At 37.7% G+C, this 144,179-nt stretch overlaps 8 protein-coding genes across 22 annotated transcripts in view; 2 read left to right on the top strand and 6 right to left on the bottom strand.

Moving 5' to 3' along the window:
• Positions 1-2,618, bottom strand: part of tnfaip2b (tumor necrosis factor, alpha-induced protein 2b) — a 4,425-nt gene extending 1,807 nt beyond the window's left edge. Inside the window, exons 1-8 of the mRNA XM_026934343.3 lie at positions 2,478-2,618; positions 2,031-2,165; positions 1,160-1,814; positions 960-1,071; positions 641-748; positions 453-547; positions 240-332; positions 25-151 (exon numbers count right to left, since the gene is read on the bottom strand). Coding sequence (XP_026790144.3) covers positions 25-151; positions 240-332; positions 453-547; positions 641-748; positions 960-1,071; positions 1,160-1,814; positions 2,031-2,160 — 1,320 coding nt within the window. The 5' untranslated portion in view covers positions 2,161-2,165; positions 2,478-2,618. The remainder of the gene's footprint in view (positions 1-24; positions 152-239; positions 333-452; positions 548-640; positions 749-959; positions 1,072-1,159; positions 1,815-2,030; positions 2,166-2,477) is intronic.
• Positions 2,619-5,149: 2,531 nt separating this feature from the next.
• LOC113544778 (exocyst complex component 3-like protein 4) lies at positions 5,150-21,434 on the bottom strand. 3 transcript variants are annotated; one of them, XM_026943730.3, is made up of 13 exons: positions 21,083-21,434; positions 17,582-17,890; positions 16,877-17,080; positions 15,871-16,489; positions 14,971-15,088; positions 14,738-14,863; positions 14,434-14,534; positions 13,931-14,029; positions 10,473-10,596; positions 10,256-10,378; positions 8,802-8,954; positions 7,270-7,391; positions 5,150-6,495 (listed from the first exon to the last, which is right to left on the bottom strand). In XM_026943730.3, exons 2-13 carry the CDS (start codon positions 17,865-17,867, stop codon positions 6,288-6,290), a joined length of 2,283 nt encoding a protein of 760 aa, XP_026799531.3. In that variant the 5' UTR covers positions 17,868-17,890; positions 21,083-21,434; the 3' UTR covers positions 5,150-6,287. The 3 variants fall into 3 exon arrangements, with proteins under 3 accessions (XP_026799531.3, XP_026799522.3, XP_053088960.1); XM_026943721.3 differs by having other exon boundaries at positions 16,877-17,083; positions 21,083-21,432; XM_053232985.1 differs by lacking the exon at positions 21,083-21,434 and adding an exon at positions 17,983-18,002 and having other exon boundaries at positions 16,877-17,083.
• A 743-nt stretch (positions 21,435-22,177) lies between these two features.
• On the top strand, positions 22,178-31,395 carry si:dkey-45k15.1 (exocyst complex component 3-like protein 4). The gene is made up of 15 exons (XM_053232242.1): positions 22,178-22,219; positions 22,895-23,055; positions 23,435-23,617; positions 23,755-24,045; positions 24,095-24,422; positions 24,514-24,628; positions 24,729-24,860; positions 25,103-25,203; positions 25,361-25,474; positions 25,700-25,823; positions 25,964-26,086; positions 26,171-26,323; positions 26,424-26,545; positions 26,644-26,797; positions 27,027-31,395. The coding sequence occupies exons 2-15, from the start codon at positions 22,896-22,898 to the stop codon at positions 27,027-27,029; spliced, it is 2,103 nt and encodes a 700-aa protein (XP_053088217.1). The 5' UTR covers positions 22,178-22,219; position 22,895; the 3' UTR covers positions 27,030-31,395.
• Positions 31,396-38,482: 7,087 nt separating this feature from the next.
• On the bottom strand, positions 38,483-79,004 carry LOC113542745 (apoptosis inducing factor mitochondria associated 2). Of its 8 annotated transcripts, none has more exons than XM_053232657.1 (11): positions 78,615-78,788; positions 78,376-78,494; positions 73,010-73,193; positions 72,767-72,882; positions 72,565-72,684; positions 72,331-72,423; positions 71,962-72,070; positions 71,222-71,374; positions 70,674-70,874; positions 68,277-68,430; positions 53,884-53,904 (listed from the first exon to the last, which is right to left on the bottom strand). In XM_053232657.1, coding segments are annotated over exons 3-11 (1,122 nt in total). In that variant the 5' UTR covers positions 73,185-73,193; positions 78,376-78,494; positions 78,615-78,788; the 3' UTR covers positions 53,884-53,903. The 8 variants fall into 8 exon arrangements, with proteins under 8 accessions (XP_053088629.1, XP_053088630.1, XP_053088632.1 ...); XM_053232656.1 differs by lacking the exon at positions 53,884-53,904 and adding an exon at positions 60,101-61,891 and having other exon boundaries at positions 68,273-68,430; positions 78,615-78,787; XM_026940495.3 differs by lacking the exons at positions 53,884-53,904; positions 78,615-78,788 and adding exons at positions 60,108-61,891; positions 78,835-79,004.
• A 3,637-nt stretch (positions 79,005-82,641) lies between these two features.
• On the top strand, positions 82,642-103,831 carry ninl (ninein-like). Of its 3 annotated transcripts, XM_026940120.3 has the most exons (28): positions 82,642-82,855; positions 84,110-84,321; positions 84,638-84,734; positions 85,323-85,495; positions 88,910-89,003; positions 89,586-89,776; positions 90,636-90,791; positions 91,868-92,035; positions 92,524-92,660; positions 93,448-93,588; positions 93,673-93,847; positions 94,093-94,203; positions 94,323-94,412; positions 94,855-95,002; positions 95,134-95,193; positions 95,274-95,386; positions 95,546-95,904; positions 96,751-98,346; positions 98,833-98,937; positions 99,461-99,530; positions 99,627-99,911; positions 100,082-100,195; positions 100,283-100,429; positions 100,544-100,693; positions 100,942-101,067; positions 101,638-101,847; positions 102,649-102,762; positions 102,866-103,831. In XM_026940120.3, exons 2-28 carry the CDS (start codon positions 84,139-84,141, stop codon positions 103,055-103,057), a joined length of 5,505 nt encoding a protein of 1,834 aa, XP_026795921.3. In that variant the 5' UTR covers positions 82,642-82,855; positions 84,110-84,138; the 3' UTR covers positions 103,058-103,831. The 3 variants fall into 3 exon arrangements, with proteins under 3 accessions (XP_026795921.3, XP_053088879.1, XP_053088878.1); XM_053232904.1 differs by lacking the exon at positions 96,751-98,346 and having other exon boundaries at positions 82,646-82,855; XM_053232903.1 differs by lacking the exons at positions 82,642-82,855; positions 84,110-84,321; positions 84,638-84,734; ... (2 more) ...; positions 89,586-89,776; positions 90,636-90,791 and adding an exon at positions 90,991-91,401.
• On the bottom strand, positions 103,644-107,673 carry gins1 (GINS complex subunit 1 (Psf1 homolog)). 2 transcript variants are annotated; one of them, XM_026940146.3, is made up of 7 exons: positions 107,588-107,673; positions 106,187-106,251; positions 105,963-106,061; positions 105,797-105,887; positions 104,316-104,432; positions 104,113-104,187; positions 103,644-104,014 (listed from the first exon to the last, which is right to left on the bottom strand). In XM_026940146.3, the coding sequence occupies exons 2-7, from the start codon at positions 106,219-106,221 to the stop codon at positions 103,946-103,948; spliced, it is 486 nt and encodes a 161-aa protein (XP_026795947.1). In that variant the 5' UTR covers positions 106,222-106,251; positions 107,588-107,673; the 3' UTR covers positions 103,644-103,945. The 2 variants fall into 2 exon arrangements, with proteins under 2 accessions (XP_026795947.1, XP_026795940.1); XM_026940139.3 differs by lacking the exon at positions 107,588-107,673 and adding an exon at positions 107,287-107,555.
• A 6,085-nt stretch (positions 107,674-113,758) lies between these two features.
• LOC113537762 (pancreatic triacylglycerol lipase) lies at positions 113,759-119,721 on the bottom strand. The gene is made up of 13 exons (XM_026932403.3): positions 119,568-119,721; positions 119,430-119,484; positions 119,087-119,241; positions 118,486-118,608; positions 118,202-118,336; positions 117,293-117,401; positions 116,980-117,099; positions 116,454-116,573; positions 116,199-116,317; positions 115,235-115,367; positions 114,509-114,620; positions 114,184-114,351; positions 113,759-113,883 (listed from the first exon to the last, which is right to left on the bottom strand). Exons 2-13 carry the CDS (start codon positions 119,482-119,484, stop codon positions 113,820-113,822), a joined length of 1,413 nt encoding a protein of 470 aa, XP_026788204.2. The 5' UTR covers positions 119,568-119,721; the 3' UTR covers positions 113,759-113,819.
• An 8,068-nt stretch (positions 119,722-127,789) lies between these two features.
• pitx3 (paired-like homeodomain 3) lies at positions 127,790-141,326 on the bottom strand. Of its 3 annotated transcripts, none has more exons than XM_034302627.2 (4): positions 141,075-141,326; positions 134,723-134,854; positions 131,627-131,832; positions 127,790-129,066 (listed from the first exon to the last, which is right to left on the bottom strand). In XM_034302627.2, exons 1-4 carry the CDS (start codon positions 141,157-141,159, stop codon positions 128,500-128,502), a joined length of 990 nt encoding a protein of 329 aa, XP_034158518.2. In that variant the 5' UTR covers positions 141,160-141,326; the 3' UTR covers positions 127,790-128,499. The 3 variants fall into 3 exon arrangements, with proteins under 3 accessions (XP_034158518.2, XP_026789441.1, XP_053088977.1); XM_026933640.3 differs by having other exon boundaries at positions 141,066-141,319; XM_053233002.1 differs by lacking the exon at positions 141,075-141,326 and adding an exon at positions 140,793-141,059.
• Between the last annotated feature and the right edge of the window lie 2,853 nt (positions 141,327-144,179).

Below are 144,179 nucleotides of genomic sequence, written 5' to 3'. Positions count from 1 at the left end.
AATACACTTCTGCATCTGAGTTACCTTGAGAGCTTTATGGATCCGTTTGGTGAAATAACTGTGGCATGTGTCTCTTATCCTGGTGAGCAGATCTATATAGTCATTCTTGATGTGTTGAGGGAAGGGATCTGGATTCATCATTATGTAATTCCTAGAGAAACAACAACTGTTACATGTGGGTCCTTCCAGAGGTACAATGTCATATTGCAAAACTCCAGAGTAGATTTCCAGATGCTTACCTGAGATCTCTGATACAGGGCAGGTTGGCCTTCAATACAGCATCAGCATTCACCCGATTATCCTCAATCACTTTCTCAAGGAAATGCTGGTAACTGAAAACAGGCCATGCTAAAATTGTCATATTTATGTCTACTTCAAAATATGAAGTAACTAATGAACATTAAATAAAAAAAGAAATATTTTAAAACCAGTTTGTAACAAATGGAACTCACTTAATAAGGAATTGTTTTAACTGGTGTGTGATTCTCTGAGTTTTTGACCAAGAGCCCAGCACACACTTTGATGAGGTTAGAAGAGCATTGACACACTGCAGAAGAAAGAACCACATTTACATTTAGAATATCACACATTCACATATTTCCAGTACATTGTATTTTGACTGTATTTTCAGGAGTAGTACCTGAATCACATCAATAGCCAGGTGGCTTAAGTAGCAATCATCCATCAGTTCAGGATTAGCATTCTTCTCACTGCTCAAGGCCTTTTGACACCATGTCTGCAGCTCATTCTAGGGACATGACCAAAGAAAGGAGAGAATGAGGGACAAAAAAAAGATAAAAGTTTAAACCTCTTAGTGTATAAGCACCAAAGCAACAATACAAATTGAATGTGTCAGTCCGAAAGAGTCAAGTGTCAAAGCACTGTGAATTGCCTGGTTTCTCTGAGTCTGTCTGGGCACTTAGATGTAAGAGATTTAACAATAACACAACAACATATACCTCTTTATTGGTCAAAAACTGCTCTTCCAACAGTTCAAGGATATCACCAGGGAGCAGTGCCTCAAGATGTTCATATTCAATCACCCCAGAGAGCTCTTCATGCCTCAGAATCCTGAAAAACAAAATATAGTTCAGTTAATAAACAACTTTAAAAGCATTTATAGGTTACAGAATGCCTTGGTATGGCTTTCATCACTTACTCGGGGTAAAGAATGTTCACCCACTGAAGTATATGTAAGCAGTCATCATCAGCAAGTCCATAGTCAGCAACTTCTCTGAGCTTGTCCCTAAAAACCTGATGGTATATTTTGGCATACAGTTGGCACACATTCTCTTTTGGGTAGCAGCTCGTCACATTCTTTGCAATTTGTAGCAGGTCTTCCTTTAGTTGTTTACCCTTGGCAGTGATCTCCAATTGAACTGAAGACTTAATGTTAACATTTGAATCTAGCTTTGCCTGCTCCATCCGCTGTGTAACCATATTCTGAAGCAGGTGGTCATGGGCCAGTCTGCAACACCTCGGCCTCCATGGAGGACGTTCATTTTTCTCGACACCTTCCCATCTCCTGTCCTGTTCTTCCTCTTGGTATATGGCTAGGACTGCCTCTTTTAGAAATTCTTTCTCTTCGTTAGTTTGAATATCAAAAGATTTCTCAACTGTTGACATAACTTTCTTTATAAAGTCTTCAGAGTCTTTAATCAGTTTTTCCTTCTCATCTTCCTCCAATATGGTCTTGCTGTATCCCACCCCTGTTTGTTTCAGTGCAAATAAATGCTCCTCTCGATATATCAGCTGCTGCCCTGCCATTGCCAAGTGATGCTGCTGTAGGTTCTCCTGAAAAGTTAACAGAACCTCTAAAGGAGAGAGAAGCACAGAAATTCAATTAGGACCCCAGGACAACATAAAATCACACTCAGTTGCACAGAACACTTACTGTATACCACAGTGCACAATATACCAGTTAACTATATATAATGTGTACTGATCTATTTCATTAATGACAAGAGCCTGACTAAGCTATTTTCATCTTGACTTGTTGGAGAGATAAGTAAGTACTAAAATGCTCTTACCTTCAGACTTGATGTCATCCTGAACATGGGTATTCCTTTTGAAAAATGGTAGGTTTACTTTAAATTTGGAAAATTTAGACTTAGAAGGTGAGACCCTTCTGACTATGGGGGATGATGATCCAACAGTCATCGCTCCTTTGAGAAAGACAGGAATCATAGATTATAGTTACAATAACCAAAGCACATAAGCAGTGTTAAAAATAATACAGGCATTGTTAAATATATGTAGATCTAATAGCTTTGCTGGCTTAGTAAGTTTTAGGAACGAAATTAATTAGGGCAATTGTGTTATAATTGCTGATTTGGCACAAATATACAGCCTAATAACTGGCATGTGCAAGGTTTTGGTAAGTTAGGACGCAAAATACAGAGAGACTGAATCGTACGAGTTTTATAAAATACGAGTGCTATGAAGAAATCCCTTCACTGCTGAAGCAGTCAACTCACCAGCTGTCGCGCGCTCCGGTTGCTCTGTTCAACAGTTTGGGCTACTTATATAGACTGCATCCTCCTCCACTAAAACTCATGGGGGAAGAATTGGCGCGTGGAAAAACATCTTCCCGTGCACATGAACTTTCCGGGCAGAGGTGTGATTAGGAAACATCTGTGCTGCTAATTACACGCTGTAGCCTGAGCGCCGCGGTGCTGGCTGTGACACGCTATGCCCACTTTTGCCCCCACTAATGGTTTTTGAAGGTATAGTCTGGAAAACTATTTAGTATAGTAGCCTGCATAGGAGGAGGCAGGAGGCAGGACCCAACCCTTTGAGAATCTAAATGTTTGCGACATGAATACTTTATTTATATCATGACATTATTTACATTATTCTACAGTCACGATATTGTGCCATATGCAGTTTTATAAAGATCAAGGCTGTCCAAAGCATCCAGCATCCTGTTACAGCGTTTGAAAACCCTCTTGGTTAAAATGGAAGCATCTTTTCAGTGCGATGTGGGGGAAAAACTCTTTCAGCAAATAAATCAATCACACAAGGGTTTCATTTATGTTTGTTTTTTTGTGTAGTGTAAGCCTAACAACAACAACAACAACAACAACAATTATTATTATTATTATTATTATTATTATTATTATTATAACGGTTATTATTATTATAACGGTTATTATTATTATTATTATTATTATTATTATTATAACTGTTATTATTATTATTATTATTATTATTATTATTATTATTATTATTATTATTGTGTACTTACCGTTCTGCTCAGATCTATGTCCTGAGCCAAAACAGTTCAGTAGCCTCCAGCAAGATGAAATGGATGCCATGAGGGCAGAGAGCTTCAGTAATGTAATTTCTATCATGGTAACAGGTGCATTTGTACATACAGAAGGTCATGTGAGAAAACTTTAAAAGGAAGGATGTGGATTGTGGTTTCTACCTATTACTGTCTTCTTACCAGATGTCACAGACCTAAACTATTCATATGTCTGTGTTAGCTTCTGGCTCTCCCTTTTAGTTATGCTGTCATAGCTAGTCCTGCCGGAGTCCCTGCTTGCACTCTTCACGCAAAGTACATTGTCCTTAACCATTAGAGGACAAAAGCTTACCTAACAATCTCTCCCTCTCTCTCTCCCCCTCACTCTCTGTCGAGCTACACATGCTACTTCTGAGATGCCAGTGATCCTGACCCCCATGCACCTTCTGCTCCTCCTCGCTGCCTGACCCGTCCTGATGCCCTGGGGGGGGGGGGGGGGGCATACGGACGGTCTGAAGAACCATTTGGTTTGCTGGGGATAGTCCCACCTGTGGGCTGTGGAGATGGGTTGGGGATCACATATTGGGAGCTGTACTGTAATGGCCTGGGACTGTGATTGCTGTAGTGGCTTTGGTGCTGCGGTTGCCACGAACACCTTCGTACTCAGGACTCCATCAGGGGACAGTGGATAGATATTAACCAACCGGACTTCTTGCAAAAACTGTGATGAATTTATTGGTTGCACAATTGCATATAGTACACAATAATAGAATGGATTTATTTATAATTGCACTATCCGTTGCACCTAGATGAGGATGGGTTCCCTATTGAGGCTGGTTCCTCTCAAGGTTTCTTCTTCATATCATCTCAGGGAGTTTTTCCTTGCCACCGTCGCCTCTGGCTTGCTCTTTAGGGATAAATTCACAATTAACATACAATTTACAATATATTTTTGTGAATCTATTTATTTCTGTAAAGCTGCTTTGTGACAATGTCCATTGTTAAAAGCGCTATACAAATAAAATTGAATTGAATTGAATTTTGTTCATCATTTCTTGAAAACCTTTAAGATGTGTTATCTAAACCATTTAATGAATTTAATCTTAGATTCCAAACTGAAATTCAGATCATCAATACACGCAATATCTGTACTAGGAACTGTACTCACGATCCTTACATAGTGGCAGTAGTAACATGGTATAGACTGTGGTATGAAGTGAAGACTCTACTGAAGAAAAGAGAAGTATGAGTGAAAGATTTCACTACTTTACATTCATATGTTCAGAATCAGAATTCAGAATCATGTTTGTTGCCAAGTACTGTGGGTTTACATGTGCAAGGAGTTTGTCTTGGTGTACTGGTGCTTAGTAACAGTAAAATACAAGAACTAAAATAATATTAATAAGGTACACAAACATAGAAATATAAAAATTCAGGAAAATAAAAATAGAGACATTAACTGTACAATATTGCAGGATATGCAAAATTGGGCCAGTGCAAATATTCACAGTTTGAAGTAAGAAGGTGCAGTATAGCAATCTGAGTTGTATGTGTTAATGTAACGCATATAAAACAGCAAAGGGTTTTTTTTTTTTTTGTTAATGTCAGGGGAGGTGGATAAGAGACCATGGTGGGTTTTCTTATGTGAGATAGGGAAACTTTCCGTCTCTTAAAAAATCCTTAAAAAAATCAAATACATGTCACCACACATTAATACTAAAGCATTGTATTTCATTGGTAATGTTGTTGCTTTAATGTGAGCATCATGTGATTGTGATTGGCAGCAATTCAGAGGGTTAGGGTCAGTGTAGGGGAGGCAAAGCATGACACTCTCATTAACATGACACACTCTCAGTAACTGAAATATATATATGGTGGCATAAAATCACTCATCAGAAAGAGTTTTCATGACAGACACATTAGTTTATTAGATTTCATAGAGGCCCAATGCCTTAATTCTCTAGCTTTCTGCTCACTGAAGTCCATAGACAACATAAATGGAGCTAAAATTCATGAATATACAAGGATATTGCATTATTCGTTTTAGAAGATGCTTGTATACTGTGTGAATCCCAAAGATGTTCAGATTTATCAAACACACTGCTTCATTTTGAGTGAGGGGGTTGTTCCCACATAAAAAATTCTAAGTAATCAACTATATAAGTAGTCAACATACTCAAGCTATATTGTTTAACAAAGATTACAGCTGTCACTCCATGGATATACAGTATGGACCAAAAAGAGTGCCTGGCTATCAAAAAGTATGTAGTATTACACCACATTAACAAAAATGCAGGCTGTCTTTTCTATAATAATAATAATAATATTTACACAAAATGTTTTAGGCCTACATATCTTGAAATATTTGTGGTTATTTTCCCCCTTTTTCTGCAGTCAGGTCACACACGGGTGGGCACTGTCACCGGCTCTGTATTGGTATCACCCTGCTGCAGCTCCTGAATGCCTTATGATTCCTATCTGCAGCCTCTTTTAAATATTTCCAGTAAAGTCTGTGCAACTGCCTATTTCTGTTTTTGTCCAAGTTTTATCCCAGTTGATCTCTCTCTTTTAGTTGCTCATTTCCTTTCTGTGTGTGCCAAGATGGTCTGAAACTGCTGTTTTATCTTTCTCTGTTATTGAGATTGCTGGGGGATTTCAAAAGCAGACAAAAATAGAACACAGCATCATATCTTTTCCCCAAAAGACACCATATAATTAAAGGATCTATATTGTTATTGGAAAATAAATTAGAAATGCATCTTATTGTCTGGTTTCTTTTTGAATAATGTTATCATCCATTATTACCTAGCCATTTAAAAAGCACACAGACCACATGTTTATCACAGCCAAGAAGATGAGTGCAGTGCAGGCATAGAATTCAGTGAAGGATCTTATCATCCTAAAATTATTATTCACAGTGTGCTTGTTCTAAAACCATTGCACTTGGGTTTCAAAAGCCCTGATGTTACTTTTGTATTGGACTATAAAATATATGGCTAAAACAGGATTTTTCAACAGGTAACATCAAGCATTTTGAGGCCTAGTTGCCTGTGTTAGGAAAAAGACAAGCGCATGGCATGTTGACTAGGTCTGTGCTCGCTGTTGCCTCCATCCCATTGAATAGCACATGCTGCACGCTTCCAGCATTGGCATGTTGCTTCAGGTCAGAAAGCTTCTGCAGGATCATCTGTCTCTGTCTGCCCCGTGTTACTCCACGAAAATACAATACTGCCGAGAGATGCTTTTTGCTGGAAATGAGGAAACATTTCAGGGTGAGTCCACATTTGGTTCAGATAGTTTTTCCTTGCCACTATCACCTCTGGCTTGCTTATTAGGGATCTAAATATAAATCTACATATGGATTTTTTTACAAAGCTGTTTTGTGATGATGTCTAATGTTAATATAAATAAAACTGAATTGAATTGGTTCTGATAGAGGTACAGTAACTTATAGCATAACTCCTAAAGCTTCTGGGAACACAACTGGAAATTCCATCTCCCTCCCTTCTAAATCCTTTCCTCCACAATTTCCTGTATGTGTTTAAAAGAACAGATCCGATACCATTTACGCTAAATATGTGTGACTCACTAAGACCTGGCACACATTTCTTGAAAAAGGAGTAGAAGTCTAAAAGCAGTAGAAATCCCCCCCCCCCCCCCCCAAAAAAAAACAAAAAAAAAACAAACAAATAAGTAAACAAACAAACAAAAAACTGTAATCCAAGCAGCAACACCCAACTTTGGCCAAGAGCTATGATTGTGTAAAATGGGTTCACTATTGGCAAAGAAAGACAGATTAGCTGAGTTATATTTATAGCCTGAGTTATATATTGTTTTGTTGATGGAAAACAAGAGCTGTGAATCATTTGGTCATTACAGAGCAAAAATATATATATATATATATATTTTCTTGAATGGAATATTAAGTAAGGAATTTTTCTTTCAGTATGGAATTTGACTTCAATCATTTAAACCTTGTTGGTGAGAACAGCTGTGGGGCTAGATTAAAAAAGAGACCTCACCTGAAATCTGGATAGTCATCAACCAATGGCTGTAGGTAATTCTTTATTTCACTCTCTTTTCTCTCTCCAATGATCTTTTGCAGGTGGTCCCCTACTGGATAGAGCCAGTGTTGAACAGAATTCTATGGAGAAACAAAAGCAAGACAAGGTAGTAATCAAGTCCTGTAGACCATCATCTTGCTTTTTTTATTTTCTGAGTAATGATTGGCAATGACCCCAAACACAAAGCAGTGCCAGAGATATTCAGAGAGGAAGGAAGCGAGGTGTTAAACAAGCTCAACAAACCTCCGGGAAATTTCATCCACGGCATAGGGTCTTTGAGGATTGCCTGGAAAAGCTAGTTACATATAACAGTTAAATCTGCTAAGGGACTTTTTTTGATGATTGTATAGTTTTATTGTTTTTTTTTTTAGGTTACTATCACAAATAACATAAAAGTTCTAATATGTTAATTTATACCAAACCAACCAAGAAAATACTAATTTATTAATAAACAATTCAAACGCCCATTTTGCTTTTTGGTGTACAGTGTAAAGTAATTTGAAATTATGACTGAATCCAAAATTTACACTTGACACCAATCACAGGACCAGATGACCTATCTGCCTTGGTAGTATAAGACGGAATATGGGAAAAAATGTGTTTAAATGTGAAAGACACATTCTAACCTTCATTTCTAGAAAATATTTCTGTCGATTTTTTTTTTTTTTTTTTTTTTACAGTTGATGCAAGATCCAAATGATGCAAGTCAACACAATGGCCCAACACAAAACCATGTGAAATAGCTAAAGCTTATGAATCTGCTATGAGAAATCTGCTATCAGAAATACAGATGAGTAAACTAGCTCAGTTATATTTATTCTGCCATTAACCAGAACAAGCCACTAAAAGATATAAACAAGTTTATTAATTTGGTGTACAACGAACAATGAAGCATTTACTCAGGAAATGTAAAGTTTTTCTTCCTAAGACTTATAAGAACTATATTATAAGTTGTGGCTCATATAAAGCACATTTTCCCCACATATTGGGTACCTTTAGGATGCTTATTTGCAGCTTGACATTTTAATCACTGTGTTGTCACAATTCTCAAAAAGACACAAACCTTAGTTGTAAACCGACATAAAGCTACTCACATTACAAACACCAATAATAGTAAAAATGTTTAAGGTTCAGATTGACACTAATTGGTATTAAATTTTAAAAGAATCATCAGTTATCATGGTGCAATGTGCACATTATCCGGTAAACATTAACACTATGAAGAGCAATGTGAGTCTTATCACTGAAAGTGTTTTTTTGTAGTGAACTTGAAATATTTTGCTCTGGATTAGTCAGAAGATAGACTGTTGCTATGCTAGTCCAAATGAACAGAAAAGTCACTTAAACTAGAAAAAGAGATTATACTCCTGGTTAATGGTTATTATGTGGAATATTTTTATACCTCGTATAATTCTTCAGATGTTTTCACAAAAATTTTTTAAAGCAATAAACCCTGGGAAACATAAAGAAAGAAATTGTGGTTGGCGTACCATTTCCTGAAAGAGCTCACAGAGTTCACTCCATTGCACTCTTATTTTCGTGGCAGCTTTTTCATTCTTCCTGTTTTTGCATGAGTAGTTATTCTTCATCAACTGAGATATATACTCCCTCACCACAAAGTAATGCACATCACTCACAAATTCCTGTAGTAAAACATACAAAATATACACAGACAGAAAAAAGAAAGAAAACATTTGTGTTTTATTGTGATATATTTTCTCTTAAGATGCTAAATGTTCCTTTTTGCCATATCATTATAACTTAAGGGGAACCCATTTCAGCAACAAAATAGGGAACTGCAAACTTTTCATTGTGGATAGCTGAAATGTTTATGTTTGTGTGTCTTCTGTAACTATGTGGGTTTAACAGTTTCTCTATGACTACTTGGTCATATGCAGGATTTCCCAAGACTGTTGTGACACTTTTTTCTGCTATTTTTTTTTTGGATGCATTCAGGGGTTAAACCAGGAATTAAAAAGTGGAGGAGTCATACATAGGTGGTAACAATGTGGGAACAGTTCCTTTTAAATTGTGTGCTACTCTAATAAGTTCTTAACTCAGATATCATGAAAAAAATGTGGTTAACACAGTTTTTTGATATTTCTATTTCTGTGTGAATGGCTTATTTGAACATATAGTTGGGTGGCCATGCTGTATGTAGATCACTGCTATTCCCTGTTTGTCACTTGTCACCAAAATGATATCAAAATAAGTTCTGATTATCCTCGTTTATATCCTCCACAAACTCCAATGCCCAGAATCCTCAATCTCACACACACACACACACACACACACACACACACACACACACACAATCATTACGAAGTGCATACTAGTGATGTTACTAAGCCTTTGTATTGTCTGTTTGAGCTCATAGTTTTGCCCTTGCCCATGCTGTGTGCAGATCGCCTGACCTGTTTCTGTTTCTGAGTATGTCATTTAAAACCTCATTTGGATTTGTCTGCTTTTCTAATTAAACCTGCATTTGTATCCAACCTGAACTCCTTCCATGACACTTTAAAAATCAAATGACTGAAGAAAAACATTTTACAATTTTGAAATGAAAATACTTTTCTGTAGAGCACTATAGTACATCATTATTATTAATTTTCATGCCCATTATGACAAGCTATGATTTACACTTCGATGTATATCAAAGTATTTTACTAGAGTGCAGGACCTGTTTGGTATTCACATAAACTGCTCCCCTCCAAAACTGAGTAATTCCACGCTGGTGATATTCCTCACTCTTAGCTCTATAATGCTTTACAACCTTTTGTGTCCCATGCAATAACCTGTCAAATTAGTCTGTGTGTGTGTGTGTGTGTGTGTGTGTAGGTCTGAGTGAGAGAGAGAGAGAGAGAGAGAGAGAGAGAGAAAGAGGCAGACAAACAGACAGGCAGATAAAGAGAGAAAGACATGGCATATATGTAAGTGTTCATACCTGTGCATGTTGGGGACTCATGTGTTTGCATTGTTGGGACAGAGTTTCAATTCTCTTATGCAATTGTTGAAAGTCTTCTTCAGAGGACAGCCACTTCCTTGTCATCATCATCTTTAGAAGAGGCTATGAAGAGTATTAAAAGGTTACAACTTCATTTATCAAAATATATTATTATATGTCATATTAATCAGAGAAGCCCACTCATGATTTTCTTTACCTTAGTGTCAGTTTTGAAATGCTCTAGAAGAGCCTGGCTCAGTATGTTAACCAGTCCATTTATCTCTTTGGCCAGCTGCTCTACCTGACTTGGGCATTTCTGTCTGTAGCTCTCAATTTGCTCTCTAGACAATCATACACACACACACACACACACACACACACACAAACAAGCTAGTTAATAATGAATGATGTTAAGAGCATTCTCAAAAATAGTAAAGGCCTCGCTCTACACTTTAAATATCGCAGGACAAGTCATATGGAATCATACAGCTCTCTTCAACAATCTGACCTTCATTTCCCAGAGACGGTAGTATTCAATAACAATAACAATAATAGTACCAGCCTAGTAATTATGGCAGAATCTCAGATAGTTTCTGCTACTATCTGGGTTTACAGCCATTTTCAGCAAAATTCTTACAAGTATTGTGATTTACATTTACAGCTCAACAAGGCCTACACATCAAAATTACTTCAAATTTACCAAAAATGCTGAGAAGATTAAAATGTGGATTTTCTATCAGTGGCCAAACACAGGTATACCCTTTTAATTTTTTATATATTTTTTCTGAATGTATTCTCAGAGATCTAAAATGTAAGATGAATTTTACTTTAGTGAATCTGAATATTTTCCTACACAAGATAGTTTACCTTAAAATATCATATAAAACATTTGACAATATGGCTGATTAAGCACATTGTATGTCAAAGAAACCCCCTAATATTAGTAATATTTAATGATAATATAATCTAATGCTAGCTACAATGTACCACAACTTTTACAAGTCATAAGACCAGTGAATACGGTAGACCAATATAGTTTTATGCACTTACTTTTAGGGCTGGGTCTAATAATATATCTATATTGCTATAATTTATGTCACAGTATGCTTTTTTTGAGATATCATGGGTATTGTCAGTACTGCTGTTACACTGACTCCATGGTTACTCATGGTGACAAGTAGCTGATTGGATGGTAAACTCTATTTTTGCACCAGTTGTTTTAATCTCCCTTATTTTCTAAATAATAAATGTTAATGGACATTAAATATAACAATATCCTTCTAGTGTTCCAGAGGCTTTTTAAAACATGCCACTACTGTATGCTGGCTTTTTTTAATAGGTTTTGTTGGCAAACATAAATATTGCCATGTATATCATGTATTGAAAAAGAGTTCAAATATCGTTATATGATTTTCTATATCACCCATGCCACTTACTTTATATTAATCTCATTGAGTATATGTAAAATATTAATAGCTAAAAGATTCTTTCACCTCACCGTAATTCTAGTCTGCTCTTTTCTGCCAGGACGTAGATAGAACACTGATACAGACTGACCACAGCTGTCTATGTTGTGTATTCATCTAAGACGATGATTGGCTAGCAGATTGAACCTTAAGTTTAGCTGTGAGTTTGGAGGTAGAGCATTTTATTTTTTAAATATTAGTCCATTAACTTTGAAAAAAAAAACACAGTACAGGAGAATACGAAGTTAAGCTTGTGTGGTTAACTCATTTAGACCAAAATTTGTCCCAATAGAACCTTTTATTACTGAGGTCACAACTGGACATTTCATGCCCCCCAATGTAAAGAAGCCATTATTCCATACCATGTAGTGCGCTTAGTTAGAAAATAGATCAGTCATTTAACATATGGACCCCTTTGTGGATTGAGACACCTCCATAATGAAAAGGCTTGTGTACTTCAGGGCAATTTCACTGGGAGTTTAACATTCCCAGTAGGGACACCTATTACTGCCTAGATTAGGGTTACCAGAAGCCACTCCTGGAGCCAGGCCTCAGTGTGGTATCCACAAAGCCATGTAAACTGCCTGCACCTCCAAGTCCATGGCAATTCTCTTCCAGAAATGAGTGGTGAGGGGACAGACCTTGCCCCTAGTCAAGTGTGAGACTGATAAACAGATCAGATCAGTGGTGGCAGTGTTACAGTCACTGCACTGGTGGTGAAGCAGGAGCTCAGTTTTTGGATTTAACACTCTGTTTATCGATCATTCTACGGCCCTATCTTCACCTTTGGTGATGAGCTGTGGGTAGAGACCAAAAGAATATGGTTGCGAGTATCGACAGCACAAATGAGGTTCTCCACAGGATGGCTGGCTTGATTTCTGATAGTTTTGCAATCTGGGAGAGCACTGGAGTACTCTTGCAAAACGAGAAGTCCCAGTTAGTACCAGGTTGGCTCCCACTAGAGCTGTATGTCCCAGAGCAAAAAAGTCCCTAATTGGAGAAACTCAGGAATACCCAGGACATACTGTAGAGATTAGTCTGGGTTAGGGCTGGGGATTTTCTCAGCCTGTAGCCAGTGTGCCAGGAAAAAAAGGAAGAAATATGAATGAATGAATGAATGAATGAATGAATGAACGAACATATATAGGTTGAGCATTTTGTGAGATTTCTTTTTTATTATGACTATGTTAGTATGCTGTGCATTGTGAGAAATCATTACTGCTAATCCTTATATTTAACTATTGGCAAGGATTGGAGCAGCAATACAAACCGGTTTGCAGCCTGTAGTCTGTAGAGTCAATTTTGTTTCAGAGCTTTAGGGACTTTCCCACAAAACATTGAATGTGAGCTATATGAAAGCCTTGCGCCAGTAGTGCTGCTTCCATTAAATCATGTGACTTCTTGCAAGTTATAATCACATGATGTAACATTCTGTGAAACTGATGCTCTTAAATATAAGTCCACTGAACTGCAAGTGTACCTGAATCTGTTTACCTGAACCATTGTGGCATCTTTTTTTTCTTATAATTCATCATTCTTTATAATGACAAATCCTGTATATTTAGCACATATAATTCTATGCAACTCTGTACTAGTTAACATTTAAAAAGCACTAGTCACTGCACTGTCTGTCTCATATCTGGTGTAATTATCAGCTTTTATGTTGCATGGCACGTGTATTAAGTATGAACAGGCATTTAGTAGTGGCAACTGTTTATTTATGAATAAAATAATGATGTCTTTTTTATTTAGTTGGTATTAAGGTGGATTATCTGATTTATGTTTGGATCAGGGCCACATAATTCAGAATTGGGTTGTAAGATATGGGACAGGACAAATAAGGCTTGACTTGAAGTCAGAAAAACACTATCTCGAGATTTTGTCAAAGTTACTTCAAATTTACAAAAAGGGTGTTGCAGAGCGTAGTAACATAATAACATTGTTGGATCTGAGTGGGTGTGAAAACAGCACTGTGCTGGCGGATTTAAATGTCAAACCTCCACATTGCGCCATTCACCTACTTCAACCTAGGCTCTTTCATTTTATGATCATGAGAATAGCAACACAAAGTAACTCTCCAAACTCAATATGTGGGAGTTCAGGAAAAAAAAAATCTGTACTGGATTAGGGGATTACAGCATTTACATTCTTTGATAATTTGTTCCATATTTTGTGTTAGAGATTCACAGTTTGTGATAAATGAACTTACTTTAAATTTCTGAAGCTGTTGATGTAAGTAATGTGATACTCAGCCCATAGGGTGGGATCCAGAAGAGTTTTGTTCCATTGTACAAAGGCTTTCTCAAATCTTTGGAAAGGGAGATATAGAGTGCAAAGTGAAGCACGGTATGTTGAAATCCAAAATTTTTACTTCGGCTTAGCATTTCAACACAGACATTGATTTCATCGATAATATGTCAGTTTGAGGTCGGAAATATGCAAGAAAACTCAATCTTACCACAACACAGAAAGATGATAGAGAATGAAAGTGAAAGGAAATAAAGAACCAGTGTTTTCCAGACAATTTCTCAGAGTGACAGTAATTACCATAGATCTACAGTATATTTGGGTGGTAACTTTACTAATGATATGTCGAACAATTATATATATGATATGTTAAACAAAAATCTGAGCCGGTAGGATGTTAAATATATTGTACATGATAAATATATTGTAAGTATTTAGCCTAAAACAATATACCCAATTACAAACCGTTTAGGAAATTCCTTTAGCTCATGAAGGCAGCAGCACATAACTCTGTGCTCCAGTTCCACATCAAGCATACTGGATGCCTGGACTGGTCCTGTAATATACTGAGGGAAGTTGAGGACAAAGTGAGGCATTGATATAATACAGTATATATAAAAACTTGATTGCCCCCTAGAGTTAAAATGATGCCTTGCATGTACTAAGACTACATCTAAGATTATTACATCTGCCTGCTCAGTGAAATTGTACATCATATTAAATTTAAATTAAACCATATTAATGAAGTGGGCAAATCTGTGGTGCATACCGTCAGGATGTCCATGTGAATGTGAGAGAGGTAAAGTTCCTCATTAATCTGTGGTTTATTTTTGTCTTTCCACATCTCATCATGTTCCAGCTTAATTATATTGTCCAGAGATGATCTCACATCTGCCTGTTACATACAAAGAATCTTTCACTTACGAGTGCGTTATGTGATCACAGTAGCTTCGTATCAGCGGCACAAAACTTCAACACTACCTGTATGCATCTGTATCTTACCTGTAAGCGATTGCAGTATGCATTCTTGATCTGATCTAGAAAATCATTGTCTAGTTTAAGAGTCTTCAGCTCCTCCTTCAATTCTGGCTGCAAGGAACTGCTTCCCATAATCTTCTCACTGTGGTAAAGGTAACACTGTTAGATTAATCATCTCTATATCCATTAGAATGTTTCTTATAAATTAACTTGTAGACTGTTTATTAAGGTAGTAATATAAAAATATAACAGTATAATAATATGGTAATAATCTTTGGTCTTTATGAGATCATGTATTTTTAAGAAGCATTTGCTGTAAATGCCTCTGTCATTTGAGTTTAAGATTTGTTCATGTGTTTGGAAGTATTTAGGTATCTTAGGGAACTGTGTAGTCACAATGTATTTACAATGTCTAGCAATAATCAGTTCTTCAGAGACATTCACAATTAAATCCACAACCTGCAAAAGGGGTCATGTTTACCAGCATTAAATGTTTTATTACTATGACAGAAGCACATTAACAGTATCCAAAACTGATGAATACAGACATACTATAACACTACTTATCATAGCTTTTATACCATGTGAATCAAAAATTCAAAGGGGAGTCAATTTTACAGACAACAGAAAGCTAATTTAGCAACTACAAAATGCTAACGTCTTCTTCTCATATCTAAAAATAGGATCATTAGTGTCATTATGACACTAACACTTTCCAATCTGCTTATAAAATGCTAGATCTCACAGCTAATCGGTTTGTAACAAGCTTTGAATTCATTAATAATGAATAATAGGTGATGTACAAATTGTACTATTGTGATAATGGAAAATGATACTCCCTGTGCATCACACATGTGACTGCAATTATAATGTGAATGCAATTTCTCAAGAATGAACTCTATTAATCACAAACCAGCTCCTCACCTTTGGTAACAGTTCAAAATAAAATCCAGAAGGGCGTAGTAATCCTTCACTTCTGTCACTTTTTCCAGAAGCCCTTTCAGGTGTTCTCCCACAGCTTTATGAAAGGTTGAAACGTATGTTTCAAACACATTAAAGCTTGGTGGGTAAGAGCTCATAAGCTCTGCTTTTACTTTCCCCAACTGCACAACAATCACTTTTCCCACTTGTCCTAAATGTACTGCCAACCAGGAAGCATTTTGCTCATGGCTGTCCAGATGAATCTCCTTGAGTGTCTCTTTTACTCCTCTCTGTATTGCAGCCCTCCAAACATCTCTCCATTCCCCCATCTTCTCCTCATCTTTTTCTCTCTTTTCCTCCTCTTGGATGATGCCAGCCACCTGCACTAGTAGCTCTTTATTGCAAGAAGGCTGGGCACAGGATTGTTGGACAATTTCAGTAAGTTTATCTCTCAGGTTGTTGTAGAGCAGAGTTAAGTCTTTCTCTTTATTTAACAGTTCAACTGGAAAAGCTTTTTCACCCAATTCATCCCGCTCACATTGAACCTCGTTCCGCAAAGAGAGTATATTGACATAGGCATCTTCCAAGGCATTATTCTTAATGAGATTGTTAATCTGCATTACTACACAAACAGATAGGCAAGACAGAGAAAAGCAGTCACAAATATGAAGATACACAACAAATATTTGACATTTTATTAACTTCAGTTGTTTTTAAAGTGAATATTTAGGTAACACAGGAAATGTTACCCTCACAAATAGACACTTCTCACAAACCAGAAAACTAAATGATTCATCTGTGTCTACAGAAAACATCTGATTTAGAAACAGTTGTTTTTTCTTTTTTTTAAGAGAACAGGCACAACAGGATCAGACATGTAGGAAGATGCCTTACGTGGGGGGCTGCCAACTGAATGTAAAAGTGTGACGTCTTAGAGACATAGGGCCCACCCCTTCCTGTGTCTATAAACGCAGACGCTAAAAATTATTTAAAAAATAAACACAATTACCTGATAAAGGTACTGGTGGGATCTCAGGTAGGAAGTATAACTTCCAGACCTCTGTTGTTCCTCCTGTAACCTCTGACTTTTTCTCCTCTGATGACATAACAACCTCTGTGCACACCTCCAGCTGCTCCTGCTTGGATGTGTTTTCTTTCTTACTTCCAAAACGCAGTTTCCATCTGGCAGATTCCTGTTTTGTAAGCTGTTCTTCTACTGTGTCATAAGCAAAAGGACAAGTAAAAAAAATCACGTTATATTTACAAGACCACAGTTTACTTAAAGCCTTTAGGGTGGCCAACAATGATCCTATGCAAAACGAAATAAAAAGACGAAGTAGAAAAAGACAGATATATAGAGTGTACAAAGAACCACAAATTGGCGGCTGACATTCTACACATCTCTCAGTATGTAAGCATTTAAAGCATGCCTGCTATCTGTCAAGTTATTATGAATAATGTAATTTCTTTTAAAACTGAGTATTAGAAATTGATTACACTTATTTAGCTAATCTTATTAAAAAGAAACATGGTCAACTCCACTTTTTGTAAATTACACTTTGGATAGTAAATTATAGGCTTCACAAGAGAAGTGTTTTTGTCAGTGGTATCTTTATTTATTTAAACCTGGACAAGACCATTACTCATCTTGTCCTTGGAAAATACAAAGTCTAAAAATATATTTTTCCTAACACTTTTGAAATGTGGTACTTACTTGGTGAAGCTGGAGATTGTACTGGAGAGTCAGAGGAATTACCAAGGTCATTTCCAGTACTTGCCCTGTCTATTTTGTTATTTGGCGCTTTGTTTTTCGGGGACAAAGGACTCATCTCTCCAGCTCGTTGAAAGTTTCTTCTGAAGGACTTTATTATGCTATTCTTCTTCTTTTTGCCATTTATTTGAGTTCTGTTATTTTCTGTCATTTCAGTTGGGAATGAGTCCTCACCACATGCTGAAATGTCACTAGGTCCATCTGCTTCACCTTTTATATTATCTGCCATCCTTCCAGCCAAAGGCCTGTGATCTATAAGGGTGTGACAAAGAAAAAGTAATGATATACTGAAGAAAGCTAAATAATCATTAATAATAAAAATAATCATGTAATTAGTCTTGTACTGAAAGGTGTAGATCAGTTGACTTGGCTGTGTGAATGCAGTAAGTTGGGGTTTTTTTTCCAACACCATGATCTTTTTGTTTACTGAAAACATATAGTTTGTTCTGAGAGGGGGAAGGTGCATATGTGACCACAAATACACTACCTTACAGTATATACTGCATTCAAGTAATGACAGGAAAATGCTAAATAATATACCAAATTTGATTAATATAATGCTTTTATAATATTTATAATTTTTAATATATTTTTTTATATTTTCTTAGTGTTCTTAAGTGTTCTACAAGAGTGTCAGTACAATGGACTGTTTTTATAAGATCAGGTTTGTCCAAAATTGCATAGAATCAAAGCTTACACTTTGTGCCCACTCCACTCACATAATGTGAAGGGTAGAAAGAGTGAAAAAACACACTTTTGCCATGATCCCCAATCTCTTTTTCACATTTTTACTCCTTTTTCTTGACCCAGTTTAACAGCACTGAAATATCCTCAGGAAAACACAAAGATGTGCCAGTAATGCATTCCTCAGGTCCTCACTGTTTTCCAGCAGTGGAAAATACAAAGAAACTGTATTTAAGTAAAAGTATACTGTAGGCACTGTGGCAAAATCTTACTCAATTAAAGTAGACGTACGGGGCAAAAAATCTACTTGAGAAAAGGTCAAAAAGTTTTTACATTTAACAGTGCATTACACAACATTTGGCAAGATTAGGTAACTAACAGTTACATAAGTGGAGTTTAATCAGACTTGAATGCTTTTTTTTTTTAACTCCTTGAGCCCACCCAGGTACACAAAGCTCCACCCCAGAAACTGTTGTGGTTTAACTAGAGTTAGCATTAGCAAAAACTGTCATGCCAATACTTTCAAGCACACTCTGACATTCAGCTGCTTAAAAACAAAGCTGCATGTACAAACACAATGTACTTTATGTACACACATAGTGATTTATGAGAATAGTCACAATTGCATTTGCTGTCTTTTTTTTTTTTTTTTTTGTAATAAGCTCTTATGACCTCTAAACTATGGTATTAGCATGTAAGCTTCACTAGCTAAAAGGTGCTTTTTAAAAGCCAAGTTATAACTTTATAAACATGCAAAATATTAAGCTCATAATGATTTATGAGAATAGTCATGACTGCAGTCACTGTCCTTTTTTCTTTGTAATGAAAAAAGTATCTAATTGATTTGCTATGTAAAGCCAGCTATTCAAGCATTTCAAAACTTTATATATATTCCATCATGGAAAAATCCTGCCAGCATTTACTCTGGTTTTACTATGTTTCATGTCTTTAGGTTTCTTGCTAACAGGAGAATTATCTGGCTGCACTCAGCACTCACTAATTGAAGACTGAGATTGGGCAGAGTGAAAGAGTGTTGGGAAATGTCTATAAAATGATGGACAAGAGGCTCATCCAAACACAGACAAGCCTTCTTGACCAGTAGGCATTTCTCCAAACATGTTTCCTAAGTAACATAATACACTTGTGTTTTTTAAACAGCATTTTTTAAAATCATGTTCTACACATTTTTTGATGCTATCTGTACTACGAAGAAGAAAAAAAACTATTACACCTTTAAATAAACAAGAATACAATTTATTGGTTTAATACCCGAGAAGAAGAAATATCTAACTGAATTATGAAGGTACACTGAAGGTCAAAATAACAATATAAGGAGTAAAACTTTTTTTCTTTGTAAATGACTTGGAGTAAGAATACAAGTATTGAGCTCCTGAATGGTGCAACAGAAAAGCGTTTGCCGTATCATCCGGAGATCATGTGTTTGAATTCCAATGATTCCACAGCCATTCGTGGGAGGGAGAGGTGGGATTCTCTCTCCCCTATCAAGCACAGCATCACTAGCCAATCATGGACGTCTGTGAGCTCATGCATGCAAAAGGGGGCAGACAGAAGTTACTGTCTGTGTGGAATTGGCCATGACTAATATAGTGTGAAAATCTGGGAAAAATAATTTTAATAAAGTATATACAAGTATTTACTCAATAATGCTTATTGTAAAATACAAATAGTCCAAGAATTTTCCATCCCTGCTGCTTTCCTATTAACTGAAAGTAATTTATACATAGGGCAGCACGAAGGCAGGTAGCAATGCTGCCTCACAGCTTCAGGGTCCCCAGTCACACCTGAATGACTGCCTGTGCGGAGTTTTGCATGCTCTCTCCATGTCCATGTGGGCTTCCTCTGGGTTCTTTGGTTTCCTCCCACCCCCCAAAACATGCCAGTAGGGAGACTGGCTACTCTATATTGCCCCGTTAATGAACTGCTTGCCTCTCATGCCCAGATTCACCACGACCCTGACCGTTACTGAAGATGAATAAAAGAATAATCCATGCACATTGCCAAATATGAGAACAGAAGGTATAAGCCAAGAAGACATTGAAAAAAAAAATCAAAGGAAATCTTTACATAAAAAATGTCTTCATTTGAATGGCATATAGTTGCGACTGAAGTGAAATGATATAATAGCAGTACAATGAGATAATAAGTCAGTCACAGTCTATGCAGTTCCACGGTGCATTTCAAAGTGCACTGCTGATATAAACGTAAAGGAACACCTGGGTATACAGAATATAACACATCTCTTTGTGCACAAAATGTATATTTGTTCACACAATGTCATTAAATCAGCTTTTAAATTGTAAATCTTTGATATTAACACTTAGAGAGTTTGAACCATTTGAACCATAAACAGTTATTTACAAAACTCAAATGAAAAAAAAGTAAGTAATGCTCGCCATGTTCAAAGACCCGTTGTGTTCAAAGAAATATAACATTTTACACATTTAACCTAACTTAGCTTATACTTTTTAGTGACAAAGTGATTTTCAACAGTCCTCAAAGTCCTCAAAGTCTGAGGTACAGGTGATAAACTGCACCTGAAGAAAAGCTTCACACGTAGCTACTGAATCGACTCCCTTTAACCTTGAGGTAAGGCTCGGACATAGCACGAGTACACAGATAAGCAACAAGAGGAGCAGTGTAGTAGCCTTGTGTTACCACTCCACATGAGTTAGTCCAAGACTTTTATTTTAGCTCGATTAAATAGCATATGAAATAATGCGGTAATTGGCGGACACTTACCGTAAGTTACTGCAGGTTAGTTAAGCAGACACCTGAAAACCTTAAATCCACAATTCCTTTCGCTTTCCACTTCAGAAAATTCAAACGACCTGCACTAATGTTTACCTTCTCTTTTTACCTTCGGAAATCACCTGCCCCTTGATAGGACTACAACGTCATTAAAGCTACACACCACTTCGACCAGGTGTTCGACAAAAAAAAAAAAAAAAACGCTACCAAACAAAGAAACACCTAAAAAGCCTGTTTCGTTAAGTGTATGGCTGCAGCTTAGAAGCTGAGCACTGTCAATGACTAACAAAAAGTTAGCTATATTAATCCATAAATATAGCCTGTGGTTCACATCACTTCCTATTTTCGCACACGTTCATATCTAAACGTGCTACACACACACACACACACACCCACACACACACACACACACACACTATGCACAGATTAGACAAAAACATAACAAGCTGGAAAATGTGCCTGTATATGTCCTCGATTAAGAGAAAACATGTCTAAAATAGCGTTTACCCGTGTTACTGAATGACTACAGTTGCTGTTAATGATTGTTAAGGAGCACTGTTGTGCTTAGCACTTGCAGAAGTTTAGTAAAATTGTGGTCTTATTTAAATAAACCACATACTAACTTAGACTGGCTAAAATTAAACGCAAAAAAGAAAGAAAAGAAAGAAAACCACAGTAAATGGTTAAATAGCGCAGTACAAATTCAAGCATGTCTATAAACCTGGTCTCGGAAAGGAAATAAGATTCTGGAGTGTGTCAGGATTAATAACATGTAGGCTATGATATGTTACTTGTGTTTAATCTTTAATGATATTGCAGCTAGTTAATGAACAAGAATATTAATTCCAGTTCCTGTCATAATCTCGGTGTCTCAGTGTGCTGTCCATAAATATCCTCGTACTCTTTTTCCTTTTTTTTTTTTTTTTTAATATTTAAAATTTATTACTTAATAAATAAAAAAACACCTTTTTATTTGTTTTTTTTTTAATTTTCTTTATTTTTCTTTCTTTCTTTATTTTTATTTTTTTGCTTTTACAAGGGTCACATGTTGACTGTACTTTTCCACAGCCTATGACGTGCTTAGCAGGTAAGCTGTAGGTGAAAGTGAAAGTGGCTAAAACAGCTCAGGTAAGATTTCTCAGGTTTCTCAGGTATTATATATAACTTTTTTTCTATTATTGTTAGTAAATGTTCTGGTAAATAACAAAGTGGTTGTTTTAGCGTTTAGATTAGACTAGGAATGGCATGTGGTAAAGGATGCTTTGACGTACATTGTTGTGATTAAATGTACCGTGCTTCATTCGACTCGCCTCACACATAGGCATGTCTTTTTTTTTTTTTTTTTTTTTTTTTTTTTTTTTTAATAAATGCAACAGGTAGGTTTTCAAAACCTATTTCAATATGTGTTACTATGGTGTATGTGGTGTCACTGCACTGTAAGCGATGAAAGCTGTTGTTTCAATATGTTTCACCATATTGAAGAGTAAGCTGTTGACATGGTTGTATGCACTATAATCCAGTATACACTGTTAATTATACTTTTTCTTTTTATTTCTTTTTTCTTAATTAAAAAAAGATAGACAATCTTCTACTTCCCTGCTCATGATCTATGGCTTTATGTATTGTTTATGACTTTCTTAAAATAACAACAATTCTTGGAAAATTTAGTTAGGATTATTGACTAATTTCAAAGTAATGATAATTGGTTGGCCAATAAACACTGCACTAGGTAGATAGATAGATAGATAGATGATCTGGCATGGAAGTTCAGTTGGAAGTCTCATCTATGATATATGCTCACAGAATGGCAGAAAGCACAAGTGCTGGTGAGAAGAACTCAAGTGGATCAGGGACTTTGAAGACCTTGATTCGAAGCTTCTCACTGAGAAAAAGAAGAGAAAATGAAGTAGCAGCAGCAGATGGAACTGCCTCTAACACCAAGCCTGCCTCTTCTGACACACAAAGTAAAATTAATTCACTTCACTATCACTTTTCATTTACGAGGATGAATAATAGTACAGAATAAAATAAAAAAGAAATTAAAAAAAGAAATCATTAGGAAATAATGATTGTAGTATCAAAAAGAATGCTGTGATAGGACTGTTTTAAATTTAACATTATAAAGCTGAGTAGAAACAAAAAACAACAATACATTTATAGAGATAGTGTAATCTGCTTTGGTTGAGTACAATTCTAATAATAGACTTGTGTAATCTGTAATCAAGTTAAATAAAGCCACACTAAGGGAAAAAAGTTAATGTCTTTAAGGGCTCTTAAGGGTTCTTTCAACGGAACTTCTTAAAGAACTTGTAAGTTGTAAGTCTTTATTTATTTGTTGTTTAGAATCACCTACAGCAGAAGATGGTTTTAGGAGGACAAATTGGAGAAGAAGTTTCAAGCGACAATCTATCCAAGAAATATTTAAATCTGTCCCAGAACATGATGCCACAACCAGCACTGTAATGGAGAAAGAGACCACTAAGGACTGTGACTTCACCTATACTATTCTGCCAACACCTTTGTCGGGTAAGTACTTTACTAAGTACTAGAATTTACTAAGGTCTCATTAATGTAGGATGTGACATAAATCTGTCAATGTGTCAAACAATCCTGCTTGTTTTTGTCTTAATCTTAATCATTTTCTTTCATATCTCTTTGTGCAGTAATGGAGATTAGCAATCTCATTGAAACGGCAGCCTTGAAAGAGGCCTATCTGAATATACTCTCTCTGCAGAAGCAGGTTCAATGTGAGCAGGAAGCTCTGGGTGGAGAAGCTTCTCCAGTGAAACTAGCCAATAAAGAGAAAGACCTGAATCTGCTCTACAACAGCCTGAGGGACAAACTTTCTAAAATTGTCTGTCAATCCTGTACCCAGCCTTCTTGCAACAAGGAGCTACTGGTGCAGGTGGTTGGCATCATTCAGGATAAGGAAAAGAGAGAAAAAGATGAGGAGAAGATGGGGGAAAGGAAAGGAGAGGAAAAGAGAGAAGGAGATATGGGGGGGGGTGGGGGGATGGAGAGATGTCTGGAAGACTGCAATACAGCAAGGGGTGAAAGAGACACTCGGGAAGATTCACCTGAACAGCTATGAGCAAAATGTTTCCTGTATAGGAGTACACTTGGAGCTTTTGGGTAAAAAGATTGTGGAGTTGCTAGAGATGGTAAAGGAAGAGATTTTGAATTTTTATCCACAGAGTTTCCCAGTGTTCGAAACCTATGCTTCATCTTGTCATGAGTTTGTAGGTGAACACCTAAAAGAGCTTCTGGGAAAGACGACAGAACTGAAAGATTATAATGCCATGCTGGATTTTGCTATCAACCGCTATCATAGGTGAGAAGTTGCAATGAGTATTACTGACACTTCTGTTGAATAGGTTGACAATAAAATCAAATTTACCCCAACTTTACATTATTCCTTACAGTGAGATGATTCTTAGTAGTCCCTCTTTGCAGCCAGAGATGAAAGAGCAGAAGTTTCTCACACTATCTGGTGACTTGCTAGGCAAGATTAAGAAAGCATATTGTGACTGTCTACAGGTCAGAAACAGCCATGTTGACCTCAGCAATAAAATGCTCTATTTTGTTGCTAACTGTGTGTATAACCTTTTTTTTTTATTATTATTATTTTTTTATTCAGGATACTCTACATGGCTCATTGGACAATCTTATTAATGCTGAACAGGAGGAAGTATGGAAGAAGAAAGTAACACCCAAGAGAATAAAAGATGAAATATTCCTCATATCTGAAGTTTACACACATGTCTGTGAAGTATGTAAACCATATTTCCCTGAAGAAGTCTACCTTTACAACATTGCATATTATTATTTCTGTCAGTATCTAACCTACATTGTGTTGGCTTTGTCAACTGGCAGTATGTTTTATAAGTTGGGATAAACAGTTTTCTGAAAATGTTCAGTTCTTTAAAATCTTAGTACGTTTGTGACAAAGATAACAGGTGATTTAATAAAATGTGAGAGTACTCTCATCAAAACAGACACTTTCACATTTAGATTATCAGGAAATATTCTGAAAATTGTGCAAAGATTGATAAGAATCTGGAAAGGATGGCCGTATGCAAATGTATGGAGGCTCTGAAACACTTTCCCAAAAGGTAAACAAAGCTCTTACATGCTGACGTGATACATGCTGCTTTCATCTATTGCATCTATAGTAAACTCTAAATATAAAACCTGACTGAAGTGTCAAATTTATTTGACATCTATTGTACAACCAATGTACACATTTCCATTGCTTTATTTCTGGTCTAGATTTGAAGAGGAGTTTTCAAAGCAGAGCCGCTCCTTGTTGGGCTCAGACTTACTGGACTGCTGCCTGTGGGCTGAATATCACGTTGCCTATATCAACAGCTTTAGCTTTCTCAAGTAAGTCTTCAGTAAAAGTAATGCTTCAGAGGCAGTCTTTGTTCACTATGCTTGGGCAAGTGATTCACTACATGACTTTACATATGAGTCAAGTAGTTTCTGTCAGAAACATGTTATTGAAATCTTGCAGGCAGTTTACAGACATGTCAGTTATCATAGTTATGCAGTCTCTGCATTGATTTTGATTGTATGATAAATGTTCTATATTGTATGTTTCTGTTCCAGAGAGCACATGGAGGGCTACAGAGAGAAGTGCCCAGGGCAGGTGGAAGAACTTGTGACAGAGGTGGATGGACTCATTGACCGCCTGAGACAAGCTCTGCTGGAGCAATTTAGAGTTGAAATTGAGGTGGGCTGCTTTGAATGTAGGAGTTACATGAACCCATTTGTATGTGTATTACAATACAGTTGATAAAAATGCAGCCAACTGATTTGTAAGCATTGTCAATGCAGACTCCTTAGCCTTTCTTTTTCCTTTCTTTGTTTCAGCCCTACCTGGGTGGTCTAATGACCAAGAATTGGCTCAACACAGATACTGATTTCAATGAACTGGTTAACAGAATAGAGACTTACTCTGGATACAGCAAATCCATGAGACGTCCACCTGCACAGGTGAGTGTGATCATTTGGACTCTTGGTAAATTAATTCAGAAAAGAATATGTTACATGTTTTCTTAACACTGTCTTGCCCTGCAGTCTTTTGCCAATGATGTGCATTACCATGTAGTGAAAGGGTACATATCTGAACTACTGAGGAATAAATACTCTTGCAAAGGCAAGAAGAATGACATTGCTGCTGCTAAAATTAATGAGCAGTGGACTGAGCTTAAGCAGCTATTCTGTGAAATGGTAAGATAGACGTTATGTGTTCAGATGAAAAAAAATTCTTTCTGCATATGCTCATCATTATGTACTACAATGTAAAAATGTATACATGTTGCTAATTCAGGGATCAACCTTAGACTGGCTTCACTCGCTAGGATATCAAATTAGTAAAATCATTGAACAGGAGCATGAGAAAGCTATAAAGAACGTGTTAACACCGTTGGTTGAAAATTACCCAGACATAAGGTAAGCATGGTCTCTTATTCTTTATTATACTGCATATTTATCCTAGGTTTATGCACATTTGAGATAACATGTTCTTACTGAATGTTTTCAATTTCTAGTAAAAAGCAACTCTCAGCTATTCTATACTTCAGAGACAGCGGTTTCAAGTTTGAGAGGTCACCGGCCATTCAGTGCTTCACTGAGCTTAAGCGGAAGATAGATAACAGTAAAACAGAAAATACTGGAGCTCACACCTTCTTCAGTGACATCAAGGTACTTGTGTTAACTGATAAAATTGCATGCTATACTCACTAGAAAGCCTTAAATTGATTCCTTTTGAAAGAACTTTAATTCTAAGGGGGACTGGATTCTGTACTATAGTTACATACAGGCATAGGCTATATGGACAATTACCACTATACACCAGAGTTATATCTTTTTCTGAATCAATATATGTATTGAGTTTCCTGTAAGGGTTAAAAATCATTTCTTTAATTTTTAGTGAAACAGACATCAGCCTGGTGCCCTTCTAGAAGTCCCTAAGCCTTGATGACCTCTATCATTACATCACTTGTGTAAAGAAGATGGTTTGGGTTGGATGCAAATGCAGGTTTTATTAAAACAAACAAACAAACAAACAAATCCAAAAGAGCATTCAAAGAATGTAGTCAAGAAACAGACACTGATCAGGTGATCAGCTAACAACATCCAAAAGGGGCAAAGACAAGAATTAATGTAGCAAATATATTACAGTTAAAACAGTGAGAGCAAAATGAGAAAACAAGGCTTGGTAACATCACTAGTATTAACCAGGAGGGAGACTTCGCAATGACTGAGAGCTTGTGTGTCGTTTATATATGTACAGTATCTATAACACCTATACAACTGTATACTCATGCGGTTACCTAATCAGCCAATCTTGTGGCAACAGCGCAATACAAAACAATCCTGCAAGAGTTTCAGTTATCAGTTATCATTAGTATGAAGCAGATTTCTTTATTGCTATAATTCCTTTCATGCTGATGAAACATTGTGATGTGTAAATGGGCTTAATAAAGGTGCTTTTTCTGTTTTGAACTTAAATATATAAATTTGACTAGATAGTGTACTGACAATGCTGTACTGCTATTGAAATTGATAATTTGTCAAAGGTTAATTACAACATTTTAAAGGAAAAAAAGGTTGTGCCAGACAAATATCAATGACAGCGTAAGGCACAACACTACTTATGAACAGTGCTAGCTGGTATAAATTATTTGTTGGTGCCAGTTGAGATTGAGTATTTCAGAAACTGCTGATCTCCTGGGAATTTCACACACGACAGTCTTTTTTGTTTTTTGTTTTTTGCACAGAATGGTGCGAAAAACAAAAAACATTGAGTGAGCCACAGTTCTGTGGGTGGAATTAAGTGAGTGGGTTAACATTAACTGAAGCTCTTGACCTGTATCTGCATGGTTTTTTGCATTGTGCTGCTGATTAGATAACTGCATGAATATGCAGTTGTATGGGTGTTTCTGATAAAGTGGACAATGATACACACACACACACACATATATATATATACACACATATATACACACAAATACATACATATATACATATGTATATATATATATATATATATATATATATATATAGATGTTCAGAATTTATTGAACATTTACTTTCTTTGTTTTAAATATTTAAAAATTCTAAAACCTATTTCCTCAGACTTTTGGACACCACACAGTATATACAGTCATGGGAAAAAGAAAGTATACCCTCCTTCAGTTCTACGTTTTTAGTTTTTAGGCCTAAATAACAATTATGTGCTCCTCATGAACTTATATAAACAAACAAATAAACTCAGATGACAACAGAAAAATACAACAGATTTCAATATGTAGTCTTTTTTTCCCCCAAAAAGTAAACCAAGTTTCAGAAACCAGATGGGAAAAAATAAGTACACCCTAGAATTCAGTAACATGTAGACCCACGTTTAGGAACAATAACTTGAAGTAAACATTTTCTGTAGGAGTTTATCAGTCTTTCACATAGTTTTGAAGACATTTTGACCCACTCTTCTTTACAACATTGCTTCAGTTCATTGATGATTGAAGGTATTTGTTTATGCACAGCTCAGATCCTGCCACCGCATCTCAATGAGTTGACTTGGCCATTCCAGCACCTTCATTTTTGTCTTCTTTAGCCATTCAGATGTCAATTTGCTGGTGTGTTTGGATCATTGTCATGTTGAATGGCCTCACATTTGTCTCAAGAATATTCTGACAAGTTTCCCAGGTCCTGTGGCTGCAAAACAAGCCCAAATCATCACCCCTCCACCACCATACTTGACAGTTGGTATGGGGTGTTTGTGGTGATATGCTGTGTTAGTTTTCGCCAAACATGGTGCTGTGCATGATGACCAAACCTCTTCACCTTGGTCTCATCATTTCAAAGGATATTGCTACAGAACGTTTGTGGTTTACTCAGATACAATTTTGCAAACCTAAGTCATGCTGCTATATTCTTTTTGGGGAGAAGGGCTATTTTGTAGTCACCTTTCCATGAAAGCCATAATTGTTCAGTTTTTTTTCTGATTGTGTGCTCATAACCATATACATTTAATGTGCTTACAGAGGCCTGTAGGTCACATGATGTACAATTGGGTCCATAAATATTTGGACAGTGACACAATTTTCATAATTTTGGATCTGTACAACACCACAGTGGATTTGAAATGAAGCAATCAAGATGTGATTGAAGTGTGGACTTTCAGTGCAGTCCTTCTTTTTCAGTGTGTTTGCCAGTGCATTCCTTCTTTTTAAGACTGTACCAAATAGATGATTTGGCCACTCCTAAAATTTCTGCTATCTCTAAACAGACAGGTCTGTTATGTTTCTCTATTCTATGTTTTTTAGCCTAATGATGGCCTCCTTCACTTGCATCGACACCTCTTTGGACCGCATATTAAGAGTTTCCAGCTACCAAATGCAAATTCAACACTTGGAATCAACACCATACCATTTATCTTCTTAATTTGTTGTGAAATAATGAGGAAACTGGCCATGAAACTGCTTGTCAGTCAATTGTCTAATTACTTTCGGGCCTGTGAAAAAGGAGGGACTCTAAAAAATGGCTGTAATTCCTAAACGGTCAATGCAATGTTTTTGTGAAACCCCTTGTATTAAAGCTGAAAGTCTACACTTCAATCACATCTTGCTTCATTTCAAACCCATTGTGGTGGTGTACAGAGGCAAAATTACAAAAATTGTGTCACTATCCAAATACTTATGCACCCGACTGTAGCTGTTGGGTTTTTCTTTATATTCCTGAGCATTAAACAGTCTGACCTTGGACTGAATTTGCTGGGACCCCCACTCCTAGGAACTTGAAGAGTCTTGAAGGCCCTCCACTTCTAAAACAATACTTCTCACTGTAGAATGCTGAATTTCAAATTGTTTGGAGATGGCCTTATAACCCTTCCCAGATTGTTGAGAAGCAACAATTGCTTCTAAGAGGTCATGGCTGATGTCCTTTCTTTTTTGGCATGATGTAGACACACACCTGAGTGCTCCAGAACACCAAACTGCCAAAGGTTCTGCTTCTTGATGATTAATTAATCTTGTGCATTTCATTGGTAACACCTAGCTGCTAATTGTGCGCTTAGTGATTGTGGAAGTAGGAAGGCAGACTTTTTTTTCCTGGTTTGTGTGAATGTTGGATTACTTTTTGGGAAAAAATTACTATATATTGACATCTGTTGTGTTTTTTAGTTGTTTACAGCACATAGATGGGGTGTGCTTGAAAGGTGTTTTAACAAATGTAATTATCTATTTGGGCTAAAGGTATGTTATTTAAAAAGAATACACATTTCTATTTTCTTATTTCGCTTGTTTTGTATATTAAATCATTTAAAAAAAAAAACAACTTAATCTACCCTACAGCTACTGTGTTTTTGTTTTTGTTTTTTGTATACATTCATGAAAATTCCTATTTGATATTCCTATTTTTCTTTGTACATTACTGGTAGTTACCACTAGATGGAGACCCACAGCAGGTGTTGCATGATATCACCCTGTATGCTTTTCCATCTCAAATATAGAATAAGCCATTGAAATTCTGTGCATTATTAAAAGGATGTGAGATTTGTGGAACCTTCTAGCTTACACTTTGAAAGTAATATGGTGCTGTTTGGATATATACAGTACTGTGCAAAAGTCTTAGGCACATGCAAAGAAATGCTGTAGAGCAAAGATGCCTTCAAAAATAATGAAACTAAATATTTCTACATTAAAAAAATACTATAAAGAGCAGTAAACAGTAATAAATGAAACAAAGTCGATATTTGGTGTGACGATCCTTTGCTTTAAAAAAAAAAAAAAATAGTAGTCTCAGGTACAATTTGTGCAGTTTTGTAAGGAAATTAGCTGTAAGTTTTACTGACCATCTTACAGAAGCAACCACAGTTCTTCTGGAGACTTTGACTGTCACACTTGCTTCTTATTTTTGCAGCAAAACCCAGCAGCCTTCATTATGTTTTTTTGTCTGAAAAGTGTCTCTTATGTAATATGCTGCTTTCTTTACTGCCATACAAACATTTTTCTGTAACATTTAATTTTGTGCTGGAAAACTAATGTATGGAAATCTAAAAAGTTTTTGTACTGAATCAATAATGTAGAAGTCATGAAATAAAAATCTATAACAAAGTTTGTACTAAAAAAATAAAGGGTGTCTAAGACTTTTGAACAGTACTGTACATTTATGACAACTGACCTTGTATCATTAGTATGAAGCGGCTTTATTTATTGCTTCACTTCCTTTCATGCTTATGAAACATTGTGATCTATAAACAGGGTTAATAAAGGTGCTTTTTCTGTTCTGAACATAAATATATGAATTTTTGTAAATCTTTGTGTGAGCCAACCTGAACTAAAAATTTATATTGGATTTACAAAAGTTTTGGAAAGTTTCTGATTTTCTTTGTAATTATGTGGGATTGTTGATGAATGCAAATACCCATATATATTACTGGGCACATGCATGCCACAGCTGATTTGCATTTGATGACACCCACAAAAATAAATAACAAGCAAAGCTCACAGAGCTGAAATGATAAGTAAATGGCTAAAAAGATTTTCTCAGAGGTAGACATAAAAATTTTGGCTCCTGTCAATATCAAAATAATATATATCATTTAACAGAGTAACAGCAAAATTACTGTGCCAAATTCTGGAGCCAAATTACAGAAAAAAGTTAATCAGAGATGAATTAATTCAGGTGAATAGAACATAGTTTGACCTGAAAACAGAAAAAAAATGTACAACTCCATTTCCAAAAAAGTTGCTTTGTAAAATACGAATAAAAACAGAATGCAAAGATTTACAAATCACATAAACCCATATTTTATTTGCAACAGAGCATAGACAACATATGAAATGTTTAAAGTGAGACATTTTACTATTTTATGAAAAATATTAGCTCATTTGGAATTTAATGCCAGCAACATGTCTCAAAAAGTTGGGACAGGGCCATGTTTACCACTGTGTAGCATCTCCTCTTCTTTTAACAACAGCTTGTATATGTTTGGAAAGTGAGGAGATGAGTTGCTGGAGTTTTTCGAGTGGAATGTTGTCCCATTCTTGCCTGATATAAGATTCCAGCTGCTCAACTGTCCGGGGTCCCCTTTGCCGTATTTTTTGCTTCATGATGCGCCAAATATTTTCAATTGGTGAAAGGTCTGGACTGCAGGCAGGCCAGTTCAGCACCCGGATTCTTCTGCTATGAAGCCATGCTGTTGTAGGATGTACGGTATTTGGTTTGGCATTGTCTTGCTGAAATATGCAAGGCCTTCCCTGAAAAAGACGTCGTCTGGATGGAAGCATATGTTCCTCTAAAACCTGTATATACCTCTCAGCATTGATGGTGCCTTTCCAGATGTGCAAGCTGCCCATGCCAAACACACTAATGCATCCCCATACCATCAGAAAAGGTGGCTTTTGAACTGAGTGCTGATAACAAGTCAGATGGTCCTTCTTTTCTTTAGTCTGGAGAATTTCCAAAAAATTATTTCCAAAAAGAACTTCAAATTTGGACTCGTCTGACCACAGAACAGTTTTCCACTTTGCCTTGGCTTTGGCTCAGAGAAGACGGTGGCGTTTCTGGATCATGTTGATATGTGGCATCCTCTTTGCATGGTACAGCTTTAATCTGCATTTGTGGATGGCATGGCGAACTGTGTTTAATGACAATGAGTGTTCCTGAGCCCATGCAGCGATATCCATTACAGAAGCATGCCTGTGTTTGATGCAGTGCCCTCTGAGGGCCCGAAGATCATGAGCTCCAATATTACTTTTCAGCCTTGTCCCTTACGCACAGAGATTTCTCCAGATTCTCTGAATCTTTTTATGATATTATGTACTGTAGATGATGAGATGTTTAAATTCTTTGCAATTTTACACTGTGGAACATTATTCTGAAATTGTTTCACTACTTACCCGCACAGTTTATCACTGGTCGGTCAACCTCTGGCCATCTTTACTTCTTTACTCTGCCTCTATAAGAAGCTCTTTTTATACCCAATCATGTTACTGGCCTGTTGTCAATTAATCCAGTTAGTTTTAAAATATTCCTACAGCTGTTTCTTGTTAGAATTATTTACTTTTCCAGCCTTTTTTTGCCCCTGTCCCAACTTTTTTGAGGCATGTTGCTGGCATTAAATTCCAAATGAGCTAATATTTTTCATAAAATAGTAAAATGTCTCATGTTAAACATTTCATATGTTGTCTATGCTCTGCTGCAAATAAAATATGGGTTTATGTGATTTGTAAATCTTTGCATTCTGTTTTTATTCGCATTTTACAAAGCGTCCCAAATTTTTTAGAAATGACTATTTTTAGGCACACTATCTGAGCCATTGCAGCACATCCTCCTTTTATACAGCGACATTTATTCTTAATTGAATGACTGGTCTTGTTTGTCTTAATTTATGAATTTATGTTGGCGTGCTTTAATTAATGCCGTTAATATTAATAGAGTAGATTTCACAAAATGCTCATAAAATGTGTGTATAATTGAAATAAATAAGCGCTTTAAATTTGATAGTGTAATCCGTATATAGAAGTGCAGCAATTCATCATGATTTATATGATTTGATGCTAATCAATAGAGATTTACATTTACACACACTGAGGAGCAAGAGTAGTACATTTTTCTGAACTTGTAGGATTTTAATGAATACCAGATTTCTTGTGTAAATGCTCCTAAAAATATTTTATGAAAGTGGATTATGTGGAACCAAGAACATAAGCACCACCAACAGTCATAAGTAAAAATATACAGAATGCTAAGAATTAGAGGCTGGGGCTGATTTCTTTCTATCCCTGACTGTAGATTGACACAGCTTTTTGTTGACAGTTGTGTCAAATGATTACACTTGGTGAAAAGCCCACTTCGCTAACACATCCATCACTCATCAGTGATATTGCTTATGTGAGCTACTAAGCAAGAGTTTCAGTGATTCAGAAATTTAATCAAAGTCAGGAGAACATAAAGCGAGTTAGAACCATTTCCATCAGGGCAGACCTGCATCTCTCCGTGGACTTGAACTGGCTTACAAATGATTCTAAGTTAATCTAGCCTAATAATGTGGTTGGCGTCCTCCAACTCTTGACAAGCAGTCTCAATTAATTTAAAGCAATGGCAAAAGGTCAACAAGGGAAATAAAAAAAAAAAACTAAAATAAATGCACTTAAAATTTCATGACTGCATATTTGATGATACCACCATAAACAGAAAATATAACATAAATACTGTATAACCTGTCCATAGGTAACTCATCATTACAGTGGTGGTAGAATTACAAATACATGCATGAGATAAAAAATTTGAAGAAATTCAGTTTCAGATTAAAAAAGAGTAAACCAAATTTGCTGCAAAATGTAATTTCTCTGCCAATCAATCAACAGCCACAAGAAGCCTGAGAAATCTTTTCATGTCAATACAATTGAATTGCTTAAATTCAAGAGTCTTTAATTTTCTGTGTCTAAAGCATTAAATAAATTACAGAAATCAATGTTTATGAAGCTCAAATTCCTGAACAACCACTAGTGTCCTACACAGGGTCACTGGGAGCCTGGAGCCTATCCCAGGGAACTTGGGGCACATGGTGGGGGACACCCTGGATGGTGTGCCAACCCATCACAGGTCATGATCACACACAAATTCACACATCCACTGACACACGACAGGCAATTTAGAGATGCCAGTCAGCCTCCAATGCATGTCTTTGGACTGTGAGAGGAAATTGGAGAACCTGAAGGAAACCCCTGAAGCACGGGTCGAACATGCAAACTCCAAGCACACAGGTTGGAGGCTGGAACCGAGCCCCCAACCCTGGAGGTGCGAGGCAAACGTGCTAACCACTAAGCCACCATGCCCCCCTGAATATAACATTGGATATTTAAAAAGATAAATGGTACAATTATATTGTGTAAACTCAAAATAGGACATTCATTGCCAAAAAGTGAACATGACGACTACGGTCTACATGTTTTCTGTCCTCCAAACTGGGAATATCCTCCTCTCATCTTGTTTGCTTTGGTGAGTATATATATGTATGTATACAGTCTTATTAGCTATCACTTACTATACTATTCACTACTAACATCTTGCCCCCTAATACAATGACATTGACCATCTAAAGGATGCATTGTCTGACTCAGACATCCCCTCTGCTGAGAGTGCAGCAATGCCAGTGCAGACATGGTTTGTTTGGCTGGCAATTTCAGACCCTGAGTCAAGCCACGCAGACCATGGAGTTTGCTAGTCACAAATGCCCATGACTGGTGATGACTAATAAGAATAATAAGATGCCCAGAAAACAGTATAAGCTACTTGGTGACAGATTTGCCTCATGTCCTTTAACAGAGCCATCCTTATATCCTTCTGCCAACCTGCATAGTGCCAGGTGTGGTTAGCAGAATCTACTCTACCAGATGTGTATAATCTATGTGCAATGTGTGTAATCTGTGCTGTGTAACAGGGAGAAGCTTTGGGCTGGCCACAAAAACCCTGGACAGACAAGCATAGGTTTCAGATTCACAAAACCCACAAGGGCCCTGCCTGTCTAATACAAAACTTAGGTAGGGAGAGTCACACACTCAGGCCCCCAAGAGAGACGTAAATCTTATCTACTGAAAGGGGTCCACTTGGGTACATACCTAGGGTCACAGTATTTACTGAACAGAACAACCTAACAAACTATCACACTCAGCTGAGGCACGAGGCAAGAATGTCCTTGCTCTTCATTCCTGTTCAGTTGATTCATGGAACCACTAATTGTAGCATTAATACAGTATGGCAATATTACTGGCATCTCATTAACAATCTTCACTCACAAAATCAGTCTATATGAAGACAATGTAATATTGTTCTTTCAGAATCCAAAAACCTCACTTCTGAAGCAGCATCACATGTTGGTTTGCTCAAGCAACTTTGTAACACTCAACTACATCAACGGTAATGCTCTCTGCCTTACAAGGTATCTCCTCAGAACAGTACAACGGTGGCCCACCTGGCCAGTATGCACTGGCCCACAACAGGCCTCACCATCTACTATGTACTGTTCCTCCTCTACCACTGATACTTCTCACATTATACACAATTCAGTAACTAGTACCTATTCTGAGATGGCTGGCAGGACCTTGGTTTCCACTTTTGCTTTCACTGGTGGTCAGAATACACAGGTGGCTTTCCCTCAAAGGAGATCAGGTACACAACTGTACTGCATCATACATATATGCTGGTTATTGATATAACTGTGGTTCTATGAACATAGGACAACTACCTGGGTTGGTGTTTAACACATGGATATAGTCTTGTGTGCACCATGTTGAGACCTTCAACTAAGTCACAAAGTGCCTTAAGTGCCTGTTGGGTTGGTGGCATTGATAGGGAACCTTGGCGTAGTTACATTAGTTACATAGTGCCATAGTGATGGCCACTACAGTGGGCTAATCTCTGCTTAGACAGACGAGCACCCTGTGTCTTTGTACTGTGTCAGATGAATAACTGGTCTGATAAACAAATAGGTGCTATTCAGTTTAAATTGTACCATGAAGTGCTTACTGGACACAGAAGGGAACTTTCTGCAGGTTAACCTTTGTAGAATGCAACTGGGTCAACCTCCTGAGTCACAAACTTGGGTGACATCACCTAAGGCAGGAACCTAGAGGTCGACCACAATGTGTGTCATCCGGCCACTAACGCATACAGGGCAAGCTTATGGCTCGCCTTTGCAATTCTCCCACACTTCTTGCCAACACCCATAATGAACACCCTTTTTTGAAAATAGCCATTTCATATCAACATCCTGAATGCGTTCGTAGCCACAGGACTTGACGGACTCCAATTGGAGGGGGAGATCCCATGCCAGGCTCTTGGGGAAGTGTGGTTGATGGAGGTGCCTAGCTCATATCAGTAATGCTGGTATGGTCTTATGAGCTCTCAACAAGGTGCCATCCACTGTGTTGTGATGGGCCGAAATGGCCACCAAATACACCTTAAGTATAGATGCAGACTTTAACCAGCAAGTCCGCATTATCCAGCAGTTTCTGTAAAAAGAACTTTAGGCATTGGGCAGCACACTGGGCAGGGAGCACACCATTCTGGAACAATTCCTATCTAATAGCATACAAAGCCCATGCACTAGGGGCTGCAGTTTTCAGGATAATTTCTTGGACTGTTATGTTACTGTCATCAAGCGGAGGTGCCAAACCCACAGGCACAGATAGTCTGGCCAGGGATACCACACTTCTCTGTTCATCTGTGACAATAAGCCTGCCATCCTCAGAAGGAGCCAAAATCCAAAGTGGCCTGCTCACATTTTTATGGTGAGAGTTCTGATGTCTGTCATATGTTGGGGCATGAAAGTCACTGTCAGCCATACTGAATCTGTCTCTATGCTGATAAAATGGGTGATTTACCTCAAGTGCCTTTCTTTGAGTTTACACTGAGGCTGATGTGCCTCAGATGTGTGCGAGTAGAACGTGTCTTGAATGGCCTGCTCTCTGGTGGCAGCACAGAGAAGTGGGGGAGCAAGGTTTGGAGAGCTGGTTTGGAGCCTACTGGCTACATCTGTGAGCTAGCAGAGGTTGAGCCAGGGTGTGGATTGTGTAGTGTGACTTGATTTTGTGACTCGATTTTTGATGGCTCCAGAAAGTTTGGGCAATGGTTGCATAAACATAGGTGGTTTGGGCTGAGTGCAGAACAATGTTTGTATGGCAGTAAAGAAAGCAGAATATTACATAAGAGACACTTTTCAAACAAAAATACGTAATGAAGGCTGCTAGGTTGTCCTGCAAAAATAAGAAGCAAGTGCAACAGTCAAAGTCTCCAGAAGAACCGTGGCTGGTTCTGCAAGAGGCTCAATAAAACGTACAGCTCATTTCCTTATAAAACTGCACAAATTGTACCCTTTTTTTTTTTTAAAGCAATACGCTGTCACAACAAATATTGACCTTGTTTCATTTATCACTGTTTACTGACCTTTATAGTATTTTTTTAAATGTAGAAACATTTAATTTCATTATTTTTGAAGGCATCATTGCTCTACAGCATTTCTTAGCATGTGCCTAAGACGTTTGCTGTATGTCTGCCAGTGGAACTGGGTCACTGGTGTGTATTGATGATGTGACTGCTGATAGAAGTAGCAGGATGAATTCTGAAGTGTATAGAGCTATACTTTCTGCTCAGATTCAGTCAAATGCTACAAAGCTGATAGGACAGGACTTCACAGTACAGATGGATAATGACCTAAAACATACAGTGAAAGCAACCCAAGAGGTTCTTAAGGCAAAGAAATGGAATGTTCTTAAATAGCTGAGTCAGTCAGCTGACCTCAAACCAAGTGAGCATGCTTTTCACTTACTGAAGACGAAACTGAAGGCAGAAAGACCCACGAACAAGCAGCAGCTGAAGGTGCCTGGCAAAGCAGGGAGGAAACTCTCAAGGGAGGAAACTCAGTATTTGGTGATGTCCATGGGTTTCAGACTTCACGCAGTCGTTGACTGCAAATGATTTGCGTCCAAGTATTAAAAATAATCCTCATATTTATAATTATATTTGTTGTCCAATTACTTTTGAGTCTGTGAAAATGGAGGACTATGTTAAAAAAAAGCTGTAATTTGTGAACGGTTAATGCAATTTTTTGTTAAAACCCTTGAATTAAAGCTGAAAGTCTACACTTCAATCACATGCTTCACTTCAAATCCATTGTGGTGTTGTACAGAGGCAAAATTGTGAAAATTGTGTCACTGTCCAAATTCTTATGGGCCTGACTATATGGGTGTGATGGTCAGGTGTCCACATATGCTTGGCCATATAGTGTATTTGCTACAGAACTTATATAGACTACAAGGGTTTCAGATGAAGTAAGGTTTGATTAATTATAATAGTATAACTGTGACTTTATTAATGTTAAATATAGGAATTGTCAGACAGTAGATTTGAGTAGCAAATAAATAACAAATTATAATTTGGTGGCTTTGTATTACCACAGCTGTATTCAGCTGTATTCCTGAGAATGAGAGCATAAATTTCCCCCAAAGTCTCTGGGTTTTCCATAAAAATATATCAGGAATATTCAAGAATTAGATAACCATTTTTATTTTACAAGATTTATTGTGGCATATGTTTGTATGTAAATACAGTAATTCAATTAGATGTAAATATATTGTGTTTTACAATAGTGTAGGACATGAAAGGGAGCTTGGCTGAACATTTTTTAAAAATGTACTTTCCCTTCACAGAGCTGCAAAATCTTAGAAGCTTAAATTTAACTATGATTATAATTCATGGCAATACAATAATTACATGCCAATGAGATTTCTGCAAAAAAATATTATACTATTATTACTTTTCAGTAGTCACATATATTATATATTTTTCCATGAACATCGATAAATGTGAGACAGTTACATTTACTTGTATATGACCAAGAGGGTGCTGTAAACAATTTCGGGAGAGAATAATTTTACTGTAATGGGTGCTCAATGCCCATGTTTCTCTATACTGAGTATTCTAAGCATTATTAGCTAGCCATATTTAATGATGTTATTAAATAGGTTTTGGTGCTAGCCCTAACTTATATTATGTTCACACAACACATTTGGTTACACAAGTAATAAAAATGCATTCTGAAGCATAATACCAATTTATACAACCCAAGCTTACAGAAAATGTGTAGAATTTGTGAGACCACACTGATTTATCTGGTTTACACAGCCATCATTCTACTTCTAATAAAGTGTGAGCTGAAATCATTTTCCCTCATTCTCATCTGTAGAGGAATCTGCATGCCTTAGTAATGTGTCAGTGCTCATTATAATTGTTTTACTTGACTCTGCCCCCTCAAAAAATCTAATTTTTTCAGTGTGTACAGTGTTTCTTAACTTTTGAATTGAGGATGCTGTGTCATCAGACATAGGCTCAGTAGAGTCTCCTTCAAAAACCTGTATTCTCTGTGTCACAAATATTTTCTCTTTGTCATCACCAAAGATTTCCTTTACAACATGCTTCTCCACTATAGTATGTCCCTTTTGCATTATTGTTTCCTCAACTGACAACATTGAGTCAGCTACTTTTTCTGGAGGCAATGTTTGAGTATCTTGTGTATATAATTTAGTGTGGATTGCAGCATGTTCTGTTTTAGAAACACTTTGCACACTTGACACAACTATGTGTCCTGACATTTGTTTCAGAGTATCCACCGAAGAAGAGGATGTTTCAGAAGAGAATGGAATGTTCACTTTCTCTGGCTGATGAGGCTCCATGAATATTAGTCCAGTCCTGGCTGTTGAAGTAATAATATCACCATGTATGTCACTCACTTCAGCATTAGCAGTGGGTTCAGAATATTTTACTTTGACCTTTGTAGGGCTGGCCAGCGACAGGCCAATCTGTTCAGTTGTAAGTGCAGAACTTACATCAGCAAAAGCATCAGATGAACTCAGTGACAAAGTAGGACTGACATTGTCCTCATCATTGTCTCTTGAGAAACTTTTCTTGGACTCATTTTCATTTATGAAACTCTGTGGGGTGTGTTCAGCTTTTTTGGATAATTGGGAAGATACTTTCTTTGCCTCGTCAATTTCATCAAATTTAGGTACATTAAATTCAACTTCAAAGCCACTGAAAACTTCACCAAGTGTTGGCAATATGAATTTGGAGGATGTCTTGACTGCTTGTTTTTGCTGTGGTTCATCTAGAGCATTTACAGCTGTATTCTCATCTCCACATTTTCCCACTTGGGAGTCTAATTCTGGTAAGGCTACTTCACTGGTTATTTCCACATTCGTAACTTTAACATTAAGAGACTGTATTTTCTCTTCTGGGCCTTTAACTTTGGGGTGTGCAATTCCAAAATTTTCATCTTTGTTTACATCGTGTCCTTTTATATCCACTGAGAGTGGCTTAACCGACAAATCTGCATCTTTTAAACTTATTTCAGGTCCCTTAACATCTGTCCCCATAGAAGATATGTCAACAGTCTCCTTTCGAACTTTAACTCCAAATTTTGGGAATTTTACTGAGGGAAGTTTTAACTTTGCTTGTGAACTAGACATTGTTGGATCTTTTTGTCTAGCAACTTCCATTGACTCTATAATGTCTGTAGTTGGCTCTTCTATTTTGATACTTTCCTCTGGCAAAGAAACATCAGCAGTTTGGAGACTCCGATCACTTGCTGGAGCCTTACTGTCTGATTTACTAAATTTGGGAAAAGACAATTTAGGTCTCTTCATTTTCACTTCAATATCTTTAGAATCTACTTCTGGCAGGTCAGCTTTTATTTCAACTGTCACACCTTGCACTTCAACATTAGGTGGATGCACTTCTACTTTTGCTTCTGGTACAGAAATATCAATCTCTGCCTTGTCTGAACTTACATCAAATTTTGGTCCCTTTATTTCAGGAAGGCTGATTCCAAATTTTGGCAATTTGAATTTACTTCCTTGTTCTTTAATTTGGATATCCTGATCTTTCATTTCTGTACTGAGAGATTTCATTTCTTTGTCTGCATCAGGCCCTTTTATATCCACTTTGAGTGGCTCAGCTGACAATTTCATCTCTGCATCTGGTACACTTAGTTCAGGTCCTTTAACATCTACATCCACACCAGAGACCTCTACTGATGCTTTTGGACCTTTAGTTCCAAACTTTGGAAAGTTGATTGAAGGCAATTTAAACTTTGTTGGAGAACCAAACTTTGACCGACCTTTTTGTTCTGCATCTTCCACTGGTATTGTAACATCTGTGGTTGGTCTTTCCATTTCTAGACTTCCTTCAGGCAAAGACACATCAACATCTGGGAGACTCACATCACCTTCGGGAGCCTTAACTTCTGACTTACTAAATCCAATTCTAGGAAACGAAAAGCCCGGTGTCTTCATTTTCACTTCAATATCTTTAGAATCTACTTCTGGCAGGTCAGCTTTTATTTCAGCTGTTAATTCTTGGACTTCAACATCGGGTGGATGCACTTCTACTTTTGCCTCTGGTACAGAAATATCAATCTCTGCCTTGTCTGAACTTACATCTATTTTTGGCCCTTTTACTTCAGGAAGGCTGATTCCAAATTTTGGCATTTTGAATTTACTTCCTTGTTCCTTAATTTGGATATCCTGATCTTTCATTTCTGTACTGAGAAATTTCATTTCTTTGTCTGCATCAGGCCCTTTTATATCCACTTTGAGTGGCTCAGCTGACAATTTTATCTCTGCATCTGGTACACTTAGTTCAGGTCCTTTAACATCTACATCCACACCAGAGACCTCTACTGATGCTTTTGGACCTTTAGTTCCAAACTTTGGAAAGTTGAATGAAGGCAATTTAAACTTTGTTGGAGAACCAAACTTTGACCGACCTTTTTGTTCTGCATCTTCCACTGGTATTGTAACCTCCGTGGTTGGTCTTTCCATTTCTAGACTTCCTTCAGGCAAAGACACATCAACATCTGGGAGACTCACATCACCTTCGGGAGCCTTAACTTCTGACTTACTAAATCCAATTCTAGGAAACGAAAAGCCTGCTGTCTTCATTTTCACTTCAATACCTTTAGAATCTACTTCTGGCAGGTCAGCTTTAATTTCAGCTGTTAATTCTTGGACTTCAACATCAGGTGGATGCACTTCTACTTTTGCCTCTGGTACAGAAATATCAATCTCTTCCTTGTCTGAACTTACATCTATTTTTGGCCCTTTTACTTCAGGAAGGGTGATACCAAATTTTGGCAATTTGAATTTACTTCCTTGTTCTTTAATTTGGATATCCTGATCTTTCATTTCTGTACTGAGAGATTTCATTTCTTTGTCTGCATCAGGCCCTTTTATATCCACTTTGAGTGGCTCAGCTGACAATTTTATCTCTGCATCTGGTACACTTAGTTCAGGTCCTTTAACATCTACATCCACACCAGAGACCTCTACTGACGCTTTTGGACCTTTGGTTCCAAACTTTGGAAAGTTGATTGAAGGCAATTTAAACTTTGTTGGAGAACCAAACTTTGACCGATCTTTTTGTTCTGCATCTTCCACTGGTATTGTAACATCTGTAGTTGGTCTTTCCATTTCTAGACTTCCTTCAGGTAAACAGGCATCAACATCTGGGAGACTCACATCACCTTCGGGAGCCTTAACTTCTGACTTACTAAATCCAATTCTAGGAAACGAAAAGCCTGGTGTCTTCATTTTCACTTCAATATCTTTAGAATCTACTTCTGGCAGGTCAGCTTTAATTTCAGCTGTTAATTCTTGGACTTCAACATCAGGTGGATGCACTTCTACTTTTGCCTCTGGTACAGAAATATCAATCTCTGCCTTGTCTGAACTTACATCTATTTTTGGCCCTTTTACTTCAGGAAGGCTGATTCCAAATTTTGGCATTTTGAATTTACTTCCTTGTTCTTTAATTTGGATATCCTGATCTTTCATTTCTGTACTGAGAGATTTCATTTCTTTGTCTGCATCAGGCCCTTTTATATCCACTTTGAGTGGCTCAGCTGACAATTTCATCTCTGCATCTGGTACACTTAGTTCAGGTCCTTTAACATCTACATCCACACCAGAGACCTCTACTGACGCTTTTGGACCTTTAGTTCCAAACTTTGGAAAGTTGATTGAAGGCAATTTAAACTTTGTTGGAGAACCAAACTTTGACCGACCTTTTTGTTCTGCATCTTCCACTGGTATTGTAACATCTGTGGTTGGTCTTTCCATTTCTAGACTTCCTTCAGGCAAAGACACATCAACATCTGGGAGACTCACATCACCTTCGGGAGCCTTAACTTCTGACTTACTAAATCCAATTCTAGGAAACGAAAAGCCTGGTGTCTTCATTTTCACTTCAATATCTTTAGAATCTACTTCTGGCAGGTCAGCTTTTATTTCAGCTGTTAATTCTTGGACTTCAACATCGGGTGGATGCACTTCTACTTTTGCCTCTGGTACAGAAATATCAATCTCTGCCTTGTCTGAACTTACATCTATTTTTGGCCCTTTTACTTCAGGAAGGCTGATTCCAAATTTTGGCATTTTGAATTTACTTCCTTGTTCCTTAATTTGGATATCCTGATCTTTCATTTCTGTGCTGAGAGATTTCATTTCTTTGTCTGCATCAGGCCCTTTTATATCCACTTTGAGTGGCTCAGCTGACAATTTCATCTCTGCATCTGGTACACTTAGTTCAGGTCCTTTAACATCTACATCCACACCAGAGACCTCTACTGACGCTTTTGGACCTTTAGTTCCAAACTTTGGAAAGTTGATTGAAGGCAATTTAAACTTTGTTGGAGAACCAAACTTTGACCGACCTTTTTGCTCTGCATCTTCCACTGGTATTGTAACATCTGTGGTTGGTCTTTCCATTTCTAGACTTCCTTCAGGCAAAGACACATCAACATCTGGGAGACTCACATCACCTTCGGGAGCCTTAACTTCTGACTTACTAAATCCAATTCTAGGAAACGAAAAGCCTGCTGTCTTCATTTTCACTTCAATATCTTTAGAATCTACTTCTGGCAGGTCAGCTTTTATTTCAGCTGTTAATTCTTGGACTTCAACATCGGGTGGATGCACTTCTACTTTTGCCTCTGGTACAGAAATATCAATCTCTGCCTTGTCTGAACTTACATCTATTTTTGGCCCTTTTACTTCAGGAAGGCTGATTCCAAATTTTGGCATTTTGAATTTACTTCCTTGTTCCTTAATTTGGATATCCTGATCTTTCATTTCTGTGCTGAGAGATTTCATTTCTTTGTCTGCATCAGGCCCTTTTATATCCACTTTGAGTGGCTCAGCTGACAATTTCATCTCTGCATCTGGTACACTTAGTTCAGGTCCTTTAACATCTACATCCACACCAGAGACCTCTACTGACGCTTTTGGACCTTTAGTTCCAAACTTTGGAAAGTTGATTGAAGGCAATTTAAACTTTGTTGGAGAACCAAACTTTGACCGACCTTTTTGCTCTGCATCTTCCACTGGTATTGTAACATCTGTGGTTGGTCTTTCCATTTCTAGACTTCCTTCAGGCAAAGACACATCAACATCTGGGAGACTCACATCACCTTCGGGAGCCTTAACTTCTGACTTACTAAATCCAATTCTAGGAAACGAAAAGCCTGCTGTCTTCATTTTCACTTCAATATCTTTAGAATCTACTTCTGGCAGGTCAGCTTTTATTTCAGCTGTTAATTCTTGGACTTCAACATCGGGTGGATGCACTTCTACTTTTGCCTCTGGTACAGAAATATCAATCTCTGCCTTGTCTGAACTTACATCTATTTTTGGCCCTTTTACTTCAGGAAGGCTGATTCCAAATTTTGGCATTTTGAATTTACTTCCTTGTTCCTTAATTTGGATATCCTGATCTTTCATTTCTGTACTGAGAAATTTCATTTCTTTGTCTGCATCAGGCCCTTTTATATCCACTTTGAGTGGCTCAGCTGACAATTTTATCTCTGCATCTGGTACACTTAGTTCAGGTCCTTTAACATCTACATCCACACCAGAGACCTCTACTGACGCTTTTGGACCTTTAGTTCCAAACTTTGGAAAGTTGATTGAAGGCAATTTAAACTTTGTTGGAGAACCAAACTTTGACCGACCTTTTTGCTCTGCATCTTCCACTGGTATTGTAACATCTGTGGTTGGTCTTTCCATTTCTAGACTTCCTTCAGGCAAAGACACATCAACATCTGGGAGACTCACATCACCTTCGGGAGCCTTAACTTCTGACTTACTAAATCCAATTCTAGGAAACGAAAAGCCTGCTGTCTTCATTTTCACTTCAATATCTTTAGAATCTACTTCTGGCAGGTCAGCTTTTATTTCAGCTGTTAATTCTTGGACTTCAACATCGGGTGGATGCACTTCTACTTTTGCCTCTGGTACAGAAATATCAATCTCTGCCTTGTCTGAACTTACATCTATTTTTGGCCCTTTTACTTCAGGAAGGCTGATTCCAAATTTTGGCATTTTGAATTTACTTCCTTGTTCCTTAATTTGGATATCCTGATCTTTCATTTCTGTGCTGAGAGATTTCATTTCTTTGTCTGCATCAGGCCCTTTTATATCCACTTTGAGTGGCTCAGCTGACAATTTCATCTCTGCATCTGGTACACTTAGTTCAGGTCCTTTAACATCTACATCCACACCAGAGACCTCTACTGACGCTTTTGGACCTTTAGTTCCAAACTTTGGAAAGTTGATTGAAGGCAATTTAAACTTTGTTGGAGAACCAAACTTTGACCGACCTTTTTGCTCTGCATCTTCCACTGGTATTGTAACATCTGTGGTTGGTCTTTCCATTTCTAGACTTCCTTCAGGCAAAGACACATCAACATCTGGGAGACTCACATCACCTTCGGGAGCCTTAACTTCTGACTTACTAAATCCAATTCTAGGAAACGAAAAGCCTGCTGTCTTCATTTTCACTTCAATATCTTTAGAATCTACTTCTGGCAGGTCAGCTTTTATTTCAGCTGTTAATTCTTGGACTTCAACATCGGGTGGATGCACTTCTACTTTTGCCTCTGGTACAGAAATATCAATCTCTGCCTTGTCTGAACTTACATCTATTTTTGGCCCTTTTACTTCAGGAAGGCTGATTCCAAATTTTGGCATTTTGAATTTACTTCCTTGTTCCTTAATTTGGATATCCTGATCTTTCATTTCTGTGCTGAGAGATTTCATTTCTTTGTCTGCATCAGGCCCTTTTATATCCACTTTGAGTGGCTCAGCTGACAATTTCATCTCTGCATCTGGTACACTTAGTTCAGGTCCTTTAACATCTACATCCACACCAGAGACCTCTACTGACGCTTTTGGACCTTTAGTTCCAAACTTTGGAAAGTTGATTGAAGGCAATTTAAACTTTGTTGGAGAACCAAACTTTGACCGACCTTTTTGTTCTGCATCTTCCACTGGTATTGTAACATCTGTGGTTGGTCTTTCCATTTCTAGACTTCCTTCAGGCAAAGACACATCAACATCTGGGAGACTCACATCACCTTCGGGAGCCTTAACTTCTGACTTACTAAATCCAATTCTAGGAAACGAAAAGCCCGGTGTCTTCATTTTCACTTCAATATCTTTAGAATCTACTTCTGGCAGGTCAGCTTTTATTTCAGCTGTTAATTCTTGGACTTCAACATCGGGTGGATGCACTTCTACTTTTGCCTCTGGTACAGAAATATCAATCTCTGCCTTGTCTGAACTTACATCTATTTTTGGCCCTTTTACTTCAGGAAGGCTGATTCCAAATTTTGGCATTTTGAATTTACTTCCTTGTTCCTTAATTTGGATATCCTGATCTTTCATTTCTGTACTGAGAGATTTCATTTCTTTGTCTGCATCAGGCCCTTTTATATCCACTTTGAGTGGCTCAGCTGACAATTTCATCTCTGCATCTGGTAGACTTAGTTCAGGTCCTTTAACATCTACATCCACACCAGAGACCTCTACTGATGCTTTTGGACCTTTAGTTCCAAAGTTTGGTAAGTTGATTGAAGGCAATTTAAACTTTGTTGGAGAACCAAACTTTGACCGACCTTTTTGTTCTGCATCTTCCACTGGTATTGTAACCTCCGTGGTTGGTCTTTCCATTTCTAGACTTCCTTCAGGCAAAGACACATCAACATCTGGGAGACTCACATCACCTTCGGGAGCCTTAACTTCTGACTTACTAAATCCAATTCTAGGAAACGAAAAGCCCGGTGTCTTCATTTTCACTTCAATATCTTTAGAATCTACTTCTGGCAGGTCAGCTTTTATTTCAGCTGTTAATTCTTGGACTTCAACACCGGGTGGATGCACTTCTACTTTTGCCTCTGGTACAGAAATATCAATCTCTTCCTTGTCTGAACTTACATCTATTTTTGGCCCTTTTACTTCAGGAAGGCTGATTCCAAATTTTGGCATTCTGAATTTACTTACTTGTTCCTTAATTTGAATATCCTGATCTTTCATTTCTGTACTGAGAGATTTCATTTCTTTGTCTGCATCAGGCCCTTTTATATCCACTTTGAGTGGCTCAGCTGACAATTTCATCTCTGCATCTGGTACACTTAGTTCAGGTCCTTTAACATCTACATCCACACCAGAGACCTCTACTGACGCTTTTGGACCTTTAGTTCCAAACTTTGGAAAGTTGAATGAAGGCAATTTAAACTTTGTTGGAGAACCAAACTTTGACCGACCTTTTTGTTCTGCATCTTCCACTGGTATTGTAACCTCCGTGGTTGGTCTTTCCATTTCTAGACTTCCTTCAGGCAAAGACACATCAACATCTGGGAGACTCACATCACCTTCGGGAGCCTTAACTTCTGACTTACTAAATCCAATTCTAGGAAACGAAAAGCCTGCTGTCTTCATTTTCACTTCAATATCTTTAGAATCTACTTCTGGCAGTTCAGCTTTTATTTCAGCTGTTAATTCTTGGACTTCAACATCGGGTGGATGCACTTCTACCTTTGCCTCTGGTACAGAAATATCAATCTCTTCCTTGTCTGAACTTACATCTATTTTTGGCCCTTTTACTTCAGGAAGGCTGATTCCAAATTTTGGCAATTTGAATTTAGTTCCTTGCTCCTTAATTTGGATATCCTGATCTTTCATTTCTGTACTGAGAGATTTCATTTCTTTGTCTGCATCAGGCCCTTTTATATCCACTTTGAGTGGCTCAGCTGACAATTTTATCTCTGCATCTGGTACACTTAGTTCAGGTCCTTTAACATCTAGATCCACATCAGAGACCTCTCTTGTCTTTGGAATGTTAACTTTGTCCAAGTCCACTGGCAGGTCTAATTGCACTTCAGGTGTTCCAGCTTGCACTTCAATATCAGGTGGCTTCACCTGTACTTTCCCCTTTGGTACAGAAATGTCAATCTCTGCTTGGTCTGAACTTATATCTATTTTTGGTCCTTTTATTTCAGGAAGGCTGATTCCAAATTTTGGCAATTTCAATTTACTCCCTTGTGCCTCATTTTGGATGTCCAAATTAATAAATTCTATACTGGCAGATTTCTTTTGTTTGTCTACATCAGGCTCTTTTATATCAACTAAAATCGGCTCAGCAGATAATTTTAACTCTGTATCTGGCAGACTTATCTCAGCTCCTTTAACATCAACATCCACATCAGAGGTCTCCATTGCTGCCTTTGTAACTTTAGCTCCAAAATTTGGGAACTTGATTGATGGAATTTTGAACTTTGTTGGAGAAACAAACTTTGTTGTATCCTTTTGCTTACCATCTTTCACTGATATTACTATATTTGTTTTTGGATCCTCCATTTCTGTATGTCCCTCTGGTAAAGACACATCAACATTTTTGAGATTTGTATCAGCTGCTGGGGCTGTATGTTCTGATTTAGATATCCCAAACCTGGGAAATGAAAACCCTGGCCTTCTAATTTTCACGTCAGTTATTTCAGAATCTACTTCTGGTAGATCTGCGCTCACTTCGGGTTTTACATCTGGTAGTTCAGCTTTAGGTGAATGCACTACTGGCATTTCACCACTTTTCTCTGATACAGAACTGTCGTCATCTTTCTTTGATGTACAAATAATTCTTGGTGCTTTCACTTCTGGAAAACTGATCTCAAATTTTGGCAGTTTGAACTTCTTCCCTTGCCCTTCAGTTTCATTATCCTGAGCTCTGTCATACACATTGACAGACTGTCCATCTTTATTTACATCAGTGCCATCTAAGTCAGATAATAATGGCTCAGCTGATAATTTTAATTTATCCTCTGGTAAAATTATTTGAGCTTCTTTCACTTGTACATCCACAGCAGAGATATCTACTGCTTCCCTTGGAACTTTAGTTCCAAATTCTGGCAAGGTGATTGAGGGAATTTTAAATTTTGTTTTGCCAAACTTTGTTTCTGTTTTTTGTGGCAAGTCCATATTATCCATATTATCTTCTAAAATCTTAGTTTTCTGTACTGGAACATCTATATTCTCAACTTCCCCTATTTTGGGGGTTTTGAATTTGTGTTTTTCATGGATCTTTGTTTCTCCAGTATCCATTTTAGAGGAATCCTTCTTTGGTAATTCAGTACTAATATCGGGAGACTGAATATCAGGTTTAGTGATCTCAAATCCTTGGAGGGTTATTTTTGATTTCTTTGATTTCTTTTCATGACCTTTTTTGTCACCGTATTTTTTAGTTGGCTGTTCAGCTTGGTCAATGTCTGCATCACTGACTGCTTTGATTACTGTGTTCTGTAGTTTTGATTCCGTTATGGCTTCCATCCCTGGTATTTCAATATCTTCCCGCTTTGGCAGTTTGAAGTTTATATCTCCAAATCTCCCATAATCTGTTACCTGTGGCTGTGTGTAGTCTATTTTCATCACAGCCACTGATGTTTGGTCATCAATATAAGGTAGCTCAATTTTTGGCATCTTGATTGCTGTGTCCTTATCTACAGTATCAGAAGCTGGTGACTTTTCTTCACCTACTTTACTTTTAGGGATACTAGTGCTACTGTCTGTACTTGTGATGGATATTTTATGTGGAGATCCCCTAGGGGTCAACACAGACTTATCTGACTTCAGTTCCATAATTGTAATTTCTCTTTGCACAAGAACACCTGTTATGTCCCCCTCAGGCAGTTTAAAAGCAGGGAATTTGGAAACAGCCACTTTAACATCCTCAACATTGAACTCTTCATCTGTTTGTAGATCCTGGATTTCTCTCTCCTTTGCATTATTTGTAACTCTCACAATTTTTGGAACCTTAATTTCAGGTGTCTGAAGACTAGGTTTTGTTTCTTCATTTTCCATCCCTGGAATTTCAATATCTTCTCGTTTTGGTAGATGGGTCCTATTTTTTTCCACTTCTGTCATTTTGATTAGTTCATGGGTTACAAATCCAGAGTGATCTACCTTTGGCAATTTAAACTTTGATGCTGATCTTTCTGTAGTTTCTGTTGGTAACTTGGAAGTTTTGATTTCTAGAGGTGAATCTTCTTTGTCTACAGCAAAAGCAGTACTACCAGGTTTTGGTTGGAAAATAACAGTTGGTTTCTTTGCATCACTGATGCCATCAGACATTTTCCCCACTTGCGTTAACTCAGAAAAATCTGGTGAAATGAACTGAAGTCCATTTGCTGTGTTCACAAAGTGGGTCTTTGATGTGGCCATGTCTGCCAATGGACCTCTGGTTCGAAACCCATAACTCTCATTTTCAAACACGGATCTCTCCTTCCATTGCTTATCATCACCAATCCTTGGAGATTTTTTTGTTACTTCTACACAAATATCTAAATGTGGCATGCTAAGTTCTGCATTTCCAGATTTAATTTTCTCCTCTGAACTATCTTCTCCTTTTCCCTGTCTGTTGAGGTCAGTGTCAAGTTGAGATATTTCTACCTCTGCCTGTGATAACATAACATTGTCACAGGCTGATGGATCTGGAATTGTGTACAAAGCTTCGGTAGTTTCTGCTTGGTTTTCTGTTCCAATATCAGGTCTCTCCTTCTGATGAATTCTGACTTTCATTTCTGAACTCTCTATTTTTTCACCCTGTGCAAGAGCAAATGAAATATCTGTAGTCTTTAACGTGTTGCCCAAACTAATTAAATGAGCCTCATGCAGTTCCATTCCTGACAGACTCTGAAATGGATCATCATTCCCGGTCTTGGAATAAACCTCATTTTCTGCTCGATCTAGGACCTGTGGGATCTCTTGCATTTTTTCCTCATGTCCTTCAGGAACCTTTTCTTCTAATATATCCTCCACTTGTTGATTTTCCCAAACCAACACCTTCTCATTTCTCTGGGGTTCCTCAACAGACTTGCTCCTGTGGCCCTTCATCTTCATTTTTATTTGAACTTTGTGCTTTTTTTTCTTGTCTTTTCCATCTGAACATTTCAGTGGAGATTTCAGTGGAGATTCAGTGTCACTTGTTGGTGGGCTCATCTCTAATTTCCTGTGTTCCTCTGCTTCTGATGTGCTGTGAGATCTCTTGAATTGCACTCTGGACCCCTTGCCAAAGGATGGGAACTTTGGCCATGAGATGCGTTCTTGCTGTTTTTTCATCTTTCTCTGACTTCTCATCATTGGTGGGCCCTGGTCTTTTTCCTAGGGAAGGAAAAAAAGGAGTACTAAGTACTTTACACATCAAAACCTAAAGTAAGAAAAGTCTGATTACAATTACCTTTGGGTGTATAATTTCAGCATTTTCTGGTATGGTTGGTTCCACTTTGCGTCTTAGACAGAATTCCATTTTATATGGCTGAGCATGCTCAAGAATTTGAAGCGCATCTTCATATGAAACATTATCAAAGTATACTGTAGCACTTAGTATTTGATCACCTGATGGGATGAAAATAAAAATTAGAACTTTAAGACACAAATTAAATGGAATCAGTAGCTATGATTGCAATCTTTTATATACCCTCTTTCACACTTAGATGTTTGGAAGCAGGAGAATCTAGTTTCACTTCTTTGATGAAGATCCCCTCTTTCCCTCCACCAGTCACGACTAAGCCCTCAACACATGCTTCTTTCACTGTTTTCACAATCATTTCAGATTCACCACTTTGCATGTCCTGAAACCACAGATGGCAAAGTTAAAAAAATCTTTTATAAACTGCATAACAGTAATCTTTACTAAAGTAGTTTTCACAATAACTGTGGGTGAACAAATAAACTAGATTAGTATATTTCTGTCTTTAAAGGAAAATGCAGTGGCTCTGTTATGCTCTGAGGGCATACTGCTGGCATGGTTTGGGTCTACTTGTTCCCTTAGACGGAAGGGTCACTTTATCCGATGATGAAACATTTGTATCTTGATGGGAATGGTCTCTTCCATAATGCCCCCATTCACATGACATCAAGGCTCACTGAATGGTTTAATGCCTATGAAAATTATTTAAATCATATGCTATGGCCTTTAGAGACAACTCATTCCAACCTGATTTTACATCTGCAGGAGATTTTGGACCAGCATGTTGTTGACACCAGTTGGTTTTTCCTTTAATTTGTCACCTGTCTGTATATTTAAGAAGGCATGGGACTTGGTTTTCAAACTGCACATTTGAAATTACATAGATCTGTTTAAAACAATCAGTATTTCCAATATACTAAATATATGTAAAAAAAAATGTATGTGTAATGAAAAAGAAATTATTTCAGTAAGCTTGACCTCTGTTTCATTCATTTTGTCAGATGTGCGCTTGTCAAACAGAGATCCAAAGCCAGCTTTTCTGCTTTTTTTGTTGCTTCCACTCTTGTGTGCTGAGTCAAAGATATCCTCCTCAGCCTGACAAAAGAATAAATGTACAAAGAAAGACACATTTAATATTAGTCACAGATTTTAACTGAACTGAAGCTGTATTAGAGACTGTAGTTACCTGTTTTTCAACAGGAAATTCTTCTACTGGGGATGAGCCTTGAGGACGAGGTCTTTCCCTCTCTAAAATCTCAGGCTCCTCACATACCTAAGAATATCAGCAATAATATTTAAAACAAACAAACAAACAAAAAAATGAATGCAACAAAACACAAGATGCCACATGTCTGTAATATATCTGTAAGTGAATACATTTTTCTGGAAGTAAATATCCAGCCAAATCTCACACAAAACCCATAGGAGTTATAAAAATCAAGATTTTGTTAGAATTCATACATCTCTAGATGTAATCCGCTAAGCCCTCCCTTAGCCCAGAATTAACTTTTGTGATTTGGCTCATGTTCTTATGAGGTTGTTCATATGTTCAAATATCACAATATTTAGAGGTTTTCCAAATGTGTTCTAAAATTGACTGATAATTGTTTGAGTGACACTCACTGAATCATCCTCTGCTTCTTGTTCCGGTCCCCTCAGCCTTCGCCCAGCACCTGTTTCAGATTAAAAACAGCATTTATCACTGAAAATAGCACTCAGTGAGTTAAATGTGCTTAATTATTCATAAGAACCACTAATCCACAAAACCCAAACAGTGCTAACCAACATCAATCATCATTACTCATGATTAAGTGCAGTTTTTGCACTGTGTGCTGAGCTCATTCTCAGTGTAAGCAAACCTATCTGGATGGGTGCATACTAACCTTTTGGAACTTTGTTTTGGAGCCATCAGAAATATAATGGTTACTGTCATTTGCATTAGTTTAAATGACGGTTCCCACTGTAGCACAGTATTTTATTTATTGACTAAGTGCAGCATACAAAGACAACCATCTGGAGACGTCAATCGTCTTTGCCAAAAAAAAAAAAAAAAGTGTGTCTATACTGTTCTGAACTCCAGACAATACAGGGTCAAAGAAAGCAGATAAGGAAACACAGAAAAGACAGTACCACTTTTGGCTAACTCCAGATGTATTCTATTGCAGTAAAGAAACACACTGACACAAAGTCATCCCTGATCGCTGTAACATCAATAATAAAATATCAATAAATTGCAATGTCAACTGCATCACCACTCATTAAACAGTGAGCATTCTGTAATCAAATTCTCTTCAGACCAAAATGTTGCACTTACCTGGGTTATTGTCTACCAGGATCTCCCTCTGTATAAGTATTATATATCTCTCATGTATTACTGTGCCTTACCCAATCTACTATGCATTCTTGCTCTCGTCTAAGTTACAGAACAGGAGGAGTTGCAGTGCCCTGCCCTTCACCACACACAGGTTTGGCAATATAAGCAACATGCACACTTGTAATTAAAAAATACAATTCTTTTTTATACATTTTCAAGTATTTAGTTACTGTCCTCATAACTATAAATGATCATGCATGATGTGTGATGTGTCATCCATGATGTGTGCATATACAGGTACTCCTGGGGATTAAAGAAACATTTTGGGTGGTGTTCCTTCAATTTGTAAGAGAAGCAGGCATTGTTTGGTGTAAACTCCTCATCTATAATCTGATAAGACAGTAGTCTTCCTTAATTTATGCCAAATAAATCAGTTCAGTAATCATTAAAAAGTTCGTGTCTTTAAGATACCTGTATTGGCAACCAATATATAACTTTGCTTAGATTTGTAAACAAGTTGGTAATTTACCCTATTTATCACACATACATTATCACTTTACTGGTTTATTACAGTAGGAACCATAAACAAACCACACAAACACGCCAACTAGATAACAGAATGCATGTTACTGAACTTTATTTGTTGCTTGATGCTTTTCATTTACATATTCTATACATATTCTGTCCAGTCAATTCTGTGTCTTTGTGTGGTTTGAGAATCGCAACACTGCTAAATTCATAATGTAGTTCCGCCCTACTCAAATATTTGCTTTTAGGGTGCCACTTATACAATAAGACTATGACTGATTATGTTATTAAGAATGGTTGTGTAATGGACATGTCCAGGTTAAGAAATGCCACACAGTACAAAAAATGTTCATCATATAAAGACATGCATTCACGTGATTATGCATTGCACATGCTTCGGTATACACTAATTACCTCAAACCAGGTCTCTGTTAGAGGTTGGCATCAACATATTGGGAAACTGACACATATTTGCAGGAAAGAAGGATTTTGACCTAGAATCTTATTGGTTTTTAAGTTGCAAGTAGTATAGTAAAAGGTTCATTCCACTGCTAGGTTTTAGTTAGAAAGGAAAAGGTTAAAATCTGTAAATACCAAAAGGAAAACAATTCTATCAGGTTTTTTTCTTCAGTGGTATGGGTACAGCCAAGCAAGCTTATCCACTGTCTAGGACTTCAGAAGCTGTAAAGATTACAGCTTACATGTGCAATTAAGCCAGAATATCATTAAGACATTACAACAGAATCAACCAGTTAGGTTTTGATTTCCAGCGTGTGTTGAAAATGTCATTAAAGGTGATCTGGAAGGCTAAGACGCCTCATTCACTGTGAGGGTTAGCGCAGCCTAACCATTAGCTGACTATGATTTACTGAAACATACAGGCAATTGCTGCGACTGTGTTGACAGCATTAGAATCAGAGAGTAGGTCAACAAATGTAGCTAGCGACATTAGAGTGTGGTATTAAGCCTATTAAGCCTAATAAGCCTATTGCAAGGTGTTGCTAAGGTGGTGCAGTTACCACATCTAGTCTAAAATAGGCTTAATACCTTATATGTCTTTTTAGTGGTTGTTTGCTAGCTAAGGCCCACCACCTGACTAAAATTTTAATAGTCATGTAGAATTGTTTTCAGTTTCCCTCCTTCAGTGAATGCTTAGCATGGCTTTCAACCAAACCACATATTTCCTACCACAGATGCTCTATGCATTTGAAAAATATATATTGTACTAAATATTGTACAATCCTGTACAAATATATTTTTGTAAAGTCTATGAAAAAATTACCTGTTGGTGTAATATGGGTTTGTCACTTTTATAATCACTAAATTAGAATATAACATTCTATGGAAAAATTACTTTTTCTGAAATGTCTAAGTGTAACAAGCAGCCACATTGTCACATACATCCAGTATGCGAGTGGATCACCCATGACCAAAATTACAGGCATTAGAGCTTGTTTTTTCTGTTCTCATGGCCATCTGGGAGAATCCTCAGATGCATGCTAATTGCACTAACACAGTTAGAACTGAAGCTGAAACATAGATCTTGACCTGTATTGAGGACACACAAGCTGTTTCACAGTGAGAAGGTTGCATACAAAATATAATTAAATTTCAGTGGGAAAACAGAACTGGCTTTTTCCCCTCAGGTTATAAGAACATGAGACCCAATTCCCTCATGATTCCAATTAATCAAAAACATTAATTGATGCAAACCACAGTGTGCCAGAGAATGCCAGTGTGCCGGTATATCATATATTTGGGCTTACACTTGTATCAAGGGTAAGAGAGGTTTAAAGGAAAAGTGCTATAATAATGCTACTGTTAGTTACTGTTAGAAAACCAAGACCCAAAACCAAGACCCAGGAACCCTTAGCTGTATTTAAAAAAGTTCACCAGCAGATGCCTGATCATTTGCAGTCTCAGTGCTCTCAATGCATGTCCACACAAACATAGTTAGAAGCATTCATTATTCATAGTTAAAAGAGCCACATGAAACTGTGGGACAGTTTTAGTCTACCTTCTAAATGGGCACCAAGTAGTCATAAACAAAGGCTAATATATGAGCACTTTATTCTGATACACCAGTGTTTTGCAAGCTACCTCCTACCTATTCTTTTGAGCTTCTTGGTGGAAATACTTATAGATGTACGTGTTATTGGGACTGTCTTTGAGTTCTATTTGACTAATTTGGATCTGCTTCTTCTTGCTGAGCATTCTCTTTTGTTTCTGCTATAATTGAGGCTATTTCAGAATTACAAAATTATCATTCTATATCTATATATATATATAAAAATATATCATTTGATTAGTGCCTCTAATCTCTCTACACTATAAAAGATATGCCTGTTATGATGTATGCTGTGTCTTGATGTAGATAAATAGGTTCACAACCAGATTCTGTCTGCTCAGATAGGAAATAATGTTTATCTAAAAGCCAGTCAGTCATTCTGGTGCAACCAATAAAAAAAAAAAACTAAATCATAAGCTCTTTGATCTTACTCTAATATTTATGACTCTGAAGATAAATACATAACCTAACATATATTTATTTGTCAAAACAATCTCACAAAATGATTTTCTTATTTCAATATGTTTTCTGAAAGAGTGAGTAAAAACTGATATAATTCTCTAAAGACTGATTGGGTTTTTCTCTTGATTTGATTTGAGCGTCATCCATCAAGTTCCGCAGTGGTGTTGAGTATCAGTCCTGGGATAATGGAGCACAATTTGAATTTTGCGACATATCAGATCTATCTGTAATGCACGCACACACCCTCTTTACTCACAGACAAGCATGTAAGTCATTATTTGCCTTCCTATTATGAACAGCTTGGCCTATTCACATATTTATATTACATATAACTTCTGTTCATGTATTGGTAGCAATAGACTCTTAGCCTCCCAGAAATCAGGAATATGCTATATAAAACTCAAAATTTTGGGTTAAAATACCATATAAATCTAAACATCTAAACATACACAGCCCCTGCCACTGCTCAGTAATTATGGCAGTATGAGGTTTACAATAATCTTTTGCATGCCACAGAGGTCTAAAATCCCTCTACAATACTGCAGACACACCTATTCTAGACTGCATCTACCTCGCATCAAATTCCACATGATGGTGTACACGCCTACAACAAAGCCACACCCACTTTACTGCAGACACACCCAGATCTCTCACAAACACTGCAGTCAGTGCCTCAGCAGCTCTGTGCAAAGATGCTGTTTACAAGGTCAAACCAAAACTTTCTTGTAACACACACACACACACACACACACACACAAGCACACAAACAATGAGTCACTGCAGTGCAAGAAACAGGATATACTGCCAGGAAGGAGGGCTGAGTGCTGGATCAGGGATAAAAATAGCAGGTATAAAGCAAGTTAGAGGGTAAGGCTGAGCAATAGAGAGAGACAGGGAGAGGCAGAGTGATGATGCCCACCCGCAGCTGGTGCATGCCAGTTGGGGAACGCCAGATGAAAACAGTCACACATTGTGGCTGTCCTCTAGAGAGCTCAAGCCTGGTGTCCAGTGATGTTTGGCCCAAAAATATGCTGCGTCTGCTCAGGCTGCTTCCGTCCACTCCTTCTGGAGCTGCAGAATTCGCAGCCTCTTCTTCACTCTTGTTCACTGGTGATGTGCAGAGAGTCAGAGAGGGAAAGAATGAGCAGGAAACAGTCAGTCTGTGAAGCTAGTGAGTGAAGGAGAGAGTGAGCGATGGTGTGCTGAATCCACGCTAGGTAACAGTGCACTCTGCAATGATGCTCTAGTCTTCTCTGCTGCAAAGTAAATACAGGCTCCTATACAGCACATGAGTTGGGGGTGGGCTGTTTTGGCCGTCTACCTCCTCTTTAACTCCTCCCATCATCAACCTGAACTCCACCCACCTCATCTGTTAGACCAACAGGAAAAAAGACACCCAGGACAGTCTGGGACAATGGATTTTGTCAAGACATGAAAAAATTATTCACCCCCCCCAAAATTCCCTAAAGCCCAAAGCATGCACATCATCTGTATAACTGAATTTGACACTGCACAGTACATGATTTCATGTCTCTTATACAAGAAGAAAAGAATGTTGGATGCAGTACATCAGATGACTTGAATAAGTAATTTGGATAAGTGCAGGAATAGCTAACAAGTTCAACGGGTTTTATGACCTGTGAAATGGCATAAGAAGCTGAGAATGCTGGCCCGATGATTGTTACGTCTGTATGAAAGTTGTGTGTGAATCTGCTCTGTTTTTGGCTTATGCCAACTGAGGACAGCCTAAGATGGCCACAAAAACCTAAATGATTTAGGATTCTTGCCCAAAACTAAGAGTGATCTTAAAGAAGTGTATGACGTCAACCTCAGCTCAGACCACGGCAGAGGACACACACAACAGGAGACAACATGGCAACCATTTTGCTCTCCTTCAGAATAAAGAGCATACTGCATTCTGCATGTCATGCACTGAGCCATTAAATGTGCCTAACATAAAATATTTAACATTATTTGCATTTTTTATTTTTTTATTGAACTGAGTCATGCCATCTCTTTCTGACTCTGCATTACCGACAAGGAGTGGCAAGATGATACTGCATTAGCTCTTGGCCCGATCCCAAAAAACAACTCCACATTACAATCCATTAAGGTACTTCAGAAAAACAACCTTCTTCCTTCTCCATCTTTTCTCTAACTACCACATATGCTGAGTTTCACTGCTATAATTCTCTTAGATATTTTTTAACAACCAAATTCAATTTGTAGTAATGTTAATATTGACATATTTGGTTTGGCGTATGTTTAGGGTACTTTGAATACTTTGTTTAGATGGAGGGAAAACACACACAAGCACATACACAATGTATCACTGATGCACAGATGAATCAGCAGATATTTTGATTGATCAGCTAACAAAAAAATAGATCAGCAATCACAAATCTATGCTGTTATATGCTGTCATAACTGTGATGTATTATAAGGAATCTACAGTGACTATGAAATATTTTGAAACATAATGCTCTTTCTAAAACACCCCATAGACTGTAGGAAGTTGTGTGGCATTTGTACAAATATGATTAGAATATTATATAACTTTCAGTGTTGGTGTGCATCACACAGTAAACACTTTAATATATAAAAATTCATTTAAAACTACCTGTGTGAAAGAGTTTAAGTTAATTATATGAAGTCTAAATTTGAGTTTCTATGATGATGCCATCTCACAGTTAAATCAAATTCATTCTGTCCTTGTACACACAGGCAGAGACACTGCAAAAGTTTTACTGTACTTGCACATTGAATGAGATTTCGCCATCTGACATTTTGCACATTAATTTTCAATATAAATTATAACTAATATAAATAGTGGGATGGCAAGCAGCAAGAAACTGACTTGTGGTGCTGCAAAAAGGTTGATCTGGATTCAACTTTATGCAAATTAGAAGCAGCAGTCATGTAGCGTTGACCACTCAGGAGTCAGCGTCCTACTGTCCAACTGCAAATAATGGTTTGTGCTGATAGTTCACCACACATTCCTCCCAAAAAGTAAGGAAACCCAATGCTGGCCACTGTATGTGTTTAGCAGAGTCTGTCTAACTTCATAAGCTCAGTGGTGGAGAGCATGGTATGGTTAGGGAGAATCAGTCAACCACACTAGATGCACATATTCACAGGCCTGCAGGTTGCCAGACATAAATGCTACAGTTAAACCACAGATGTTGATACCTCTGCTTTAATGTCATATATTACCAAAATATGTAAGCCACACCTAAATGGTGTATATTGATATAACAAAAACAGTGAAAAAGTGATAAATATATACTTGGTGCTATGCTTGCAGTCTGTGTCTCTGACCAGATGTAGTTTGTATAACACTTCTGCAGAAAACCAGCAGATTTCCAAAACCGACCCACCTAAAATCTAATTTCTGCATATATGTCAAATGATAATTTTATGAATGTTCTGCCCCAGTGAGTGGTACATTGTAACCTCCAAGTCCTATGACTGAATCAAAGGAGTTGGAAAAAAACGGGTAAAATAGATGAATGAATCAATCCACTGTTCTATGTTTCTGATTAAATGACATTTCAGGACAAGGTTAGCATGCCTCGAATACTTGCTTTTTTTTTTTTTTTTTTTTTTATTGGGCAGTAAGACATGAGTTGTTTGTGAGAACGGGAAATCACAAACAACATAATTGTATCAAGTGAGGGGGTTTCTTAAGTTAATTTCATATGTACACAAGTATTTATTGAGTTATACTGTATGTTTACTAGACAGCTATGAGGCTACTGTCAGCTAAATCTATTCAACATGAGTTTGAATAAATATGCCACTCAAAATGTTGTTTTCCAAATATTTTAATATTTGATTTGTCTCTAACAACTGAGCTTTAATACCAGTAAATAATGATTGTGATGATGACACTGTAAATGAATATTAATATGCAGTAAGAACATCTAAATATAAGATGATTCTGTACATTTGTGTAAGTGCATATATTTGGCTTTTTTTCATGTAAATTAACTAGAAAGTCATATTCACTATAATGTTCATTCAGAATATCCATTTAAACAATAGCAATTATATGATTCCACATTAGAACTGATCACAAGATATTTTTCTAAATCAGTGTATAATACTTAAATTTACATGCCACAGATTTAAAAATGCATGAATGTAAAATGTAAAAATATATGAAGCGTAGTTTTATGGTGCTGGCCTGTGTGTGCTGTACACCTTGCTGTTCCTAGAGAAGTGGTCCTTCCACAACAGTCCACAACAAGAACAACAGCAACATGGAGACTGCTTAATAAATCTGGCCCTGAAATTAATTACACAGTAGATAATTAACTGTAAGTCAAATTAAACTGCAAAGTCTAAAGATGAGGAATAGTGTTCATTTTTACTTACACAATAACATATTTAGATTTATACACTTTTCCTCGGATCTTATCATTCATGAGTAATGAATTTGCCAAAATCATGTCTGAATTTGTTTATTTAGGGTAACTTGAGGACATTGAAATTATTAGGAATTTAAAAAAAAAATTTTTTTTTAAATACCTTTGTCTGAAATTTGCCTTTTGAAACCAGGTTGGAATCATTTAAATTTTATGTCTAATTATTGTGTCTAGATCTCCACAACCACTGTCATCTCATTCCCGAGCTCTCACCTTTTCAAGTCTCTTTCCCGAGAATAGCACACTGCCTCTCCATTTCTGTTTGTCACCGATGTATGGATTACCTGTTTTTTTTCAAATCATTCCTTCAATTTTACAGGACCTTTATAGTTTTTATAGGAATTTTTTCACACTTTTGCTGCTTTTTGTATTACTGCTTTTGCGCAAGACGTAATAGACAGACAAGTGTCCCTGACCTATAAAATGAGTCTGACTGATGTATAATTTTATCTTTGTAAATCGTTTCTACCCGTGTGATGCTGATTCTTCAGTGTGACTGATGGTTTTTCAGTAAGTGTATCTTGCAGTATATCTTGTTTGTGTTTTATTCTCGGGTCAGTGAGCCATTTTTGTGCCAACCTGGGGAAATATCATCCTGCTGCAAGATCAAATGACAACTCTGCTGTATTCTCCTACCAGAGGAAGTCAAATTTGGCTCCAAAGTTCCTGGAACATGAAATATGATGCCTAATGCTATTATCTTCAGTATGGTGCCTTTAGCCTTTGAAAGCAAAACAAAAAACTTGATGGTGATGGGAATTAGATTTTTTTTTTTAATATAACCAGACTTGTTTTTATGCCAAACTTATTTTGGTTTCAGTTTGCCTCTCACATTATTTGCAAGATCTTATGTTCAACCTGGATGAAAAGTTTAGCAAAAAGCCAATGAAATACCGGCCCTTCTAGTGTCAGGTTAACCCCATGCATGCATCATATTATTTAAAGGAGCAAATAATCTGATCATAAGTTTTAACATCATTACAATAATAACATGTTTTTAGAAAACATATAGAAGTGCTGTAAATGTAACATGATTTTTAATATGCTATGTTATAGGTGAAAATACATGTGCGTATTTATGTGTTTGTGTGTGTGTGTGTGTGTGTGTGTGTGTGTGTGTATGTGTACAGTATATACTGCACCAGCAAATGTGTAGCATTGAAGCATTTTTACCCCACATTTTCATTGTTCTCAAAAATAATCTCATAAGACATTATTTCATAATTAAGACCCAGTGGCTGCCGTTTCTACATGCACATCCTTTTCCTCCATTTCCGGAGTCTACAGCAGATATAAAAAGTCTATTCACCCCTGTTAAAATGGCAAGTTTTTTGAAAAAAAAAAAAAAAAAAAAGAAACTCAGAAAAAAGAACTCAGAACTTTTTCCATCAATTTTTTCCATCAATGTGAAATTACTTCATATAAAAATTAAGTGAAAAACAATCAGAAACACTTTTGGGAAAAATAGAAAAAATACAACAACCTGGTTGCTTAAGTGTGCACACCCTTTTATAATTGGGGATGTGGCTGTGTTCAGAATGAACCAATCACATTCAAGCTCATGTTCAAAAGTAATTATCATGCAGCTGTAGTCAATGAAATTAATCTGATTAACCCTAAATAAAGACCAGCTGTTTCTGCAGGATTTTCTTGACATTTTCTTGGTTTCATCTGACTGTTTTTTTTTGAAGCCATGGTCTGCAAAAAGCTTACAAAGCCTGTACTGGGTCCCACTGTCGGAAGGTATCGATATCGAGAGGCACAAAAAATTTCCAAAAAATTTAAATGTACCATGGATCACCGTGAAGGCCATCACCAACAAGTGGAGAAAATGGAGCACCACAGTGACATTACCAAGAACAGGACATCCCTCCAAAATTTATAAAAGGACAAGACAAACCCTAACAGGACCTCTGCCCAGAGACAGACAGCATTAAAGGAGCTGCAGGAATATCTGACAAGTACTGATTACTCTCTGCATGTGAAACAATCTCTCATATTCTTCACATGTCTGGGCTATGTGGTGGGGTGGCTAGATGGAAGCCATTTCTCACAAAAAACATACAAGCCCAACTAAATCACCCCAAAACATGTGGCAAAATGTGTTATGGTCTGATGAGATCAATTCCAAATAATTCCATAATTCCAAAAGGTATGTTTGGCGCAAAAAAAAAAGGACATCATCAAAAGAACGCCATATCCCTGGTGAAGAATGGTGGTGGCAGCATCATGCTTTAGGGCTGCTTTTCTTCAACCAGAACTGGAGCTTTTATCAAGGTGAAAGCAATCAAGAATAGCTACAAATACCAGGCGATTTTAGTGCAAACCTTCAGGTTTCTAGTAGTAAGCTGAAGATGAAATGGAATTTCACCTTTCAGCACAACAATGACATAAAGCACACAGCCAAATCAACAAAGGAATGGCTTAACCAAAAGAAGATCAATGTTTTTGAATGGCTTAGCCAGAGTCCAGACCTGAATCCAACTAAAAATCTGTGGGGTGACCTGAAGCGGGCTGTGTACAGGAGATACCCTCACAATTTGATGGCTCTAGAATGTTTTTGCAAGAAAGAGTGAGAAAATATTGCCAAAGATGTGCCACGCTGATAGACTCTTAGCCAAAACAACTGAGTAGTGTAATAAAAAAAATCAAAAGGTGCTTCAGCAATGTTTTAGTTTAGGAGTGTGCACACTTATGCAACAAGGTTATTATAAGTTTTTTATTTTTCCTATTTTTCCCTAAAATGTTTCTGATTGTTTTTCACTTAAGTTTTATATGCTATAATTTCACATTGAGGGTGAAAAAAGTTCTGACATGATCTATCTTGGTTTCATTTTTTTACATCACAAAAACCTGCCATTTTAACAGGGGTGTGTAGACTTTTATATCCACTGTATGAGTTTTACTTTAACAGTAATACATAATAACATTAATGCCATCTTTTCTTACTCTCAACAGCTGGGACTGTGGATACAATGATACCAAAAAACTCAAGGTAAAAAAAAAATAATAATAATCACTCAAAACCCCATGCATGATTGCACATGATCCTGGAGGAATTCCAGGATTATGTTAGCTAATTGTAATCTGATTTTGTGAAACAGACAATTAAACAGGGGTGCAATTTAAATTTATATTTAAATTAAAATTTTATATCCAGATTTCATTAAAGCTGCTTTGTGAAACTGTCCATTGTTAAAAGCACTATACAAATAAAACTGAATTGAACTGAACTGAATTTGGCACTGTATGAATGCAAGATTTTAACCCCCTTTTCTGAAACAGACCATATGATTCGTGGACTTTCTACATAAAGACACAGAAAAATACATACTTTTATTATGAAGACTCTTAAAAACAAAAGGTTAAATCTATAACCCTGAAGGTTTCTTCAGCTTGCCCCAATAGGGAGACCTTTAAAAGGTTCTATGTAGGTTCTACTCCTCATTACAAAGATTTTCCTCATCAAAGAGATTTCTCCAAGTGGAACCCCTTTAGGAAGCACACTCATCTGTCAAAAAGAGTCCTTAAGGAACCTTTTTCAAAGAGTGTAGAATAATTGTATTAGCATAATTAATTTTCACAGATTTTGTATCTATTCCCTAAATCTAACTCAGTAACACCATCTAGCGGGTAATTTTTTTCACTAAAGAGTTATTGAGAGCATAGGTAATGGATAGGAAAACAGCATTTTAGTCAATCATTTACACCAACCAGCCATAACATTAAAACCAAGTGAATAACATTGATTATCTCATTACAATGGCACCTGTCAAGGGGTGGGATATATTACAGTCAGTTCTTGAAGTTGATATGTTGGAAGTGAGAAAAATGGGCAAGCGTAAGGATCTGAGTGACTTTAACAAGGTCAAAGGGTCAAATTGTGATGGCTAGATGACTAGGTAAGAGCATCTCCAAAAAAAACGGCAGGGCTTGTGGGGTGTTCCTGCAGTGGTTAGTAGCTACCAAAAAATTTGTCCAAGGAAGCGCAACCGGTGAACCGGTGACAGGGTCATGGGCACCCAAGGCTCACTGATGCACGTGGGAAGCGAAGGCTAGGCTGTCTGGTCCGATCCCACAGAAGAGCTACTGTAGCACAATTGCTGAAAAAGTTAATGCTGGCTATGATAGAAAGGTGTCAGGTGCCCATGCTGACCCCTGTCCACCATCGAAAGTGCCTACAATGGGCAAGTGAGCATCAGAACTGGACCATGGAGCAATGGAAGAAGGTGGCCTGGTCTGATAAATCATGTTTTCTTTTATATCATGTGGATGGCCGGGTGAGTGTACTTCGCTTACCTGGGGAAGTGATGGTACCAGGATCCACTATGGGAAGAAGGCAAGCCGACAGAGGCAGTGTGATACTACTTTACACGTACCACCTACCTAAACATTGTTGCAGACCAACTACACCCCTTCATGGCAACAGTATTCGCTAATGGCAGTGGCCTCTTTCAGCAGGACAATGCACTCTGCCACAAAAATTGTTCAGGAATGGTTAGAGGAACATGACAAAGAGTTCAAGAGTTCACATCTGTGGGATGTGCTGGACAAACAAGTCCGGGTCCCCACCTTGCAACGTACAGGATTTAAAGGATCTGCTGCTAATGTCTTGGTGCCAGAAAACACAGCACACCTTCAGAGGTCTCATGGAATCCATGCCTCAACGGGTCAGAGCTGTTTTGGTGGCACAAGGGACCTACACAATATTAGGTAGGTGGTTTTAATGTTATGGCCGATCAGTGTATACTGACTTCATGTTGATCTTATATCGACTCTTATATTGATCTTTAATTTAAATTAATCTTGTGTTTTATAGTGAATGTACACTTTTCACTGTAAATTTTGCTGGTCATACTAAACACATATTGTTGCTTGACATTGTGCTTGGAACTTTTCTAAACCTCCAAATGGAGGTCATGGGCTGTATACCATTAATAATGAAAGAACACTAAATTTTATGAGAAATATAATTATTTAAGAGACAATTTCTCTTCAGTAACCAGCCCTGTGTTATGAAGAGAGGATGGTAACTTTAGGTTTAGAGACAGAGAGAGAAAAGCCGTAAGTCATTTGCTTTCCCTCTTCCATGGAGAAAGTAATACTAAAAAACAATCACAGAATACATGAAACACATTAGACTGCAATTAAAGCAGAATTTTTAGGATTTTTTTTCCTTTAATGGTCAGAGCTTCAGTCCCAAGTGTTGGAACTGAAGACATCTGGGTTTGAGATCAAAAGATGAATATGAAATTATAGATCAGAATTTCAGCTTTTTCATTTTCTGATATTTACATCTAGATGTGTTAAACAACTAAGAACATGTCACTCTTAGTGGCAGACCACCCCATTTTTAGGTGAGCAAATCTATAGAAACACAGTCTTAAAGTAAATTGAACAACATGCTTGCAATAACTGCATCAAGCCGGTGACCCATTAACATCACCAAACTGTTGCATTCTTCTTTTGTGATGCTTTTCCAGGCTTCTTTCATTTGTTATTTGTTTTGGGAAGTTTCTCCCTTCAGTCTCCTCTTCAGGAGGTGAAATGTATGCTCAGTTTGGTTTAGGTCTGGTGATTGACTTGATTGCCAGTCTAAAACCTTCCACTTTTTTACCCTGATGAAGTGCTTTATTGTGTTGGCAGTTTCTTCTGGGTCATTGTCTTGCTGCATGATGAAGTTATTTCCAATTAAATTGGATGCATTTTACTGTAAATTGGCATATTCCCATACTCGGAATTTGTGCTCTGCATTTAACCCATCCAAGTGCGCACACACACACAGTAGTGAAAACACACCCGGAGCAGTGGGCAGCCTTTTTTGCTGCAGCGCCCAGGGAGCAGTTTGGGGGTTCGGTGCCTTGCTCAAGGGTCTCACCTCAGTCGTGGTATTGAGGGTGGAAGAGAGCGCTGGTCATTCACTCCCCCCCACCTACAATCCCTGCTGGCCTGAGACTCGAACCCACAACCTTCAGGTTCACCTTCTGGTTGCAAGTCCGACTCTCTATCCATTAGGCCACGACTGCCCATGTGAACACAGTAAATATGACCATTACTTTTCATTGCATTTTCCAACAGTGACTGTCACCTGGATCTAAAGATTATTTAAGTGTTATTCAGCCAAAAATGTACAACTGGCTTTATTAAACATTTATCTCCCACGTCCCCATTATACATTATAATGCAAGCTCGCAGAACTAGATTAGTCTAGTTTGTGTATGGCACAATAATAATCTGGCTACCTACTATATGGGGGCTTTCTGTCCCATTTCCTTCCAGCTTTTCCAGAGCAGCAGGCTCTGACTCTTTCCCTTGGTGACTAAGAAGCGAGGTAGTTTATAACCATTAAATTGGCCCACACCGTCGTCTCTGCCCATAGCCAATAGCATTGTCACATTTCCTATAACAGAAATAAGAAACACAAAACCTAAATTATGGGTTACATATATACTCATACACATACAGTACCTCATATATACTCATACACATACAGTACCTCTCTCTCTCTCTCTCTCTCTATATATATATATATATATATATATATATATATATATATATATATATATATATATATATACATATATATGTATATATAAGGCTCAGAAGCATTTTGCTTGCACAGCTGATGATGGACTTTTGTCCGAAACATTCTTTTTCTAAAAATATAAAAATTTATATTTCAATTAACTTTTACTAAATCTGCTTTATTACTAAAGCACACTGCAGTTACCTGCTTCTTCTACCTGAAGTATTCCAATAACATTCTCAGTTCTTGCCAATAATATATACACTTACTGAGCACTTTATTAGGAACATCTGCACACCCACTCATTCATGCAATTATCTAATCAGCCAATTGTGTGGCAGTGGTGCAATGTATAAAATCATGCAGATATGGGCCAGCAGCTTCAGGTAATGTTCACATCAACTACCAGAATGGGGAAAAAATGTGATCTCAGTGATTTTGACCATGGTATGATTGTTGGTACCAGATGGGCTGGTTTGAGTATTTCTATAACCTCTGATCTCCTGGGTTTTTTGCACACAACAGTCTCTAGAGTTTACTCAGAATGATGCAATAAAGAAAAAACATCCAGTGAGCGGCAGTTCTGAGGATGGAAACGTCTTGTTGATGAGAGAATTCAACGGAGAATGGCCAGACTGGTTCAAGCTGACAGAAACGCTACAGTAACTCAGATAAGCACTCTGTACAGTTGTGGTGAGCAGAAAAGCATCTCAGAATGCACAACAAGTCAAAACCTTGGGGCAGATGGGCTACAACGGCAGAAGACCACATTGGGTTCCACTTCTGTCAGCCAAGAACAGAAAGCTGAGGCTGCAGTGGGCACAGGCTCACCAAAACTGGACAGTTGAAGACTGGAAAAAACGTAGCCTGGTCTGATGAAGCTCCATTTCTGCTGAGGCACACAGATGGTAGGGTCAGAATTTGGTGCCAACAACATGAATCCATGGACCCAAACTGCCTTGTGTCAACAGTCCAGGCTGGTGGACTTGGTGTAATAGTGTGGGAAATGTTTTCTTGACACACTTTGGGTCTGTTAATACCAATGTGCATCCCTTCATGGCCACAACTTACCCATTCTCTAATGGCTACTTCCAGCATAACAATGCACCATGTCACAAAGCAAAAGTCAAGTCAAACTGGTTTCATGTTCTTCAGTGGCCTTCCCAGTCACCAGATCTGAATCAAATAGAGCACCTTTGGGATGTGGTAGAATGGGGGATTTGCAGGATGAAAGTGCACCTGAAAAATCTGCAGGAATTGTGTGATGCAATCATGTCAATATGGACCAGAATCTCAAAGGAATGATTCCAACATCTTGTAAATTCAAGTCGGTTTTTATTGTCATTCCTCTATATATCCTGTATACATTGGAACGAAATGTCATTTCTCCAGGACCATACTGCAACACAGGTGAACAATGGGGAGGCAGCAGGGTGTTGAGCAATCTGACTGCCTCAGGGAAGAAACTGCTGTGGAGTCTGCTGGTGGTGGCACAGATGCTCCTGTACCTTCTGCCAAATGGCAGGAGAGTGTAGAGTCCATGGGATGGGTGAGAGGGGTCTTCCGCAATACTGCTGGCTTTGCGGATGCAGCGGTTGTTGTAGTAGGTATCGATTGTGGGTAGAGAGACCCGATGATCTTTTCGGCTGTTCTCACTATCCGCTGTAGGATCTTGCGGTCGGAGACTGTGCAGTTCCCATACCACACGGTGAGACAGCTGGTCAGGGCGGTCTTTATTGTCCCTCTATAGAGGGTTGTGAGGATGGGAGGGGGAGTCTCTTCAGCCTCTGCAGGAAGTGGAGGCGTTGCTGAGTCCCCTTCCATAAGAAACTTTAAGCTTCTGACTCCCTCCACAGTTGTTCCATTGATGTGCAGTGGTGGTTTTCCAATTGGTGAAGCCTACACGTAATATGCATGTGTTGCAAAATCCATGTGATGAAGAATTGAGGCTATTTTGAGAGCGAAGGAAGGCCTTACCCAGTATTAGTATAGTTTTCCTAATTGCTCAGTGAGTGTAGATATCAGACTAATGTCACTGGTGTGTAAAAGAGCCATCTGTAAGGAGAGTGCATGTCTTACAACAGTTACAATCTAAGAGGAAGGTGAAATGTGATTACCTGTGTTGTATGATGTCAATGCTTTTCCGGTCAGGCTGTTAATAATATTTCTCACAGCCACCCCGGCATGGAGACCAGCATGATAGGCCAGCTTGGGTTCATTCACATTAGCACAGTCCCCAACAGCATATATGTTGTCAAAGCCCTCCACCTGCATGTGCTTATTCACTTTCAGGGCTCCGTTCTGTGCCAGACATCCACCTGAAGCATGAGCAGACACACAGCAAACAGAGTGAAGATGAGGAACATACCAGTCTTAGTACTGGGAATCAGAGATAGAATACAGCTGCTTATACACTCAATAATCAATGTTACAAACATTAAAACATATACAAAACAGGTCACAAAACTTACACAAAATTTCCATTAAGCTGAAATTAGACTTTTTTTAAATTAAATAACCCAATTTAAGAAATAAAATTATTTTAAGTAGATATTAATTAATATTCAGTAATACCTAAATTTAGTATTCTAATTAATTTAAATGCCACATTTATACAAAAACCAATCTCATTCATTCACATATCCACATAGAATAATCTACTAACCTAAACTGGACCTGTATGCATCTGAATTGATCTTGTTCCCTGCACAGCAAATAATAAGGTCAACAGTAAACTGCTCGTTCTTATCTGTCTTGACCTCTCTGCCCTTCAGAGTCACATTCAGTTCCAGTTCATCAAGGTTTGAAACTTTCTGTCCTAGATTTTGAAAAAAGAAAGTAAAAAAAGAATGGGAAAATGAATTTTGAACCAATCAATTATGCTATACAGTATATATAATATAATACAATACAGTAATATAATATAGTACTGTGCAAAAGTCTTAGGTACATGCAAAGAAATGCTGTAGAGCAAAGATGCCTTCAAAAACAATGAAATTAAATGTTTCTACTTTAAAAAAAAATACTATAAAGAGCAGTAAACAGCAATAAATGAAGCAAAGTCAATATGTGGCGTGACGTTGTATGAAAAGTGTCTCTTATGTAATATGCTGCTTTCTTTACTGATATACAAACATTTTTCTGTAACATTTAATTTTGTGCTGGAAAACTAACGTTTGGAAATCTAAAAGGTTTTTGTACTGAATCAATAATGTAGAAGTCATGAAATAAAAATCTATAACAAAGTTTGTACTAAAAAAAATAAGATGCCTAAGACTTTTGCACAGTACTGTGTGTGTGTGTGTAATATATTTATTTATTTATTTATTTATTTATTTATAAATAAAAGACCTGAATATTCCTTATGATGTACTTTGGTAAATCAATGCTATCATAAAGATTTACCTAGAACTAATTCCACTCCCTTCTCCAGCAGTACCTGCCTGGCCTCTTCTCTTACACTGGGGAGTAGCTCTGAATCAGCTACGGCATCACGTGAGTGAATAAGAATTACCTGTATTGAGAAAATTCCTTAATTTGTTTTCCTAGTTTTGTTTTATTATCTACCATAGCTTGCTGTTGATGGATTTTAGCCAGTAATAATGTTTTTTCCCACTTGCATTAACCATACACACAAAATTTCTTAAGATTTTGCAGAGAACTGAAACAGAAAAGAGTCTTTAAGACAAGAATGTAATTGTATATATTGTATACATAAATTATCAAATGTTTTATAGGGTGGTTTGATTAAGGTCTTTCTGTAACAAGGATAACCTTCTTGTTTGGATATTCTGTCCTGATCTCTGCAGCCATTTCCACCCCAGTGGCTCCACCACCAATCACAAGCACCGAGTCAGCTGCCTGGACCTGAGAAAGGACATTATACTGAATTGTCTTCCTGTTTAGACAGATCCTGTTTAGTAGATAACATCATAAGACATATTTGTAACAGAGTTACAGTAAACTTCTGAACAAGAACAAAATTAGTATGACATTTGAAAAATCCACCTCTTTCACAAAATCTTCATACTTCTCAGTTGCTTTCTGGTAGGAATCCACAATGTTGCATTTCCCAGGAAAAGGTCCATCTGACCCAGTGCAGAGGATGAGGTGTGAATAACTTACTTCCTGTAAAATGTTAAACACTTTTTAGGTTCCAATACCATAGCTGCAAGATAACACATTTTAAGAAACATCAATCAATAAATACCTTTCCACTGTCAAGCACAACAAATTTTTCTGTAGTGTCTATTCGTATCACTCGCCCCTGAAGGAAATTCAGTCCGAATGTTTTTTTGTACGGAATAAAAGTTTGTTGGGCAAAGCCTGTGTGAACATAAACCACTGATTGTTAGACATTAAATAAAACACCCAGCAGAAACGGTAGCTGTATTTAAATCATTTTAGTAAGAATACAATATATCAAATTTAGGTGCTATGTTGTTTGGCATACCACTTTGAACTGAAGCACGCAGTGATGCAACATTGTGATGAAAGGCGTCTAATGGGTTAATCAGCATAAAGGGTACCCCTTGACTTTTGAGATGCTGGGCAGCTGCAATACCACCAAACCCGCCACCAACAATCACCACATGGACCTTCTCGTCAAAGGACAACTGACCCCCCATAGTGTGAATCTGTGAAATGCATAAAAATCAATTAACGCCCAAATAAAATAAAACAGCAAACATTTTATAGTCTTTTTTTATTGAGACATATAACCACACTAGTAATTCATATTGTAGGGGAATTTGCTTCAGTGGTAGCCTATTCTAGGTTTACAGTGATATTCACTTGACAGATGTAGCTACACAGTTTACATTCACACACTGCAATGTTTCAGTGGCCCAAAACTGGTTTTACTTGAAAAGACATGAAGTGTTGCAAACACAAAAATTTGATTTTAAAGTTAGATTTCAGGCAGTTCATATATGGCCTATGATCCATATATACAGTATCTCAATGTGTGGCCGTGCAGCTGAGAACATCAGCACAATTAATCGTCTTTACTTCACTCGTTAGGTGAGTACGCATGAGCTCTTGGTGTTTTTATTTTTCTAGGTACAGAAACACTAAGAGCAGCTGTAAATATCAAATCTAGACTACTGATGTTTTCACTCCTACGCACTAATCAGGAATCGCTGACGCGCGGTCTATGAGCCGACACTCTGAGCAAATACTACATGCAATTAAAGCTTGCTGCTACTTTGGTCATTTTATGGCTAGGATCATTTAGTGCGAGTTAGAAAGTTCAACTGCTTTCCCTCAGCCATGTCATTATAGCTAGTCCCAAAACAGAGTATAGCTTTCTCTTAAAATGCTTACCTATCCGACCAGGAGGTAGTAAACAAGGAATCCCTCCAAAAGTCTACTCTAGTGTATCACAGATCACTGTGATTCCCAATCCGCGTCCCTCGTCCGATCCGCAACGCATGCGCGGTGTAAATTAAGCAGCGGAACGCGGGTTAAATAACGACGATGCTTTACCACGCTCTTTACCACGCATGCGTAAACAGTTAACGGCGCGAGCCAACCCGACGCGCATGCGCAAAAACGTCACGTTACGAAACTTATGTCTCCAATGTTTATATATAACATATATAAAGTATTAATTAAGCTATCCAGTTTCCATAAACAAATGTTTTGTTTTCATTCGGATTTTTAAATCAGTAAAACATTCCTTTTACTAAAATATGATGTGCTGTGGTTATTGATGCTGTTCCTATCAGAGTTAATGTACTTTTAAAGGGCTCTGCTAAGTCACAATTCCCCTCCTTTCTGTTGCACATCCATATTTATAGTGGTTGGGTGAATGTATTTCTCTTTCTCATCCAAACCCTTTGTTAGCATTAGTTGAAGATTAATATATTAATATATTAATGTTAATATATTAATATCTTATTGGAGATGGTTTCTTACAATGTGATCTACTGTATAAATTTCTTATAAGAAACAAGGTTAAAGACGTATCCTGAGCTTATTTATCTAGCTGCAAACACTGGTTAAAAAAACACTCTCCACTTCTTTCATAAACACAGACACCTTCAGCTGACTGAGAGAGAGAGAGAGGCCATGTTTTACTGGAGCTCCTAAAATGGAATAGGTTTAAAATGAGATAAACCAAAGTAAATACAGTGAAACTACAAGAAGATAACCAAAGGACTTACTTACCTATCTGGACAACAATTACTTAAATTTCAAGAAGAATAATCATTGGCTAACAGGCTAACAGAAGAAGAGCAGGAGCGGCTAAACTAAGAAGAGAGATAAAACTGATAAAGATAACAAATGATTCATGACTTCAAGGATAATTTCTGCTCAAATCACACGCAGTAAATAATAAGGTAAGAAAATCCAACAATACAAAATAAAAAACCTGCAGAACTTTTTAAATACTCAAGTTTAGCTTCTATGCTAACATAGCTAGCAACAAAGTGGGCGCCATCCCTGATGCAACAGCAAGACAACCCCACCCCCTTGTCACATCCTACCCAAATGACCTGAAGAATGCACAGGCTAAGAAAGTCTACAAACACAAGCTACTGAGAGAAAACCCAGAAACTCTCAGAGCAGATTTCAATCAAACAGGTGCCAAAATCACCATCACAAATCTCCTGTTATACTCAGACCACACGGACCCCAGCCACAGCTACCAAGACCCCAGATAGACCCACAGTCCTTCCAAACCGAGCCACAGAGTTCTGCTGAGAAAACTCCTACTACAACATCCTACAAAATCCCCAACACACACACACATACACTGATGCAGCTTTTGTCATTCTAATAGACTCAAACGGAAAATACTTAAGATGAAGAACAGCTCTTCCGTGGACGCCGAGTCACTAAACTGTGGTGTCCTAGTACCAGCAATGCACTTGAGCTTATCACTAAGACCATTTCCAAAGAGCCAAGCCCCATCATTATTCACACTGGCACTAACGATTTGAGAGCACAACAGGAAAGAGTGGCACAAACTGCCACACACAAGTTCCCCTCCTCCAAGATTATAATCTCTACCATCCTACCCAGGAGAGATTTTCACCCTGCCACCATCCAGTAGGTAAACACAGAGAACAAACACCCGCAGCTGTGCGTTAATGGCAAACATTCACCTGGCGCACCACCCCAACCTCAGCATCTGCAGCATCCACGGCTACGTCCACCTATGCAAAGACACAGTGGGCATGTTTGCTAAGAACCTTAAGGACGCTGCTCTTGGACGCAACCCAGTCAAGTCAAGTGGCTTTATTGTCATTTCAACCATATACAGCTAGTCAGTACACAGTGAAATGAAACAACATTCCTCCAGGACCATGGTGCTACAAATAAAACAACACAGAACAACACAGAACTACAAGAGACTACATGTGCTGACATGTGTAGACAGCACAAGACAGTACAGTGACTCCAAAACGGGACAATAGGCACAGTAAGATACAGTGCAGCACTGACTAGTGCATAGTTCTAGTAAAAGAGTGAATCAGATATGACAGATATGACTCACCTCCAAGGAAGATTGGAGCACACCTAGTAGACTATCACCACTATCTGCTTCCTTAGAATCAACTACACAGCCACACACCCAAAGCAGCCCCAGCACAATGGACCACCACCTCACCCAGGCATCCCAGAACCAGCCCAGTGACCCCGCCACCCAGATCCACCCAGCAGTCACAGCGACAGAGCTACACTGCTGCAGTGAACACACCAAGCAGCCCTGGTCCGGCAGACCTAGGAGAAATCCAACGCCTGCTCAACCTCACATGCACCATATACACTGATGAGCTAAGTGCTGAACATGTTCACTATGAACAACACGCGCACAAACACACTAAATATATTTCTATAGTTTGTTAATATGGTTTGTGAAATCATACATCGATTATACCTTTGTTCCATACAGGTTCACCTCTGTCTTAAATATATTTGTATTTGTAATCTGATTTAATTTCTTCTCCTCAAATGAAACCATTATCAATTTCTATGTGGAACATTCAGGGCATTACATCTTCACTGTTTGGGTGCAAAAGTGAAACTAGTGAATTTAAGGAAAACACAAAAGACACAGTTATTACAATCCTCCAGGAAACCTGGAGTAGCTCAATCACTCACTGTCCCACAAACTTTAAAGAATTAATCATCCCATCTATTACTACTACTACTGTCCCACAAACTTTAAAGAATTAATCATCCCATCTATAACACCCTGCCATTAAAAAAGGTTGAAACCATTTGGTTGAAATCTGAACTATCCGATTTCATAGCACCACAACAACTGAATAAATCATACATCTGGCTTTAAATTAAGAAAGATATTTTAAACACTACAAATGACATTCCAGTTCTCCCTTCTGCCCAACATTGACAAACTGCTCATTCTGTTAGGAGAAATGAAGGAGAGCTGTGTTTTAGCAGGACAGTAGCCAACATATCTGCCTGCCACAACCTGAGGGACAGTGAGTAACCCACCCAAACACACACACACACACAGCCCTGTTTGTCTTCTTTTTTATTTGTTCATTCATTTTTTTTTTTACTTATTTAAGATAAGTAAAAATATCTTATTGGTAAATATCTTACCAATATTTGTATTAACGCTTAATTTCTATCCTCTGTGTTATAACTAATTTGTTTGTTGTTAATAACAGTTCTTCAAGTTCCTGTAATGCTTTGGCAATACTGTAGCCTACATGTATACGGGCATGCCTATAAAGCTTGCTGAATAGAATTGAATTGAGAGAGAGAGAGAGAGAGAGAGAGAGAGAGAGAGAGAGAGATTGTTAATATAACCAGCACAAATTACGTTTCCATTAGCGCATTGAAATGTTTAGCGATATAGCTGATGGAAATGCAAATGATCGACATAATCTTTTTTCGTTTCACTTTAGCGCATAAATTCTATGTGGATACTTCAGATGTTGCGAAAAAATAGTTTGGAAACAGTTTTCGTCGAGAAAAATGGCATTCGCAAAAAGAAAAAGAAAAAAAAAAAGAACAGGGATGTGCGCGTGCCGTCCAGCGCACCGTAAACCTGTGGCACCGGTATTACGGTATGCAGTTTCACTGGCCTCTGCTACATTCAGCAGCCTGATATAACGCCGCACTCATGTTTCTTTAATAGCTGTACACACAGCATATGCACCTCGATGGACAGTCGATTTATTAACCCCACAGTTTCCCCCACTATACTCTGTGCTCGGCGCAGGTTTCCAGCTTGAACAGGGAGATAGCAGTCCGCTCTCAGGTCGGAACCGGTGCAGCTCTCCACCACCACCTCCCACACCCATGGGCTTGGTCGCATAAGGGCACTTACTTGGAGCCCTAGACGAGCAACTGCTCCATTATGACATCGTCTTCTGATATTTTGTACAATTGCAATTGTTTGTGAAATTAAAATGACAGTAAGCTGGCCTATTTCATTTAATTGTCTCACTCTCACTTTACTCTCTCCATTTTACAGAGATCTGAGGACATGAGCGACGCAAAAAGTACACAAATTGCGATATACACAAAATTATATATGGAATTGGCTCAAGAGCAGATTCAATTTGCCATACACCAAATTTTAAGCAAATTAAAAAAAAAAAAAATTAAGGATGGCGTCATCACGCACACCATTTTATCCGTAAAAGGCCAATTGGATGGAAACAGGTAGGAGACAGCAAATTTCGAAACTTTTTTTTAACGCACTTTCACGTTGTCGATAACAGAAAAGCGCAAAAGTGGATGGAAACATGGCTACTGACAGGTACAGGGTGTGCTGTGTTAATTACAGTAGCCTGTCCCCATACACTCACTGCCTTCACATGTCGGAATTACCGTAATTACTAGATGACAATCCGGACGTTCTACTCGGAGCTGTTCAGGTCCTCGGACTCGGAGTTATGCGTTTCTATACTTCACCGAAATGAATCCGAGTGAGATGATGTTGTTGACAACTGCAAAATACATAATTACAACATTAAATCACATTTTTATGTTACTGCTAAATATTGAAGAACACAGAAAGCACATCAGAATTATTTCACAGAAATACAAGGAGATAACTACTTAACTACATTTTAGTGCTGAAGCCGCCGCCGTTTTGAGTGTTTGCGCATGACGGTGCAGCTTTCAGGTGGTAAACTACAAGTCGGAGCTCTCAGAAAATTCCTAGTTCACAAGTTGTAATTACGAGTTCTACGGGGATGTGAATGCTTTTTACAAGTGGGAATCTCGTAATTACGGTGATTACGACATGGCGTGAACTCAGCTACTCTTAGTAAACCATGCCCTCACCTGCTATTTCACCTTGCAGTCACCTTGCAACCTTTTACTTCATTTTGGGAAAAACGCTCCCTCTGCAAAGATATTTGTGTAATATTTGAAAAAAAAAGAAAAAAATCACACGTCACACAATCTCACATGCTCTCGAAATACTCTAGTAGCGTCGTAAAGCGTAATCAATTTGTTGCGCATGCGCGTTGCGGATCCGTACGCGGATGGGGGAATAACATCAACTCAGGTCTTCCGCATTTCTCTGCGAGGGAGTGCGTAATGTGTGACGCATGTGCGGAAGGCGGGGTTTTACGGTACAGGGCGGGGCTTTGTGGCGCGGAGTCCCCTCTCCTGAAGCTTCTTCTTCAATTTGCCTCATCTGGCTTCTTAAGAACAGTTAGAAGTTTGTTTTGAATGGCACACACGCAGCATCGCAATATTGTGGAAGTCCAGGACTGAAATGTTACCGATCCTCCCCTCTTCCCCCTCTTTTAACGTCCTAGGACAAGCTCTCTTCAAGTTCAAGTTCTTTATTTGTCATCTACAGAGAGTTTTACAGTGTACAATTATTGCAGTGAGTTTCTTAATTCCAGGTTCCCAGACTGTGCAAACATTACATTACAAAGGGCAAAGACACATAAAACACATAAGACACATAAGACACATAGGACATAAAGTTTGCAACAGTGCAGGACAATACAATGCAAGGAAGAAACAATAATTGCATTGCAATTAAAAAACATTGCAATATGCAAGTGCATTGCAAAATGCAAGTGCAATTAAAAAACATTGCAATATGCAAGTGCATCTGATATATGCTATACACACTGTGTATAGGAGTGTCCTGATTTGAAGTGTGTGATGTATGTGCTGTTGGAATGAATGATATGTTAGAACAGTCTAGGTCCTCGGTGTGTGAGTGTGTGTCAGTGAAATAACAGAGATAAAGGAAATTCAGAGCCCTATGTGCTTGTGGAAAGTAGCTCCTCCTGAAATGCTCCATGTTGGTTCTCATGCTGCGGTAGCATTTGCGTGAGCGCGATAGCACAACAGACTGCGGGTTGGGTGACTGTAGCCCTTGATAGTCCTACTAGCCTTTTCTCTGCATTGCCGGATGCAGATATCCTGCAGGTGTGACAGATGTTCACCAGTGGTATGCTAGGTTGATGGCACCACCCTTTTCAGGGCTTTGCCGTCCAAACTGGTGATGTTTCCATAACACAGTGATGTTGCTTGTCAGGATGCTTTCAATGGTGTTCCTGTAGAAAAAGGTAAGGAAGCGAGAGGGCAATCTGTACTTCCTCAGTCTGCGGAGATCTCAGTCTTCCTCAGTCTTGCCTTCCCCTTTTAGGGTCACCACCAACAAACAGTCTCTCCATGAAGTATTTCCTGCCCCAGGAGTGAAGCTTACATGTGATTGTTTCTATAAGGACTTAATTCTCTTTTAGCAGCCAAGGACTGTCCCAATGTAACATTTCAATGGCTTCTTATGATTAAAAAAAAAAAAAAATTCATAGAAACCATCATTTTTAGTTACTGAAGCCATTAAAGCTTCTAATATGAACCTTCCATCCACAGAAGCCAAACCAGCTATTCTGTGCTAAACTGTACAGTAGATTGAATTTTTTTTTGTATTATATTAACAAAATTTTTAACCATTTTATTAAAACTGCATTTAAATTTACTTGATTTAAGTTATGTTGTTTGCATTACATTCTGTTCAATTGACCAGTCAATTAAACTTTAAACCTTAATAACTGAAAAACAACAATAACATCTATAACAACTTTGATAGTGGCTGATTTTGAAAACAACAGAAGTCATACTAGTATAACCAAAGCCATATAATACCATACATTAAATTACTACAGCTCTGCACACACAAATACATACACACACTATGTAGATAGTCTTATTATTATTCTTACTAATTCTCATTATATATAGTTATAATAAAAATTATATAAAATATGTCATATGTGAGCAAGGGATTTGCACCTGGTCAAATGTGGACTCTTTGCTTGTATTTGGCAGATAATGTCAAGAGACGGAGTTTGTCTGAACTTTAAAAATGACAAGATCTGCAAGCAAAATGTAGCCTATATAAAATACTTAATAAAAAATTAAGCATATTAACTAATTACAATGGTGAAGAAAATCTAAACTATAATATTTAATCAACAGTCAGGTATTTGGTTGAAATACCTAATTAGAACTTAAATAAACCAATGTTTTCGAAATAAGATGAACAGAACTTTAAATGTCAATGTTTCTGTCTGTATCATTTTTGTATGTGGCCAACATAAATAAGGTCCAGCATACATTTCACAGTCTGTATTCTTTATTTGTTTAAGTAAGGAATAAAACACTTAATAAGACATGCTATTATAGGAAAATAATCAACAACGGGGTAGTTCACTATGGCCCGACATGAATTGGTTATTTTACTGTAATAAATAGCATGCCTCAAACTGTTTTATTCCTCTTTCATTACAGCAATTTGCTAAAGATTATATTTCTTTATTAATTAAATATAACACGTATTTTTACCTGTTTAAAGTAGCATTTAATGTTGTTGAATGTTCATGAAATTTTTTTTTATCATTAATGTATTGCAGCTATAAACAAACATCTCATCCCCAGTCTCACTTCTTTCCTTGCTCTTGAAGTTAAGAGACAAAAACACAGTTTACCAAGAAACCAGAAGGTGCAAACTCCTGTCCTGAAGACTCTCTCAGAAATTTCAATAAAAATTAAATGAACTTATCCTAAAAAAGAACATCACACCTTCTGACCAATCAGATTTGAGAATTCAACAGTGTTGTGTAATGCCATTAATAACACAGTTATTAATAATATTAACCCTTTCTCTGACTGCTCACAGCAAACTACTTGAGAGCTAGCCTTTCATTCCGTATACAATACTTAACAAAATAATGTGTTCACTGTTTCAATCTTTAGACACCTTAATAAGGCACAAGTAAATTAACTAGAGCATGTCAGCAGGGATCCAAACTTTTAGACTAGTTAATAAAACCGCTGGCTTACCTTACACTCAACTACTGTAACATTTATGTCATGTTTTCAGTAAGAAAGCACCATTAAAATAACATGATAAACTGTGCAATAGAGTATAATTTGTCATTCCCACCACCCATGGAAACTTTTGTTTTATAGATGAATGAGATTCATGACATATGTTACATATTGTGCACTATAAAAGGAGGCCAGAATAATGTAGTGCAAGTGATATAGAGCAATATTAGCAGCCTGACATGGTGTCATAGTCAGCAATGCTTGTGAATGTATGAAAGAACACAAATGATATTTCACTGTATCTGCTTTGCTTATCTAAATACGATGTATGAGTGTCATCGAGTAACTGGGGGTTTCCTCCAGGTACTCCGGTTTCCTTCACCAGTCCAAAGACATGTGTTGTAGGGTGATTGGCGTCTCTAAATTGTCTGTAGTGTGTGAATGGGTGTACGAGTGTGTGTGATTGTGCCCTGCGATGGGTTGGCACCCCATCCAGAGTGTCCCCCGGCTTGTGCCCAGAGTCCCGGGGAGAGGCTCCAGGCTCCCAGTGACCCTGTGTAGGATAAGTGGTACAGAAAATGGATGGATGGATGGATGGAGTGCCAGAGTGTCGGTACATGTGTATAAAACTGCTTGTACTTTCAGGCATGTAGAAGCATTGCTCAGAGCTGCATGTAGTGTATGCCAGTGAGTACAGTCCACAGGATCCCCCGCCTGGCCGGTAGGGGCTGCTGTGCAGCCTGTGTGTTTTCTGTGCGCTTTACATACACAGCATCACTGAATGAGCAATAACTAACTAACTAACTAACTAACGGCGAGAGAGCCTCACTACAGTGTGTGTGTGTGTGTGTGTGTGTCTGTACCGGTCACTCAGACACCGTCCTGTTCACTTTTCTGTGGATTAAATGGGGAGTGTGTCACTTTAGTTGTTTATGCCTGGCGGTGATGCGATGGGATAAAGCAGAGAGGATTTTCTCTAAAGTAACGGCGCGGGACAGTAAAGGCGGTAAGATGGACTCATGTTTCACTGTTTCAGTAACGTGTGCATATTTTCGAGTACAGCTCGCCCACGCATCTGCTCCGAGTCGTCTGAGGAATCCAGGGTTGCTCCTCAAACTGACTGATTAAAACAGAAAAGCTGATCAGGCTTTTGTTTTCAGTACGGTCGAGTCTCGTTCCCATGGTGAAGCGTTCAGGCTTCGCGCAATACATCATGGGAAATGCACGTATACGTAGCTGTGTGGAGACACACTTTAAAGTTTTACTGATAATACTTTAGACACGTGTTAAAGCAAATATGTGCACACTTGATCTCTGTCTCTCATGGGGTGTGTGTGTGTGTGTGTGTGTGTGTGTGTGTGTGGGCATGTTGTTATATATCTTCATGGCGACAGAACCTTGTGAGGACACTTGGCTGGTCCCCACGAGGAAAGCTGCTTTTTTTTTAACAAACCTGCAACTGTTTAAAAAACAAAACAAAACAAAACAAAACAAAAAAACTACAAGAGCCAGAAGGTTTCCTTTTGATTACTGAGGTTAAGGTTAAGTTTAGATTTAGGTCTAGACATCTTATTAAATATGTCAGTGGAAGATCTTCACAAGTGTAGTAAGACAAATGTTCATATATGTGTATGTGTGTGTGTGTGTGTGTGTGGATTTATGTACAGACATACTAGCCTTAACATATACTATATTAATTAAATGAGAAACAACATTAACTTTGCGATTGCAAAAGACTATCATCCTGAAAACCTATGATACTTATTGTTTTATCTTAAAACTTTTAGTCACAAGATATCTCCAGTTTATCTTTCTAGTGAAATCAAGTCAAGTAGTCAGTTAGGCTTTTATTGTCATTCCTCTGATCACGTACAGACAGAATCACGGTCCTGCAATTAGCATGGGACAACATGAGATGTCAGACAAGACGATAGGTAACACAGCGACAGACAGCACAAAAGTCTATAAATATAGTAAATACAGACAATAGACTGTACACTATACAATAGATAATACGGTAAAAAAACTATATGATATACATTAAACTCATTATGATAACCAAAAACTCTATTGCACAATAGTGTTGATGTAACCACTGTTGAAAGTCCTGAGCATCTGTCTATCTATCTATCTATCTATCTATCTGTGTAGCCAGACAGGTGAAAATGTCTGCTGATGTCTTGGTGGTCCTATACACTCTGTTTAGGTACAAACGCTTTGAATTAAACAAGAATCTGTTTTTATACGTCTTGCTCCATAGGTTAAGCGGGTTGTGCAGTATGTGGTGGAATGGATGAGAATGAGCAGAACCGTTATGTGACTCAGCTGAAAGAGGAGTTTGACAGCTGTGACACTACGGGTACTGGTTTCCTGGATAAAGAAGAGCTCACTGCACTGTGCCACAAGCTGCGTTTGGATGCTCATCTCCCGCTACTGCTGGACATACTGCTCGGAGCACAGCATTATGCAAGGGTGATGATGCATGACTGCTGTCTTAAGAAAGCAACTGACTGTGCCTGCCAGTGTTATAATAGGTTTACATAATGTAGATGTCATTACCATGTTATTTTCCATTTTGCTCTGCAGTGTCTTAAAACAACTCTGAAAACACTTTTGCATTATAAAAATAAAGTTGTTAAAGAAAAATTACTTTATGTAAAGCATGAAGCTTGTGGGGGGGCTTTTATTATAGTTTTAGTTTACTGTAATAACCCTGATTATAGTTCCAGCCTTTACAATTACAATATGTTCAATGTCTATATTAATGATCTCTTATTTACGGTTTCAGGTGAATTTTGAAGAGTTCAAGGAGGGATTTGTAGCTGTGCTCTCCAGATCATTAGACTTTTCTACATCTGAAGAGGAAAGCAGCTACCTTGAGCCAGGTACATCTTTTTAAACCTAATTGCAGTGTAAAAGTATCTGTGCGTTGGCCTGCACGGTAAAAAATATCATTGTAATTCTTGCAAAAATGTTTTTCTTCCACAAAAAACACTTGTTCTTGGTTTACATGTTGTCATTAAGAACAAAATGATTCATGCAGTTAAAATTATAACAGTTAATATTTAGAAATAGAAAATATCTTCTTAGCAAGATTGTATCATGGCAATACTGTTATGTTAACAGTTACTTATTTTATTTTATTTACTGTAATTGCTCTTTTTGAAGAATTTTCCAATAAAAACAACTTTTTATTGTGTCAAATGACAAGTGCAACTTGTGATAAAAAAAAATGTATTAATGTATGAATCACTGTTAAACCAGTGATTGGAGTGTCTCCCCAAGTTGTTCACATTCTATCAGATACAGTTGATGTTTTATAAGCAATGATGACCTTCTTGAGATATTACTGTCATTTGAAATTACAGATGTAACTTCTTGTGTCTGCTTTTCTAGTAAAAATGATAAAAACTTTGTCCTCTTGGCTTGTATGTCTTATGCTGCATGTTGTTTATTAATAATATCCTGAGCAGTCCCAGAGGAGGTGAGCCCAAAGTTTGTGAAGGGGACCAAACGCTATGGACGCAGGTCACGACCTGATAAAACCACCTCAGTGCTAACGGACGAGACGGAGAAGGATGAGACCCCCTCTACAGGTGTGAGGAGGGCCAAGCTCAGACGCTCTACCTCACTAGAGAGTGTAGAGGTAGGAAGGTTCACTCTCACTCTCTCAGTCTGGTTTCATGGATGCTATTCTTACCTTATCAGAGACTGCATAAATATTTATATCTCTGTGTGTCTCTAAATGGGACAGAGTGTTGTATTCATACAGATTTTTTTAACACTTCTAAATGTCAGAGTCTGTGTTGGATAATGCTCAAGGTTGCTTTTAGAAGTGTTTGTAGTTCAATAGCAGACTTAGAGCACTGTGTACCTGAATCACTGACTGACTCCAGCACTACGGGAGTGTGAGCACAGCTGCTCGCCACTCAGGAAGTGTGGTAATGTGGAATGTGCAAGTGGCTGCCTTTTCTTCAACCTCCACCTTCACCAGCCCTCAGTGTTACTGTTGGCTTAGGATCAAAGAATGGTTCAATACACTTTCCCACTCACTGTCTACAGTGCAGGAGTACTGGTTAAATGGGGCCTCTGTGTTACTCACTTTTTCCTTCTGGAAATATTTTATTTACTGTCAGTCTGCATTGTGGAGAGAGAAAAAATGCGTGGTGGAACTCCTCCTATGATCAGGCTCTGCTATCTTTCTATTTTATTTCCGAGCCATCTTATTACCAGTTCCCTAAATACAAAAGGTGTTTGAGTTTGCTAGAGCAAAAGCTAACTGTAACAACCTCTTGGTTTGAGATCCATCTGTGTCATTGTATGAAGGGGGAGGGAGACTCACACCAGCATTGTTCAGGGTGTTAAGACACATTCCTAACCCAACAGTGGCCATTAGGAACCACTTCTCTTATGGAAAAAGTGTCTCACATGGTGAGAGGTGTCTCTCTCAGAACACACGCTGTTCTACAAGTCAATCACATTGCAATTTGTGTTGGCAGGGAACATCAGTTGCCGGTTGTTTATAAAACAGGCTTCATTTGAGCCAGTGTAATTTTAGTGCTGTATGATTATCTGTTAGTTATAGTAATTTGGCTTTAAATGTTTAGATTAGAAGTCTTGTTTGGTTGGTTTGGGTGGAGACCAGGGTGAAGACACACATCTTGAGTGAGTAACTAGCCTGTGATACACTGTAATCGTGTCTGCTGGTCTCTCAGTTTAGAAACACATATTTGCATACCAAATTTTCTCCCTTTCTCTGTCTCTGCATTTTTTAAATATGTAGGGCTTTTATGTAACCCAGCTGGTACTGATTTTTTAGCAGCCTGAGGGACTACATGGTTTTTAAGCCACTTTATATTTGGAGTAATATGAAAAGGTTAGCATTGCAATGTGGTGAAGAAGAGAATTCAAAGCCATATTTTCTCAAACAGTATGATCATTTAAATAGCTAACAAGTCTGTTTAACCATAATATAAAGAGCTTTACACCTACTTGGCCAAATTTGAGTTTAACTTAAACAGGAATCAGAAAGAAGTAAAATGAGTAAAGACTGTGAGTTACTGAGAGTTTCTGTGGAGGAAGGGGATCAGTAATCAGAGATTTCATATCTTTTTGGAATGTTCAGTGAAGCTGCTCTTGTTATGTAGATAACTGAAGTGGTAAATATTTTTCATAGACATTTTCAGTCTTTTATGTAATATGATTTGCTATAAGTACAATTTTATGTTAAAGGTATACACAGACATTTTGTACCATACTTTTGTCCTACTTTTTTTTTTACTGTCCAAGACAACATCTTTTATTGTTAATTTTAGGGTACTTTGAACAGGTAAGTTAGGGTAAACTGATAGTTTTCAGCTCATTATATTTATACTGCAAACAGACCGATAGTAGCCAGGCCATTCTCTACATGCGTGACTTCTCCATGCTCCTTTAAAGATATTAATCTGTGATTAAAGCACAAACTTTAGTATTAATACAGTTTTAGAATGTTGGATTTATATTCAGGCAGGTAGAAAACATTGGCAGCTAAATACTTACCTGTGCCAGACAGGACAGTTTAAACAGCTCCAATACCAGGCCAAATAACTGAAGCCAGCAGATGCTGGAAGTAAGTAAGTATTGCTTGTTTTTAGTATGGTTTAAACATTTAAGCACTATTTCAATGTACAGGCTTTAGTTTGTAAAGTGACAAGCTTTGAGAATTTCCTACAAAGCGAAAGTTAAGAGAGAGTGAATGTGAGAGAGAAGAAAGAGACTGCATTAGGAATGGGTGAAAAGACATGTTGGAGAGATACTATATGAGAGGGACAGAAGAGACAAACACCCTGTGCTCTCTGCAGGAAAACTGTTTGTGAACAGTTATGTAATGCTGTTCAATAGCTCAAGCTGATGAAAATTGATTGTGGCTTGCACATGTTTTATGACGCATTGCTGAGAGCTGAACAGTGACCCCTGTTTTCAAGAGTGATTAGACTGATGTGCTTGATGAGTGTTTCCTCCCTGTACTGCAGTGACACAGTGATTAAGTTGCACGTGTAAAAACCGTAGTTGTATTGTGTTACTTATTTACAGTCTGAACGTGCCGAATTGTCTGTAACTGGGGCTGCATGTACAGTATATTTACTTTGAAAAAGTGACTGTAGTATACCTTTAAATCAGTTTTCCTGGATAGTGTGTAATATATATCAGTTTGCCTTGATTGTCAAGGTAATAATTCTGTTGGTAATATATTTCGCAGATAAGTGAATTATAATGCACCACTGGAAGGTGACAGCACATAATACACTATATGGCCAAAAGTATGTACACACCTTATCATCACACAGACATGCGGGTCTTCCAATAACTGTTGCCAGAATGCTGGAAGCACACAATTGTATAGAATGTCTTTGTGTGCTGTAGTATTTCAATTTCCTTCACTGCAACTGTTCCAGTATGACAAGGCCCTTGTGCACAAAGCGAGCTCCATGAAGACACGGTTTGCCAAGGTTGATGTGGAAGAACTTGAGTGCCCTGACCTCAACCCCACTGAACACTTCTGAGATGAATTGAAGTGCCGTCCTCATCCTACATGAGTGCCTGACCTCATTAATGCTCTTGTGGCTGAATGAGCAAATCCTCACAGCCACGCTCCAAAATCTAGTGGAAAGCCTTCCCAGAAGAGCAGCAAAGGGAGACTTAATCTGGAACGTGGTATTCAAATAGCAAATATGAATGTGATGGTCAGGTCTCTGCAAACTTTTGGCCATACAGTGTATGTAACATAAAGTGTAAACACCTCTCTAGTCTGCTGTCTGAGTTATTCCTGCTCACTGTAGCACAAGTAATGTTTGGAATTCCTCATGGCCATATTTCACTCTGCCATGACTGGATTAATCCATGCAGCTGCAATCTTTCCTATTTTTGTATCATAGAAACACCTCTTAACTCTGTATACTCAGAAGAGCCACGTATAGATTCAGTGGCACTAACAACAAATGTTTAATACAGCAGTGACGATTTTGATAAACTTTAGTATGAAAGAATGATTGCTGAACTGTTGCATACATATTTTTAGAGTTTGAAGTCTGATGAAGACACAGGGAGCAACAAGGAAACAAGCAGGGAACAACAAAGTGCCATTCAACACTCACTTCTTTTTGAAGCACAAGGTAATTTTTGTGGTTATTCTCTGTAGTTTTGCACAACTGTCTCAGTATATTGTCTTGTTTTATCTGTAAACCAAAAACTGAAATCTAAATCACTGTGTACAGTGGAATCCAAGAGTCTGAGACCACTAGTGAAAATGCTTCTATTTTGCATTTGATTCTAATTTAATACTACAATTTCCGTTACAAATTATATTATTGACAACAACTTGAGTGAAAAGTTTGAAATCTTTGAAATATTTACATGAATTTCAGAGTTTCTTAGTATTTGGTCTGTCCTTTTTTTGCTTTAATGACAATATGCACTCAAGCTGGCATGGAATCCACAAGTTTGTGCAAAAACTAATGATCCATTATAGATCAAATCCATCTGCCTGTTGTCTGGACACATGTTTCAACAGAAGAGATTAGGCATGAGGAAAATCTGACTTTCTGTACAAAGCAGTTAACATGGTCAATATCACAAATTTGCTTGCATTTAAATGGGAACCTAGAATTAGTGCAGAATCTTGAATATTTATTATTCAAGATATTGAACATTTACTTTCTTTGTTTGAAATATTTCATATTTCTAAAACATTTCAGGCCAGTTAAAGCTCTGGAAGCCAGACAGCTCAGGAAGTCGGAAGCACTTCACTGGTCTATGCCAGGAACTAACAGATGGGCAGGTGAGAGCGGTTTGGAAGGAGCTGGGGGTTGGCGCTGGAGGCTCGCTGAACAAGCAGGAGCTGTTGCTAGTATGCGACCACATCGGCCTCAAGGATCTACAATCTGAGGTACAGTCATATGAAAGTACAAAACCAGAGCAACCTAAAATGTGGTGGATGACACAGCCACTGGTGATAGTAAAAGGAAAAAAAATGTTTTTGTCTACATGCACCCTGCTGATTTCCAGGATGTATAATCTGTCAGGGTCAAAAAGGGATTTTGTTTCATCACAGTAGAAAGTATTTGTGTGCACTCCTTCCACTATGTTTTGGGGAAAATCCCAGCAAGGCCACATCTTGATTTAGAAGAGATTCACTTTTGTGGAGAAGCAGAACCTACCTTCTTAGTAGAAATACCTCAAGTGGAGACTTCAGCTAATGTCGCCCACGTCACACACAATCTATGAGGCTGTTACATATTCCTGTAACTTCTTCATAAAAGGCCTTGCTCCAGCTCCCAGTGCAGGCAGTAGAGTGTTTGCCAAATTGTCCTGAGTTTACAAGAACAATTCCTTACAGTGCCAAAAGCATCTGTGGCAAAGAGTCCAGAAGTGCATAGCCCTTCTCTATGGATAAGTAGAATGGCATGAGCAAATGCTTGTGTATACAGAATATGGCAGTTAGTGCATTCCCCCAAGTGTGTTTACCCACCCTATTATGATTAGTAGTGGTCATGCGTTAAGGAAAAGCTAGCTAGTGGGTGGAAACTGGCAATGTCTAAAAATATTATTTAAAAAAAGCAAAAGGTTTTGCTTAAAATGTTACTTGTCTTATAATGTGCAGCCATTCACAATGTTGCTGTAAAAATAAAGCAGATATAAAGAATGACACCTGTCTTAAGAACATAATGGTCAGTATATAAGAAGTAAATGTTGTTTTTAATTTTACATTTTTTTTATCTGAGTTTAACCCTTATGTCTGTACACAGGAGTTAGACAGTCTCTTCAGGAAACTGGATAAAGACCAGGATGGGAGAGTGAGCCTTACTGAGTTCCAGAGTGGTTTGTTTATACATGGAGATTTGCCTGAACCCAAAGCTGCATCCACCCCTGCCCGCCTCATTGCCCAGTGCTCTTTTTCACAGGTCAGTACACTTACAGCCAACCTTCAAAAGCCTGTGTAGTAATGCAGTTTTATACAATGGCCTACATAGATTTTTATGCACTAATTAGGCATGCTTACTCCAATTAACTATTTGCTTTAGGAGTTAGTTAAGTAAACATTGCTTCCAGATAATGATATTTAGACTGCATAGTTAGAATTGCTGACAGTGGCCAGGGCATTTTCAATGACTTATGCATGCTCTTTTAAAGTTACTAATCTGAGATTCAAGCACCACAAATGTGTCTTATTAATATGGTTTCAGTACGTTGGATCTATTTTCAGACAGGCAGAAATATAGGCAGCTAAATACTTACCTGTGCCAAATAGGACTGTTTGAACAGCTCCAATACCAGGCCAAATAACTGAGGCCAGCAGATGCTGGAAGTAATTAAGTTAACTGGGGAGGTGGAGCTTTCTCTGGATTGCAGCCATCTGAACATAGCAAAGAATGGATTTCTATAACCACAGTCATGTGGAGCATGAGCACAATGTATTGCACTTCAGGGATCTTATCTGGACTGCATTTAAAAACATGGGGCCTTCAAGACAATTTTGAAGCCTTTAGTGACAGCACTCTGGACTTTCCTGAGGTGATTTTGTTAATCCTGACATATTATCAAAGGCCATCATCAGAAAATGCTTTTTATTCTCAGATCTTTCTAAAAGCAGAGCTTGTATAATAATCCAAATAAGTACTGAATTATGAAATGGGTAATGGATGTAGAGAAAATTCTACAAAAAAGTGCAATTCACTCTTGGTGTGGATGTAATGTGAATGTTTTGATTTGTTCAAAAAGTAGGCCAAGCCATTTTAAAGAGCTTACAGCTTACAACACCAGCATGTTTTAGATTATTATGTGAAACAATGTTATTCGTATTTGAAACTCCATGTCTCACACTTGACAATTGTCCAGTGTTCTTTGGAGGCATGGGACTGATTAGACACTAAACTGTTTTGTGTTTCTTTTTAAGCGTTGTTTTTTTTTTTTTTACTCTGCTTTCTTGGGGAGAAGTGAAACTGTGCTGTGTATAATGTCATTACCTGTGATCTCTCAGGACTTTGAGGAGCGAGTTCTGCGCTCCACCTCACCCTCGGTGCTCTCCGCTACAGTGGGTCAGAGACTGCTCACTCGGCTGGATGATGGCTCAGGCTGCACCAGTCCCGAGAACGTCATCACCTTTTGGAATGAGGAAGGAATTCGTAACAGCAGAGATATCCTTCAGGTCAGAACTGGATTTGTCTGGATATATTTCTTTGTATGTGTTTTTGAGTTTAAAAAAAAAAGCAACTCCTTGTACTAGATCCCTAGACTACTAAAAGTTTTTGTACTAGCAGGAGGGTATGTTTTCACTCTGGATAAGGATATCAGTTGATCTAAATGTGTTTTTATTTTTCCTACAATTGGAATTAGATCTGTCTGATGGTTGATGTATGCTAGTATGAGTTTATTGATAAACACTGTAGTTCCTAAAATGTTGCACAAATGTAAGTGATAGAGTGTATGTTCCATGATGATAGGAGTTATTTTGGATGTTTTATTTTCATAGTAAATATTTGGTTTTAAAAGTCAAATGTCTACTTTTTGGTTACAACTTTTATTAATAACTTCAAGATTTGCAATGTGGTCAATGTTCTCATATAAAATTTAGAACCTTTTTTTATGCATTATGAGAGTAATTCCAGTGTATTACTTTTTTAAACCCCCATGCAGACTTTGGATTTCTCTTTGGAAGAGCAGCTGAGCCTGGCTGATCTCACACTTGCCCTGGACAATGAGCTGCTGGTCAGCGGCAATGGCATCCACCAGGCTGCCCTCATCTCCTACAAGGATGAGATCCAGTTCCTTCAGTAGGTTTCTGATACTCACATCTATGTTATATCAACTTTCAACAAAATTCATGAAACATACTCTGTATGCTAAATTCCACATATGCTCACACCCATATGTGAGACTTCCCCAAACTGTTGCCACAAAGGTGGAAGCCCAGAATTGTATAGAAAGTCTTTGCATGCTGCATTAAACGTTCCCTCACTGGAACTAAGGGGCCCAAACCTTTTCCATCATGATGATGCCACTCTGCACAAAGTGAGCTCCATGGAGACATGGTGTGTTAAGGTAGTTTGGAAGAACTCTAGTGGCCTGCACAAAGCCCTGACCTCAAGCCCACTTAACACAATTGGGATGAATAAGAAAGCTGACTGTGCACCAGACCTCCTCACCTGACATCGGTGTCTTCACTAATGCTCTTGTCGGAAAATCCCCACAGTCACAATCCAAAATCTAGTGAAAAGCCTTTCCAGGTTATCTGTTGTTATAACAGAAAAGAAGGCACCAAATCTGAAATGGGACGTTCAATAAGCACATATACAGTAAGTGTGATTGGTCAGGTCTCCATATACTTTTGGCCATATAGTGTATTACATTTTCTGGGGTGTTTTATCTTCACTGAGCTGATATGCTGCTTGTATGGCACATTGTTTTCCTGTATTCGGAAGAATAATGTCTGCTACTTCCTTCTCCTAGAACAATATAAAGATGATGAAAACTAAGGTCTCCTTGTTATTATAGCTTTTGTTGTCCTTAGGATTGCATGGTCTCCTGATGGGATGTTTCTTGTATCTGTCCATTATTTAGAGAGCTGGCAAATCAGGCTTGTCAGGAGAGGGACAAAGCCAAGGCCCAATTAGAACTGGCCGACCGTCGTAACCTACAGCTGGTCAGAGAGATTGATGACCGCCATGCCACCATAGAGTCACTTAATGAGTCTAAGATCAAGTAAGATGCTTCTACACATGTAAAATATAAAATTAGCTTTAAAATCAGTTTCTTAATATAAGACATGTATTTTGCTTGGTTTAGGGATCTGGAGCAGGAGTTCCGGGAAAAGCTAAGTGCCTTGAGAAGTGAGACAGAGCAAGAGAGCGAGGTGCTGCTTCAGCAGATGGAGAAGGAGAGAGACAAGTTGAGGGAGGAAGTAAAATTCCTCAAAGGTCAAGAAGCCAATTTGCAGGAAGAAGCCGCTGCTGCCATTAAGGTGACCAAGGATTATAGCTAAATTCGATCTGTAAATCACTGGCTTCAGACCTGTTTTTTGTTTTTAACTAAATAATCTTTCGGTATTTCTCTAGGTGTTGCCGTATAGCCCTCTCTCTCGCTCTCTCTCTCTCTATGCATACTGTTCTGGCTTCCTTCATTTAGAAGCTGTTCACTCATGGTGAGTGGTGTACCTTTCTGGGTGTTGTGGTGTCAGGTTAAGTATTTGGCAATCTGACTTTATAGGAGAACAGTCGTCTAGAGGAGGAGATCTGTGCTCTGAAAGGGAAGCTGTCTGAAGCAGAAAGCACCGTCTCTAAACTAAAGAAGGATCTAGACCATGTGCTGCAGGACAAGGTCAGCAGTTTTGTCTCTTGTTTCCCTCAAATGTTTGACCTTGTTCAGAATTAATTTTTCTGCTGTGAACAATGAGTGTTTGTGACTGGTAATACAGTTGTGCTTGCTATGATTGACAGTATGGTGGTTTAGATCCAAACAGTGCAGGACTGTTAAGTCGAGAGGAGCATCTCTCAGGGATTATAAAGGAGTATGAACTGCAGTGCAGGGTGAGCCTGTCTTTGTGTGGCTTTTGTATACTAATGTTGTAATTGATGCTAATGTAATTTTGATGCATACTTAATTAGTGGCATCTTATTTGGCAATTTGAATCATCATGTTGCCAGTGGAGAAAATGCAGGTTTAAATGGCTTGGACTTGAATGGACATTGTTGTTTTTTTCATAGTAAATGATTCCATTAAAGTTTTATACACCCTAGATAAAACTTTAAACTGTAATAGCTGTAAGATAGCTGTGTTTAAGTAACATTAAATATAATTGTGAGCACTTGCTTAAGGAAATGCAGTGCTTTCATGTGTCCATTTTAACTTGTCTGATGCTGCTGTAATGTTAAAATAAAATGTATTTTTGTTCAGTTCCTAGCTTTAGTTGGTTTCACTCTATATTCTGGTATTTCTATGCCACTGAATGATACAGTATGTGTGCAACAGGAGTTGCAGGACAGGAATGACGAGTTGAGCTCTGAGCTGGAAGTTCTGAAAAATCAAGGTTCAGGAAGGAAAACCAGACAATCAAGGGACAGACTTTCCACTCTCACCTGGTCTGGCCGCAGAGCACTAACCACCGAGTCTGATTCTGGTAAATTCTTTTTAAAAAGTTTTTAAGTGCTTTAATGATTTTTGAAATCCAATTAACTTTTAACAGCAGTAGATTCTAGCCACTGAGAAATGTGTCATTCAAAACAAACTGCTTATCTATTTGCCTTCTAGATGACCCTGAAATAAAAAGAGGCTCTTCTCCCAAAATTAAGAAATGTATTAACAAGAATGGTAAGCTATTATGGAAATGACATTAATTTTATCAAATGAAGGTGGGAAAATTAAGTACACTGGCTTTCATATGTTGACAGCTTTGCAAAGTCTAGCCCCCACTGTGAGCATTGAGACAGAGCTAGCAATGGAGCAACTCAAGGAAAGATACGAACAAGAGATCCAAGATCTGAAGATCCAGTTGGAGACCAAAGTAAAGATACAAAAATGGCAACTTTCATGCATTAATGTTTTTTGCTTCATAAAAATGAATACATGCCTGCACATGAAGCATGGAGAGGAATCTATTAATTATTAATTCTTCTTAATTATTACTAGGGCAACACTTTATTATTCTTTTTATGCTTTGCAGGTAAACTTCTATGAACGCACCATAGAGCTGATGAAGCAGAACATGGAGGTTGAGCGTAAGGAGATTGCCCAGGGCTTCAAGATGGAAATTAGTGAACTAGAAGAGCAGAAGGCTCTGGCAGAGGAGCGGCTTGAGCAGCTACGTCAGAGGGTGGAAAGATTGGAAGGAGAACTAAAGATTAAGAGTGAAGTGATAGCATGGGGACCTGAACAGGAGCAACGAGTTCAACGGGAGCAGGCAGAACTGGAGCAGAACTATGCCCGTGAGATTGGTAACATTGTGCATCGCCTCACCTCAGAGAAGGACCAACTGGAGGCAGAGCTTAAGCTGAAAATGGACCAGGAAATACTCCTTGTTAGGTGGGTGTGCCCAGATGTTTTGTGGTCTCAGAATCTGCAGGTGAATCTAAAGAAACATAGAAGTTGAATTAAAATTTTCTAAATTACACTTCTACATTACAAGAGATGATACAATAAAGCATCTTCTTACCTCTTTTGGGGGAAAAAAGTGAGTAAATAGTCATTTCCTCAGTCCATCACTCAACATTTAAGTTTAAATGAGGCTCTGATTAGCAATTTTAATCTACTCTGTTATCTAGTTGTCTCATCCAGGGTATATTCCCCCCACACTCCCAGCGTTCCTGGGATAGGCTCAGGATACATCTCGACCCTGACCAGGATAAAGTGGTTACTGAAGATAACTGAATGAACTATTTTCTAGCCAGCTGGATAACTAATTAGGTTGCACATGTGCCTTTTTAATGTATTTAGGCACAGCCTCTTAGCTAAAAAGTAACCATGATGCACAAATTGCACATTTAATGAAAATCTCTTCTCATAAAATTGGCCTACTGTTCGATTTAGCTAGCAGAGGTGACAAGTTCATTTGGCTATACAAATTAGGCTAGCTAGCTTTTTTGCTAGCTATCTAGATTTTAGAAAAATCTGCATTATTTCACTGTTTTAATAGACAGTTTCAATTATTGAGCTGATATTCAAGTAGTTTTGTATTTCAGAATTTTTTTATTAAAAAAAAACAGATACTCCTTCCCCTTTTTATGTAATTCACCAACATTATGCATGCTTTCCCCATGTTAGAAATTTTATTAATATTTCAGTTTATATCTATTTCCTTACTGGTATCCATGGAAGTTCCACCATGGCAGATATGCATACATAAAAAGTTAGCACCTTCCTCTGTGCCAGGGAGGAGCTGGAGCAACAATTATCACAAATCAAGGCTCAGCTACATGGTGAGCAATTTCGGCTGCAGGAACAGACCGAACAACACTGCAGGGAAATGGGTGCATGGGAGGCTAGAGTGGAGGAGCTTGAGCAGGAGGTGCGCAAGGAGCGCCTTCACAGTGCTGAGCGCTTAGGAGAGGAGCAGGCACAGATCTGCAGCAGTGCTGCTCAGGAAAGGAAGATACTGGAGGAAAAGCACCAGGACGAGGTTCGGCAGCTGAGGGAGTGTATTTGCAAGATGCAAGATCAGGCTGAGCTACAATGTAGAGCAGAGGAGGAATCGCTCATGCTGCAGAGGCAGTTGGAGGAGAAGCTGGAGGAGATGTGTGTTCAACTGGAAGACAACACAATGTCCATGAAAGCCCAGGATGCCCTCATCCAGAGTCTGACCTCAGAATTGCATGCCAAAGAGAGGGAGATGGACATTAAGAAGGAGAGAGAGCAAAAGCTTCTTGGTAAGGTGTCTCAGCTAGAGCGCAAACTTAATTTTGAACGTGAAAGGAAGATTTCTCAACAAAAGGTGGAGAAAAACAAAGAGGAAGCACTTCTTGGCAAGGTGTCTCAGCTTGAACAGAGACTTGTGGAGGACAAAAAGAGAGAAGAAGAGCTTCTTGATAAACTTTTTCAGTTTGGAGAGGAATGGGACCGCATGAAAATTGAATTGGAGATGGTGCAAAAAGAAAAGGAAAGAATGCAGGGAAACTGCAGTCAACTGTCATCTGCACTTGTCCAGCAACAAACATTGCTTGAGGAGCAAGAGAAGGAACTTGATGAACTTAGAGAAAACTTGGAGAAAACCCATGAGGCGTTAAAAAGCAGAGATGAAGATTTGACAAGACAGGCTTCTGAGCTAAAATCTGTGGAGATGGACAGAGACAGACTTATGGAGGAACTGAGGAGTCAAGGCAATATCGTGAAGGACCTTCAGGCAAAGTTTCAGAATCTCTCTGAGGACTGGGATCAGTTGAATGATATTGTACAAAACCTACAGAATGCTCTAAGCCAGGAACAAGGCACAGCTACTCAGCTCCAAACCCTACTAAACTTGGAACGAGAAGAGAAGAGCCACTTTCTGCAAGAGAACTCCAGTTACAGAACTCTCTCAGACCAACTCTCGTCCCAGATTGTGGAAATGGAAACTGAATCAACCAAGCTTACAGAAGAGCTCAAGGAACTGAGAGTAGATTTACAGCACAAGGACAAGCAATTACTAGAACTCAGGACTCAGCTGGATGCTAAATCCAAAGAGATAGACTTACTCTGGAATGAGGTACACCAGAAGATGGAGATGTTTCAAAACATCAACCGTCTCTCTGATGAGGTGCAACTTTTGACCCAGTGTTTGGAGGACAAGGAAAAGGAGCTTTGCTCCCTGAGAGAAGAGGCAGACAACTCCACTAATCAGCTGCAGCAGTCTTTGATGATCTCCCAGGCAGAGGTTCAGCAGGTGGAGGAAGCATTTGAGAGGGAGAAGGGCCAAATGAAGGGGCAGTTACTAGAGATGGAGAGACTGGTCATTGCTCTGGAAACGGTGATGGACCCATCAAGTCCACACAGGTTTGTCACATTCGGCCCGGTAGATGACCGTGAGACAGAAAACAGATTAATCCATGCTGTGTTGATTTTTGTTTTGCTTCTACAACATGGATGCGAAGGATCCAGTGATGTAGTTGCAAGAGCTCTTCTCACCCTGGATTGTGTCATGGAATGAAATTCCATTTAACCCATCACATTTGCATTAATCTTTCATAAATCTATAACAAGAGTCCTCACTTCACTTGCATACTAACTGCTGCATTATTGTTGAATTGCTGCATGTTTTAATTTTATGTGAATGATAACACATTTAAGTGGCAAATTGTGCAGTGTTGCATCCTCTCACAACTAATCTTTTCTGATTGTTCTTTCTCAATTTATTTATTTATTTTTTTTGTATTTGTTAGATTAGTGAGCTTTATTTTATGGTATAGTCATAGCCATAGTTTAAAACCAAAACAGGATTTAATAATAAATGCCTGTGAAACATTTCCTTCATACTTCTAGGGCCAAACTTGATGAGGTTAATTCTGAAAACAGTGCACTGAAGGACAGGTTGGCTGTTTTACATCAGGATGTTATGAGGTTGGAGGAGGAGGTCAGCAAAAAGAGGTACACTCTTTTTTTATATTTATTAGATGATAGTCTAACATGACTATTTTGACAAGACGTATATAATGTAACTAACCCTTTATTTACAATGTTACATATTTTCATCTTCCTTCCCAATCACTTGGTTTTAACTTCTGTTAAATGGTGTTTTTTCAGCCTAATCTACTGTAGTGTAACACGTGTAATAAATACATTATGGAAACATAATAGACCCATTTTAAGGAGAACTGGAGCATAGGTACAAAGCAGATGATTAAATTACCTGCTTCTCCATTCTATTTAGCACAGGTATTTAAATAAATATGGAGCATAAATATCCAAATTTCCTTCACTGTTTCCTTTCTCACTGTGCATTCCACTTTCAGCCCTTGTGTACGTTTTTGTGGATGTCTACGCTTTCATTTGAATGGAAATTGCCTTTTGGATAATGTTCTTATCACGTTTTGCATCAGATGGTTAAATTGTTGCAGCTACATGAAGATATGGACCTTATTGTGTTTTTAATATTGAACTGTCATTCCAGGAGGAAACTCGAGGAGATGGAAAGAGAGCATATAAAAATTCAGGAAGAAGAGGAGAGGTTACACAAAGAGGCAAGACCTTTTCCTTAATTAAGTTTCTTAGATAAACACACATTATTTCTGTGAAATCCCTGGTCATCATTCAGCTGTGCTCCCTTTTAAAAACAGAACTCTAAGGTTCGAGAAGAGGCGTTGGAGTTAAGTGCTCGAAACTTGCAGCTTAGCAACGAGAACGCTGAGTTAAATTCTCGACTCCAGTCTGACCAAGGCACAGTGCAGATGTTGACTGAAAGGCTTTCCCAGGTGTGTCAAGAACAAGAAGAGATGACAACCTTCATTAAACAGCTCCAAGAGACAAATGGAAGTCTAGAGAAAGAGAAGCTACAGCTACAAGCTAGCAGGCAGGATGAAAAGAACCTCCTAGTGAGAGAGCTAAACGAAGCCAGAGACAAGGTATTTTTCATTAACTGGACTAAACGTGAATTATATTTTGTATTTTATTTTCCTGTTTTTTGTTACTGTATGGAAGAAGTCTTAATTCAAACGATTTCTGCAGATAAACAAGCACAAACAAATGTCAGCTATAATTGTAACATTTGCCCTTTATACATTTTGCTTGATAGCTTCACCACTTAACAGAAGTTGAGTCTGTCCTGACGAGCTTAACCCTGAAAAACCAATCGCTTCAGCAGGACAAGGAGAGCTTGATGAAAGAAGCAGAAGAACAAAACAAAAAGGTGGGAAGCCTCATCAATAAATAGTTTTTGCTTTCAAAATTGTCATCCATGATTTTTGTACTAAAACAAACCATCTTCCTGTACCAGCTTGAAAAACTTCAGGAGTGTATTAACACTCTTGAAGACCAGTCAGCACAGCTTCATTCTCAGATTTATTCAATGTGCAAGGAAAAGGAGGTTCACATGAAGGAGATGTCCACACAACACATGCTGTTGAAGGAATCTCAAAACAAGGTGGGGAATGTGGGGGGAACAGTGCTTAAAATTATAGCTTGTTTGGTGTTGTGTTATCTGCAACAAGAACCATTCCTGTGCTTTTCATGAAATTCTCCTGCTTTTGTTTCACAGGTTCTGGAGCTTGAAACCAGGATGCATGAATTTGTTAAGGAGAAGGAACACATGCAGCTCGTTCACAGGATGCAGGAAGAGACAGCAGCTAGTGCTCTAGAGGAAAAACTGAGGAGTGTGCAAGCACAGTGTCAAGAGCTTCTTGACAAGGTTGGTCAACTTCACCTGAGATGTGAATGTAGCTGAGCTCACACAAATTGTCTCAAGATAATGGTCTATATATTTTGGGATATTTTCAAAACTGAAATATAAAGGCACGATATGTTCAGGAAGCTGCCAGATTCTTTTTTGGGTAATTGAGGCTAATTCTTAAATAAAGGCAACATGAGATGCTGGTTTTAACTGAATGTACGTACCATGAAGGCCATGTAATATGGGTGTGTTTCATTTCTTTGTAGTTGAAAGATTCTGAGTCTAAGCTGCATGCTCAGGAGTTAGAACTTCAGAGGTTAAAGCATGAAAGCCTCACCTTAAGAAACAAACAGGCAGAACTGGAGACCACCAAGCAGAAGGCAGAAGAGCAGGTAAGGAAGTCCTTGATGAATTGCAAAACTTATTGGTAAGTCCATATTTTTCAACAAACAGGTCAGACAAGAAGAGTTTCTATGATGCATCATTTAAAAGGACAAAAATAGATAATGTAGATAATGTTGATTGAAAGAGTTAAAAAAATTAATATATAATCTTACAACCTTACCATTCCACTAATCACTTTTTTTTTCTTTGCTTTTTTCCTTCATATCATCATTGACTAATTATCCCTGTTATCTTCTGTCATCCCCATAAGTGTCAACAAATCTCTAGTGTTTAATCAGCCCCCCAAAAAAAGAGTTTTTTTTTTTTTTTTTTTACAGTAAAACCTGACACTGGCCATCACTGATCAATATACTCTTTATACCTGCACCATATAAATTAGCATTTTAATATAATATATTGTGTGTATATAATGATGCAAGATTGGTAAGGTTGATGCAAGACTGATTAATAATAAAACTTTGATGGGACAGGCCTTAAATAAAACACTCTTGAAATTTAAAAAAAAAAAAAAAAAAAAAAAAGTTTGAATCTTTTCTTTTTTCTTTTTTCTTTCATAGGCTTTGAGGGCAAACACTGCTCTATCGCTGAGCCAGGCACAGCATGTTCGTGAGGTGCAGCAGTTACAGGAACAGATTGGCCTCAATACCCAGGAGTGGCTTTCTAACCTACAAACTAAACTGGCTGAGGAGCAGAGTAAAACACAGCAGCTGGAGGTGCAGCTCCACTCTCAGGCCCAGCAGGCCAGGACTCAAGTGAACCTTCAACAGGTACATCTAATACACATTCACACACACATACACCTCACCCACCCATACACCAGAACCTTTGTGGTGGATATGTGTTTCTTCAAATGTCTTAAGGCACTGAAGTTCCTTTTTGCAGTCAGATATATTTGCTGTGAATTAAAAAATTAAGTGATTAAGTGTCTTTTCTTTCAGACATAGTGGCCATAAATAACCAGAAGTAGTAAACTAGCTTCTTTACTTCGCATTTGTAATCTTAACTCATTAAGTACACAGCTCCAGTACTAGCACTTTTGGATGGCTGTACATCTTGGTTCATTTACTTACTAAACAGACTATTAAAACAAAATTAAGCTTATTTACTGTGGATAAATATTGTAACTTATATCTCTAGTTATTATGACTGTACCCTTCTAAGTCAGATTTATTTTTATATTGCTATGATGGAATTACAAAATGTCATTTTATTTTCATTATATTGCTTTTTAAACTGGCTAGTAACGTTCAGACATTTGGGATGATTATGGTGGTGCAACTCAGCAGAACATTGTGTGAGTATGTACTCTGAAGTTAAATGAATAAGTAACATGAATATAGTATAGAATAAAAATGAAACTGCATATGTTTAGTAACACGGTTAATGTACTATATATACTATTAATGTACTATAAATTTACTATTCTTTTCCCAAGTAAATAAATTATTGGCAAGATGTTCTCACAGGTTCCACCTACAAAAGATGATTCTTGAGCTCTGAGATGTGATAATCGATCGGAAAACTATAAACATTAGCAATTATCACTTCAGACTTTTGTATATAAACAGGAGCAGTATGAGAAAGTGATGGAGAACATGCAGGAGCGGATGGATGACGTGGAAGCCAAGCTAAAGGCGGTACGACTGATGCTGCAGGAGAAGGTTAACCAGCTGAAGGAGCAGGTGGGTCCATAATGTTAGCACCATGTATACTGTGTGTCATTCTTACATCATGGCTATGGTGGGGAAATTGTCTGACGCTCTGTCCAACATTTCTTCTTATTAGCTGTCTAAGAATGTTAAGTCAGATTTGCTGCTAAAGGATCTCTACGTAGAGAATGCTGAGCTCATGAAGGCTCTGCAGATAACTGAGCAGCGGCAGAAAAGTGCAGAGAAGAAGTCATTCCTTTTGGAGGAGAAGGTGTCCGCTCTCAACAAACTCCTGCGTAAAATTGCTCCTGCCTCTCTTTCTGCCTAGAATGCGTCAGCCACAAATGTCCTTTAACAGTAATGAAATGTGAACTACCTAAGTTTTTTTTTTTTTTTATAGACTTAAACTCCTCTATTGTCTATAAAGGGAAACATGTTCACAGTAAGACAGTGAAACCCCTCAGTGTGACACTTTAAAGCACAATCATTGGTGATTCAAGCACCGGACTTAAAACTAACACCACAAGCATAATATTGACAGGATATTTTGCTAAAAATGGTGTTATACCAGTTTGTTTGTAATATGACAATTTTGTTAAAGGCCACAGCAATTTTATTATGTCTCTTCTGAGACAATCATGTCTGAGTAAAATATTAAGCGGAAGTTTGAAATGTAAAGGGCCAAATATAATGGCATCTTGCAAATGGGAAATTCCTTTTGTTTATTCGTTGGTAATTTAAACATTTATGGACTGTATATGGTAAATATTCATTATAAATACAGAAAAATGTTTGAAAGGTGTTTGACTATTTAGAAGTATCAACTCAAAGCACAGTATTCTTCACATGTACAATTTTGATACACAGGCTGTCTTCAAACTGGCACAATCATGATGCACTACTGTACAATCCACTGTGATGTTCATAAATTGTGTTGACAGCTGTAATTTTATTAATTCTTCTAAAATGTAATTGTATGACCTTCACTGCATTTATTTAAAAAAGAAAAATGGACCTGCTTAAGACATGGCAGCAGTGTGATCGAGATATCATACACATGAATCACTGTGTACATTTTGACAGTAAATTTTACATCAAAACACCTGCACACTGATTTGAGAAATTCTTTGAACTACAGATATACATACAATTAACTGACACACACGGTAATTTTTACTGAGTAACTATCAAAACCAGCTCGAGAGGACGTCACATGTTAAGAAATGACGTGTTCCAGTACTCCCTGCCGAATCAGCTGCTCACACTTCCATCGGGGCAGAAAATGCTGAGAAGACAAAAGAGCTCTGTGTAAATGCAATGGGCAACACGTAATCTGACTTTAAAGATATATGAACTAACATGTAGTAATATCAGTCTTTATACCTGGCTATTCTTCTTCAAGAGAATAACTGTTCCATCATCGATTTCAAACTCCCCATGATCTTTCAGGCATCGCACCTGAAAGGAGACAGTGAAGAAGAGAAAGGAGGAACAACACTAGCAGTGTGCAGTAATTAATTCTTAAGACAAGATCTGAAACATTTACATTAGAGGACGATTTATTGCAGCCACGGCTCACAACTCACCTCAATATACAGGCTCTTCGGGGGTTTCATGTCTTGTGTTATGTCCAAACCCTCCTCACCTCCAAGTGACCTCATATATGTGGCCAGTGACTTCTTATACTGATTAAACCACTCCAACTAAACAGATGATTGAAAAAGTAATTCAAAACAGGAAAGTTAGGAACAACCCCGGGGTGCTCCTCATTGCTTTAATTGTGCCTCCCTGTCTCTTTTCCTTGTATCTCTACCTTATATTTTTACTCCTCCCTCTCAGGATGTGAGGAAGAAATGCAACGATGGGGTGATGATAAGGAATCACCAGTAAACATATTTGCCAGATGAGACATCCCTGCTCACTAAAGTGTCACTTTAAAATGATGTCATTTATTGATGACTTGTTGCACAACTGTATTGCCTGTCACTGGTCATAATGGACCTGAACATACACAGTGGGATTACTAACTTAATCTCATTCAGAAGATTATTGTACATCCTATGTCTAAATCAGTGTTGATTTTAAGTTGATGTTCTAGCCTTTACACCACTCAACTCACCTGAGCATATTTTATTATTTATTATTTATTGTATATTTATTATACAAGCAAATCTGAGAGCCAAGATTTTTCATTTATAACCCTTGTTTTTATTTAATATTATAAATTTAGTATTCATTTTAGTATAATTAAGTATTTTTTTTTCCAGTATAGGACTCTTTAGTATATTCTTCTTCTTCTTTTTTTTTTGGTATTTCCCCCCATTTCTTCCTAATTTGGTCTTGGCCAGTTCCCAACCACCAGCCATCACTCTCCTATTATACAACAGCTACCAACCAGCGAGGATGAACACGCTTCCTCTGAGACACATGAAGCCAGCCAACTGCATGTTTTCAAACTGCTGCTTATGCATTGTCATAGGACAGTGTAATGCACTCTGACGAAAACACTATCTACCCTCTTCTGCATACCTGAGCTCACAGACACACGCCATAGGTTAGTGTTGCTGTGATTGACAGGAGGGAGAGATGCCATCCCTCCCACCCAGACAGCAATGAAGGCTATGGCATCATTGGGATTCAAACTCACAATCTTCAGACAATAAGGCAAACACTGTATACTGTAGCGTTACACTTCTATGTAGGAAGCATCTGCGTATCATCACTCAGGAAGCCTCCTCTCTCCTCTTTCTTGAGTCCTCTGGTCACATTTGAAGAAATGATACATCCTTAGATCAATTTTCAGTTAATGAGTTAACACACAGGTCCTGGAGTATTCCCTGTCCAGCATGTTTTAGTGTTTTCCTTGCTCTTTATGTTAATTAGCTGATTAATTGGATCAGGTGTGTTGGGAGCAGAGAAAACATTCATTTGTGTGGGGCAGGGGGTACTCCAGGACCAGGGTTGGGAACTTGTGAGTTAAAGGATGTAGGATCAATGAGTTGAGGAGGCACTGATTAAATTATTGGGATACACCCCTGTTATTACTAGTATTAAAAATCAATCACACCTCCTCTGCACACATGTGGAACCGAATTGTTGTGGGCAACACACTTCCATATTCCCATCTGAGAGCACGGATTCGCAGGAGCCGGTCATAACTGCAGAAACAGGAGATATGAGTAAGAGGAAATCATGAATCATGGAGATACAGGATGTTAAGGTAAATGACTTACAGGTAGGCTGCAATACAGCGCTGGTTCCTCAACAAGCAGCAGTGACGAAACTTGACGGTTGGTATTAGTTCAGTTTTGCCCTCAGTCTTGGCTTCATTCCTTTCAAAAAAAATAAAAAATTCAAAACAGAAGCAATTTCAGACGCAAGACTGTGGTGCTACCCTAGATAATGTTGGAGAGATAAGTATAGGTGCTATAATATGAGAATATGTGTAAAATCTTACACATCACTTTGGTTTTGCTCATATAAAGCTTTCATTTCTTCAAGCACTTGTCGAATGCCATCCTCCTGTTGAGACACAACCCTTGAGTTGATTAACTGCGCACTGAGACAAGCTGCATATCAGAGCTGGTTACATGAGTTAAGAGTGCAGGTTTGCTCAACTTGCCACCAGAGTGTAAAGCCTGACTGAGTTGCACTTGTAAGAACCTATGTTCCCAACAACCAATAACTGATCATCATTTTTCCCCTACAACCAATAACTGATCATCATTGTTCCCAATGACCAGTCAGTGATTAACCTGGTTTGTCCCACAAATGTTTGAGTTTACAGACACTCATAATTGACTAGTGTCACTGTGATTGATAGGGGAGAAGGAGTATGCTACTCCTCCATTCCTGAGAACGTGGCCAATTTTACTCTCTTGGACTCCTGGCCAAGGATGGCTGTGAAATCATCAGGATTTGACAACACGGTGAACTCTTTTCTGTTGCGCCAGTGCGGAGCCTTACTACTGCTGCTGCTGCTGCTTATAGTATTTTGTAAATATAGTGGAAGAAAAAAGGTTTGACTCAATTTTGTAAATACCTAAATAGTTTTTGGTGCCATAACCAAAGGCTTCTTTCTATACATAAGTTATAATCTATTATTTTCTTTCAAATAAAACTCTATTCTGTACTAGTCTACTCTAAAAATTCTCCTTCCTCATGTAACATGCTTTCCAGTGATCATGACAATTAATTAATATGTAAATTAGTCTATGACGTCACCAGGTGACCTTTTTGAACGTGCAGTAGCTACTTTCCCCTGAAAAGAGATGGCAACACTAGTCACATTCCAGGATGCTGAGTGTTAAACTAGAGCTGCACAATGTTTGAAATTAGATGTTGAAATGTAATATGCTAAGGCAAAACTTAAAAGATAAAATAAAGTAAAACAGACTGCATAAGCTAGCTGTAGCTGTATTAGTAGCTGATTAGTCAGTATTGAGTTAACAGTTAACATGTGATCAGTCCTGCCAGCTAAGACAGTGGTGATGTTGGGAAGCTAAAGGGTAAATAATAAAAGTGAGTTCTTCTATGACCTGACACTGAGATACATACATTAAAAGCAGGCAACTGGCCATCACTCATCCGGTGCAGTTCTCTTACAAGTTCCACTGCCTTTTCGCAAAACATTATTAAGCAGCTCTTTAGCAATTTTATCTAGTAAAGAACAAGCAAATAAATAAGTTAGCTACTGTGCTGTTATATTTTCTTGCTAAAAAAGCCTCCTCGGATTAGTACACGTACAGCAAGCGCACAAGAGCAACTTTTCGCGGCAAAACGATTTGTTTGCACCACGTGACCGTGGCCGTGGCCGGAAGTACGGAAAGCCTAGTGGGACAACGCGAACACAACTTACCGCTTCTGTCCATTGGAGTTGAAAATAGCAACACGCTAGGCGTTTTCCTTCTTCTTCTTTGGGTTTTATGGCGGGTCGCAAACCGACTTTCTAGCTTCATACCGCCACCTCCTGTGCTGCAGTGTGAAGAGACTTCAGTGTAGGCTTAAGTGAATTTCTTATATCCTGTTTTTAAGTCCACTGTTTCTTATTTTATAACTGGGTCATTCTTCATTTGTGGTGGCAAGTGGTGTCCCTCTACTTTACAACAGTTGAAATAGACTTTAAATACCAATAAAACATAAAATGTTTACATGTTTGTATTCTGTAGGGTAATTTGTGCAGTGTTAATAGTTACATTTTTGTTTTAAAATACATATTTAATTGAGTTTGAGAGATTGCATTTATAACAAAATATGCATGTTCCCGCCATACCTCAGAGAGATATCATGGAATGTAATTGCAACAGTATAACATTTTTAACACAAATAAAGTGGTTATATTGTGAATATAGATTTTATTTAACATGTACACTTTTATTAAATTGTTTTAAAAAATACATATTTTGTTATATCTAAGACAAAAGTTGTGTCCCCCAAATTCATGTCTGTGGTGTTACAACAATGGATGTCGCCCCTTTAAGAAAAGGGGGAAATCTATTTGGACTACTTCCTGTGTGGAAAGGTCATTGCAGGTGCTGGTTTATCTGAGGGCTGCATGGTGAGTACATTCTTTCTTATTAATTTTCTTAAAGTTAGCTAAATTTCTGACAATTTCATGTGTCGCACTTTATTAGTGTCTGTGGTGTTATGTTGATAACTTGCAGATCTGACATATTTTAATCAAAAATTTGATAAATACATACTTATTAATATTTCCAAAATGTCCCCTGATCTTTAAATCATCGTGATGGCAGCCTCCATTTTAGAAAAGTCTGGATTTAGGGTAATTTGTCTGTGGTGTTACTGTCTTTGCTGGTAACACCACAGACTCTATAGTAACTCCACAGACAATATACAGAAATGTTGTATTTTTTATAAAACTCATAGGACATTCATAATCATATAATTGTATCTCTCATGTCAGGTATGGCAAGATTAACTGCTGCTGAAAAGCAGCGTCTTTATAGACAGCGCAGAGATGCAGACCCAGTTAGAAGAGCAGAGTACCTTCAAAAGAAAAAGCAGACCTTTTTAAAAGACATTCAGTGCAAAAAGACTGAGAGTAGGAGATCTCTCAGAGAGGGAAAAGAGAGCAGCAAGGAAGAACTGGAGAATATATAAGGCAGAATGCAGGGCAAGAAAGAGCAGAGAGTCACAACAGGGCACCTTGACGCCACCAGACACACCAATGGAAAATCTTGCAACAACTGAGCAATCGTCATTAGCTTGTTCACTTCGTCCAGAAGTCATAGACAGTGAAAACTTTGGACAGTGGTGTGTTCTTAATTACATAATACCCTGGTATTATTCAGGAAGTGGAGAACCACAACATCAATATCAAATGTATGCACAGGAACGACATAAACAAGTTTTTTTGGCCAATCCCCAGAGATGACATTCATTGGTACAATGATGATCAGGTGATTTGTTTTGTCACTACCTGTCAACAAAAGGTCTGTACAGATCAAGCATGACATTTTGGAAATACTTTCAAAAACACTAAATCTAAAACAAAAAAATGGTGATACTGATCATAACCAAAACACCTCTAGGCACACTGCAATAAATAGGCCCAGCCCTTGAGCTGTTTTGAATGTTTTGTGTTAAATAAGTTTGTGGATATATGTTTTATTCACTGAAGATGTTCTGAATGTTTTTTATTCTCTAGTGAAACAGATCACACACTGTGATTGCATCACAATCCATTGTGCAGACAATTTTTTGTTAAGGAGTGAGAAACCGGTTGCAAGTTGTTTTAATTTAATTTTTTAATACAGTTTTTCTCTAAATGTTGTTTTATCAGAGTAGATGCTTCTTGTAATCCTACTCATGATGAATTTCATTATTTTGTTCAATAAACTTTTAATTGTTAAACCTTTTATGCAATATGAAGTCTGTGGTGTTATATTACGTCTATATTATTGCTTCAAAATGTATCTGAAATTTCTTTCCTTCAGAGCCATTTAATCTTATAATTTAATGTTTTTAGACTGTAAAGTGGTTTTAATCTTTTAGAATAAAGACTATAAAGGTACAACAACCATTTTTCCTGTCTTTTTGTGATGTATATTGAAATTTTAAAAAATAAACTATTCTCCTTTGGCAGAAATAGGGGCCAAGATGAACAATTAAACATTTCTTTTAAAAACTGAAATTTAAATGATCAGTGAAACTGAATCCATAAAGTTATTTATTTATTTATTTATTATTACCTAAAGTTGCATATCCCTGCTCATTTTAGAACAAACCAAAATTTTACTTCAAATATTGGTAACACCATAGACATAAGTGGTTGTGTCACCAATGTTTGATTAAAATTATTTAAAAATCAAAATGTTCTTAAGCTTCTATTTTAATGGATATAGCATATTAAACTAATTTTAAATGCATAGCAATATATTTTATTAAAAAAAACAAGCATTTTTACAAATTCTGCCTCTCATTTGCCACCCCAGTTGAAGAATGATCCAACTGTCTTTAATTTTTCTATTAAATTTCTTTATATTTATATATTCAATAAGCTTTTTTTTATACAATGATCCACTAAATTCTAGCAGTAGTTCATTACACTGAAACCGTTACTACACTTACTATGAGTTGTCAGTCAGTCTCCAGCTATGGCTTCTTTGAGAACTATTTTTGTTGACGGAGCAAAAATAACCAAAATATTTATCAATGTTGTGTCTGCAAAATCACACTCGCAATCAGCTGTGAACACAGCCTTGCTGACATGCAGTACAACGGCACTCGTGCTTGTGCAATGTTGCTTAACTGAAAAGCAAAAATACAAACCCATAATATAATTTTAAAAATACATTAAAAATCCTGAAAAAAAACAGCTTTTGTAAATGTTACTCTACTCATGTAGTCCAGGGCAGTGTTCTTTTAAAGCCTGGTATACTGCACACTATGGTATAGTGCTTCTTTCATTCTCCACTGTTAAAGTCAAGTCAAGTTGATCTTTATTGTTATCATAGCCATATACAGTGTGCAGTACACAGTGTATAGCATACACAAGACTGGCAGGACATAAATAACCTGATAACCTAGTATAGGAGTGGGGCTACAAATCTTACAAGGCATGGAATACAGTGCAGTACACAAAATGTAAATATTTGTTTTAAAAAATGTTCTAAAAAGTTCAAAAGATACAATATACAGTGGAAATAAAATGTCTACACAAATGGCAGATTTTTGTGAAGTAAAAGAATGACACCTAAGATCACACCAGCTCTTTTCCCACCTTTAATGTGCAATTGCAAAGTATACAAATAAAGTTAAAAACAATCAGAAACTTTTTAGGGAAATAAAAAAAATAAAAATTTTACAATAAGCACTCTTTCTTGCAAAAACATTCTAGATCCATCAAATTGTAAGGGTATCTCCTATGCACAGCAGGCTTCAGGTCACCTCACAGAATTTAGTTGGATTCAGGTCTGAGCTCTGGCTAGGCCATTCAAAAATATTGATCTTCTTTTGGTTAAGCCATTCTTTTGTTGATTTGGATGTGTGCTTTGGGTCACTGTCATATTGAAAGGTGAAATTCCTTTTCATCTTTAGCTTACTAGCAGACACCTGAATGTTTTGCACTAAAATCGACTGGTATTTGTAGCTATTCACGATTTCCTCCACCGTGATAAAAGCCCCACTTCTGGCTGAAGAAAAGCAGCCCTAAAGCATGATGCTGCCACCACCATGCTTCACTTTGGGTATGGTGTTCTTTTGGTGATGTGCAATTTTTGGTGACAAACATACCTTATGGAATTATTATGCCTTTTGGAATTGATCTCATCAGACCGTAACACATTTTGCCACATGGTTTGGGGAGATTTAGTTGGGCTTGTATGTTTTTTGTGAGAAAGGGCTTCCGTCTAGCCACCCTACCCCATAGCCCAGACATGTAAAGAATACAAGAGATTGTTTCACATGCAGAGAGTAATCAGTACTTGCCAGATATTCCTGCAGCTCCTTTAATGTTGCCGTTGGACACTTGGCAGCCTTCCTGTTAGGTTTTGTCTTATTGTTTTGTAAATTTTGGAGGGATGTCCTGTTCTTCTTGTTAATGTCACTGTGGTGCCCCATTTTCTCCACTTGTTGATGGCCTTCATGGTGTTCTGTAGTACATCTGATGTTTTGGATTTTCTTTTATACCCCTCTACTGAATGATATCTTTCCGCAGTGGGACCCTGTACAGGCTTTGTAAGCTCTTTGCGGGCCATGGCGTCAGCAGTCAGATGAAACCAAGAAGAGGTAAAGAAAATCCTACAGAAACAGCTGGTCTTTATTTGGGGTTAATCAGAATAATTTAATTGTTGACAGCTGTATGAATGTGATTGGTTCATTCTGAACACAGCCACATGCCCAATTATAAAAGGGTGTGCTGCACACTTATTATTAACTTTCTTATTTTTCCTATTTTTCCTATTATCAGCCACAACATTAAATCCATCTATCAGACTTGATGGATTAAATCCATTTATCTGGGCAATTTGGAGGCCAAGTCAACACCTTGAACTCTTTGTCATGTTCCTCAAACCTTTCCAGAGCAATTTTTGCAGTGTGGCAGGGCGCATTATCCTGCTAAAAGAGGTTACTGCCATTAGGGAATATTGTTGCCATGAAGGGGTATACTTGGTCTGCAACAATGTTTAGGTAGGTGGTACATGTCAAAGTAACATCCATATGAATGTAAGAACCCAAGGTTTCCCAGCAGAACATTGCCCAGAATCACACATCCTCTGCCGGCTTGCCTTCTTCAAATAGTGCATCCTGGTGCCATCTCTTCCCCAGGTAAAGCTGTCCACATGATGTGAAAGAAAATGTGATTTATCAGACAAGGCCACCTTTTTCTATTGCTCCATGGTCCAGTTCTGATGCTCACGTGCCCATTATAGGTGCTTTCAGCCGTGGATAGGGGTCAGCTTTGGCACTCTGAGCAACGTGTGGCTACACAGCCCCATATGCAGCATGCTGTGATGCACTGTGTGTTCCGACACCTTTCAATCATAGCCAGCATTAACCTTTTCAGCAATTTGTGCTACAGTAGCTCTTCTGTGGGATCAGACCAGACAGGTTATCTTTTGCTCCCCACGTGCTTGGGCGCCATGACCCTGTCACTGGTTCACTGGTTGTCCTTCCTTGGACCACTTTTGTTGGGTACTAACCACTGCATTATGGGAACACACCACAAGGCCTGCCGTTTTAAAGATGCTCTGACCCAGTCGTCTAGCCATCACAATTTGGCCCTTGTCAAAGTTGCTCTGATCCTTACACTTGCCCATTTTTTTAACTTCAAGAACTGATTGTTCACCTGCTGCCTGATATATCCCACCCCTTGACAGGTGCCATTGTAATCAATGATATTTACTTCACCTGTCAGTGGTTTTATATATCTGTACGTATGTATGTATGTATATAGAACAGAAACCACATTTATTAGCATTAATTTATCTTCTGGGGCTGAATCTGTACACCATTTAAAGTACAATATTGTATTTGTGAGTGCAGACCACATCCTCAACTAAAGGACATGAAGAGTAATTATGGAACTGTTTAAAAAAAAAAAGTGTGGACACTCAGAATGCTGAGAAATTGGGCTGGAGTCTTAGGCAGCTTCCGCTCTTGGGTAGGAGTTGATGAATAGTAGGGAGTAGATGGGGACATTGTGGGTATCAGAACTATGTCACTGGTGTAGAAAGAGTGAGATGGGATTTTATAAGAAGTTAACTAGGTAAATAGTGGAATGTGACATAAGCCCATCGCAAGGCACCAGGCACAGATATTCACACTCTCAAATACACCTATAGGCAATATGGAGTCACCAATCCACTCACCTGCACCTTTGGGAGATGGGAGGATACTGGAGAACCTGGAGCAAACCTAGGTTACAGACAGTAACCTGAACTCAGGACTGAACTGGGGAAGTGTGAGGTAGCAATGCTACCCACTGCACCACCATGCTACTCCCAATATTTGTGTATAAAGTCCTACTTAATTGAAATGAACTTAAAAAAGGAACACAAGGCCATAATAAGGTAGATGCTTTATTGTGATGCTGAACCTTAAAATTGTGAGTATCTGAATTTACATCACTAGCAGGGAGACAGAGTCTGTAGGACGTTCTCTCGCACCCATTCCTTTCCACAGAACTTGAACCTGTCACAGAGAAACACAGATATGAGGGTTCTGTACTGCCTTTAAATGTCCTCAGAACTCACTTACCTAATTCTATAATCTGCTGGATTTGAGATTACAGGGTTTTACAGAGTGCTGTAAAAATTTCCTTTGTTACTATTATTGTGCTGGGCTTTTATTGTGCTTGAGCACCTCTGCTCATTTCTAACCATACATCATGTCCAGCAGGTATCATCAGTTACTATTAGTTCATGCCAATGCTTTACTGTAAACCCCTCTCCTGTGTTGGCTAACCAGATAGAAAGATAGAAAACGACTCACATTTTCCCGTCCCGTCCTCTCTGCACTGTTATTTGAGTGGCACCAAACGTGGGCAGCAAAGGGTTTATTACACTGTTGTTCCATATAAACTTTACATAAGTCAATTCATCAACTTCCTTTTCAACGTCAATGAGGAGCACATAGGTATTACCCGGTGACAGAATGCCGCTGAAACAAATAAGTCAGAGTTGTCTTGACCTGTTATTTCTCAAAATGATCTCAAAGATTGAAAACTGTGGTTTATATGGCAGTGTTAGTTCTGTAACTGTTCTAATCTGTTTTACATATACACAATGGAACATGTTACAGGGTGTATGATGCATACTCATGAATCTGGTACTGGCGTGTATTTCCATTAACACCATATAAAGCCACTTTGAAGTACCCTAGGTTGGTTCGAGAGCCATCAATAGTGACTGTCACCTTATAGCGATAACCTAAAAGGAAAAAGAATTTTATTGTCAACAGACATATGTCAAGTAATGTTCTTGAAATGCAATCCTACAGGAATTACTGGTTACATCCATTATAGAGTGCTTTTATAGCAAAGTAAATGAAAATATTATTTGCATTTTGCAAACTAGTTTTAATTTTATTAGTTGCATTTTAAATGATGGTTTAAAAGTACTCTTGACACTAGTTCTCCTTGTCTACCTTCTAACAGTAAGAATGATGAAATTTACAATATATACTGAGCAAGATGCAAGGTGGGAAATATTTATTTATTTATTTTTTTTTTTTTATATGATTTTGATATTTTGATTTTTTTTAAATATTTTTTTCGATATGATTTATTTGTTTTTGTGAAAACTGGTTAGCAGGCCCGATCTGTTTCATAAGCTCATATTTTTTAAAAACCTAGTTAGCTAGGTTTGATATTTCAAAATAAACAGGCAACATAAACCTAATGCAAAAATTGACCTGTCAGTGGGCTAAAAACCTCCCAAAAAACTACAGTTGGTAGTCTGGAAAAAATGGTTAGCTAAGAGTCATGCATTTAGTTTCACATGTAAGCAGCGGTATAGTGAGAGCGGCATGTGCAAATACGTACGTGAGAAGGGCCGAGCATCTCCTGTGTTCAGGTAGAACTTCATCTTATTCACTCCAGTGGGTACTTTAAATTGGTTAGCATGGTGACCCATGAAGGGACATGAACCACTGGAAGTACATGGGAAACCATTCCCCTAAAAGCACAAATCAATCATCTTCAAGAAGAAAGTACGCTTTGAAAAAGCCTAGTGGCCAAGAAAATATCTCTTAAAGCTGTCTGCCAGGTGAAACACAAACAAAAACTGACTAAGAACTGATTTCACTCCTCAGCAGGAAACTTTTCTCCATTCTACTGAAAAAAAATGCTTAAAAAAAAAAAATCCTCAAGGGTTTTTTTTTTTTTCCCCGCCCTCATCTTTCGTGTGTCTTAGATTGCCTATCAGTAAATCAGAACTGCTTTATAGTGTGGGAACAAGCAACTTTGTAGCTGCACTTTACCACCAGCAGTCCCAAAGGATATACAGTCACACGTTCTCTGTCCTGTCCTGTGTCTGCTGGACTGTTTTGCTTATCTCAACCTTGGATAAAGTGTTATTAGCAGGGACAGCTGAGGAAACAGAGTCCATCAGTTGACACTCTGTCTAAATCAACTTCTAAATAGATAGAAACAGTTCACAACCATATCAATGGCATGTGTGGTGACAGGGTCTGCACCTTTTCACTAACACTTTAACAAACTCAAAATTATAAAAGTCAATATTTATAGGTGTTCTCTAGGTTAGCACTTTTCAGTGACATAAAACTGTTGCAGAATAGTATAGAAACATATACAATGGCTAAGCAACTTAAGGTCCTTGCTCAAAAGCTCAACATTGGCAGCCCCGGGATTTACAAACACAGTCATTATTACAAATAAGTCATTATTTTGTCAGTCTTATTTAAATCAGGAATGATTCATATGTCTAATTCTACTTAACAATGTCGCATTCTTACTTTTGTTGATCTTGCTCAAACTGCATACTTACAGACTCAAACATGGCCTGGTCAGAACAGGGGTATCCTAAAAAGCCTGCAGGGTTTAGGATGCTATCACTATAGTACTTGTAGGCTCTCAGGTGATTGCAGGCAACAAAGTCACGGGTACCTAACAAAGGAGCAGAAAAAACCTCACTAATAAGAATTACATAAATAATTATAATTAATTAATTATGAGATCAGGTTGATGCATACCCACATAATGCATATTATTAGCCTGGAATATTATTAATATGGTGCCTCACCTTCCCAAATGCCATCAATGTCCACAATTTGTGAGATTATATTCTTATCACAACCAGGCATGTGTTCTCCTCCATTTGGGTAAAAGTCAAGGTGTCCAACAGCTTGAGACATTCCAAAGCCTAAAAGAAAATGGAATATTTAGCAATATGAGTGCAGACTGCATCATATATCTATACTGTATATTAACTTGGTCACTTGAAATACCCACATAAAGTACTGATCTTTAGGATTATAATGTTATGAAGTAGTAAGTCATTGGTATATCACATAATAATCAGTGCACAGTTTTAACAAAGACCCCTGATGCTTGACCGCTCAAAACTGCCATAAAAAAGATAGATAGATAGATAGATAGATACATACATACATACAAACATACATACATACATACATGCAAACTGTTATGTAAAGAGAACAATTAAGGAAAGATGAACATAACTTAGCACCAGACTTGTAAACAAATCTGTTATAAGCAGTAAGTAAATTATATGAGCATATCTTATAATTATATGTTCAAAATCTTACCGAGGTAAGGGACCATGGGAAGCGCATCTGAGTGAATGACATCAACAAACAAGGCATCGCTGGGGTCCAGTCTTACCAGAGTAGGACAGCCCTGGAAATAAGGTTCAGCTGGGTCCAAACCTTAACATAAGACAAAAGTATTTGAAGAGACTACTGGAAAGACACATTACTCAACGTTCTTGTCCCTTCACCGTTATTCTTGGCTGTATTTACAAATTTGGCAGATATGATACAAACTGTTCACAGTGAGCTAATTTTTTATAATTTCTCCTTAATATTTATGTTTCAGTGCTGCTCAATGGTCATATAATACCCGTAATTCTTCCCAGCCTCTGTGTCCTTCGACCAGCTTCTGCAGCCGTGTGTGCACCCAGGCTGTGCCCAATAACATGCACACTTTCAGGTCTCTGCTGGAAACTTTCCTGCAGTCAAGTCAGTACATTTATAAGGGATATTTAAAAAAAAACAGAGGTTGATCAAAGTGCTAAAGTTCAATATATAACAAAAGACAGAATGCTATAAGTGCATAAATAAAAGTACACAGAACACAATACTCTGGAAAAATAAGGTAAAAAAAGGTCAACAAATATGCTAAACATTTTATACAAATATAAAATTGCAAATAATAATAATAATAATAATAATGCATGTGAAATCATCATAGAGTTGTTTCTTTTTTTGTTGTTTCTTTTTTTGTTCTTGATTATCTAGCATTTGTGAAGAACCACTCAAAAGAATTAGAGTACAGTAAAAAGATGTGTTTCAAAGACAATCTATTCAATCATTCATCTCTCACTGAACAATGAAATTTGTGTATATGAAATTATGGGGTTTTTTTGTTCATGCTGCTGATGAGTGCTGTTGTTCAGTTAGAAGCCAAGCTAAGGACAGCACTTGTAGGGTTTAGGGCATTATAAATTTATTGTACTGTATAACGAATCATGCTTGTTTCTGTATTGCAAAAAAACCCAACTCTTCACATTTATGGCATTTGCCAGACACTCTTATCCAGAGCGATATACAATTATCTCATTTATGTAACTGAGTAGTTGAGGGGTAAGGGCCTTGCTCAAGAGCCCAACAATAGCAGGCTGCTATTGCTGGCTTTGAACTCTCAACCTTCTGATCAAAAGTCCAACGTCTTAACCACTGAGCTACCACTGTCTCTCTTGGGTTCAGAGACATATGTAAGGCACCCGTAAGTTATTTTGATCCAACTTACCGCAAAAATGGAAATCATATAAGCTATCTGAGCTCCGACCACTCGAATGTTATTCGCCGCCTGTGTGTACAGTGTCCTTGATCCAGATTTCCAGTCTACACAAATACAGTTTATATCCTCGACGCTCAGAATAAGCTAAGAGACAGATATTATACATAAAGATGATGAAAGCATAGACTTGAAATAAAAGAAACAAAGCAATGCTTTAAGTACCTATGAGCATATACTGAAATAAAAATAATAAATATCAAACTTTAATACACAAGATACTGCTTTGGTTTTACCTTACACATGTCAATAAGCCAATTCTCATCTCCTTTGTCGATAAATCCATGGATTATAAAAGTGGTCTTTCTGGTTGATTCATATTTAGACCCTGCAATGACATCTGCATTTGTACTGATTTCCTGAAAAAAAACAAAAAAAACAATTAACAAAATTTTTATATTATCTCAGAAGAGGTATACTTTTGCTACTCCTTAAATAATCCTATAGGGAGGCTACCTCACATTATGAAACTCTTTCATCATACACTGTTGGTATCATATAAGTATTGGGAGATACTTAATTAAAATTACATCACTTTAGTATTCAAACATAAAGGATATTTAGAAGTGATGTGATGATGTATTGATAACTTCATATTCTAGACCACAGGTTCCCAACCTTGGTCCTGGAGTACCCCCTGTCCTGCACATATTAGTGTTTTCCCTGCATTATTAACACGCCCACTTCAACTCAGAAAGGATGGTTACTGTGCTCTAGACATCCCAACACACTTGTGCTTATGCACAGAATATAATTGTGTACCAATTAACCCCAACTTAGACTTTGAACAGAATACAGAAGGGCACAATTCTTATTCGCATAGAAGTCTAGACTTACCTGGTATAAATCAGGGTTCTGTCGTGTGAAAAGAAGAAAGCGGGCATTGATCTTCTCAGGACTCCATGGTAGGCGTGCAATGGGTCTTTCTATAGTACCACTCCATGGACTCTCATCAGAAAAGCAGCCAATCTTGTCATAGCATACCTCGGCACCTGCCAATCAATTCATACAAATGAAAACTAAAGACACTGATTCAGTATGCAGGAGATTAATACCAGTTTTAAAGGTTCATAAAGTTAATGTCTCTTTTGTAAAATATTTATAGACACATCCTATTTTTCATTTGGCAACAGCCTGGCAGTTCTTTACTGACAGTCAATTAAACTGGTTTGGTTCTTACCATATACAGCCCCTACAAGGCAGTTTATAAGTCCTCCAATCCACAAAAGCCACATCTGCAATCATAAAACAAAACAAACTTCAGCAGCATACAAATAAAACCATATCTGTTCAACATCTAAAATATACAAATACATACTTTAATGATGACAGCAACCTGAGATGTATTCCTCAGCTCCCTATATATTTGTAAGTGTTATCAGATGTGAAAGTGGGAAAACTCCAGGTGAAGAATTGGCGCAAGCTGCCACACCTATGAACACCTGCTCTGAGCTTTCTGTTGTACCTGATCTTTATTAAGTACAGAGAGAAGTATCTTCCTGCAAAGATAATGTTGGGTAATAAATTGTTGTAAGCATAGCTAGTAAAACCTAGCTGGTTTATTGTGGTTTCTTCAAGCAGTGAATTTTGAGCTTTGATCAAGGTGCTATAGTGAAATGTTACATAAGCCTGGTCAACTCAGATTGTAATCAAATTGTCTGCAATGCTCCTTGCACCGTCATAGCATCATCCAAACAGAATAGAGTGCTTACACCTCTGTAAAGAAAACAGTGGACAGACTTTTAAAATGATTGAGTGCCCTAATGAAAACACAGGAAATGTAGCCAAAGAATTCATCAGTGGAAGACCGAACAGTAGAGTGAAGAGACAACGATGAGGCTCGGGTTTCAATGCTGTGAAACTTTTACCTCAGGCTATGAGACTGATGTGGATAATGCTACTGAATAAAATTATTACACATTTGTTATCATAAACTCATAATTCTTTGACAAAGTGTCAGTAATCTTTGCTTTTCCATGATCACATTTGGTTATAAATTTAGAGGTAGGCGGGCAATTGCTTGTTATAATCTGTCAGCTGAAGGTAATTTTAAAAGTTAAGATCATTCCAACTGAGATAATATATAGAATTATCAGGGATTCTTTAAATAGTTTATGGTGTGAATATAATGACTTTTAATAATCTACATTATTAATTATCAATTATTATTATTATTATTATTATTATTATTATTATTATGTAAGATAAAGTAAAACCAACATTATATAAAACTGTGCCCACTAATCTTATCAGAAAGGGTGTTGCCTTTTCCTCTGCTGTTGGAACCATATGTTATGTTCCCACATCACCTAAAAAGTAATCACCTGCTGGGCTAATGATTTACATCAACCTAGTTTGTTTGTCCCTGAGCTGCTTAGAAACTGGCATGTCATAAGAGGCCCATGTGTTGCCACAAGCCAGCCCTCTGGATAGACTTTAGCTGGATCTTAAAATCAACAATATTCCTTAACTTACTGGCAATAACAAGATTTGTCATACATCCAATTTCCGGAGAGGATCTGATGCTGTGAAACTACAGATGATACAAAAGATTCTTATCCAAGGTTAGTTTTTCTTTTATTGACACAAAATTATATATACAATGAAACCAAGATAAATCATGTCTGAACCTTTTTCTACCTTTACTGTGAAATTGGAAAAGTGAAAGACAATAAGAATCATTTTAGAGGAAAAAAAATGAAAAAACCAATAACCTGGTTACATAAGTGTGCACACCCCTAAACTAATACCTAGCTGAGGCACCTTCAGATTTTATCACAGCATTCAGTTTCTTTGGATAAGAGTTAATCAATTTGGCTTAGCAATATTTTGCCATTCTTCCTTGCAAAAAACTCTGTCAAATTGTAAGGGTATCTCCTGTGCACAGCCCTCTTCAGGTCACCACAAAGATTTTTGATTGGATTTAGATCTGGACGCTGGCTGGGATATTCCAAAATGTTGATCTTGTTTTGATGAAACCATTCCATTGTTGATTTGGAGATGTGCTTCGGATCATGTAATGAAAGGTGAAAGCTGAAAATTTGAAAGGTGAAAAGGTGAAAGCTGAAAGGTGAAATTCAGTTCTTTTAATGTTGCTGTAGGCCTCTTGGAAGCCATCCTGACCAGTTTTCTCCTGGTCTTCTCATCAATTTCAGTGGGACATCCTGTTCTTCGTGATGTCAATCTTGTGCCATATTTTTTTCCATACGTTGATTATTGTCTTTACAGTGTTCCATGGTATATCCAATGCCTGGGAAATGTTTTTTCAAGTCCTGATTTTTCAACAATGAGATCTTGTACCTACTTTGTAAGCTCTTTGTGGCCTACAGCTTTTCCAGTTGGATGTTACCAAGAAGATGTCAGGAAAATCCTAGAGGAACAGCTGTACTTTATTTAGGGTGAATCTGTCACTTTAATTGTTGGCAGGTGTATACAAATTAGTATTTAACATGAGTTTGAATGTGATTGGCTGTTTCTGAACACTGCCACATTCCCAATTATAAAAGGGTGTGCACACTTATGCAAAATGGGTATTGGAAGTTTTTATAGGAAAAACCCCTAAAATAATTCTTTATATGTTGCAATTTCTCAATAAAGGTGAAAAAGGTTCTGACATGGTTTAACTTAGTTTTATTTTTTACATCACAAAAACCTGCCATTTTAAGAGGGGTGTGTAAACTCACTGTAGATATACACACTGATCAGCCATAACACTAAAACCACTGACAGGTGAAGTGAATAACATTGATTATCTCAGTACAGTGGCACCTGTCAAGGGGTGGGATATATTAGTCAGCAAGTGAACAGTCAGTTCTTGAAGTTGATGTGTTGGAAGCAGGAAGAATGTCCAAGCATTTGGATCTGAGCGACTTTGACAAGGGGCAAACTGTGTTGGCTAGATGACTGGGTCAGAGTATCTCCAAAAGGTCGTGTGGAGTGTTCCCAGGATGCAGTGGTTAGTACCTACCAAAAGTGGTCCAAGGAAGGACAACCAGTGAACTGGCAACAGGGTTATGGGCATCCAAGGCTCACTGATGCGCGTGGGGAGTGAAGGCTAGCTCATCTGGTCCGATCCTACAGAAGAGCTACTGTAGCACAAATTGCTGAAAAGGTTAAAGCTGGCTATGATAGAAAGGTGTCAGAACACACAGTGCATCACAGCTTGCTGTGTATGGGGCTGCGTAGCTGGAGACTGGTCAGAGTGCCCATGCTGACCCCTGTCCACCACCGAAAGTGCCTACAATGGGCACATGAGCATCAGAACTGGACCATGGAGCAACGGAAGAAGGTGGCCTGGTCTGATGAATCATGTTTTCTTTTACTTCATGTGGACAGCTGGGTGTGTGTGGGGCAAGCTGGCAGAGGCAGTGTGTTGCTCTGGGCAATGTTCTGCTGGGAAACTTTGGGTCCTGGCATTCATGTGGATAATTTGACACGTACCAGCTACCTAAACATTGTTGCAGACAAGTACATCCCTTCATGGCAATAATATTGCCTAATGGCAGTGGGCTCTTTCAGCAGGATAATGTGCCCTGCCACACTGTAAAAATTGTTCAGGAATGGTTTGAGGAACATGACAAAGAGCTCAAGGTGTTGACCTGGCCTCCAAATTCCCCAAATCGCAAGCCAATCGAACATCTGTATGGAGGCCCCACCTTGGAGGCCCCACCTTGCAGCTTACAGGACATAAAGGATCTGCTGCTAATGTCTTGGTGCCAGATACCACAGCACACCTTCAGAGGTCTTGCCTCGACTGGTCAGAGCTGTTTTGATGGAACAAGGGGGACCTACACAATATTAGGCAGGTGGTTTTAATGTTATGGCTGATCAGTGTGTGTGTGTGTGTGTGTGTGTGTGTGTGTGTGTGTGTGTGTGTGTGTGTGTGTGTGTGTGTGTGTGTGTGTGTGTGTGTGTGTGTGTGTGTGTGTGTGTGTGTGTGTGTGTGTGTGTGTGTGTGTGTGTGTGTAATTGGATAAGAAATTGCAGGAAAGGACCCACACTGCCAGCATCTCTGGTTGTTAACTGTAGTGCACTTTATCACCAGCAGATGGCAGCAGATCAGTGCACATGGGCACTTTGAGCCGGGTAGCCATTTCTTATATGGCTGTCTCTCATAACATGGAGTAAATCATTACTATGATTAAAACATGGAAATAAATATGAAAAAACTTCTGTTTGGTTGTATTTTTAAATACACTGCCATGTAATGCTGATCCCGGTTGGTGGGGACTTTTAAACTCCAGGCTAATCCTGTTTGAGAGTAGCATAAGCTGAGTGTGGAAATGCCTGCACAGGTATTTCATTTAAATCTAGTGAAACACGTGGAGAGCACTTTCATTTACAAAGAGGTACAAGCACACTAAGTCTGTAATTAAATAGTAAACATTTTGTACCCAGGTACACCTTTAACTGTAAAATATATTCCACAGACCCCTTAAGCACAGATTTATTTCATGAACATTATTTAAATGTATGCAGTAATATTTTGTCTCTTTATTGAAGCAATAGAGCTTTTTGTTTCAGGCCCAAGATGACATTATTTATAGGCCTACATCTTTTTGAGTTATTGAGGTATTCAATTCAAGGGACCAGCCAAGCAAGCTAGTAACTGTAAGAATTCAGTAATAAATATAATTACTGATACTAATGAGTTGTGATTTCCATTGCTGTAATAAAACTAAAAAAAAATCACCGACTCCCTGATTACGCTTCAGAGACCCCTGGGGGTCCTCGGGCTCCACTTTGAGAACCACCGCTGAGAACAGACCTCTCCCCAGGTCAGGATAAACTTCATCAAGCTACATTGAGCATTAGGTCCAGCACTGGGTATTATAGGCTTTACTGACCTTTCACTGTAACACAGAGGTGATATACTGTTTGGAGGCAATTTATGTAGAATGACTTTATAAATAAACAGGTACCCATGGACATCTATTTATACACTGGGAAAAAGCCACCTCACCTTTCTATATAAAACACAGTGATGAGTATCACCAGTTATGAACCTGTGAGCTGCATGATATACATCAAGAGGTTTAAATTCAGAGAAAGCAGAATGATTGATATTATTTAATTATGGCTGGTGCTTTGTTTTTCTCCCTCTTGACTGTTTTATTTACTCTTATTTACGCTTATGGTATGTGCATTTACATGTAATCTATTTGTCTAAATTTAACACTGGGACTTTATGTCAATCTTTAGCTTGCATCTTTAATCTGACCACAAACCGTGAGCTGTAGACTGTAAGAGTTAAACATTATCAACCAAGGCAAACACAGGTATGTGTTTATATATTTGTATAATATTTATGTATTATGAATGCTACTGTAGGCCTGCCTTTGGTTATTTATTCAGCAGTGTAACCTATCATAATACAAAGTAAAATTATACGATTATGTATCGTATGATTATGTTTTTTTGTGTACAAGCAAGATAGAGCACGCTGTGGGCTCAAACAGATCCATTCTGTCTCGGGATTTCGCCTCTGGAATTTTAATCCTACCAGTGCATTACAATCAGAGGATGGCCCCAAGAGATCTGACCAAGGCCTTGAGAGGAGAAAGATCTGACTTGCAGATGACCAGAGGTAATGAGAGAAAGACAGATTTACGCAGAAGAAATTCTAGACTATGTGTACAATTCATACGGGATGTTTGAATTATTTATTCATTGTGAGGTATGGTGTCTTAATTATGTTGCGTAGTGCTAAAAATAAAAACGCTAAAACACTGTGCAGGAAATGTAATTTCTTTTTATGCTATGCTCTAAATGAGGATTATAGGAATTAAAGTCTGCCAAAGTGTCTCTCTAGAATTATTAACAAGACAAATTGATCAAAAATAGATGGAAAAACACAGCAGAGTCTCAGTATAATAGATGTTTTATGAACTGTTTGCACGAGCGTGATTGATCGAAGACAGATGGAACTGAATGTGAAGTTTCATCTGTCTTTGATCAATTTGTCTTGTTAATAATTCTAGAGAACCATCCTGGCAGACTTTCATTTCTTTAATCCTCATTTAGAACTTAGTATAAGAAGAAATTACATTTCCTCCACAGTGGGTTTTTTTTTATTTTCAGTGCTAATTATCATGATTAAGACACTCTGTTCAGGCTTCAATAACTTTTATCTAAATTTTCATATTAATTTTGTCTTAGTGCCTGGCCCATGACATGATTTCACTGTAACGTTGATTAAAAAAATGTAATTAGGCTGAGACCTTCAACTACACATGCAATTAGTGAATTAGGGCACTAGCTCTTCATATGAAGCACCCATATCTTTTTGAGTGTGTTATGTAAGATATGACTTTTGATTATGAGTTTTTGATAAAAGGCTTTCATTTCTATGATTGCAAGCCTTCATTCGACAAGTTTCATAATATTCTCTTCTTGTAGTCTTTTTGAGCTAGTTATATCTCAGATATGCATTATTACTAACAGCTAAAGTTATAAATGTCAAGTTCGTTATCACAGAAAAATGTGTTAGATTTTGTGTTTCTGTGCTATTGCTTGACACTGCACTTTGTGTATATTGAATATATATTATTATTTATATATAATGCTGTTTACTAACATTATATGATTTTATATACATATATATATATATATATATATGTGTGTGTGTGTGTGTGTGTGTGTATAATGAAAAAATAGTAAACTATTATTTAAAACAATTTAGCCTTGTAATTTTTTTAATGTGATCAAATATATTTAATGCTATAGTTTGTCTACTTTTTGTCTCTTGATGGGCAGTAAAAGGACAATATATTTCAAAACAAATCTTGTGTTATTATAATTAAAGTAAATTGGCCTTGAGTAAGTTTTAACAGTATCCCTCCTAATCATGCCTCTTTCAGGCAAACAAGCTAACCAAATAAAGATAATCATGTGAAACGGGTCATAGAGGATTAAAAAGTAAACATCAGTGCAGGGCTTGATTGGGTATAATGGGGTATAATTATTATTTTTTGCAGTTTTGTTTATAATACAATTACAATAATTCCTAAGGTAACTTTTAAATTATATACTATATCTACAGAATATGAGTCTGTTAATTACCAAATTTAATTTACCTAACAAGTACTACTTATTGGCTTAATTTGGAAATAAATATAGCTGTACAGGTGACGCAGATCTCTCAGGTGATCGTTACTCTTCTTACCAGTTCAAAAGGTTTTTTTGGGCCAGGGGTCATGACTACTGTAAATGTGTTTTCTTTCTAGTTCACACTTCAGTGAGATATTGATTCAGAGTGCTGAGAGAGGAACATCAGTGTGACCAAGCTTTGTCTGAGAATACAGATCACACACACACACTCGCACCCACGCACCCACGCACGCACACACTATTTGTAGCCACTGCAAGCATTTATTTTCTACAAATGAGTTTGACTTCTTGATCTCCCAATACTACAAAGAGCTTAATTTTGTCATTTTATTTCCACTATTCAGTGTGTTATCATCTGCACACACTATTCACTGTTAATCACATTGGGCTCCATTGTCTTCTGATCCAGTCTTCTGTGGTATTCTGTTGTGATGCTGGTAAGTACTATTTTGTAGGAATGGTCACTTTATTATGATGAATCAATATGCAGAAAAGTTTAAAGTTGAGCTAATAAATGCTAATATTGTTGTGTGGTGTGTGTTTTGTTTTTAAGACACATTTTTGAGAGATAACACAACAAATAGCTAAAAGAAACAAATTGACATCCACTCTATCCAGTCCAGATGAAGTTTGTACTACTTTGTAAGGAGTAGTTGTTGTAGTTGTAGTAAGTATATGCACAGAGCATAATTACAGATCTTGTTTGATGATTAACAATAAAATAATATAGCTGAAATTTTCCCACCGAAAAGTATTCCCTGTATAAGTATTCTGGGTAAACAAGTGGAGAAACTGAACTGAAAGGTCTGAAATAGTGGAATGTTTCTGTGGACAGCTGAAGGTTCTCAGGTTTAGTTAGGCTGCGGCTGGAAGATTGGGCACTGTGGCACTCTGGAGTGATGCCTCTTATGTGCTTACGTAATGTTGGCCACGTTCCCTCTGAGAGACAAGGCGCAACACCAAGAATCCCCTCCACCCTCCCATTACAGGGTATTCACGATAAAGTGCCGCTCGCAGCCCGGGGAGGACTCTACAAGCGTGTAGGTCAAACAGATCAGTGACGAGTCACCAGGAACATCTATATCTTTCCATCTCCCGCTCTATATCGCCCTTGTTCCCGCTGTATGATGTTGTAATGGAACTTAGGGAACATTGCTATTAGCTGACAAGTACAAGGAGAGAACACTCCCTCAGGTTTTGTCTTGATGTGACGACAATCATTTAGAGCGCTAATAGGTTCACTGAACTCTATTTTTTTTGAGGGTGTTACTCATTAAAACAAATAATTCTTTATTTTCATTTTAATGAGACAAATCAGGCTACACCAAAAAGTTTTTTTCAACAACTGCACTCTTACATACATTATTTTACAGTCATAGACTCCCTTTTTAGAACACCACACAAAACTATATTCAATGGCTTTTTAGTTACTTATTTAAAAAAAAAAAAAAAAAAAACCTTGAATGTTCTATGTTTCAGCAGAGCTGGAACTTATTTTTACTCTTGAACTTATTTGTCTTTCTCTCAAACTACTCATTGCTACTTCTTCTGTCTTGACAGCAACCTTTGACACGACCTCTTAGCCTAGGTGAATGGAATTCACAACAAAGATTAAAATTCCTTTAAAATCCACATTTATCCAGGTTCTGCTCTTGAGGAACATGCTTAAATCAGTCTTTAAAATACTACATTTCATAGATATTTTTATCACATACAAAACAGAAAGCCATTATATACATCCATTTGCCTGTATTGCAGACACATGTGCCTCACTGTGGGCTTGTGGCGAATGTATTCTGGACACTTTTCCTTGCAAGGCTTTTCTACCAATGCAGTAAAAAGCATTCCATCCTCTTCTTTGTAATTCACTCTAGTCATGCTGGAGAGAATAGTTTAGAGATCCACTTGGTCAGTTCAAAAGCCAAGTGTCATGATCAAGTCTTTTAAGTCATGGTCCATTTTGAGTTAATTTCTCTTTTATTTCCTCATGAATCGTATTCCTATGGTCTCAGTCATTTTCGAAAGTTGCATGTTTGTAGCCAGTCCATATTGCTGGTTGATGCCTTAGAATGAAATGGCAGATTAGATCAGTAGTGGGTTTAAGGACAGGATGGGAATTATCTCATATGAGCAGAAGAGATTCATACAGGCCGATCTACTGCATACTGGCATGGGCTTAAGTTAGATACAGGGTTTTGCACAGCCGGGTACGCAAAGTTGGTGTGTTGTTTGGCTTTGAGCCGGAGACTAGCCAGGCTGGAGTTACAAGTGTCTCTGTACATGTAGGGGCTGCCCGTGGTGGCGTAGGGGCAGGTGGCCGCTGACACTGCCACTGTGTTGAGCGTAGGGCTGTTCAGATTGTTCAAGTTGCCCAGGTTATTCAGGCCTGATCCCGGCACCCCTGTCACTGCTGAGGGCACCATGGAGGAGGCCATATTCATGGAGGGGATGGAGTTGGGCGGGGAGAACATGGGCTGCGAAGACAGGGGGCTAACATTCATAGAGTTAAAGAAAGGGAAGCTTTTGGCTGATAAGGGGCTGCTAGCCAAGCTCTTGGTGGCCCAGTTGTTGTATGAATAGCCAGAGTACATATCATCATATGGCTGCATGAGTCCATTAAACTGGGCACCAAAGCCATTCTTACACAGCTCAGCCTGCTGGTTCCTTTCTCTCTTTCTCCACTTGGCACGACGGTTTTTAAACCATACCTGGATTAAGAGACAAAGAAAGAAAAAAAGTTAAAACTACAAGCTATATACAGTAAGTTTTAAGTTTCACAATATTAATTATACAAAAAAATCAATAATTAGATTTTTTTTAAATGTATGCTGTATTTTTTTTTGCAAGGTATGTGTAACAAAACCAAAACCAGCCCAAAAAACAGCCCTGACCCTGTATTATAATCACTATTACCACTGCCAAATATAATGCATTATTTTAAAAGTTATGTTACATATTATGTTACATGTTATGTTTATTATGTTACATATGCTTTTTCAAAGAAACAGTACTAAATGCTGTTTTTTGTTGAAAGCCTAAAAATGATCTTATATTGTTTCATATGTCATAAATAAAGAACACCAGAATGACTAAACCAATTCTCTGTCACACAACAAGCACATTCACTAAAAAGCAGCCTTCTAGTTTAATATGACCATGGTTACAATCAGTTTATAGTGATAAACCATTTCATCTGTTAATTCACTTCTTTCTGATCATAAATTCACATACAAGCGTAACAGCCCGTGCATTTATGCATTGCATTAAATCAACCCCACCCTGTTTATTGCACTTGTAACTACATTAATATAATTAATGTATGTAAAATATTCAACTCCTATACCACAGACACTAAAATTAACGTGCAGCAGGAAGACAAAAATATGCCAATTCCACAGTAAAACTGCAGATCTGGCAATCCTAATAATAAGTAGATCAAGGACAAAATATTTTCTTTTTTTAATATTTCAGCAGAAAATTAGAAAAGTAAAAGAAGGACAAGTTCTACTAGGAATTATCAAACCATATTAAGGCTGATTAATTAAACTAAATTATTGCCCTATTATGAGCTACGTCTGAGAGAATCGTCGGGAGAGATCTCTCTGCACATTAGTCAAATTTAAAGTCCTATTTTTAGAGGTTGTAGGTGGATTAAAGTTTTAATTGCTAATTTTAAAGGCTAATATTGAATTTAGCTCCTCAAAATCTGTTTTCTTAAGCATACATTGAGCTGAATTGCAGAGGAAATTTGATGGGTAAAACTCCATTTGTTATTCATAATGAAACAGTGAATATTTGGAAATCTCTCTAATTGTCACTAACAGATGGCCTCTTGATGACATTACGGCTTTATCTTTGATCTGTCAGATGCTAAAAAGAGCAAGCAGAAATGTTAACTATTGCCTATGACTGAAATCTGTGATATGTGATGGTTTAAAACTTGTCTGAGTGACATTATGGAAGTCTTGCCGTAGTAATGAGAAGCTCATTTGGACAAAAAATAGTGTAATATACCACATAGTTTCATTATGCCACTAGTTTATTTTAAGGGATGTGGAATCCCCCACTCTTTGAAACATGTTTGCAATGATATCAATGGTGTTTAAGGCTTCACAGAAATAACTGAATATCAAATGCTAGCTGGATTGCCAGGGTTTCTCTGGTCTTAATTTAGGTTCTCAGCTGTTTCATGATTCACTGAATCAACATTATATTTGCATAAAGTTATTTGTCATAACAATAAATTTCTATATTCTTATTCCCGGGAGAAAAAACATATCACAAAAACTGCAGGATCATGAAAAAAATCTTTATATAGTACAATTAAGCTATTTTTAATATATGATGATGAAGTCTTCCATAAAATAGCCAGTGAACAGTAATAGTAACATGACAGGGATTTTCCTGAAAAAAAAAATCCCTCATTGTCCAGCGTGGCTTTAGATCAGGGTCATGATTTAGGTTTGGAGAGTGTATTAGGAACACATAGTCATTCAATTGCATAAATCAACATGACAGAAGAAGCATTCAGAATATGTTGCAGGAGCGAATGTCCTGCTAGGATTAGTGGGATACATACAGGGTTCAGGAGGCCACTGATAGACATTAGGACAGGGACAGCGCCAGCCCTGTTGTTCTTTCAAAATAGCCAAGACTGCATGCTATGTGACCTTTCCTCTGTCCAGCATGAATCTGATCCTTTAGATGTCGGGCAGGCATGAAGCCAGTGAATGTGCTGTCATCCATCAGGCTAGCAGCCCACCTGCTTTATTCTCTACTACGCTGCAATAACTAAAAGTCCTGGCTGAGATTTGAGAGGAATAGCACTGAATTTGCATATGAGTAGTATGTGTCTAATAAAGGTATGTTGTGTAACATTTGCATTAGACCACATATTGTGTTATACTAAAGTGGTTTCTGATAAACTGAAACAGTGTCTGAACTGATATTTGATCACTTTAGCATTTTATCATTTTATAATTATATGTAAATGTATATCACCTAAAATTTAGAAACTGATGATTATCAAATTCTAAATTGTGAAACAGTAGTGTTTCCATATTAATGTCTCTATATCAAAGACAACTTGAGAGTAAGCGTTTAGACTAAAATCCTTTAAATCTTCTCTCAGTGATATAGTAGTTGCTGATTAATTGTAGATTTTCACTACATTTCTGATGACAATTACCTCTTTACATCATTAAACAGCTGTAAGTGTTACTGAGTTGTGCTCAGTTTCTGCAGCTCAGAGCGTCACTAGACACATACCCTCACTCGTGCTTCTGTGAGATTTGTCCATACGGCGATTTCCTCTCGTGTGCTCATGTCTGGGTAACGGTTTCTCTGGAAGGTGGCCTCCAGTTCCTGTAGTTGCTGGCTGGTGAAATGTGTCCTCTGCCTGCGCTGCTTCTTCTTCAAAGAGCCGTCCTCAGGGTTTGATTCATCTGTCTGATTTTGATGGGACTTCTCTGTGTCTGCATTTTAAAAAATAAATATATTATTGAAATTCGGATTATTTGTGCACCGTTTGCTTTTTACAAATTATTTTTTTATAAATGCTCCTAGACAAATTTAATTTTGCATGAAAAAAGGATGCATGGGAAAATTGCCTTTTCATGAAAGGCTACCCACCAAGAAATAAAGAGTGACACAAAACAAAGTAAACAGCAAGACCAAACAGCATTTGTTATGTCTGGGGAAAATCCTCCCTCACCAGAGCAGTTCTGCAAATTGAAGACCTCACAGAAGGAGCTAAATTAGCTGGCCGCATAATCCCTGGATCAGGCATTAGTGACAGGGCAGGTTTGGAGCTGTTTGGCATGGACTTAACTGCAGAAGCATTTCTAAATCAGCAAGCTTTCCAGTACACCACAATTCTCCATAGATCAGTATGCCTTTTTCAGCACATTAATGTGCATTACTGTATTTTAAATAGAAAAAAATCTGTTGCAGGCAACTCATCCTATCACAATTTTAATAATTTTTACTTAACAGTTCTGTAAAGTCTACAGACACAAAGATTCACACACACATACACACACACACACACACACACACAGATTCAGATCTTGACTTCTGATAACAGTCAGCTCTTACAATACACTGCTAAGATTATGACATGTTCTTTCCCATTAAATTACACTGATTTCTCTTTGGTGTGTGGAAAAACCATCGAACATTTCACTGGAAGAATGCTGGCTTGCTCTGGGGCCTGAAGTCTTGTTATAGGTGGATTTATGTGTGTGCCGCATCCCTTGTCACATTTGGCTCCAATTAAATATAAATTTATCTGCAGCCCCTTGACTGTCCATCAAATTACAGCATTAGTGAATATACGTCCCATAAGGCCAAATATGAACCTCTCAGTTGAGCTATATAATGATAAAACAAGAAACACAACCCTCAAAAATATCCTAAGCGGCTTTGTATGTGCGCTGTGGGATGCGAATGAATGCATGACCTGTTTTTAAGCAAGTAAATGAAAATGAATTGACAGAATGAGCAGAGGGATATTTAGGGGATATTTCCAGATGTATTTACAGTGATTATTTATTGATGAAATGTAATATCTTTGGAACTTGTCCCACACATATTGTCACAAATAATACAACAAATATGGTTATCTCTGGTAAACAGTAAAACCAGCAAAACAATAAAAACAAATGACAAAATAAAAATAACAACAAGATGCAATAAATTCAATTACAATTAAGTTACAATTAGATAAGTTTTTTTAAATAACTGAAAAATTTGTTCACTGGTAAAGTGCTGTTTCAATATTACATTCCAAAGCTTCCCTTGCTTGCTTGTTCCAGATTGTTCCATAAACTCAAATACACCCACTTTTCACTTTTCAGCTTCTTATCTGTTCTCATGCTTATGATTTATAATTTTGTTTGAAAGTATCAGCCACAATAACTGTCAGTATTTTTAGATTAACTATCTATTTACTGTTTACTTTTAATTGACAGTTAACTATATTAACTATCAATATTTTATCTTTCCCTTTAGACATGAACCTGCAAAACTCTTGCTTTATAAAACTAATAATATAAATAATAATATTTTCATCCCCACTTTGTTCCGTCGGTGTTGTCTTCAAAAAATACTGTATTACAGTCTCTTTTTGGAAAAGACTAGAAATAATAAAAGATGATATAATATGCTGTTTATTTGTTATTAAAGCATATGTGTTGATGCAGAGTTAAATATAAAGTGCTGGTCGTGATTAGGTGGTATTATACGCAACAAAATTTTGTACCACTTTTTTTTTTTTTTTTTTTGGTAAAATTCAGAGATCTAAAATAAAAAATAAATGTAAGATCTCTGCACTGAAATGATTTTGCTATCCTGCAGTCATGCTTTCAAAATATAACCCGCTATACTTCACGGACCATGTGGAAAAACGGCTGCTTTTTGGATTTGCACCATTAAACCCAACCTCACACCGTTACCGCATGAGACACACATCCCCAATCAAACTGCTTTAAAACTGCTAGTGAGGATGAGGCTAGATTTCAAGTTGACGTGTTCAGTCTAATCAGAAGGTTTAGAAAGGTGATCTGCTGTCACTAACATCATAATCTGATCATCAGTAGATCAGAATCAAAGTGCAGAAATAGATCATGATACACACTATAGATATTCCTGTTCTGGTCTGAAGCCATCTCATCCCACAGAGAGAGAGAGAGAGAGAGAGAGAGAGAAACAATATCTTAAACGCAATCCTAAATTCAGGTATTCAAGTAGTAGAAAACAATCGAAGCTTTCGGTTATTTACATCTGTCGTGCTCTAGCTTCATGGCATGTAGCGGTGTGATGTATGTAGCTGAGGCTGGTTGTGTGATGTGAGTGAGGATGTAGACTGTAAAGAGTCCTGATTTAACATCCGCCTGCGTAACACCAACACTGAGATGCGACGTCCAAAAGCGCATAATAACATAGATCATCAAAACATGTGGCTTATTATTATTATTATTATTATTATTAGTGTGTGTGTGTGTGTGTGAAATATTCTTCACTAATTTCTCTTTCTATTTATTGCGGCACTTTTGTCTAGCTATATGCAGCCAGTATAGATCCTGGATGAATGAATTTGAATTTGTAGCATAACTCTGGCCCTCGATGTGGTGTGTGTGAGGAGTGAGAGAGTGAGTGAGTGAGTGAGAGAGAGAGAGTGAGTGAGTGAGTGAGTGAGTGAGTGAGTGAGAGAGTGAGAGAGAGAGTGATCTGAGTGAGAGAGTGAGTGAGTGAGAGAGTGAGTGAGAGAGAGAGTGAGTGAGTGAGTGAGTGAGGGAGTGAGTGAGAGAGAGAGTGAGTCAGAGAGTGAGAGAGTGAGAGAGTGTTCGGCTTCAGTGCACTGACCGCTGGTGTCCTGGCCTTTACACGCCGCGTCGTGTTGCGGGGTGCCGGAGTCGGACAGAGACAGTGCGGGGCTGCGGGCCTCGGCGTCCGCCAGCAGATTAAACTCCATCCCCACACACACACCCACAGGCTCTGCAAAACACCACAAAACACACACACTTCAGTCACTGTCAGGAGCTTACACTACAGTAAATAAAACAAAATAACATTCGGAAAAAGAAAAACAGAGCAATAACATATTGTTCTCTTTTCTTTGCAATAACAATAACAATATGTATATATATATATATATATATATATATATATATATATATATATATATTCGTTTTCCTGCGACTGAGCTTGTCAGAATTTCCGTCTAAAACATCACGAAACTTCATGACTGTAGGTCTATCTCTCCTTCTCCTCCTTCACAAAAATATTTTCAGCCTGTGTACCCCAATGCGGGTAATTCTCTTTACCTTCGTTATTTCGCTAATATGGCCAAATGAAACTCGTGTTCATTTTTAACTTCATGTAGCCTAGGCTGAGATTATGCCTTGAAAATATATCACATCTTACCGCTGATCTGTAGACCTGCAGACCTGCAGACCTGTCTAAAGCAATGCGCACAAACCAGGACATTTACACCCGAGTGTGTGTTTGATAATATCAGCTCCAGGTTTCGGAATTAAAGCATAAAAGCTTAAATCATCATTAAAATCGACAAATTGAAAAGATCAAATAAATAGAGTGGAAAATTAAATCAATCAATAGAGAATATACTTTTATAAACAACAACAACAGCAACAAAACACCATCAGTGATATAGTTTAAACAGAGACATCTACCAACAAGGCCCCAGTTTCCCAAAAGCATCCTAAATTTTAGACCGTGTTAAACAGAGAGAGAGAGAGAGAGAGAGAGAGAGAATAAGAGAGAGAGAGAGAGAGAGAGAGAGAGAGAGAGCTCAGTGTGATGCTCACTCTACCATTTAACAAGCTGCAATCCTTTTAAGGAAACTCAGTCGTGATCGAACACCAACAAACCTATAAACACAATTAATCTTTATATTTATAAAAGAAAAGATTGTCTACTGCTGTGTCTAAAAAAATCACTATTGTAAGGCGAAGCGCAAATCCATGACACCGTAATGGAAGCTAAAATAACAGCTCGTTTATTTATACAACAGCAGTTAACACCTTACATATGAGAGAATCAGTCCCTTAACGCCGCACTGCTATAACCTCTGAAGTGCCCTAATGGTTCAGTTTCGCCTACAAGCTGCCAGAAAGCCAGACTGGAAGACTATATTAATCTATAAAGCCCTTCAGACTGCAGTCCTTCCATCTGCCTGGAAAAGAGCAAGAGGAGGATCCAGCTCATTCTAATTTGTCTTTTAATTATGGAGCTGTATAAAAAATAGCTGTTAATCTGTAAAAATTAATTGTAACATTCAGATAAATATCTTTCAGAAAACAAAACATTGCTTCCAATGAAGCAGACTTCCAAAAAGATTTCAAGATAATGCATATTTAAAAAGAATTCAAGAACATAACTGAACATAACCCACAGCTAAATGCAATATGATTATACTTTATGATCATACAGTATGATTGCTTACACGTGTGTTCACTAGTTTTGCATTAATGAAAAACTAAACTAAACATAACCCCCCATCAATTACCTTCTCGTTAGATAATCATCAGCAAATTTAAAATGTAAACTAAATGAAAGAATTCCGCCATAAAATCATATCGATTGCTATTAATATGATTGCGTTTATTTTAATGAGAACGGTGGATCAGCGGGACAGATACTACCAGTGATACATGACAGACAAGGAAAACTATATTAATTTATTATTATTATTATTATTATTATTATTATTATTATTATTATAGGGCATAGCGCCTTTCCCAGGCTCAAGGTTGATTTACAAATTGAACAAATAAAGTAAAATGTATAGAATTAACATAATGATTCAATCGTTAGTATTAGTATTTACTTGCTTATTTATTTTTCCATTATTATTATTATTATTATTATTATTATTATTATTATTATTATTCCATTTATTATTTTTTATTCATTCATAAATATGCAGTTCATGTCTGATGCCTAATATATATATATATATATATATATATATATATATATATATATATATATATATATATATATATATATATATATATATATATATATGTGTGTGTACATGTAAATATATATATCCTGGGATACACAACGCACAGATGTTGATGATCACTCAGTTTTTAATATGCCATTGTAACAGAATATGTACTGCTCTTGACTGCATTGACTGATGTGTGTGTGTGTGTGTGTGTGTGTGTGTGTTTGTATGTGTGTAGCGAGAAAAATCTCTCGAAACAAGTGCCAACTATTACCTCTGAGAGTGAAACTCCTAAAGCTCTAACAGGAAACCCAGCCCAGTCAGACAGTACGGGTTTGAGACTTTATTAAAAACTCACTGGCTGTGACAGACGGCATCATAAAGGACAAAACATAACCTGTCTTTTTTTTTTTTTTTGTCGGTAAAATATTAAGAATGCTTCATTTCAGCAGAGCATATAAATACAAAACATGAATTTCGAGGACTGGCCAGAATGAATGAACAGGATTTTGTTCACCCGCTGAGCTACAGTTACTGGAGGTCATGTCAGTTATTATTATTTTTGATTACTTTAGTTATTTTGACGGAAGAAGAAGTCATGGACCTCCTCCGAGTGAAGACACAACATTCACATTCATCTCCACATACTGAACATGTTACAGACCTAGTCTAGTTCAGCTTTAAAAATACAAAGGTAAATAAACTAGTAGGTTAATACGAGAATGATATGTAGCATAATAATAATAATAATAATAATAATAATAATAATAATGGTGATTATTATTATTATTATTATTATTACTACTACTACTATTATTATTATTATTATTATTATTATTATTATTATTATTATTGTTATTATTATTATTATTATTATTTACTATAACAGAATTATAGCCTACATGCGCTAAATATGTTTTCTTTGTTAAATCCAGTTTTATAAGCTAAATGATTGCACCATGTCTCCAACATTAAACAGATATTCTGATTAAGATGTTAGGACACTCTGACCTCCATGTATTTTACAGGCGCTATTATGGCCAGCTTCGCCATTTGGTATTCAGTAGCCGACCACTTTTATTAGAATAATTGTAATGGTTTGCACTGAGCTGGCCTCGCGCACGTTCACGCTTGATTTTACAACTTGCCAATGACACAGGCATGAACTGCACTTCCTGTAGGTTCATATGCAGTACCTTTAAGGGTTCCGAAAGAACAAGAGACAACCGAAGAAACCTGAAAGCTTCTAAATGTTCGAAGAGTTCACATACTGCCATGAGATACTTGTGCTTTTCTTTCCCGACTTTTCAATCATGTGCATAAGCAAAGCTCTGGTTTACTTGCATGGGTTAAAAAAGTAGCATGTGTGTAAAGAAATGGAAACTAAACAAGTAGCTCAGTCCAAGCAGGCTCCATGCAGCCGTCGGGGTACATCCACACGGTTTAAAACCCGCAGCTGAGAAGCTGATATATGCGATATGTATATGGCAATCTGGTTTAAGAAATAGATATAAGAGCAGAGAAGATAACAGAGGGGGAAATCCTCTAATTTTTCTGGAGATTGTTGAGTCCATCTGTTGGTTCGACCAAGGCAGACTAAGCACATTTCCATTGGCAGCGTTATTAGGCTGGGAATTATTCATAAACGCGTCCAGAATTAATTCCCTGGATTAAGAGTTGATTAAGATGTGTGTCACTTTGCTGTCTGAGAACTTATTAAGGGCCCACTCGAGCCGGCGGCAGATGGAATTTCTACCCAATGTTTGTAGATGTTAATTTCCACCCTCCTAACATCCATTTGCATTTGCCTGTGTGTGTTAAAGCTGCAGCTCTACATATCCGTGAACTGGGAGATGCACGGCTAGCAATATAACTCTGCCAATGTTTATTCAGGCACTTTTAATCTTTGTGCTGGGATACAGATGTTTTTGCTGTAGGGACGTTAAACACCACATCCCAAAAAACAAAACATATCAAAACACTGCAAATGCGGATTCATTTTTTTAATGGGAAAAGGATTGAGTGGCAGTGAAATTAGACTAAACTGTCACTTTATTGCATCCTATCTGAGCTTTCTGTTGAACCTGGAACTTGAGACTCAGTCCAGTTTACTTGATGTTTTCTAGCCTAAAGTATAGGTTTATATTACTGTGCATTGCTTTAGTGATCCTGTGCAAATGTCACGACAGTCTAGTTGTGGATTTATTCATTTATTACCCTAAATTCGAGAGTTTACAGTGCAGTGTGCTGTAGTCCAGAGAAGCAGATCCCAGTCAGGGGAAACTGATGGGCCACAGCTGAGCTCGAGCTGACAGGGATTTATTCATTACGTCACGCATGATAATGTCCACGAGGTCGCTTAACCTGCGCGTGAAAGCTTAAACAGGCCCGAGGCGTGCTACAGGTCCAGCCTGTACCCCAACTACACTCCATTAAACTCAGCCTCATGCAGCTTCTACTACAAGTCCTTTCATAAAAACTGACCCTTTCCCAAAATTCATCGCTTTCACAGTCTACATCACTGCGCATTTAATGCAGCACTTGCTTACATGGCACGAGCTTGCAGCCACCAAACTGGAGTCTTAGAGTATTTTATAATATCTTCCAAGCAATATTAATGGGACTTTGCAAATTCGCTAAATAACAATGAACAATGCACATTGCTCTTCGTTACAAGACTAAACCTTGCCTGAACCAAACGCAATAGATTCATTCAAGCGGTAGAGCTCTTGCTATATAAAGTATCAAAGCATTTACAAATGAAATGAAATTTTTAATCGAGCAGGAATATCCCATTTCATAAAACAGTGGTGCTGAAATATCAGTGGAATTGGAATAATTCACACCAATTCTTTAATTACAACAGAAAACTAAATGACATTTTAAATAAACTGTATTATATAAAAAAATACTAATGGAATATTATTGTAGTCTATATTTATTTCCCATGTGTTCCTTTATTATTGGTAATTTGTGCGTACAACTAGACTATCCCGCAAAATATATTATACAGCTCAGAAGAGTGCAAATCAAAAAATCCTCCCTGTGTCCAAAACTTCTAATTTTGCTGATACACAAAACTGATTCATTGTTGTTAAATATATATAAATAAACATAAATATCAGATTATTGTCGCCTATAAATGCATCTTTAAGAGTTGAAACAAGGATATAAATACACTGAAGGAAAAAAAAAACAAGATAAAATACAGCCTGACTAGACAAGATAATAGGTAATAATAATAATTAATAATAACAGTAATAATGGTAATAATAAATCGAAGCTGATTAATAATGTACAATTACCCAGACAGCGGAAGATTCAGGGACGAGCATGGCTGAATTTAGTCTTATAAGACTGAGTTATGAAAATGTCAGTGTATTATCCGACCTGTAACAGCCACGGTTTAAGGTCTTCATGTTATTGCAGCTTGTGCCAATGATGTTGAATGATGTGTGACATTTTCATGCTGGACCCAGAGTGGCTCATGTTAAGTTCTGGTCCATGTGATGGCCCGGTTCTTTAAGGTGGGGTTGTGGCTGTATGCTGACAGGCAGATCCGGATGCAGTGGCCATGCAGGAGCGCGTGGGCCACAGGACAGTGGAACCCCGGCACTCCTCCACCTCTGTGCTAACTGACCAGGATCATAACTAAAATTACCGGGGAAATCTCAGAATAAATGAGAAGTCATGACTGATACGCATGACTGATCCCGCACAAATTGCACAAAAAAGTCTATAGTCTATATACAAATTTATATTTATTAGGGTTTAACACTTTGTGATTTATGTTGACGCATTAATGAACTTTTGTTCGGTTATAAATTCAGCACCATCCTGGCATCATCTGAGCAAGTTTGGAGATAACCAGAGTCTTGGTTTAAGCTCTTTGCAATTTCTATTCATTAAAATGATTTGCAAATGAAATGAGGTTATGCAATTAGGCTGAATATTTACATGTAGAGTAGCGAGCATGTATCAGTGCAGAATTTGCGCATTTCCTCAGGCCCTGGATGATCATGTCTGCTTCAGCGCGATGATGAAGGCATGCTGTTTATCTCCCTCCTGCAAACACAGCTCCACATCCCAGACTGCATGCAGGCTAGATGCGCAGCGGTGCATTTAAAAGCTTTCACATGTAGCAGACACAGCAGCGCTTCTCTCTACGTGTTTACAAGCTTTCGCTCTCTAGCACTGCGCACTTTTATGGAGAATGGAGCTTTGACTTACGTTAAATACCTCTTTTGTGGAAGTAATCCCCGAAAAATGTAACTTTGCTGTGGCTGAGCTGCTGTCCTGAAATGATGTACCGATCAACCGTCATGTAGAAAGTTTCCTGGACTGCAAAGAAAGATGAGAAAGCTCACGTTTCCAGGTCTGACATTTGTCTGTCATGAGCGGTGCTGGAAAAAGTGCAGGCTCGATCCCCACACGCAGAGAGGGACTGACTTTATGCTAAACCTTGTGCGACAGGTCCGCGACAGAAAAGACTGCCCACCCCTTTCTCTCTCTCTCTCTCTCTCTCTCTCTCACACACACACACACACACACACGTTTGTAATTTCTTTGTGGGGTGTTTCCACTCGCCTGTGTGTTACAGTAGCTAAATTTATTCTATGCCTATACCTACCCTTAACCCTAATTTTAGTAACTTAAAAGAAATCTTTTAGCTCTTTTTCAAAACAAAACCTTTAGTGTTTGTCAAAAAAAAAAAAAGAAAAAAAAATCACCAATTTTCCAGCCAAATGTCCGCACAAGGTCAAAACTGTCACATATTCCTATCATTATGTAGCTATTTGATCCCTATTAAGAGATAAAGCATGCCCACCCCACACATTCAGCCCCAGTCACTACATGGAGTAATTCAGATGATTCTCCTCTCTAAAAGACCTGGTTTTCAGCCAGAACTCCCAAGTAGCCCACACAATAGGAGCACTCATAGGACAGACAAGGCATTTTACGCACAAAAATTGTCGTTTTTGTAGCCCAACAATTGAAAACCTTTGATATAAAGCCTTCTTAAGTATAGCTTGTGTGTCATTTCAGTATCATGTAATAAATTACTTGAGACTATAAAGAAGACCCATTTGTAAAAAATTGCCCATGTAGAATGTAGTGTGTGTAGTCTGAACATGTAGGAGCATGTAGTAATCTTCAGACTGTTGGCAGAGCTAGGAAAGCCTCCGGGATTAAATATGTTTATGTTATAAAACATACAAAAAGACAGTTCTCACACATAGTGTGCAGTGAATGGTCTTCAGTCATTATCACAGGGATTATTAAGGGCATGGTCTTGATGCTAGTCCTCCTTGCAAATACTAATTACTGTTTGATTCTAACATGGAAGCCATTTTGGGAATTGTACAAATTTTTTCAAACAGTGCATGACAATCTCACTAATGGTAATTTGTGAAAGGCCTTATTTTTCACAGAATGCTGTTCATCAGGACTAATGTTTTCAATTCAGAAGCACTGAAACTGACCACACGAGGTAATTCCTTGCACCCTATGAGTATCTTCAAAATGGACCTATGGGCTTTCTGTTCTGTATGCAAAAATGGGCTTTTCCCAAATTGTTTCATTAGGACTTTTTTGTTTTATAATATTGTTCAGGAATCTTTTAGGTTGGCACAGACAGATCTGAACAGATTGAACAGATTGAATTTGTCCAAGTTTGAACAGGATAAGTTAAATGGATAAATCATATAGTAAATAGGATATCATCCCAAATTAAAATGTAAGCCCTGAACTTCACCAAGCATCATTGGGCCTCATTTATCAAACTGGATACAAACAGATTTACTCGTAAATCATTCACAGGAACCTTTACACAAGAAATGTGATATCTATGAAAATCTGGCTAGTTTGAAAAAAACTTTGGTATCGCATGACACTTTCTGAGTTTGTGTAAATTTACTTGTAAGGGGACTCCCAAATGTGAACCATGATTGATCGGCTTCAAATCGGCTGGGGTGAGATACTGCAATTATATACACTCAATGCCCACTTTATTAGGAAAACATGTTTACCTTTGGAATTGGAACAAACATTGCCTGGTGTTTTTCCAGTCTTCAGCTGTCCAGTTTCATTGCACCTGTGTCCACCATAACCTCAGATTTCTCTTCTTGGTTGACAGAGGTGGAAGCCAGTGTGGTCTTCTGCTGTTATAGCCCATCTGCCTCAAGGTTTGATCTGTTGTGTTTTCTGAGATGCTTTTCTGCTCACCACAGTTGTAAAGAGTGGTTATTTGAATTACTATATACTTCCTGTCAGCTCAAATCAGTCTGACAGTTCTCTTCTGGCCTCTCTTACCAACAAGGTGTTTCCACCCACAGAACTGCTCACTAGATGTTTTTTGTTTTTCTCACCATTCTTGCCAGGCTCAGAGTCACTGAGATTGCAGTTTTTCCCAAATTCTGATGTCTGATGTGAACATTAACTGCAGCTCTTGACCTGTATCTGCTGCCGCATGACTGACTGATTGGATAACTGCATTGAATGTGCAGATGCACAGGTGCAAATATATACAGATTATGTTATGTCAAATTTAAATAGGTTATTTCATTTACACACATTTAATTAAATCGATTTCATTTCATATGAATCATTTGAAATCAAGAAAGCAAAACAACTCCAAAAATAAGACTAGCCATTCAATTAGGACAAAACAAATTGCACCTATAAAAGGAGGAAGAGTTAGGGTGTAACTATGGTAGCATCTGTGTATGCACTGCAGTGGCTGAGCTGCATTAATACATTAAGTAGCCCTCCACTCTTAGGATGTGCCCTTTCACAGCTGAGTAGTCTTTTTTGTCATTTTCGTCTCTCTGTAAGTGTTACCTTTTATGAAGTTTTGTTGGTGTGGCTAAATGTAAATCATCTGTGCCATGAATTCGCTTGGTAATACAGGAGTGATTGACAATTAGCACATGCACATGAGTATGAAGAAAATCAGCATTACCAAATTGTTTGTAACTCTGGCATTACTTTTTAAGTTCTGTTTGGCCTGCTAGAATATTAACGCACAACTTAACTAAAAGATTGATAAATTACAATTTGATTTGTGTGTTGTGGTCAGTTAAATTCAGAAGAACCTTTTTGGCTATGCAGAAAGAAAACACATTAACATGTTTGCTGAAAAATCACCTGATACTCACCAAAAACTATGATGCTTATAATATCATTGCAGTGAGGCTGTTTTTGACAGTATTCTAGGGGTCTTGTGCTAGGCAGCTTTTCACTCACTACTAGGATATTTTATCCTCAAACCTGGTTGCCTTTGCCAGAAAATTAGGACTGACTGATCGGCCATAGATGGGAACTTTAGCAGAAAACTGACTACAA

Source organism: Pangasianodon hypophthalmus, chromosome 3, assembly GCF_027358585.1.
Source record: "Pangasianodon hypophthalmus isolate fPanHyp1 chromosome 3, fPanHyp1.pri, whole genome shotgun sequence".
In the NCBI taxonomy this organism is placed as follows: domain Eukaryota; kingdom Metazoa; phylum Chordata; class Actinopteri; order Siluriformes; family Pangasiidae; genus Pangasianodon; species Pangasianodon hypophthalmus.
Note: the sequence above shows the minus strand (reverse complement) of the source record. Positions and strands in the feature narration are given on the sequence as shown.

Coding starts and splice junctions, on each gene's coding strand:
- gins1 (XM_026940139.3), bottom strand. CDS start 107,361: ATGTTTTGCGAAAAGGCAGTGGAACTTGTAAGAGAACTGCACCGGATG. Junction 104,433..105,796: donor TCCACATGTGTGCAGAGGAG/GTGTGATTGATT, acceptor TCATCTGTTTAG/TTGGAGTGGTTTAATCAGTA. Junction 104,015..104,112: donor TCTTGAAGAAGAATAGCCAG/GTATAAAGACTG, acceptor TTGTCTTCTCAG/CATTTTCTGCCCCGATGGAA.
- LOC113542745 (XM_053232654.1), bottom strand. CDS start 58,574: ATGTGTGACTGTTTTCATCTGGCGTTCCCCAACTGGCATGCACCAGCT. Junction 53,905..58,522: donor CTGGCATGCACCAGCTGCGG/GTGGGCATCATC, acceptor AATCTGAAACAG/GTGCTGGGCGAAGGCTGAGG. Junction 53,505..53,854: donor AAGAAGCAGAGGATGATTCA/GTGAGTGTCACT, acceptor TGATATTCTTAG/GTATGTGAGGAGCCTGAGAT.
- si:dkey-45k15.1 (XM_053232242.1), top strand. CDS start 22,896: ATGGCAGAAAGCACAAGTGCTGGTGAGAAGAACTCAAGTGGATCAGGG. Junction 24,046..24,094: donor GAGAGAAAAAGATGAGGAGA/AGATGGGGGAAA, acceptor AGATATGGGGGG/GGGTGGGGGGATGGAGAGAT. Junction 25,475..25,699: donor AACAGCTTTAGCTTTCTCAA/GTAAGTCTTCAG, acceptor TTTCTGTTCCAG/AGAGCACATGGAGGGCTACA.
- pitx3 (XM_034302627.2), bottom strand. CDS start 141,159: ATGACGGTTGATCGGTACATCATTTCAGGACAGCAGCTCAGCCACAGC. Junction 131,833..134,722: donor TAAAGGCCAGGACACCAGCG/GTCAGTGCACTG, acceptor TTTAAAATGCAG/ACACAGAGAAGTCCCATCAA. Junction 129,067..131,626: donor TCACAGAAGCACGAGTGAGG/GTATGTGTCTAG, acceptor CTCTTAATCCAG/GTATGGTTTAAAAACCGTCG.
- ninl (XM_026940120.3), top strand. CDS start 84,139: ATGGATGAGAATGAGCAGAACCGTTATGTGACTCAGCTGAAAGAGGAG. Junction 84,735..85,322: donor AAGCAGCTACCTTGAGCCAG/GTACATCTTTTT, acceptor TATCCTGAGCAG/TCCCAGAGGAGGTGAGCCCA. Junction 92,661..93,447: donor GATGAGATCCAGTTCCTTCA/GTAGGTTTCTGA, acceptor TCCATTATTTAG/AGAGCTGGCAAATCAGGCTT.
- LOC113544778 (XM_026943721.3), bottom strand. CDS start 17,867: ATGGCAGATAATATAAAAGGTGAAGCAGATGGACCTAGTGACATTTCA. Junction 14,535..14,737: donor TTCACATGGACATCCTGACG/GTATGCACCACA, acceptor AACTTCCCTCAG/TATATTACAGGACCAGTCCA. Junction 10,597..13,930: donor AACAGCTTCAGAAATTTAAA/GTAAGTTCATTT, acceptor ATGATTGTCTAG/AGAGCAAATTGAGAGCTACA.
- LOC113537762 (XM_026932403.3), bottom strand. CDS start 119,484: ATGTGGCTTTTGTGGATTGGAGGACTTATAAACTGCCTTGTAGGGGCT. Junction 119,242..119,429: donor CCTTGTAGGGGCTGTATATG/GTAAGAACCAAA, acceptor ATTGATTGGCAG/GTGCCGAGGTATGCTATGAC. Junction 113,884..114,183: donor AGAGGACGGGACGGGAAAAT/GTGAGTCGTTTT, acceptor TCTCTGTGACAG/GTTCAAGTTCTGTGGAAAGG.